This window comes from Glycine soja, chromosome 18 (assembly GCF_004193775.1).
Source record: "Glycine soja cultivar W05 chromosome 18, ASM419377v2, whole genome shotgun sequence".
Taxonomy (NCBI): Eukaryota; Viridiplantae; Streptophyta; class Magnoliopsida; order Fabales; family Fabaceae; genus Glycine; species Glycine soja.
This window is the reverse complement of record NC_041019.1, coordinates 4365602-4482888: the sequence shown is the minus strand read 5'-3', so window position 1 is coordinate 4482888 and position 117287 is coordinate 4365602. Positions and strand designations below refer to the sequence as shown.

Sequence of the window (117287 nt, the reverse complement as noted above, 5' to 3'; positions counted from 1 at the left end):
GATTATTACGGAGTAATTTTGTATAAAATAATTTTATAAATGATTAGTTATTTCGCACAATAAAATTACATTGATTATTTTTTATAAAATATTTTTAATTTTTAGTTTTTTTTACTTGCTGAAAATTTTATTTAAATATTAGATAAATAAATTTTTTTTAGTAACTTTTAACGTTTTTTTAAAATACCACTTGAAATAATAATATTTTTAAAATGTTAACTTTTAATTTTTTATAATTTTTTATTTTTATTCTCAATATATTATTAATTTTTTATTAATTATCTTTCATGATTTGATTATTTTATGTTATTTTATACTTTTGAGATATTTTATCAAATACTTATAACTTAATCAATTAACTTTTTTAATTTTTAACTTCCAACAAACTTTTTGTGGAATATTTTTTTTATAATTTACAAGCCGTCTTGATTCCGATGATAATTATCTTATTACAATATTCATAAGAGACTGAGTTCGTGTGTGTCCAGTACACACAAAAATTTGTTCAACAATTAATGCATATACATGCCAGAGTTAATTACCTACAAATTTTATCTTCTTTGTTATTTGTTACTAACATGATACAATATCGAAAGTAAAATGTTTTGCGATTCAGACACTCAGTCCACGGCATTGCACATGAGAACATCAAATCACAACAAGTCTACATCTTATTCATACTCTTCATTCAAAATTACACTTTTGTTATTTTATTCACCACTGAAATAAGTCAATGGATTCTCTCCACAGAAATTGAAATTGCATAATATAATAATCTTGAGCCCCCATGTCCCTGTACGTACTTAAAGAAAATTGATGGTAAATTAAAATTTAGAAATTACTTTTGCTCATAATTTGTCTTTAGTTGTAGTGTACGGAATCTTATAGACATATATAATACTAAAACACTACTAACTTTTATAGGTAATAATATATATATTTTCAGCAAAAAAAAAAATTAAAGGTAATAATATATAATTAAGTCATACACTAGTAAAAAAATGTATTTTACTAGTTGTACTTGTATACTGCATCATATTATGGAGGAGGCTATTAAAGAGCACTAGATTCTTGAAACCAAAAGAAAGTCATAAACGAAATAAGAAAAATCAAAGAAGAAAATTGGTCAAAACTGTGAATGATTGATGGGGTTCCCGTTCCATCATAAATTAGAGCAAACAAATTTTATTTTGCAACATAATTTCAAGTCTGCAATTGAAGCCTTGTGGATTAATATATACAGTGGGTTTCTCACCTTTTTTTAATAGAAAAAGATAACACAAATAGAAACTGTGTGTATTTTCATCACAGTCATATATAAACATTGGATTCAATCCTTGATTCTGTGAGCAAAGTCAAAAAATAAAATTTAACCGCATCAGTAAGCACCTTCCACTAAATTCGTTTTAAAATCTGTCATTAGATAAAATAGAGAGAAAAAGGAAAATGACTTTAACGAATTGTCTTCTTTTCTCTTTTTTTTTATTAGGTGTCAAATATATTTATGATGTACACAAATTACGTCTGTATGGTAAAAATTAGTGATCACAAATACCGAATTGATGAATCTTATATTTTGTTGAAAAAAAAAACAAATATCAAATCAGTTGAAAAAAAAAACAAATATCAAATCAAATGTATAGATTAATTAGTATAGACCGTAAAATAGTTTCAGTTAAATTAATAATTTTAAGTTTAAATTTGGAATTTAAATATATAATTATATTAAATACTTGAATGAAAATTTTTACTATTTATAAAAGTTGTATCTAACTTAAATAAAATTGTTAGCTCCAACAAAAGATAGATGTGTGGTTAAAAAAAAAATTGAATGGATGAAAACTCATGATCTAAAGCAGCTCATGAGCATATGCAACCTGGTGATATTAACATCAGGCAAATGCAATATTTACCTTTGAAGGGAGCTGGTGTCATAGGGTTAGTGAAACACAATTAGAACTTTCATAATGATATTCATGACGTGTTAAGGGAGAGAGCATGACTAGCAAATCCACATCCAACTACTCTGCCTTTCTATTTTCCAACCACTTTTAACTTTTGCTGGATCTGAATGTCCTTAATATAAAATAGAAACTTCTCAAACAAATTCCAACTAAGAGATAGATAAAAGAAAACACAAATGGGGTATGCAAAAAATAACTCAATTATGCTATAGACTATAGACTATTAAAACCACGATAAAAAACAAGAATACCCACGAACCAGCTTACAAATATTGCAATGGAATATTGCTAACCAAATAAACCCATTGTGATTTTTCAAAAAAGAGAAAAAGATAATAGGAACAAAATATATGTGATATAAAAAACAAAAGAAAATGGTGAAATGGAGAGACCAGGAACAGACAGAAATTCTAGCTAATTAAGTATTCGAATGGCAAGCAACAATGATGGTGGAATAGGGAAACAACCATAAATTTTCGGTAATTTTGTTTCAAATTCTCTATGAAGTGAATTATGGAACTACTTGGCCACTAAACAATGAATCTATTGAATGAGAAGCTTCAACTCTATGTATCATTGTGTCTCAACTTTAGCCAAAAAGCACATTATTACAAGTCTAGGACTTCCGTTTATAGAGGGGGGACACCAAATTTGTGGAGGTTGTGATCCAAAATTTTAACATTTCATCGCCATGATAAGAGAGAGTAATTTAAAAGAGCCATGGAAAAAAATAAAATTTTAAAAATTAAAGATATATGTTTATAATACATTTTCTAATTCCGTGTTTAACATTTATATATACGTATTAGTGATAGGAGAAGCTTTACAAATTTGGTAACTTGCATAAAGATGCGTGCGTGCTTTAATTTGTAGAACCTTGTCACATAGCTGACCATTAATTTTTATACGAAACAATAAAGAAGGGACCACATATTTAATTATACTTGACATTATGATCAAATAATAGAAACACATTCTTCATCCGTCTTATAAAAGTAGGCATATTGTAGAATGTTTGGAATTTTCCTGACATTAAAATTTTTAAGATCGGTTCGATTTGCTAAAAAAATTAATTGAATTGCATAAAAGTATTTACTATGGCTATGAGACTTAATGGAAAAAATAAAGTACACAATAAGCATTATAGGGACAGTTTTTATTTTTTTGAAAGGATTACATGGGGGTAGTTAATATTGTGTCTCACACACAATACTAACTAGGAAAAAAAAAACCTGAGTGTTACTGTCATTTGATTATCCTACTCTTCCATTATGAAAGAAGTGTTGTTTTAGAGTGTTACAAAAAAAAATTAAAGAAATTAAATTTTTCTTAAAATCTAAGAAAATCATTGGGACAAAATTAGTATTTTAGCCCTTGAACATTAACTTAGGTTTTAATTTGGTCTTCAATTTTTTTGGGGTTTCGATTTCGTCATTTAATTTTACATTGTGTAAAGTTTGTCATTTGGTTAAAATTACCTTTGTTATCCGTTAAAAACTCTTTTTTTTTTTTTTCTGTGACAATCTCATTTCTTACACTGACTTTCCAAGCTTTCTTGTTATGGCGACTCTACAGTACTCATTGCAAATATATATTAATTTCAGAACGAATCTTCATTATTAAAAAATGAGTACGTACAATAATTCATTTTTCATTTTTAATAACCAAGTTGTTAAAAGTACGAGTAAGTTAAATATTAACAATAATCGTTACATGCCCTAAAAAAAAAAACCCCATACCCATGTATGTACTTGATTACAATGTGGTATTGATTTCATATACTATCACTCTGTCAGCTTGGCAGAGAAGTAGAATTTTTGTAGCAATCAAAAAGTTTATAGACAAGTAATTATTTTTAAAACCATATTGGCTAGTTTGTAGTACTTATAGATCGAATTTATAGGGAGATACCATAGTATTATACTATTCTTGACAGGCTCAAGTGCTATAAACAAGGCACGTGATTGAGATTATTAATTACATGCTAGTTGGCTAAACTGATGATCTATTTAAGGAATCTTATTTTTAACATATCTAAGTGTTGGGGTTGAAAGTTGGAAATTTAAATTTAAATTAAACTTAAACTTAAGTTCATAAAAGTATCATAAACTTTACTTTTCTCAAATTGAGTTTTTAGACAAAAATTTATCTTCAAACACATACTTATAGTTTTGAGAAATAATCAAATACAATTTCAAATTTATTTTATTCTCAAACAAACTTTTCAATCGAAAATTCAAACACATCCAAGAATCCTAAGAGTGAGAACTTTCTTTCAAGTTAGTTCTGTTTTGAAAAGGAAAAGAAAAATTGAAATATTTGAGTCAAACAGTTTAATCTAATCAATGTTGGTTGTGCACATGCAGGTCAATTCACCCCGTATTTGGAGGGGAATTGAACCACGACCAAATCATGAAATCATTCATCTTTACATTATAATTTTAAGGTTTTTGTTTCTAATTTTCAAAACTATAAAAAAAATCAAAATTAATTTTGATATTTTATACAGTCCAATAATAATAAAATATTTTAAATATGACTTTTAAAATAATTATTAATTATAAAAGTCAACAATTAACATTATTGTATATGCCTAACCAACGTGAATCAGATTTATATAAAACTATTTCAATTTAATTAATGATTTTGAATTTTAGTCTTCATATAAATCTCATTCTACTCTAACAAAATTATGCCTCTAATAAAAGTTACACTTGGTCTCGTCCAAGGAAGATTTATGATGAGAATCCTCTAGAGTTGTTACCAATTTAATTTTAATCAAATTTTTGCTTATTTTTTTAACGTAAAAACAACTTGTTTAAAGTCAGATATTTGAAGTTCATAAAATAAGTGCAGAGGATATCCTTGCCCCAAGATTTAAACCAAGAGATCAATAAAGATTAAGTTTAGCAAAGGTGACAATCTTTCAAAACGTGAAAATTTATGGGTTTGAATCTTAATAAGTAATGTTAATATTTATTTCACGGCACCTCCAATAGACTTATTTCTAAAATAAAATATGTTAATAAAAAAATTTCGAAAGGTAGTGTGTGCGCAGATGCATAGGCATGATATATTAGCCAAAAAAAACTAATATATAGTTTATAAGATTTTATTGAAGTGATTAACTTTTATCTTAATTATAAATCAAAATAAGATATACTAAGCTTATTAATAAAAACGCTGAAGTCAAATACTTCAAGTTTTATGCTAGAAATTAAAAATGTAATTCATAAAAAGTTGTACTTTTTAAATACTTATTGGTGTCATGACATCTGTTGATCAAAATACAAAAAGAGGTGAGATATAATTGAATAATGAATGTCTGTACCTCTTCTTGAAGTATGAAATGAGTGTAAAAAAAGAAAGAGAGAGAGAGAGAGAGAATGTGATATGCATGGAAAAAAATAGAAAGGGAGATGATCAAAAGCATATGTAAAACAAAAGTACGTAAGAAAATCAAAGTTGAATATAATTTGTGAAAAATTATAAACACATTTAGAATCTGCTGTTATTTTGACAAATAAGATTCTTTAAAAGCAAAATTATCCCTAAAATAAGTAAATGTTATATGGCAGTATGTATTTAGTATTAATATTATCCAGTAAAATGCATCTTGATCTTAAATTTACTAAATTTTAAGGGTGAATACACCTTGTTCTCTTTAAGAGCTCCCTAGTGGAACATGTTTTCTTTCCCTATTCTGTAAATCGAGACAATAAATTGTAATTTACCAAATACATGAACTACTCCCTCTATCCCAAAGTCATCTAGGTTGTAAAGCAAGGAAAAAAATTTCAAAGTAGCGTGCGGAAATTTGTTTACATCCATATCTAGTACTCGAACATCATGATGATGAATTTGAATGGTGTATATATAATGGCATCTGTTATCATGATGATAAATTTGAATGGTAGTATAATCCATCAGCATGCGCATATGAATGATCTTCTTCTTAATAACTTACATTTACACTTGATTTTATAAAAATTCGGGTCTAGTTTCTGAATTGAGAAATACTTAGCAATAGATTCCCAAACACACTATTTATTAGTATGACAAACAAAATATTTTTTTATTTCTTTTCCCATATATAACAGGAATCGAGCAAATGGTTAACTTAAATATTTGCTATTATATTCAAACAAAATATGTTGTTATACAATTGTCATAGGATGGTATTATCATTTATTTAGATACATGCATGTACATGATCTCAATAAATTCATGAGTTTAGTTGAGAGATTAACCACACTCAAATTAATGATTGACTCTATATTGTTTCGATAAATAAAGTCACAGTTAATGTAAGTGACACACATGACTGGTAAAGCTGATCAACTAAAATTGTCCACTGAAAATAAAATAGTTTGGTGATAATGATAACAAATTAAACTTAAAAGCATATATGTATATGCTGGTTGTGGACGAGCATGTGAATCAAATATTATGTCAGTGCAATTTAATCGGTAGAACTTGTTTTGCCTAATTTAATTTGTTAAAAGAGAAAGAAAAAAAAATGTTGTATATCTCTCTCGTTCTGAAGTATTTATCTTTTTTTGACCTTATTTTATAACTAAAGAAACTTTGCTTCGCTGAAATAATTGTATCTTTTTTATTATATTAGATCGTCATCATCATAACTCATAAGACAGTTCTGTGCACTTGATGCTCTTGTTTCAGTTATTATTAGAAAAATAAGGGACTTGGTACAAGACTAAAATTTTAAGCATCATGACAAATTCATTATAATTAAAGATGTTGTCTGATATTTTATAATTACATGTATATCGAAATCTCTCAAATTCTCATTTTTATTTGAATATTTAAAAATTTTATGACGGATTTGCAATATGAAATAATTTTAACAGTTAGAAGTTAAAATTTCAGCGAAAATTTGATAAATTTAAAGGATTTTATAATATGCAAAATTAGAATTTGATGAGAGAGAAGTTAAGTTTTTTTTATATTATCTTGGGTGAAATGTTATATTTTAGTAAATTTTAAGTAGAAAAAGTTTAAAATAGTAAAATCGATCTAATATCTAATGACTTTGACTAGAACATGAAATTTCGAGAGCTTTTAAAAAATACATCCCCCCCTCCCCCATTTTTTTTTTTTGAAGATACATTTATGCATATTAATTATTATATGTATATGGAAGAGGTGGAATGCATAAGGAAACAGAAAATTATTTCTTATACTGTTAGGAGCATATACTAACAGTATCAATTTTGATTGACGTAACATCTTTTTATAGTTTATCATATATCATTAAATTTGTGCAAAAAAAATATTAATTTGGTATCACGAATAAACTTCAAGGGACCAAAATAAACATTTAAATATAAAAGAATAAATTAAATCCTAAAAAATATAAATAAGTGACTAAAGTTTTATTTTAGTTAATTTCGTTGACTCCCTAATGTTTTTGTTGAAGCTCCGCCATTGGTCGTACGAAACTCATCTTCGACCTCAACAAAGTTAGAAGAAGAGTTCCATTTTTTTATTGGCCACACTCTATGTTGGGTTATTGAAATTAATCAAATTATAGTACTATACTATATTTGTCAGATTATAGTCCCTTAATCTGCAAGCAAATGTTTCAGAAAATGATCCCATACATTCACTATCTCTAGCTGTTATCAACCAACTAGTAAGTAAACAATTCTTTGGAACAATAACAATAATAATAATTATTGTAATGATGATGGTGAGATGATCAACTCCCTGTATTCCAAACCACCAATTCAAGCGTCCACAATTATTTAATAGAGTACAGAGCCAGCTTTGGACCCTAATATGATTGGCAATAAAATGGTCCCTTGTAGTAGTAGTGTAGGTGCAGTTAAACATTGCAGTTCTCAACGACCAATTGTTTTCTAGACATAGCAATTCTTGAATTTGCTCTGGTTCCTGTCCAGAATTTAATCGTCCAAACTAGCTGCATAGAGCTATCCATTTCAATTTTCAATTTCATGCAATGTTAGAGAGAGAATGGGGGCACTAGCCAAATAGAGACAATTCCCCTGCCTTTGTTTTCTAACGCCTAATGGAATTTTAAGGAGTCTCACGTGTTAGTAAAAAGTTAAAGCCACAGGTTCAGGTTATTGTTTATCAAATCCATTCATGGTCCCCAATGGCCAATGGATATGTATTTATCACTTAGCTTAATGCTAAGAGTTTGTTTGGAAAGGAAGGGCAAGTCTCTGGATTTTTGTTTCTTACCCTGTTGGGGACCAAACAATCAAAATGCACAGCATCATTCTATGATAACGGCCTAAAGTGGTAAGTCTCAGTTTGTCATCTGTTGAAGTTTGTGTCCAGTTAATTTGGTCCAACAAAGTTCACTTGAGGCCCAGCTCATTGGCACTCCTGCATACCCTTCCAAATTTCCTGTGATTTCTGAGACAATTGATGGCCTAAATAAATTTATTAAAAGGGTCTTACTAATCAGTGTTCTTAGAACACTAATTAAGAAATTAAAAAGAAAAAATTTCTTAACTAATGTCCTAAAGACACTGATTAGCATTTGTTTTATTAAAAATTATTACTCTTTATTCCTATATACAATACTCAATTACCTAATTCATCAACATTAAAAAAATAATTAGCTTAATTCATAGCAATAAATTTATCTTAAATTGGTAACTTATATCAAATATGTGAAGTTGGAAATTTGGAATGTTAAAAAAAAAAAAAAAAAAAACAGCTTTCAGGCTTCTTGTTCGAAGTCCTTATATCCGTTCTTACCAGTAATTTCTGCAGGCACATGCAAGCTTTAAATAACTTATCTACATTTACTACTTCAGAGTCATTTGATTTTCAAATGCATATGAAAATGTTCTAATTGAAATTATAAGTAAAACTATGCATGCTACTCAAGACTAGAAGCACTTCTTAGGTTTTAATTATGCATGATAAAACCCTTGGCGTCTATTCTGTATCGGGTAACCACGTTCCTTTCGGCCTTTCCTTGGCCTTCTTCATTTCTCATCGACAACCTAATCTCAACCATATAAATCAAAAGAATGGTTTAAGATTATATTTAAGTAAAATTATCATCCATGGATTGTAATTGCATCACTAAAATTAATTCATCTCGCATCTTATATATGATAATCAAAAACTGAGAAACATTTCAAGTAAATTAAAGTACTTGTATAATTTCAATGATGAAAAAAAGTGCTGTCTAATTTCAGATATACTACTCGAGAGCATATGATTTGAGTCTTTATAATAATATATTTTTTACTTTCATCCTTCAAAAAAGTTGAAATTTAGTTTTTGATCTCTATAATTATGTGGCACGTATAAACAACTGTGTTTAACAAAAGATCAAGTGCCCAAGTGCCCATGTTAGTTGGTTGAACAAGATAAATTATTATAAATTTTCTGACATTATTTTAATTCTTACGGCTTAAGTAACACTTGTGATGCCTTAAAAAAAATCCAAATCACTTAATTGTTATTTATCTACTTTAAAATGAACTTTAATAAACAAAAATAACAATCGGATTTTACAGGGAAAAAAACTATTACTCAGTCATTTTAATAAGACTAAAATCAATAATTAAAATTTTAAAGGGATAAAAAACAAAAACAAAAATTGTAAGGACCAAAATCAAAGCATACTCATTTTATAGACTAAAAACATCTAAGCCATCTTGTTTTTATCAGAACCATTTGCGCTGCAGGCAATCAGATGAGCATCAAGGCAAATTGAAGACGGAAGCAGGTCACCCATATTAGTTTTGAAAATCAGACATGCAGTACGAACTCAACATTAAGCTTCCACAATTAATATATTTAGTAAATTAAATAATCTAAATTACAAAATAAGATGAAAGGTCAACAAGAAACAGAAACATTGCATCATTTCTCATGATCGTGATTCCTCTAGAAATGTACCCCCTTCACTGTATATTAACTTCGCGAGTACACACACCAATCTCAAAGCTACAACATCATCACTTGTAAAATTCAAAGTCAGTATCAGGCTTCTTCACGTTTGTCCTGTAACCCTTCTCGAAGTCCTTTGGCAGTATGACATATCTATTCTTGCGAACAGCATGCATTCCAGCTTCTTGACAAATAGCTGCTATCTGCAGGCACCAACAATCACCAAATAATAAAACTGCTTATATATTACAAAGACCTGTTTTTATATATATATCACATTTATTGACATTTGACTTATTTATCACGGCTACCTCTTCAAGTAATAAAACCTTAAAATTTATGTATGTGTATATAACACCTAAGTGCAACTTTAGAGACCACGGGGACTGGAAGATTGAAAAAGGAGGAAGGTTGACTCTTTTTTTTATCATGTATGATCTCATTTACGGGGTGTAAGACATCTTATGCCAACATCATATACATATATACAACAGGTTTATTCTTGAATCAAACAGTTGTGTCTTTTGCTTTATTTTTACCCACATCTGCTATTGATGCAAAAATGCTCCATGTATACCACCCTCTTCTTTTTATTCGGGACAGCCAGTGAGAAGCTTTGCCAAAAGAATATCCAGGTAAACTAAATTCTAAATTCCCTTTTCATAACAAGCATGATCTTTCTCACAATAACAATTCGTTCTCTCATTTCTACTTATCTACACTTTTTTTTAATTTTGAAAATTCATACCAAGCTAATAGCTTCAACTCTGTTCCACAATTTCCCCAGGGAATAATGTCATCTTGCTAATCAATTAATGTAAATAACATTAAGTAAAGAAACTAATTGTTTTGAAATAAACATTTTAACAGATATGATTTTCAAAGAAGCTGTCAACCCACTCCCTATGTTTTTCAACATTGCTTCAATCCTTCTATAACCAAGATGATGGATGTGAAAAAACAATAAACTTCAAAAAATTCCTATAGTTAGACAAATGATCATGAAACAAATAAGCATCCCTACATAAATTATAGGCACAATATCATAGAATAAGATATAAACAAACCTCAGCAGCACTGATTTTGTCAGGACGAGAAACATAATCCTCTAGGTCTACCTCATCACTCAAGTTCATTTTGGCTGTGCAAACCTGATCAAACCATCAAACAATAGGTTAGCAATCAGCTGAAAATAAACTACTTAAATTTTTCAACATAAAAGACACTGAAAAGGTCTTCAAAACAAACCGAAATTTGTCACTCAGAATATAAGATGTCCAGTAAACCAAATAAAATAGCCAAAAGACTTGCCTGAAATACGAGCCTCTTTTGGCGTCTATCAGGCAAAGGGAACTCAATTTTACGATCAAGCCTTCCAGGACGCAACAGAGCAGGGTCCAAAGTGTCTGCTCTGTTAGTTGCCATTATAACTTTAACATTTACCGTTTGGTCAAAACCATCCATCTGTAGAAAAGAACAGGTAATTAAACCAAATAACCAGAGATTAAGAGATAAGTGAAAACTGATTCACTGCAGCTCGGGAGATATTAGTAAGTACTAATAGTAGCACAAAACATAATCACAGAAGCTAACAGAAATATCATTTCATAGACACCTGATTCAAAAGTTCCATAAGGATACGCTGTACTTCTCTATCAGCTCCAGTTTGGGCATCAAATCTAGCAGTGGCTATTGCATCAACCTCATCAATAAATATAATTGCAGGGGCATTCTCTTTAGCAAGACGAAATACATCACGGACCATTCGTGGACCCTGAAATATAAATGGCAGGGAAGATTTGAAGATGTTGCTCTAAACCATTGATAAGAACATATACAATCAATGAATTTGAAACCCCCAGGAAACTTTAGGAGCAACATTAATTAAAATCATTGACTTGAAACAAAAAACCAATGAAATCCTGATAAAATATACAATCCCCAATTTTTATACTGAATATGAATAGCATCAGTAATTATGAATTGGAAACCCATAATTTTCAAAAAGAAACAAAGATAGCAGAGTAAGCTACAACATTGTCACCATCACATCCAAATGCAGATGATATAAAAATCATACCTCACCAAGATACTTCTGCACAAACTCAGATCCCACAACCCTGATGAAAGCAGCAGTGGTATGATTCGCAACAGCTTTGGCAAGCATTGTTTTGCCAGTGCCAGGGGGTCCATACAGTAAAACACCACGGGGAGGATCAATACCAATTTGTTTGTATAGTTCATGATGTGTAAGGGGTAGCTCCACAGCCTCGCGGATTTCCTGTTTCTGTATATCACATCCTCCAATGTCCTAAAAAATATCAAATACATGAAAAGGGGATAAGAACATGCCATAAATAAAAAAACAAAACCCTCAAGACAACATTTTTGACAATATACTAAACATAGGCCTAACAAATATACCACAAAAGCAATTGCTAATGCTTGTTAGCATGAATGTCATTGACCTAACAAATATGTCACAAATCATCATCACTCTCATCTTCCTCATTAGAATCCATCTCAATCCTGGGAAGCTCCAAGTTCTCACCCATACAGAATGATGGACCAAAACTTTCAGTGTCAATGTTTCCAACCTAGCAACCTCCTAGACTCAATACAGCACATATTTTAATAAACATCTAATCATCGACATTTTTAACATATAGCATCAGAATCCGGGAATCCTCGTACTGCATATAAAGAACTAAAAGAAACATCCCAAGCTTATTTATGGGTCCCGCTAACTCTTGATTCTTGAAGTCAGAACATTTTTTTAAATCTTAAAATAAATTATTAAACTAAGACATTTCAGTTCCTCTTAAAAAACTCCACACTTTTCTTTGTCAAATGTTAAGGCTAAAGACCCGGTGCAATGCCGATTCACTTCATAAATATCTAGTTAAAACATTCTACAGCATCCCTGAAGAGACCAAGTAGGGTTTTTAGAGGTTTAAAAGTAGAGCAAGACTCACTCCCAGAAACCAAGGAAAGCCATCATCTTGTGACCATACGTCTAGGATTCATACCATAAGACACTGAAGTACTAACTGTTGCAACTAAAACCATATGCTCCAACCAACCCATTTTAAATCACATTCAATCAAGAACAGCACCAATTAATATCGCATCATACAAAAATCAACCTCCCTGAAAAACATAAAAACCAAAGCACAAATCTAACTCCTGTTCTCATCAGCAAACCATCCATCATGAAACATAAAATTATCTTCAAGGTTTTAAAACTGCAATTTCGGCCAAAACATCAGCACTTTAGGGGTGCCCACGACTGTAAATTGTGGCTGCATTTTCGCACAATATCAAGAAACTACCCCCAATTTCCCACAATCAAGAAACTACCCACAATATCGAGAAACCGACACAAACCTTGATTAGCTTCTAAGTAAAACACTTCCCTCTCCATTTGAATTTACCAAAACCTAAGTTTTCATTTTCCTTAAACAAGGCCCTATCGAACTCCAACAAAAGAACCATTTCAAAGAAACTCCAATCAAGCCAAACCCTCATTCCAGCCACAACAAACCCTAACCAAACCGCAATTGCCAATCAACACTAAAAGAAACTAAACCAGCACTAGACATGATTGTGGGAAATAAAACTCTAGAAATGATCTTTCGCCACGGTAACGAAACTGACATTATAAGTGACGTCGGGCTTCTCGGACTGGCTGAGGAGCGAGATGCTGGAGTCGGCCTCCGGCGGAAGAACGTCGACGAGCGCGTTGGAGTGGCGGTGGAGCGCGACGGAGGCGGAGGGCTTGAGAAGCTCGCGGTTGATGGTACTGAGGATCCTGACGTAGTAGTTGGATCCGGTGGTGGATCCGACGATGCCGTTGTTCTGGTCAACCATCTCCATGAACTGGCCAATGACGAGCGGCACCGACTGTATCCGCTTCACCTCCTCCTGCGCTCGGAGCAGCTCGCGCTTGAGATTCTTCTGCTCATCCTTCACGTACTCCTCCTGGATGTCGATGAACTCCAGCTGGCGCTGGAGGGATTTCAGGCGGCTGTAGAGGTCGTCCTCGTCGGAGGCGGTGGCGTCGCCGCCGAAGCTGCCTTGAAGGTAGTCCGATTTCGTCGACGGGAGGAACGGCGGAGGCTCCGATGATGGTTTCGGGTCCAACACCATCGCGGAGGAGCCCATGGTGTGACGGGGATTTGGGGGAAATGCTGAATAGGGTTTGGTGGTGGAGTGGGAATTGGGAATGGAATTAAGTTGCTGCTGATGTTTTTTTCTGTTCAGTTTTTTTATTTTATTTTATTTTAATCGAAGGGATGGAATGACCAAATCGACCTTGTTGGCGTGTTAGCGAAGAAATCCTTGTATTCATGATGGATTGTATTGGACTTGGGCCTTAGACTGTGCAGTATGCATTAGTCGGCTAAGAAAAAAGGCAATTGTCATTTAAAAGGTAAAATTGTACTTTTAGTCTCCTAATTTTATTTCAATTTCGTATTTGATCCTCTGATAATTTAATTTACAATTTTGATCCCTGATTTTATAAATTCCTGTAATTTTGGTCCCGAACCCGTCAATTGGACGTTGACCGTTAACCTCAAAAGTTGACCATCACGTGTCAACGCCTGAAAGGCAAACCTTGAAACAGCTTTTTTACCCATTTGTGGTGGAAAAAAAAATTATAGCTGTTGAGAGGCACCTTCCAGAACTATAATATGGATCGTCCTTCATCATCTAGAACACCACCCATTCGCCAAGGATTTGCTTCCTAAATATTTCAAGCACAACAACTTCTCCAGCTTCGTTCGCCAACTCAACATTTATGTAATCTAATCATCTTCTCTATCAATTTCTTTTTGCTTTTTTTTTTACTTTTTATAATTTTTGTTAATTTGTAGGGATTCATAAAAGTTGTGCCTGACCACTGGGAGTTCTCGAACGAGTACTTCCGAAGAGGCGAGAAGCGACTCCTATGCGAAATACAATGACGGAAGATCCTCCCGACAACACTGCCGACTCGAGCGACTACGACTACGATCGCGACGGTTCTATCACCGCTGCCGCTATCTATGATTCCGCCGGCAAAGCTGATCATGTCGTTGCCGAACTCAGCGGAGGAGCAGGTGATTTCCTCCAAGCCAACCTTGTTCTTGGCCAGTGCCTCAATCCATGGATACAGAAAGCCATCTCATGGAGAAAACCAAGATCTAAAAAAAGAAAAAGGGGGGAACGAAACAAAACAAATCATGGCACAAACAAGAGTGAGGTAATAACAATAATCTTCAAATCTAGAACATGAGGGGAAGGTCTAAAAAGAGGATACTAATAAAAAAATTGAAATTTTTACATTTCCTTGGTTGGATCTGCTTGGAGGCTTAGTCAAAAAGAGCTCAATTTTTTTTCTCTGAAAAAAAAAAACAACCAGAGAAGAAGAAGAAAAAATGAAAAATGGTGAGGAAGAGTTGAAAACCAAAGTAGAAAAATTATGGCCCTGCAAATCAAATGGTGATGATGAAGATTTCCAAAGAGAATAAAAAGGACAAAAAGAAGGCACGAGAAAAACAAAGAGAAAAGGGTGCAAGAAAGGAAAGAAGAAAAGTCAAAGAGAAAAGGATCAAAATGTTCCTATTATTTTCTTCTTTCCTTCTTTTTTTTTTTACTTTTACTAATGGGTAAAAAACATACTAGCAATTTTAATGGGCCTCTCGGGCGTTGACACGTGGCAGTCAACGTCTGAGGTTAACGGTCAACGTCCAATTGAAGGGTCCAAGACCAAAATTACAGGAATTTATAAAATCGGGGACCAAAATTATGAATTAAATTATCAGGGAACCAAATGCGAAATTGAAGTAAAATTGGGGGACCAAAAGTGCAATTTTACCTTTAGGAAACTAAAAAGAATAGGGGAGTATCTTAGTAAAGAGGGTGAGTGAATATAGCAATTGCCAAAAAAAAGAAGAGTTTGATCAACAACATTTTTACTTATGTGCCAGAAACATAATCGATGAGATGTGTAGGGGAATACCTTTTCAATTGCCTTTGACATTGCATGATCTTGATATGTGAAGATGGATTTAAGAGCTTGATCACTCATTGCATCTAAAAAGGACTTGAGCAACTACTCAAAGGATTCTATTTTCTCATCCAATAAGAAAGCACACCCAAACATCATATTTTTCCAATGATGGTTTACTCCTGCAAAAGGTGCACATATCAAATTATATTTGTTGGTTCCATAAGTGCAACATCTCCAAATGCATCATAATCAAGTCTTGATCTTCCATCTCTCCAAAAGAAATTAGTTAATCTACCTTCTTGGTCCACTTGTTTTGTGTAGAAAAACATAGGATCTTCCTTTTGCTTAAGCTTGAAAAGGTTTATTAAACTATAAGCATCTCCAGCTTCAATCGTTCACATGATTGTAGCAATCTCATCCTGTGAATCCAACCATCTTAGGGTCTCCTACTTCTTGTGATATGTAGTTGAAAGTATCAATTACACCAAGGCTTGAATTAACCATATCAATGATGTAATTTGACTTATCCTTTGTGATCTCTTGAACAAATGTCTCTCATATCGAAGTGCAAGATAATGATTATGCTCTGTCAGGTGCTTAATGACCTGCCATTGGCTATTTTCACTTAAAATCTAATCATTGCTTCACAACTACTCCTTACATCTAACTTTTTGAATTGGGCATCTTTATTCGAGGGATCTTTTGCATCTTTGAAGTCTTCACAAGAGCAACAAAAATCTTTTAATTGAATATCTGGTGTTCCAGCATAATATCTAGGCTTGGCCTTGTAGATACTAAAACCAATGATATATGCATATGCATTATACAAGTTATAAGCTTCCTCTTCACTAGAAACAATGGGCCCGAGTAGAGTGCTCTTAGAAATTCCATCTCGATTCTAACCGAGTATCACACTGCTCTTCGTGATTTTCAATGAATATGGCTTTCCCTATTAATGACAAATGGGACGTAAACAATTTAAACACAAACAAGATATCAAACGATAAATACATTATGTATGAGTTTTTATGTATTATTTAAAAATTAGAAAATATATTCTAATTAAGAGAAATTTGAGAATATATATTTCAAGACACCTGAAAAAAAAAATTAATTATTTCAGATTTTAAAGTTGTAGAAATATGATTATATGAGATTTTAAATTGATTGATATCTTTAATTTCCCAACACGACTGACTTTGTTCCTTCGCGGTTACATCATGAATTCGTTAACACTTGTTGGGCTGAGAGTTGACTGTCTTACCTTGCCACATGTCATGTTAACATTGGTTAGATCATAGCTGAAGAAAAGATGATATAATTTTTCATATATAAAAGATATTTTAAATGAAAAAACTTTTATAATAAGAAATGAGAATAATTAATCTTAATCTTATCATTAAAAAATATTAATAAATGAGATTAAAATCCCTATTAAAAAGTCATGTGCTGCTCATACGTTGATACCTAGCACATTGGAGACGAAACATGATGTGGAACAACAATTGACTAAGTTGCAAAGGATTACTTTTGCTGTAAAACAAAAGGGATTAGTTATGCTAAATTAATTGAATGACATGTTAAAATTGATATTTGATACTTAAACGATTAAAGTCTAGTAAGCAACCAAATCACAGTTTTAATTTTTGATTATTTTTTCCATTCTCCTTTTCTTTTATCATATAAATTGACAGATTGTGTATATATAAATAGAAATTGATGTACAAAAGGATTTAAAGGAATATGCTTCAATATTGTTTCCGTGCTTTGCCATTTCTCTTTCTCCATGGCAACAACGATACGTGAATATTCATAAATTAGATATTGCATTGTTGAATTCATAAAAGTAAAGACCAATTAAAGAATTTGACGCTGCAGGGATGAAACATATTGAAATTGAAAGACCGTGATTGATAAACCTTGGAGTCACGTGACTTTTTTAATTGGAGTTTTAATCTTATCTATTGATATTTTTCAATTATAATTTTAAGGGTGGAGATTAATTATTCTCGTTTTTTATAATAAATATATATATATATATATATATATATATATATATATATATCATAAAACGTAAATAATTTTTTTAGAAAAAGTTAAATTAAGAACTTATTAAAGACTATTATTGACTCTTTCAGAATTAAAATTCCTCTGAAATTTCAGCGTAAACAATTTTTAATAACTTTTTTCTTTTTGCAATGACAATAGGTAAGGATATCTCTTGAACATGTTTTTTTTAAGGGTATTCTCTTTAACATGTTTTTGACTATCACAAACTAAAATATAGATTTATGTTCTCATGTCATATTACTTTTACAAAAATATATTTATTTTTTTTATTTTCAGGTTTAAAATTTTTAAAAATAATAAAAATATTACTCTCCAAAGAATAGTTTGTTCCGTGCATCACACGAGAACATGCACACTAGATATTTATATTTAAAGTTAATCTATGAACTTTTATATGAGTTATGTTTATATTTTTTTATATCAAAATATTTTTTATTTTTTTAATTTGAAAGTTTAAAAAATATATTTTTTAAAATTATTATATAATCTATTTAAGTTATGATGATTCATATTTATATTCATCTATCACACGGGTAAATATATATCAATAAATCTATTGAGATGATTACTTTTTTTTAAATTATTTATTTTTTTATGTTAATTAAGAGACTCCTAAATAAGTATATTTAAATTTAATGTCTACAACTTTTATTTTTTTAAAATTTAAAAGTATAAAAATATACTTTTTAAACTATTATATATTCTATTTAAGTTGCACTAATTTATATTCATATTTATTTTTTTCATGAGTATTCATGTAGAGCAAATCCATTTGGGTGATTTTTTTTATAATAATTGATTTTTTTTGTGAGGAAACTATTAAATATTTATATATTTTTAACATGTGCAACTTTTATATAATGATGTTTAAATTTATTTTTTATATCCAAATATTTTTATTTAATTTGACATGTAAAAAATTATATTTTTCAACTATTATATATTCTATTTATATTATACTAATTCATATTTATATTCATGCATTGCTAGAGTAAGTGAGTAACCATATTACAACTAATCGATTTGAGTGATCATTTTTTTTTATAATCATAAGTTTTTGAAAGTCAAGAAAGTATTCTTATATCCATGGATGAAAAAAAATCCTAAAAAATGTGACAAAATTTTAGATGTGTTTATGAAGTTTTGCTTCTAGACATATAAATTTGAACATTTAATCATGGTAAAAAAAATCAATAAAAATTATCATATTTTTTTAACAGATGTCTAGGCTCAATTTATTAATTAATTAAATGAATAAAATTTAAATAAAAATGCTCGAATTCTCTTTTTATATTGTGTATCACACTAGTAAACAAAATCTAATGTTTGAAATAAGGAATATTTGTGTAATATTACTCATCTTTAAAATACATCAAGTAAGAAAAGAGACTTCAAAAAAATATGAGAGAAAATTATAGATCAAAATAGACGTGATAAGAGAATAAAAAAAAATAGTTAGGTATAAAATTAAAGTGTGAAATGTTAGCCTGAAAGGATGTAATATATTACTTGAATTGAATATTAGCAATTTAACATCACAGGGATAATCATCACTTTGAAATTTGATAGACTTGATGTGTAAATAAAACGGTGAGTCATCATTTAAATGAATATTGAATATCCTCTAATATCATCTTATATTTTTAAAATATGAGTTTAGTTTTAATTTAAATTTGAGTTTTTTTAATATATCTCCTCAAGTCTAATTCTTTTGAAATTGATGTGTGATTAATATGGTGGGTAACTTTTAAATAAATCTTAGCATGGTAGATTTTTAGAATGTGAATTTAAAATTAATTTAACCCCAAAAATTAATTCATAAAATAAGAAGATTGTGGGTCACTTATATCCTGTAACTTAACCGCACTTTCGGATCAAGATATTTCATGAACAATTTTTCATAACTGACCATTATCCCAAGATCTTCGACCGGATAAGCAATTCCACCTTAACGTTGACATGCTTTGGAATAAAGCCAAAGCATAAGACCTAATCTAGAGGGTATACAACATATGAAAAAATGGATCGATCTGGTATATGACGAGGTTACCATATTCATTAAATCTCTCTCTTTCTTTCCTCTAACACAAGCACCAGAGACTGAAAGCATAAGAAATGTATGAAGTGACTGCAAAAGTTTTTTCCTTAATAACATATACACAGTGTATTAAACAATTAATTCACACACTATGATGAGAAGATCGCAAGAATCAGAGCACCCAATATCATGAATATTGGCATGATCCATGATCCCTAAGAAACGTACCGTGAAAACTATATGAATTCTGTACATACACAACACAAATTGCATATTCTGAAAAAGGAAACCATGATGAACCTCGCATAATATATGCTCATAATTTAATTCAATTCTAACTTGGTCTAAGACATAGAGAACCTTCTCCTTCTGGGCTTGGTCAAATCCACGCTAGCATCTTCCAAATGGGTCGTATCCTTGGACCCGTTTCTGAAGGGGTTCAACTTCCCCAGCGTCTTAGACACGGAAGAGAAGAACGTGGCCTTCTTGGGGGTGGCAGACGACGTCGTTCCATGTCCCTGAGGGTTCGCGTCATTATTAGTGTTCTTATTCTGCAAATCCGAAATGTACATCTTCATCTTCATTAGTTCAGTTCTTAACTCTTCGTTCTCCCTCACCAAGGACACGTCCATCTGAAGCTGATTCTTCTCCGGCTCCACGTCACGCTCCTCCGCCCCGCTCCTCAGCCGCAACTGGTCGTAGTAAAGCGCGTGCAGCACAATCTGCACCGGCAACCGCTTGTTCTGCGACGCGTGCACACGCGCCTCGTATGAAAGCTTCAACGGATCCATCACGCTGCACACCTTCTCTCTCTCTATCTCATCCAGCTTCGGATGCGCCTGCAGAAAACAAACCAAACACGGTAAACCGTTAACCGCCGTCGTTTTCTCCATAAGCAATTTTCCTTTAGTAGAAGTTAGCTGAATGATGATAATACTATATTACGTAACGTACCTTGAGATAGATATCAACGGCACGGTAGATATCGTCGTCGACCTTACGCGCATTCTTAGGAACCAGAATAGCGATGCCGTTGAACTTCGAGATGCTGAGATCGCCGTAGGCGGCGATCTCGGAGAGGTATGCGTCGACGGTCCTCGCGACCCGCTGCATCGTGGCGGAGCAAGGCTCTTTGAACTCGGCGGTGGTGAAAACCGCGTTGCCTTTTTCTTTTTCTACGAATTCTGATATTATTCTTCTCACGCTTTCGAGATCGAAGAGTCTCTCGCCGTCGTATGTGAAGGAGAGGACGAGGAGGTTGTCGACGGTGACGTGCTCGAGAATCGCCGAGATCCGCTTCTCGAGCTCGGTTTTGCAGGTGGCGGAGGCGCGGAGGTAGATCGCGCAGCGGAGGAGGCAGCAGAGGAAGTGGATCGGAAACGCGGCTTTCTCCGAGGGGAATAGATCCACGATTGCTTCCAGAAGCTTCCGTTGTTTGGATCTGGAATCGGAATCGCCGGGATCTGTGTACCGGATTCCGTTGCCGGTGTGGTCGCGGACGAGATCACGTAGAGCGCGCTCAGTGTAGGTGACGATCGCAGCGGCGACGGTGAGAGGCTTCGCGCCTCGCTGCTTCATGGCGACGATGACGTTGCCGAAGAAATCGATGTCGAGGACGGCGAGCTCCTCCGTCCACCAGTTCGGTGGCGAGCGGCTGGGGAAGTTGGCCTCGCTGCAGGCCTTGGCGCTGACGGCCTCGACGCAGCGTTTCACAACGTTGATTTCATCGGCGTAGGGGAGGAGGTGGCGGCAGGACTTGAGCACCGTAACGGCGCCGGTTAGAGTGAAGAACGCGACCTGCGTGAGAAACTCCTCCGTCCGGCTGGCGAGGTTGTTTTCGCAGTACTGATCCGTCATCTGGAGGAACTCCGCGGCGCATCGCAAAACGGCGACGTTGTGGACAGTTATCTCGAAGTTGACGCCGTAACAGAATTTCGCGGTTTTCTCGAAGATTGAAGGGCCTCCTGGTATGTCAGAGAGGTAGATTCTGGTGAGTTCGCCCTCATTTGATTCCAATATCAGTTTTCTTATGTAGTTGCTCTTTGCCACTAGCATGAACTGCAGAAAACGTACCCTTTTTCAATCACATGCATGAACAAATAATCACATTAATTTAAAATCATTCACAAATTAAAATTCACAGTATTACTAACCTTGTGCAGAGAGAAAATGGTTTCTCCAACTTCAACTATAACATCAGTTGGTATGTCTTGAGAGAAAACCCTGCAAAAAAAAAAACCAAGAATTTGGTCATTATACAGATTGATATTAGAGAGTACGTATAATATAATAAGCAAGTGTGGATGCATGGGGCATGGGTTCGAAAATGGAGTTAATTTGTTGAGTGTCTTGTGTATGTGTACCATTGCCCAGTTCTCTCCATGGCAAGAGAGAGTCTGTTATTGGGAGTTGCCATGAGCTTGTGTGGCTGGTTTTGGTTTTGGGAATTGGACAGAAACTAGGCAGGCAAAGAGAATGGAACTGATGAGATTGGGATAAACTATAGGTTCCATGGTGGGGGCTATTATAAAGGGATTTTGAACACTGTAGCCTCACTTCGTTATTATGATTGAATGTTCATGGGATGAACTTGAGAGTTTGTGATTGTGGTCCAGGTTTTGTGATGTTAATCGATCCGGTATCTTACTTTTGTTATCTTTTATGTGAGGCGGTTCCTTTTTACAAGTCATTTTCACCTGAGTGTTGTCCTTTTTAATCTGCTTGCAATAGTGCAGACAACAAGTTGCCCATTGGCTCTATTTCAACAAGCAGAACAATGTGGCCTTAATTTACATGCATGTACATCTTTACCTTTTTCTCTAAGTAGAGACATTAAAATTAAAAAGCTACTGTTATATCCTATTTTGTATCTTATCTTTTCTCCCTCATCTTCTTTGGTTTTCTGATCATGTAGTGCATCTGTATGCATACGCATGTTTTGGGGAGGTATGTTTTTCGTTTACTGTGAGTGACAACCGTATCCATTACTTGAAGAATTGTCTTTTTCAGCTGTTTTGAATTTGTTTGGTGATCGTATCACTTTATATCTGTTGAATTAATGCTTATTAATTAGCAATATATCTCTTCATAGATGTGTTAATTAAGTGGAAGGAATAGGTACACGAATTCTCCCCATTCAAATTTAGCATGAGAGTGTTCATTGAATTCATCAGCTCACCCATTTATGAATTTTAAACATTATTTTTTTAAATATTTTTTACTAGTATAAAATAAGTTTAATGAGTAGTATCACATCATTAGAGAGGATCTGAACCTACAAAATCTATAAAAAGTAGTTTAATATGATTTACTATGAGCACGATGTTTGATTTCCAATTCAACTTGTGTAAGAATTCTAAGATCAAATTTAATGATTCACCTTAAGATGAATGAAAAAAAAGATATAAATGTTTTTGTAAACTTTATTTTACCTTTAATGTTCGATTGTAATGGATATTCAAACACTTACTAAGACTATTCATTAAAAAAAATGCTTAATTAGGATTATTAATTGATTATGTCCGAAAAAATTTAATCAACTGTAACTTCTTAAATATTTTTTATGTTATTTTTAATTAAAATTATACTTTTATTTTAACAATTCAAGAAAAAAATACAGCTACAGAACATAGCAAAATCTTGATTTTAATTGAAACACAGTAAAAAACAATTAAGAAACTTGTTTTTAAATTTCAGAAGAAAAAAAACTTAAATAGTAAAGTTTCTTAAATATTTTTATACTATTTTCTAATTAATATTAAAATTTCTCAACAATCGACGTTAATCTGTGCTAAAAAAAAGCTTTATCATACCAATGATGAATGATGGAAATAAAAGTCCAATTTGTCTGCAAATATTTGTCCATAAGTTTTGACGTTCTTGCATTCATGCAAGTTGCAAAGAGTGTAACTAAGCAGTGAGTGGAAAGAGGACAGAGTTAGGTGGGGGGGGGGAGGGGACGTGAAGTGTATGGGAGACGGTGAGACAGCGTCAGACAGCGAGTTGGATAGCCGTAGACCTCACAGCTTAACTAGGTCGAAGATCCGCCACGTCGTACGGACATTCCCAGCTCCTGTGTTCCACCACACCTAACAGGATTAAGATCCTGCATCACCCAATCGTACCTTGCCACGTTCCTCATTCTTTCCTACTGTCCAATCACCTTCAAGGAATATATGTTCTATCCCCAAATTCAAAAGTGTTTTTCGATGGCCCCACATAGCAGCTAGCTTCCCCATGCCAGTTAAACAACATCACATTTTGTCTAAAACAAATAGAAAAATTAAATTAAAATAAAAAGAAAGAGACGTGAGATTTATATTATTTTTTTCTTGGATAGTAATTTCCTTCCTTCAACCAAATCACAATTGTTCATCAGTGCATCCTAAAGTAGACTAAACATTTCATATCACTACTAGATAATTTTTGGATGAAGTAGGTAGGGCCGATTGGGCAGATAATGTTTTGAGATATATTATTTGTATAAAATTAACTTATTTGTATATTTTATTCCTCAACTATCATCATTTTATAAAAATATTCCCTAATTTTTTTTGTGCATTTCACAATTGTATTTACTAAATTTTGTGTATTGAAAATTATGATAATAAGATACAAAAAAAACTTAGATGATAAATTTACAAAATAATGATAATAGAGTAGTAAATTATACAATTAAATCAATAATATTTTTTTTTATCATTTTTGTCACATAATTTATTTTTAATTTCTCTATATATATTGCAAAAAATACACATAGTTATAAAAAATATAAAATAAGAAATTAATAATTGAAATGTTTAATAATTTTCTTTCACGTGCATTGTAAATGACAATAAAAAAATTAATGTTAACTTCTTAACTAATGTTTTAAGGATATTTATTTTATAAATATATTTTAAAAAATTGTACAAATTTATCATACAAATATTATATATATATATATATATATATATATATATATATATATTAAATTTAATGATCATGTATTAACAATATAAAATAGTTTATTTAGTCATTCAATTATAAATTATTGTTGATATGACATTTAAGGGAGTTATTTTACATTATTAATACATAACATTTTTCTCATATGTTTTATATACTATAATATTCACATATATTCAATACTATTTTAAAATAAAAAATAAACAAAAGAACGAAATAAATTATGATCAATCTAAGTAGATTTATCAACAAAGCCACCACAATCTAGTGATGATATTTTTTTTTGAGAGGATAGTGATGATATATTTAATACCCACGGAAGATATGTCACAATTTTTATATTATTCCAAATTATAGTATTTAAATAGTTATTTAAATACATTATTTGTCTTAAATTTGTGAATCTTATAAATGTTAGATATATTTATGAATTCAACAAAAAAAATTACTTTAATGTTGAAGTTATTGAAATGGGTGCTTAATAATTTAATTTTTTTCATTTTTTGTTGATTCTTATCCTGAAAAATACTTTTTTAAGGAAACAATAGTAAAACAACATTATTTATATAAGCAATAAGCCATCGCATAGTTGAAAAAAAGCTTAGATATCTAAGACATGAATAATGTTAGAAATATATAAGAATATATATTTGAAATTAATTAGCTTTTCCCGCAAAACTGAAACACATGCAAGATTAAAGCATAGAATTCATAGAATTAACACTCATAATTTTTCTTTAATTTTTTCCTTCTATTATATCATATCACCTGTATATTGTATTTATTTTTTTTCTTTTTTCACTAAATATCAAATAAGTTATTGAGTGTATATAAATCATTTTTATAAAAAGTAATAATATATATATATATATATATATATATATATATATATATATATATAATCCACACTTTTTGAATACCTAAATAACTATCATAATTTTTCTTTATCTCTTTTTTTTATGTCACATTATATAATACATTAATATCTATATGTATCACCTCTCTCTCTAATTCTCAAGGTGTTGATGGGACATCAGCTTCCACCAAACATTACTAATTGTGCAAGTGCATTTGTTCACAATGGTTGATCCCTACCCTACATTGAGCTATGCTCGGCGGGTACATAAGATCAGGAACCCGTGCACATGATAATCCCATTCGCACAGTGAAGGTACCTATCATTGTTCAAATGACTGAGAAAAGTAGAAAAGACAACTAGTCATGGGGAAATTCTCGTGCCCAGACTAAAAAAAAATTAGCATATAATAAAATGAGTTATATTATTTATATAAGATATTTTTATATATTTTTTTTCTATTACATCACTCGTTTTATCTCACGTTTTACTAATATAAAAATTGGTAGTAGAGACGATATTGAGAGCTAGAAATTGTTAATGTGTTGAGTTTATGAGAGCAAGTAAGGTAGGCTCATACAACATGGAGTTCAACATTAATTGTATAGAGTGTAACTATTAACAATAGCAACCAAATAGTACACAAAGATATTTTGATCTCAAATAGAAAGTTCCACGTTTTAGTGTACACGAGAAACAACTCAGATGTCCATAAAAAATATCTGCTGCCTTAAATTGAGTTAACAAAGTGAAAGACCCAAAACTAGAAGTTTTTAAAATATAGTGATCTACTACTGTGAACTTGTATCATTATATGCTAGACTATTATAGAAGTATGTTTATTTACATTTTTCTCGCTGCAGTTTCTTTTTTTCATGGATCCCAAATCATGGTCAAATGAAGGGGACCCAAATTTCCACTGCTTGCCTTGAAACAAAATCAAACAAGCATATGTATGTTGAAGATTCGAGTGTGCGCGGCAACGTGGAGTTGTTCCATTTTTGTAATAAGTTGTTTTTAAGAAATATTTTTTATTTCTCTAAACAAAGTAAAAAAAAAAACTGATGAACAAAAACAACTGATTATTTTCCTAAAACAAATAGAACCAGTTACCAAACACAATATTAAATAAAATAAACGCTGGAATTCTGAGTTCAAAACACGCAAGAGCCAGCAAAGTTTAAAAACATGATGTAATTAATAGGGTAGGGATATGATACTTACAAGACTTACTGAAAGCTAAATAATTGGTAAAGAGGCGAATGATGTAACTAAGTGGATATATCTATCATACTATAACATAATAATTGTAAATAAAGTTGGAGAAAAACAAAGATAATAAACACAACTATATAACAAACAAAATCGAGTTTTATTGAATTCAATCTCTATCTTTAAGTAAAGATTAAATTTAAATTTGACAGATGATGAACAAAATGTAATTAATGAAGAGAAAAACTTAATCAAATTTTTTAATAAATATTAATCATCAGTAAATATTTTATATTAATACTCCAATGAAATAAAACACAACTATATAAAAATGATTATTTCAGTTTTATTTTCAATGATTTGTCACTATAAGAATGACATAAATCTGCTTTTTTCTTTCTTACTGTTTTATTTGATTACAACAACATGTTGCAAACAGCCCACCTTGGGATGCAGATTGCAAAGAGGTGAACGGACAAATGATGTGAAATGAGTGAAGTTTTTCACGTGGAAACCGGGCAATGTAAAATTGTGGGGTGCCTAGTGCCTTAGACTAGGAAGAAATTAGCTTGGTCCTCATCCTCAACGGTCCCTGCCCTTCTTCTAAGTTCCAAGTAGAGGGTGGGTCTTCTTGTGGACAAAATCACTGACATCGACCCAAATTTTAACTCCAAAGGCACCACGCTATTTTGCTGGTCAAACTCGCATTGATTGTGTGGACACCGGCCACCAACACCCTTTCTCTACTTTGCATTAAGTATAGTAACTACATATAGTGACATTTGTAGATACTTTACAACATACGCGTATTGAATTGCATTGTCTGAAAGAAAATTATTAGTGTATACAGGTTGTTGCATTAAGATAAGAAGTTAACTCCTCTGAGAAGCGGCTTCTGGATTGATCTCATTGGTACAAAGAATGGTAACAGTTCAATGCCTTGAATTAGGCTTATATCCAAAGAATGTATTAAAACATTAAGACAGAAAAGTACGTATTGGGTGGGGTTGGTGTGTCTCATAGTGTAGGACACTGTGTTCGAATGAGTTCAAAGTTAGATAATTTTCTTCTTTCCTTTATTTGACTGAAAACACACAATCAAGGCTCTCAACCCAACTAGCAAGTTATAGGCAGATTTTCTTACAAAGAAATGTGTGGCTCCTAATTTTTGTGCCTCTCTTTATACTTATATAGTTTTTAGAACAAAAGAAAATTAAGAATGAGAATATGGCAAAAAAACAAGTTGGTTTAAAATTACTTTCTATAGTCACATTGTACAGATGCAATAAAGGGATGTATGCAATATGGATTTAAGTTCAGGGGTAGGTTTTGGCATAAACCACTACAAAAAAAAAAAAAAAAACTTTCCACATGGTTTAAAAAAGATTTTTAATATTGATTTTCAGTCTATGTTGAAAGTGAAAAATTTTCAACATTAATTTTAAAATTGATATCGAAATTACATTTTACATTTAGAAACAATCAATATAGAAAGTATGTCAAAGGTATAACCTATTTTATTGGTTTTAATCAAAACCAATGAAGTAAGTCTATTATCTAAATCAGTTAACTAAGTAAAGCAAGATATTAAATCCTAGAATCTCTAAGGCCTCTTAACTTTAAAATGACATAACTGATTATATTTAAAACTGTATACTAATCAGGTCAATAATGAGTAAGAGTCTGTTAGGTAATTAAGTTAGTCTTATCTTATTTTATTTAGTTATTTGATTCACTGCTGATAGAAAATGACTTATCCCAGCTATTGCCTATCTTATATTAAGTCAGTGTTATATTTACCTCACGAGGAGAGTTGGGGTTAGGAAATATATATACATATTCAAAACTATAAATCTTTAGTTTTCAATGAATATTATAGTACATATTCAAAGAGATTTTATTTTATCTTTATTTAAAAATAACGAGGCTTCTAGATCAGATTCCTAAGCAAGAGATCTAGAGTTTCTTGACACTATTCTTAACAATATTGTTTCTATGTCTTTTGTATATATAATGGTGAACAGATAATTCCAATATTGGGAATGAATTTTGCCATATAATTTACCCAGTCTAAAAACCTTTGCAATTGTATCTTTATCCTTAATTTTCATTGAGAAAATTTTCAGCAAACTTTATTGTTCCTTGGATGGGGACTATGGTTCATTTATATAGACTTTATATCCTAAAATCTTATTACCTTGGTTTAAAAGATTTTCATTTTTTTATACTGTTAAACCATTTTCTCTCAGTATCTCTAAATTTATTCAGGGTGATTAATTATAGTATGTCGACTCATTACTTTTCAGAAAAACAAGTATAGCATCGAGAAATACTAGGGTGAATTTCATATATTGATTAAGTGTGCCATTCATTTATAATATTTAAGAATTCACTAGGAGCACTTTTAAGTATATGTGGCATCATATTCCATACATATTGTTCAAAAGTACTTCAATATATTATTGGTACCGAATATTTTATCAACTTTAATACTTATTTAAAGGTTTATAATTATTGACTAATTTTGGTACAACTCAATGGGGATCCGTTAAGATTAATTATCCTCTTTCTAAATATTCTTAATTGATTTTTTTTTCAATTTTCTAAGTACAGTTGGTTCATATAACACATGTTTTTATATATGTAGTGTTTCATAAATATTTGATTGTGTTACAAATTATTATTATGATCATTATAATTTTTGTAATCAAACGTACTTTTATAATTAATGAGTTTTAAATAATTATGTTTTGCTATATACATTTGAATTTAAATCATTATTAATAAATTTATGAATTCAATAACAATTTAGATGACATGTGTGGAGTCTATGGTGCCTTTCAAGGTTTGGAGTACACATGTCAAATTACATGGTTTAGGTAACATGTATGTGTCATTATATAATATTTTATTTGATTACATACCATAATTATCACCAAGTATGTCAATCAACTAAACATAAGATTATTCTAACCTAATAAAAAATATCGAGCTTGAGTCTTTAGTATACAATTATCTTTAATACTCCAAGGAAAAACTTAGTCGTACACACATAGTGATCTTACCTTCAATAAAATTACTTCCAATAAAAAATACTTCCAAGAAAAAAAGTCTAGGTACAATTTGTTAATTTGAATAGGTGTTGCTTTTGTAGCAATTTTATTTATTTCGTCAAAATCTTCTATGTAGGGTAGGGATATCTTATAATTTTTTCTATGCCAAAAGGTAATAGGATTTTTTAAATAAAGTTTATTTCTTCCAATAGATATTTTTATATATGCATGAATTGATAATCAAACTTTGATCACATGTTATAGAGATAAGATTATTTGTCTATCATGACATATCATATTGATAAAAAAAATTCATCTTTAAATCTTGCTTTTGATTTCACCCAGCTTTTGTTGGTAACTAATGGACAATAATTTCACTTTTCTAGATCTTTTACTTGGTTAATGGATTTGAAATGGGCTCTCCATTTGAGCAACAACTTTTTCTTTTATGCTCACCACCAAGGATACATGCAAGCGAAGTTACGAAGAATGTTGAAATTCTTCAAGACATGGTGAGGAAGAGAAAGCCTCATGGGGCTTGAAAATGTTAAAGAGGAAATGATATTAGGCACGAGAATGTTCAAAGAAAAAGACGTGAGCAATGGTTATGAGAATATTGTAGAAGAATTCTTTTTAATGAGATTAAAAAAAAGATGAGTTGTTATGTTTTTCTTGTTTTAAAAACTAAAAATAGTATATAAAAATATTTGTTACTAAAGATTAACTTTTAAAATAAATTTAGTATTTTGAGAGATTAATCATTCACCCTTAACTAGAAATGTTCACAAAAAATAGGTGTTTATTTTGAAGATTACTTATCACTAATTATCTTTATTAATTTTTTTTGTTTTTAATATTTTAAAACAAAAAACTTGAAGTATTTTCTAGAAAGAAAAGAAACAAACAAGCCGTCCTTAAATTTCTAGTACTATTAAAAAATATTTAAGTAAACGGCATAATTCAAAATGGACTGATATTAATTATCATCCCATTAATGATCATTTCGAGTCCCAAAGGTCACTGGAGAGTTGACTGATGCTGTTCCTATCCTCTTAGCTTCTTTTGTTTTAAATAAAAATAATTTTAAATTTTTTAATGTGACCGAAATATATATCTAAATTAATTTTAATTGAATTTAATCTAACAATATAAAATTATTTTATATTATTATTTAATTACAAATCATAATTAATATAATTTTTAACATTATTTATAAAAGTTAACAAATTTATATTATGAGTTGTGATTGAATGATGATATCAAATTTTTTATATTACATAGTTTTTTTTTTTACTTATTTTAATTATAATTTTTATATTAAAATTTGTGTACAATATGAAAATAATTCCCAATATAAACTTCCTCAAGTGCATTTTCTGTGGTGTTCCTAAGTTCAGATACATCTTTGTTCATTGGCATCGTAATTGGGGCCATTCTTAATTTTCAAACCCAGCATTTAAATCAATGGATAGAGAGAGGATGGAAAACTATGTGGTCCTCGCTATCTAAATCTAACAGCTAGGCAACGTTGGGCCATGTTGATAAAAAAGAAGAAAAAAAAATATGACCAGAAGGAAATGACCTAAATCAATTTTTGATTTTTTTTTTCTGAGTTGCATCCTCTTTGATAATGATGTTAATTTTGGCTGGGCTATCTCTTTTATTGAATCCTCTTTGATACTGATGTTTAGTTTTGGCTGGGCTATCTCTTTTATTGATTATAATTGAGCATTTTATTGAATAAAATAATTTAAAATTTAAATAAATTGGTTCAATTGCATAAACTTATAGTATGTATGGTTGCAGATCTCATATGTGATTATCTACATTTACTGCAAAGTTAGTAGTTATAATTTTTATATGATAGGCATTATTTCTTATTCTCTAATGAGTTTTCAAATACTCATTTAAATATTTTAAATGTGAGTATTATATTGACGAATGTTTGATTTGATCATTTATCAATCCACTTTTATTTCTCACCATGTTGTTTAGTTACTTAGAGTGAGTTATTTTAAAGTTGGATAATAATTGGTCTCACTTGTGGCTGGAAACTTATTCTAGCTTGCTGGTTAAAGTTGTGGATGATTCTCAGTTGATTCCTTGGCCTCTGCATAGAATCAATCGTTAAACTATTTTATCTCTTTATTTACTAGAAATTTTAGAATTTCTCATATTTACTGTGAAGGTAACGTTTGTGAGTACCCCCAAGTCTTGTTCATCCTTTGTCTTTCAATGAATTCGGATGTGTGTATGGCATAAGATCAATAGAGGTGGAGGTTCAACCTTTATGCCCCCTATTGTGATGCCTCATCATGCCACATTGTGTATTATTGCATTCACTTTTATCAAAATTTAGACTCGAGTAAACTTAATTTCCTTTGTTGAGGTATTCGAACTCACACCATAAAAAAAAAAAATTCAAGATTTAGAAGAATTTTTTTATCAAAGTTGTTTTAAATTAACCAATAATTTTAAGTTTAAGATTTAAATATATAATTGTATTAAATACTTAAAGAATTTTTTTTGTTATCCATAATTATTTTATTCGACTCAAACAAAAAAGCTCGTTTTTATCATAACAAAAATGTTTTAAAATTAAACTAATTCAAAATTAATTCTTTTACTTTTTGTGTCCATCAAAATCTATTCTATAAATCCTAAAATAACATTCCATTTGGGATGGCAGCTGGGCTTTGTTGAGCCATGATACAAACCAGGCCCATCCACGAATCTTTTCGATTTCGTATTCGTGTTATCCACTTATTTTTCTTGGCTTATGATGGAAATGCGAATAGAAACCTATTTACTTTGTGACATGTAACCATTGCTTTTTAATGGTGACTGTTGCAAGGGACCACCATATTCAGTATACGAAATTTGAATATAAGGAGTATATAACACAATCATATGAACGAAATTGGAGACAGTTGCATGTATTTGGTTGCATTCGAGCTTGAAATTAATGAGCACATTTAGAAGCACTTCTTTGTTGTGAAATTCAAATGTGCCATCAGTCTAATTGTGACTTGTAACCGATGGGGGAACCAGAAACTTTGCAAATAAGATAATTTAAAACTATTTTTCATTTCTTGTGGAAATATTGGTACTTAGAACTAAAAGTTATTAACACAAGTGATTCACTTAGATACCTTAATCAAGGTTTGAGATTCTTCTATTCCTAACTTACATATAAAGTTATAATTGGAAATATCATTTTATCTTCAAATGAATTATTCTGATGAAAAAAAATTAGTTAGGTGTCAAATAAGAAGTCTTTAACTAAGTTTATTAAAAAAATATTGGTACTAAGAATAAAGAACATTAATCCATGCATTCAATTGCATATAATTTGTTTTTTTTTTTTTATCAGCTAGCTTTTAATTGGATATTCATATGAGGAATATTGAATTCTCTGGATCAGCCGGCTATGAGCAGGTTTATTGTAAGTATTATGTGATGGCAACCAATAGCATATAATTTAATTCTTTTTGCTGAAGTACGTACTAGTGTAGAAGTCCAGTTATAATTTTTATTGTACATCATATAGGTGTGTATTTAATATGTGGGCCTATATATATTATTAATAGTGTATTATAAATTATTTGTAAAGAATTATCCTTTTTGAAGTTGTTTTATGTATAAAGATCAATTTATTGAGATGGATGACATCTCATTTACTATAAATTTTGCAATGTGTAAATACTAAATATTTTATTTATATTTTTTATGACAGACCAAAATATATAATATAAAGAAACTTTAGAAGTTATTATTCTTTGTAAACAAGTATAAAATTTAAAAAGTCATTAATTTTTTTATAGGAAATTAATAATTATATACTGGTCTTTTTTTAAAAAAAAGTTGCATACTATCTTTACATTGTATCAACCAGAAATTATAATTGAAACAACTCCTAAGATAGCTAGTTATCGTAAAAGTTATAAAATTTGTCAAAAGTTAATATGTTTTTATAAAATTATCTTAAAAATAACATAAATTGTGATTTTTAATTGAATAAAAATGTAAAACTATTTTACACTTTATTATTATAACATATTATACATTTTTATGTTATTATTTTTATTCACGTTAAATTTGAAAACATTTTACTTAACTATATAGACCTATATGAAACCTAGTTTAATTTAAATTTTAAACTAGATGAATCGATCGGATAAAAAAACTAGTTTATTTATATATAAAACCTATCTGGACCCGATCGACATTTCTTTTTCTTAATATACACTTGGCAAGTTGATAGCAATTCAGAGTTTAAAAAACCGTGGTTTATATGGTGAATCTCTTTATCCCTAGCAAATCTGAATGGCTAATTAATTAAGTCGAAACCTAACTTGATGCAACAGTTGGATATTTGTTTTCTTAAAAAAAAAACTTTGGATATTTATCAAAGAGAAGTATCTTCTTCATGATATTTTCTTGGATAGAAATTTGACTTTTGTGCTTTCATGTGCCAACTGCCAAATATCAATTATGCACCCGCCACTTTTTCCACGTCGATAGATATAGGTATAAAATAATTAAATCTCGAAACCCTAGTTAAGTAGTAGTTGGCTACAAACACTGTTACTAAATTTTATAATTATTAATACGTGTTACATATTATATTATAATATTTATATTAGTTATTTATATTTAGTGGATTCAATATAAATATAATTTAGTCAACTTATTAGATTATTAATAAAAAATTGATATAGATTTAATGAGTAAAAATCGATTTATTTTATTAAAAGATAATGATAACTCTAATAAGTTTAATTAAAACTTGAAATTTATGGTTCCAAACACTCTAAGTTAAGAAAAAAAATTATCCTCTTCCATCCGAAGAATAAATAATGACTGTGTAAGGAATAAAATAATTTAGTTAAAAAATATTATTAAATCAATTATTAATTCATGATCATTGTCAAGATTTTATTGCGTTTGTTTAATTAAGATCTATGAATTCATATATCTTTTAGATTATTTTCTCAATAATTTAACATAATGTGTGTTCATTTTATATTTTATATAATTTGTTAAAATTTCATCAAGTAAAATCAGAATCATCATTATTGCTAGATTATTAGGATTTAAAGTTTTTTTAATTTCTATTATACTTAAATCTTTTTAATTATATGAACCCTAATCTATTTTGAGGATTTTTTTTTATACATAACTAGTCGATCATGTGTGTATGTGCAGGGTCAAGTTTGTTGTTTGTATATATGTTTAAAAAAGATTAATGTGTATAATTATTTGTTTAAAAAAATAAATAATATAATATATCAGATAGAACCAATCATTTATGCTATAACTAAGTAATTTGAAAAGTCTACTTGTTTTTTTTTTGTTTTTTTAAATTGATAGAAAATCAAACGTTTTGATGGAAATCAAACAATAAAAGAAATTTACTTATATATTTAAATTTTGAAATAATTAACATGATAGAAAATGAAACAAAAAAAATCCAAAAACAATACTTTTATATTTAGTTAATTACTTTGATATAATACTATTTTATATTTAAATTTGTATAATAATAATAATAATGTGGATGTGAATTAATTAGATTTTTTTTTAATAGATATCACATGTATTTTTTACGGGATATCTTGCTCGGTCCTTATAGGACCAATATCAACAATAAAATTCTGCCTTAGCAAGCAAGATTCAAATTTGAGTTGAGACTACATATTAAACCAAATTTGCAGTTGATCCACATATTTTGTGGTTTAATTTAAAATACTTAAAATTATATCAACAAATTAAAATGATAAAATAAAAAAAGTAATACATTGATTGTAAAAAAAAATCAAAGTTAAATAAAACTAAATAAAGATATTAATGGCCCATTTATATATAGTATATACGCTTATTTTCTATTTATTGATTTACTATACATGTTTTGTGTATATTTTTTCTAATTTAAGTAAAAAATTAAAAATACAAATTAAATAATTCAATACTAAAAAATATAATTAATTCATATAAATAAGTAATATAAATAATTATATCTAAAGAGAAAATGAATATTTACAAAATAATTCAATTTTTTTAGAAGTTTATATTTGAAAAAAATAAATATGTTATTCAAAGTTGTTATATGGGCTATGAGGATAGATATACTTTTTTAGGCTCATTTTATCTTTATATTTAAGATAAAAAAAATTATCTTCATAAAAATAAAATAAAATTTTAAAGTTAAATATTTTAAACACCGGTAACATTGCATATTTTAAAGAAAGTGATAATTTTATATAAATCATCTGAATTTTAAACATGGAAAATAGTACTTTATCAAGTAAATTTTCTTTTAAAGACTATTTTTATTTTTCAAATATTTAAAATATCTGCAAACTAAAAATCATAAAATGTATATATAAAAGTAATATGTTGAAAACTTAAACAAAACTAATGAGAGTTAAATAAAAAATTAAAAATATTTTATGTTTAAAATATTTGATAAATTTATAACACATTATGCGTTTATATATAATACGTGGATAATATTTTCTTCTTTTATTTATTGAATAAATTCTCTTTATTTATTTAACTTTTTCTTGGTTTCTTATGCAATAAAAGTCTCTAGTGCATGTGTAAAAAAATCTCATAATATAAAATGAGAAGATAGAGAAACATATGATATAAAATAAATAATTATAAAAATATTATAAATATCTATTATAATAATATATTTGTTGATCAAACTTTCTCTCCAAACAGAAAATAACAAATTAAGCAATGCACTAAAGTTATTTTTTATTTTTGTAATTGCGTATAAAATTATTTATATGAACCTATGCAAATTAACTTAAGCCTTATGAAATTCATCATTAATCTATCAAAAGTGGCAAGGAAGAAGAGTAGATGAAGAAAATACATGATAATATATATTAATTGAAACTCCTTTAGACCAGGAAAAAGTACATGATTTACAAATCAGCCTAGTCACCCACAAACACAATATTACATGAGTATTATATTCCCATATCCTTTTACGTATTATGTGATGGCACATACATCCTAGATGCCAGTGTTGGACTAAGCTAAGGTACAAATATTAATGTGCCGCACCCCTACACATAGACTTGGACTAAGCTAAGGTACAAATGCTAATGTGCCACACCCCTACACATAGACTTGTACATAAAGGAGGTCATAAACCTAAAACCTAACCGCATAAGATGTTTTCACATAGACTCTTGCATCACGTACAACCCTTGATGTAACCTTGTGATATTTTGTGATTCTTAAAGCAACACCGAATATTATATAGCCAAAATCATGGTAGAACGAAAAAAGCTCCCCTTACATGATACCACTAGATTTTTAACGAAAAATTTCAAAATGAAAGATCTTGGGAAAGCCTATTTTTGTTAGGTATTAAGATATTAAGAGATTGTTTTTAAGATATCCTAAGGTTGTCACAAGAGAGCTATATCAATAAGGTTTTAGTAGATAGATTCAACATGAAAGATAATAAACTAGGAGATATCCCAATAGCTAAAAGAAAGAAATTCAGTCTCAAACAATGCCCTAATAATGACCTTGAAAGAACTGAAATGCAAAAGATTTCTTATTCGTCAGTCGTGGGAAGTCTAATGTACACTCAATTTTGTACCTGTCCCGACATAGCATTTGTGATAGGAGTTCTGGACAAATACTTGAGTGATCCTAGAATGTAGCACTAGAAGATAGTAACATGCGTGATGCATTTCTTGAAGAGAACAAAAAGGTACACGCTCACTTATCAGAAGTCTAATAATTTAAATATCATTAGATACTCATACTCTAATTTTGCTAGATGTCATGACAACAAACACTCCACATCTAGATACATATATATGTTGCCTAAAAGAGCTATCTCTTAGTAGTCTGCTAAACAGGCTCTCGTAACTTATTCAACCATGACTGCAAAGTTTATTGCTTGTTTTGAGGCATCCAACCATGGGATATGGTCATGAAACTTTGTCATTGCTTGAGTGTGGTCGATGACATTGAAAGATCATTGAGGATTTATTGTGATAATAATTTAGTAGTTCAATACTCCAACAATAATAGGACTATAACCAAATCAAAATTATTAACATCATGTTTCTGGTTGTTAAGGAAAGAGTTCAGAATTTCCATAAAGCATATAGAGACTGATCTCATGCTAGGTAATCCACTTATTTAAGGTTTGGTATTTAATGTTTTTCATGAGCACATTGCTCATATGGGTATAATTTCTTATAGTATCTTAGTTGGAGTCTCATTTATGTTCTATATTCTATGTTTTCTAGTTATTTGTATTGTTTGGATTTTCTACAAAAATAAAGTTGATGTTTATCATTATATTTTGAGCTTGTTCTGTGTGCAATATTTATTTGCATTTGGATCGATCTCTATGAAGAATACAGTTTGAACTAGTTGAAAATAAATATGATTAAGATCACATTGCATATAATTTTTGTCGCTTATCCATATTTGATTTATGTCATCAGGTGAGTGACAATGGTGATCATTATGGCTTAGTCACATTAGGTTGTGATGAAAACCCCAATGGTTTCTTGTTGTTATATGAGATGGATAAGATTTTTAGAGAGGAGTCTGAAAGGAAATAACATACGGTTGCACTCCTAAAGAATTTTGTAATATAAATATCTAAGGTTAATATGAAATCCAAGTAGGAGATTATTATGAATTTTATAATTCCTCATTAATTAATATGAGTTACATATTATATTATAACATTTATATTAATTATTTACATTTAGTGAGCTTAATATAAGTTATCTAATTTAGTGAGTCCATTAGACTGCTAACAAAAAATTGATATGAGCTTAATGAGTAGAAACCGGTTTAATCTATCAGGAGATAATGAGAATCATAATAGGTTTAAAACGTAAGGTACGGTTATGGCCCCCAACACATTAAATCAAGAAATAATGTCTCCTTTTCTCATTTAAAGAGAAAATGACGGTTCCGTAATGAATAAAGTGATTTGATAAATGAAGATCGTTAAATCAATTATTCGTAATCATTGCCTTTTTTTTTGCATTTGTTTGATTAAGCTCAATCGATCCAGGTATTGTTTAAACCCTCATCTCGATAATTTAAGGTAATGTGTTTGGTACTCATTTGATATTTTATATAGTTTATTAAAACTCCAACAAATGCATCACTAATTAAATTATTTTGGAAATAATTTATGTAAAACAAATGATTTTTTTTTGAAGTGGGATTAAAATTAGTATTAATCAGAAAATGTAGGTGCAAGCCACTGAAGTGAGTTAATATTGAAATATACCTGCAAAATATAATCAATTATTTTAGTTATGTATTCTTTATCTTGTAGGCGAGTCCTACCGTGCACAAATTTGTTAGGTTTGGTACCATGCACAAGTTTTTCAAACCCTTGGATATAACAATAAAATAGTATCTTGTGGTTGTACCATGCAAACAAAGCATGAGATAATAGTTATTTTAATTGATAATTCTTTTTATGGCAAAGTTCTCTCCTCTTTGTTTCGTAAGTTTCTCTGTATTTTTCATATCCCTTCCAATGCAACCCTTTCCTCGGCACTCTCCTCCGCATCGCCCATCGCCGCCGGAAACTTTCACCACCACCATGCCATGACCTCCTCTGTCACCGCCAACCACACTCACTGCCCTCTATGGTGGTGTCCGTTCGGGGAGAAGTGAGAGTAGACGAGGAGGACACCATTTTTAAATCGAAAATCTTGTAGTAACGGTCACAAATCTGGTCACGGTGGTTGCACTAGTGGTGGTGCCAACGAATAATAAGAAATGAAGAAAGGGGAGAGACAAATAATAGGTCGTTGCTGTACACGGCGAAGGAAAGCACCATAGTGGTGTTTTATGGAGTTTTCCGGTGACTAATGTTTTTTTCTTTTGTGTGTGCTTTTCCTCTCTATTTCTTCTCTCTTTTTTTTGCACACTGTTATGTTGATTTTATTTTAAAGCAGAAGAGTACTGTGGTGATAGTGGGGATGAGTTGAGTTTTTTGTTACATACGCAAAGCTATAAAAATAATTGATGTAAAACTAAAACATTGGACACTAAACATCACGAATTGGTTCGTATCAGCAACCAAAAAATACCACATTCCAATCGGAAATGGAATCCAACAACACAATGCTTCTCTCTCTGGCTTTTTTTTTTCCCAGAAGAATAGAGAAAAGATACGTCTTTTTTATTTGTTAAATCCAGGTGGGTGTTATTTAAATAAAAAAACAAAACAAAACAAAAAGGATAACTTGCAACATTAACCCCACGACAAGGCCTTGCATTGAGTCCATCTATTTTTTTAAACCACAGATCATACAACCTAAAATAACTTGTGCATGGTACCAGACCTAACACACTTGTGCACCATAGAATTTGCCTATCTTGTAAAGGTATAATGTTCTCTTTTAAGATAACTCGATCCACACATATATTAACACATGGGAATTTTTTGGCACTAAATTGCATTGTTCAACTTTGTATTCTCGTACGCAGCCTCTTTAAGATTGATTGTGGGTGTTTCATTTAGTTACAGCCCAAATGTCACAATGACAAGTGGGATGCCCTCATTTTAGAAATTGAGAACATTGACCCACCTCGACAAGGCCTTTATAATGATTACTTATAGAGATTTAGATGCATAAGCCTAGACCAACAAGTAACAATATCTAATAGAGAGTAAAAAAAACCTGAAAAGGAGAATTTGTGGTGTATATACTGGCACATGAAGGTATGTTTGGTAGATAATTCAAATTAAACATGCTATAAGTGAGTCTTATATCGAGGATAAATGCCTAATGGTTAGTGAGTTGCTCACACTACGACTAAATCATGTTGGTGTCAAAGGTTTATGCGAATGGTTATGGTTGAGGTGAGTAGTTGAATGTCCATCATTAAGGGTGTTCGAAAACCAGTTCAATTTAAAGTAACTTCAATCTACCTTTAAAATTCCTTTTACGTTTGTGCATTCTAATCTGGAAAACCTATATATGTTCAATGTGGTCCAAATAAGTTTTCAAACCCATACTAATTGGTTTAGTTTAGGTAAACTCAGCTCACTCGTATTGAGATATATGATTCATTGGTGATTTATAATTTGATCAAACTTGTACCATGTATTAAACATACATAATGTTCACACAAACATATTAGTGAGGTTTTTGGCTAATTGACTAGCATAAGTACAACCCTTTCTTTAGATGAGATGAAAGAAAATCAAATAGTTAAAGAAAAAGAAAAAATAAAAAGATTTTTTCTTCTTCTTAAAATAGACTTTTATCTTATTTTTTTCTTCTCTTTACTTTTTAAACAAACAAGAGAAATTTTTTAAGATTTCAAATTTTTTAATTCCCTATTTTCTTTATTCTCTATCTAAATATATTTAGAAATTGAGAACATTGACCCACTTTGATTAGCCATTGAAAAGAATTATTAAAAAAAAAATCCTCATTTTAACCATAAGTGAGTTGAGGTGGGTTAGTTTGTTCATTTTAGAGACTAATATAAACAGCATCCCACTCTCAATAACTAAAATGATGATATACTCGGTTAAATTTTATCTATGATTCAAAGTATCAAACATTTCAAAGGTTACCCGACAACTTGAGACAAATCAATTAGACTCATTCATGGTACGATATTATTTTACATAAATTTCTTTACAAGTAATCCATTTAAAAATAGGCAGGACAACAAACACAATTACTCAATCCAAGACCAAGGACATGCAAGAGGTTTCCAGAAACAAGTTTTTATGAGTTAATCTCTAATTTTTCTTTTCTGGGATTATATTATTAACTCTACCCGATATTCATTGAAGTTGAATTATTGACTTTTGTGGCGAAGACTTCTCAATATTGGCTATGCCTATCAGGGTGGTATTTGGTGTACTTTCTCTTTCTGCAATCGCACACGTTTGACAAAACTGGATATTTCACGCAAAAAATTAAAGGGATTAAAAAAGATAGGCCAATCCCAATTTAATTACTATAAATCATGTAACACTACGTATTGTGATTAGTTATAGTTGCTTCCAACACAAGTAGTAGAATTATTTTAGATTTGCGTAATTTCCTTCTATGGGTTCACCTAATTGACTTTATTTTCTCTTTAGAAAAAAACTAAGTTTTCACCTATTTCATAGGATTAGGTCGTCATCGAAAGTGTGAAACAATATGAACACTTTCAACCAGGAATCTGGAAAGTTAATTCAATGATTCCTGTAGGTGACCGCAGCCTTGTGCCTTTGATCGATTACTCTTCATGAAATGATGGTGATTTTCTTTAATAACTTAAAATTAAAAATAAAAATTTAATGTGTGACATTAAAATTGTGTTTATATGATTAATTTTTTTTGAATAAAACTAATGAAACCTAGTCTAAGCAGAACATTTTTTTATTCATCATTATTAAAATTGTGTTTATATGTACGTTTACTTTCTTCTTCTTTTGTTACGACAAGGTACTTATTTCAATAATAGCAATTAGTCAATATTTTCATATGTTATACAGGTACAATAAAATGGTGGTCAAATATTAAAATATTTAATTGTAAATATTTAGGAGAATATTAATTTAATTAATTATTATTTTGTATAAAAATATAAAGTGTACGCTCTTAATTCTTTAATTTAAAATCTATTTAATGCATAAAAAATGTTTTGTTAATAATTTATAAATATTTCATCAATGTTAATATAAGAAATTTGAACATTAATCAAATAAATTAAATTAAAAAAAAATATTTTGTTTAATTGAAAATGAAATTTGGCCTGAAAAATTATATAAGATGTGTGAGAACAAAGATTGACATGTGATTATATATAAAAAGTGGTATAATGAGTTGTTGTTATTCATGTTTTTCACTTTTAGTCTCTAAGAAAAGTTTGATCGGCTTTTTACTATTAACTTAACCTACATTACGCTCAAGTCAAGTCACACTTTTTTAAAAATTAAACTAGCTCAAAGATTTTATTAAAGGTTATTCATCACCACTAAAAAGTATTTTAAGTCTAAACTAATTAAATAAATATTTGTTGTTGGTATTATTGTATCAATTCTGTTATTTGAATAAAAAATTAAATTTATTATAATGTTATATAGTTATCTTTTTAAATATTAAGCATGTTCACTTACAAAAAAAAGTCAAGCTCAAGCTTAAAATTTTATTGAAATATAAATTTATTTATGTCCTATATATTTTATATTTTTAAATAAGTTGTTGGATGTCTATATTATATAAACAAATTAGAATTGATTCTTATAAAACTTAACATACTTATTTTTTTCCTCTCTCCTGATGTTTTTTTATTTTATGAAACCTCTCTGGATCTTAAATTATTACAAAATAAAACTTTAAAGTAGACTTATAGGTGAGACTAAACTTTTATATAAGTTTTCCAAACCTTTATAAAATGTTTATGTGAAGTAAACAAGTTAGGATCGAGCAATATATTTTTTAAGAAAGATTAAACTCACACTCAACAAAGTTTAGTGTATTTGGTTTGGTGGTATAAAACTATGATGAATGCAAAAGCATGATGAAGTTACTATAAGATCAATTATTAATCCCTTCTAAAATTGCGGTGAGTTTAACTCACTACCCATCTAAACACACGCTTATATCAATTTAGTTTATTTCTACCCTTTTTAGTCTAATTCTACCCCTGTTAGCATGACAATAATAACTTTGACTTTAAACATTTTCGTGCTAAAAATCACTATAATATTTCTTGTACTGTAAAACTGTTAGACGTTATTATTTGAAAATTTTATGCATAGTGATTAATTTATACTATTTTTACATTTATAATTTATTTGTATTATATTTTTACATAAATATTGTTTTAATTAATAAATTAATATTTTACACCTAATAAATAATGTTATTATTACTATTATTTAAAGAAAGTTTCTAGGTGTCCCAAAAGATTGTAAAGATTTTGATATATCTATTTTTTTAACCGATAAAATTGTCATATCACATCTTCTCATTAATTAAATAATTTTATTGGCTTAAAAAATAAAAGACTAAAATCTTTACAATTTTTAGCACAATAAAAACTCTCGTTATTTAAATCTATTATATACATATATATAAAATATATTTAAATAATGAGGATTATCCTATTTGATATACATATTTCATTAGATAATTTTACTTTTAAATTTTTTTTAAAATTTTAATTTTTTATAGCTTTCGTTAACTTTCCATTATTTTTATATCATTAGTTTTTTTTATTTTGTCATTTTTTATTAAATATATTTAAAATTTATTTTTTTATTATTTAAAAAATTTAGGAAGGCACGTGGTGCCTCTCTTCGCCTAATATATATATAAAAAAATAAAATATTTTGATGTATGCATTTTTAATTTTTTATATCCATTTTATGTTTATGATTATATTCATAAGTTATTATTTTATTTCTATAATCACCTTCACAAATTACCCATTAATTTTTATTAAAAAAACCATGAAAAAAGCGGTTAGGCACGGAGTGACACTCTTTGCCTCGTAGTAATCATACTACTCTCTCTTCCTCTCTTTCTCTCTTTATCTCTCCGGCACGGTGGTAGTTGAACGTTATTCCTTCCCACTAGCCTTTCTTTATGTTCATTTTCGCTGTACTAGTGAATGTCTCATTCATGTATCACACAAAGTCAAATTCGCCCACCCTATTTGATATCTTCTTTTATTTTGTTTTTTCTTTCACCATTTTTTTATTGCATTTGGTTCAAACCCACAGTTCTGAAAGCAATGGCCTTCCAACATCATCAACACCCACATTTTCTGCTACATTTTATTGTTGCGACCTGGTCAATTGGTCACACAGACAAGACAACACTTTTTTTTTTTTCATTTTCACATTGATGCCTCACCACCCTCTTGGTACTTAACCTGTGTCACACACCCATGTGTTACTTTCTGCTTAGTTCTTAGTATTTGTTTCAAAGTTTGAGCCTTTTTGCATTTTGGCTTCAGTTTTACTTCTCTTGTCTCAGGTATTGTTCTCTAGTTTCAAATGGTCGTTTCTGAATTTGGTTTCTGCTTTAGTTTTTCATATAGCTGCTGCGATTGTTTTTGGACTGAGTTAGATGCATGCATGAGGTTGTTTTTGGATTCATATCAATGAATGTTTCTTACTTGGAATGAGATAATATTATCAGCATGATTTCAGCACAAATATGCTTTGATTGCCTGCATCATTGTGAAGCAAATTTCTAAGAATCTGTTAGGACTTAGGAGTTAATTGACAAGAATCTTTTGTATATATCAATGAAGGGTAAAGATTTCTCTCTTGATTTTTCATAACTTGGTTTTTGTTGTTATCAGGGAGTGAAAAGTACACTGCTTAGTTCATGAGAGATATTTTAGAGTTCTAGTCATTTTTGCATTCCTAGGATGTATCTTTCAAAGTGTTTCAAGCATGAAGTTGTTTTCATCTTGTGGTTCTGCTGCTATTTGCTACATGCTGCTGGGCAGAATAACATCACTGATCCCGTTGAAGGTATGATTTTCTCCTCTTTTTTTTTTGGTATTCCCTGGTTGCTTTGCTTCTATTAGGCATGTACTTTATATTTAAAACCATTGTTGTAACAAATTAACAAATTAAGTTTTTGGCCGGTTGGTTCATAACATGATATAAGAATCTCTATAACTAAATTGTTTAGTTTAGAGTTTGATTCTTGTCTTCCATATCCCTCTAAATACAATAGAATTAAAAGGTTGAATTTAAGCACTGGGTAGGTGGATTTGTGCCTTAACCATGCTTTAAGTTCAGAGGACCCTTATGTGAGGGGGCATGTTAGGGATGTGCTATTAAAAGCCATTCAAGTGTCTTTCGCCTAACGACTTAAGCTTTCGAGATACTTGGTTCATGATAGCTTCTCTTTGATAGTATACAAGTGTTTGCAGAAGTGGTAGCTCTACTCTGGGGGAGCACTTTCTTTGATATGTCATGGCATATATTAATAAAAGTGAATATACTAACCAGTGCTCTAAGGGCATTGATTAAGGAACTTAAAGTAGAAATATTTTATTGGGAGGCAAAAAATTACGCTGTCCATGTTCTTTTTTATGCTCTCCTATGATTTATACAATAAATATTTTCCCCTAAGGGCATTGGTTAGCAAGACCCTAATAAAAGTTTCCAGCATATTAACAATTTCTCCCTATGTATAATTATCATCTAAAAGATCACAATTAAAATTACTAAAAGTAAAAAATCTGCAAATACAATACAATATTCATGTATCCCTTATAACAATAATATCCATTATCCAGATTTATTACAAAATTTGAGAAATGAGAACAGAGAACCCATTACTACAATAAAAGAAAAAAAATGGGCACTAGCTGTAAAGTATTGCTTATAATGTGTATTGTATTTGTTGATTCTACTGATGATATGTTCTCATTTGAATTAACATGCAGTTGATGCATTGAGAGCCATTAAGAGTCGTTTGATTGATCCTAATGGAAATTTGAGCAATTGGAATGATGGAGACCCATGTACGTCAAGGTGGAAAGGAGTTTTGTGCTTCAATGAAACAAAAGAGGATGGCCATCTGCATGTTGAAGAATTGTATGAATTCTATCTTCTACTTGACATTTCTATTTCATAAATGACATATTAACATTTTCAGGCTTCCATTTCCTTTGTCTATCTTTTATTAATTTCTCTTCTTTTATGTTACAAATAGATTAACAGTTTTATGTTGTGGGTCAAGCACTTTCTCACTCAATAGTTTATACTACGTATAGTGGAAATCAGTATAATCACCTAAACAGGATGGGAATTGTGGGCCAAGTGTACTTCTTTATGATGACCTTTTTAGCATATTTTGATGAGTTTGCATGTCTTGATCAATCTTGTTCATCAATTTCCTTTTAATTCAATACTTAATGCAGAGCTATCAATCTCTGTTTGAGAATTGAGAGCTTTCTTTTTTCACTGCTACTCCTTTATTAAGTTTGTTTTTTCTTGTCTGTAGGCAATTACTGAGATTGAACTTGTTGGGAACTTTGGCACCAGATCTTGGCAAATTAACTTATATGAAAAGATTGTAAGACGGCATTTGCTTTGATGTTTGAAATGGCAAATATTCTGAACAATTTTCAGTTTAGCATTATTAGATGCCATTTACGCTTTTGTAGTAGATTTCACTCATTTGAGTGTTTTCTCCCTTTTGCAGCTTTTAATTACCTTCTTCCTCTGATACATGTTTTCTTTGTATTCTAAAGGAACTTTATGTGGAACAACATAAGTGGGAGTATTCCAAATGAAGTTGGCAATATCACATCTTTGGAACTCTTGTAAGTTGAGCCTTCCTGTTAGGCATGTATGTTAGTCTTCATATGATTAATAAGTCAGTTGTTTTATTACCTTGGTATATTTATTTTTTGTACATTTTTTAGACTTATTAATGCACAAACATCCTTGTCATTGCCTGAATTCAGAATTGATCTTATAAATAATTGAATTAAATACTGTTTCCTATTGGGTAGAAAGATAAATTTAAATGGTTGTATACTTGTATAAGTAAAGGATTTATGATTAACAAGAAGAGTTACATCATCTCTGCATTCTTTCTCATCAAATATATTTTTTCACAGGCTTCTGAATGGAAATAAATTAACAGGTTCACTACCAGAGGAGATTGGCTATCTTCCAAACTTGGACAGAATACAAATTGATCAGAACCAAATATCAGGACCTATACCTACGTCATTTGCAAACCTGAACAAAACAAAGCACTTGTAAGGTTCTTTACAATGAAAAAGTAGTTTAAGAATGACCACTCTTGTTATTTTTACATGAACTCATTTATTTCTGAACATTTTTATTATGACCAAAAAAGTGGAAAGAAAATAATGTTTATCTTTTCCCCCTCCAATGGAGCAGTCACATGAACAATAATTCACTTAGTGGACAAATCCCACCAGAGCTTTCCCGATTATCAAATCTTGTTCACCTGTAAGTTGGTAATTTGTTATCATTGACATAACTGCAGCTACTAACATATTTTTCAGTGTCTTTTTAAACCTTAATTATCATGCCTATATTTTGTTCACAAGATGCATCTCTTGCCCTGCAGTCTTCTCGACAACAACAACTTATCAGGATATCTTCCCCGTGAGCTGGCTGATATGCCAAGCTTACTTATCATGTAGGTTTCCTATTCTTTATGTAATATATGAGTGTGAGCATATATAGTTTTATTTATTTTTGGATGAAAAAACTATAGAGCTAGTTTGGAGAAACATCTCAACAGGAACTTGCAGGAGTGGAAAATAAAATGAATCATGGAGGTAAAAGAACCAATTTTTTTATGGTGTTCTACTTAGTTCTACCTCCATCCCTAAATGTAAGACTCAGTTAACTAATTCACACCTATCAAGAAATTTAGTTAGTAGCATTAAATTTATTAATAATTTGTATTATTTTTCAAAATTACTCTTAAAATTATTGGAACTCGTCATGTCTCTTTCCATTTAATTGCTTTCCACCTAATTAATTAATGTGTGCTGGACTGCTAGTCATCTTTTTCAATCTTCATAAACACATAGAAGGAAATAAGGATTTCTCTAACTTACAACATTTCAATTGTTAGAATATATGAATATATCTTAAGAATAATTTAGAGTATCTTAGATTATCTCTTAGGATTGGTTTCCTTGTTTAATTAAGATTATGATCTACTATTAGTACAAATAAGGTTTAGTACTTTATGTTTTGCATGTTGTGACACATATAGCACATCATATTAAGTTAATAACAATTTTGGAGTGTTTGGTCTCTACTCTCTCCTTCGACTCTCTATACATGTAAAATCCCAATAATTTCAACAACAACAATTATGTTACTATATGTTTAGAATATATACTGATTGAAAAGTTGCAAAGCTGTGGTTTTTCCTTCAATGCTGTTGGAAAACCGCCTTAATTGTGGTCATCTCTAGCTTGCCTTAATTGCGGTCTCTTTGGAACACTTTCATTCCATAGCTCTGAGGAGTGTGTTTAGTCCCAATTGACTAGAGATATTGCCAATATAATCCATATAAAGTTTGGGCAATCTTCACATTACAAGTTGGTTTTGTGGTAATGTGGTATTGAGTTAGACCCTAAGCGTAAATTCTAATATGGTATATATCAAAGATTATCCTAGATCCATTGTTGGGCCACCTGCATTGCCATGCTTTAGACCCATAGCCTTGGGCGTGAGGGTGTGTGTTTAGTCTCATATCCACTAGAGATGTGGGCAATGTAGCTCTTATAAATCATGGGCAATCCCTATCTTATAAGCTGATCTTGTGGGGTTGAATTAGGTCTCATGCCCAAATTCTAAGAAATGTCATTTGATGGTTTAGTTCCAGATCAATCTTTGGTTGTGAGAAGTGAAATTTCTAGGCAAGTGGTGGAAAATGTAGGACTGAGTGCTTTGCCAGCTATTTCATAGATTTTTTTATACATCAATATGGGAAAATTGCTACCTTTGTCATCATAGAACTTTTTAATCATTTTTTGATGTTTACTGCTTTTAAATTGTTGACTGTTTCAAACTTTCAATAATTATTTCTTGTGTAATTGGATTTTTAAAGTGTTTCTTTATCTTCTTGTTCTTGCAGTCAACTTGATAACAACAACTTTGAGGGAAATAGCATTCCTGATACATATGCCAACATGTCAAAGTTGTTGAAGATGTAAGTGAATTCTGTGATTCCTTCTATTTAAGTGGGTTTTGCAAGTGCAAGGAGTGAAGCTGAGGTGCCTGAGCCTTCATTTTAAATTTTAGGTGTGGTGTAGCAATTTGAGATACTACAACCTTTGTGATTGACTTCTTATATGTAGGAGAGGAAATCATACAAGAGAGAAATGTTGACCAGGATATATAAACAGGGAAAAAAATGTTTTAAAAAAATGCTTGTGGAAATCATGACTAGACAGTTGACTACTTGGTAGAACACCATTTATTGTCGTGCACATAGAGTATTAGTATTTTGACTCAATTAGTTTGGATCCGTTTTGTGGCAAAAAAATCATCTGATTTAATCATAAAAGAAAACTTGCAACTTGGTTTGGATAAGTTTTAGAATAATATCCAATCCATACTTACCCATCCAATCTTCATCATTTGGATTGGATCAGATATTTTACTTTTTTCTCTTTTTTTTTATAGAAAAATTAAGAGACTATTTTTTGCTCAGCAACCAAATGGAATTTCATAAACTATAGTAAGAGTAGAGTACCCAACCAATACATGAATTCCTCTAGTGGCTACTTTTTCGCTTATGGGACAACAGTTATTAGATAAAAATCAAATACACAATAAAATTCTTATAAAAATCTGTGTCAAAGTACCATATCTCATCATAAATCACAACTTAGTCTAAATTACAAATCACAAGTCAAAATAATTTCAAGTTTATTCAAGAGTAGAATATGAAAACTAATAAGTTTAGTATGTTTGTGATCAGTTTTGAACATGAGAACTGAAAACCAAACTTAATTTAATAATAAAATGTGGTTTTTCCAATTATTCATTTAAGAGTTTGTCTGATTTTCGTTTTTTGGATTGGTTTGGCGGTTTGGAATGGTTTGGATTGGTTCTTGAACACCCCTAGCTGGAGGATGGCACCCTATCACTCTGCATACTCTTCTCCTATCCTCTGCTTAATAAAATTTCTCAACAAAGAAAACTTAATTTGGTCAAGGAGAAGGGCTTGGTGTCAAGGCTGACTGTCTAAATGCTGTTATTGGTTTCTTGGTATTATCAGGAGCCTTAGGAATTGCAGCTTGCAAGGACCAATTCCTGATTTAAGCAGGATACCTCACCTTCTTTACCTGTAAGTTCAGTTATCTGTATTAAGAGAAGTTACCGTTGCCTAGAAAAGTGAATATTCTAATGTATATTTTTGGAGAAGAAAAAGTCTAGTGTAGTTTTTAACTGTGTTAACTGACTACTATTTGTGAAATTCCAGTGACCTCAGTTTCAACCAGTTGAATGAATCAATTCCTCCCAATAAGCTTTCTGAACATATCACAACCATGTGAGAATCTCTATCATTTAATCTTTCATTGATTGATTTTACATTTAATTTTTTGGATTCCTCATGTCATTCTGTCAATATTTTCCTTGTATGTTTATTGGTCAAACTAAATATATAAGAATGTGATAATATGATTAGTTACCTCCTGGGATATGTGCAGTGATTTATCAAGCAACCGCCTTACTGGAAATATTCCATCCTACTTTGCTGATCTTCCACGTCTTCAGAAACTGTAAGTTGTTTCTTGTTTTAACCTATTTTTTTTCTATGTAAAGCTATATTACATACTATAAGCCAAACAAGAGTTACCACTATCTATCACCATATCTCACTTGCAGATCATGTATTGAATTACTATTGATATGTTTTATATTGAATTATTAAACTTTTATATTTCTTATTTAATCAATCATGTTAAAAAATAAATGGTTTTACTAATGTCATCTATGGGGCAGGTCACTTGCAAACAATTCATTGGATGGCACTGTTTCTTCCTCCATTTGGCAGAATAAGACTTCAAATGGAACAAAAACATTTCTCTTGTAAGATCTGAAGTGATGAATTCCATAATTGTAGGAATTTTACAATGCTAATATCATTGGTTCCTCTGTATTTCCTCTCCATAGATGCTACCCAGTACTGGGTTTTTGTATTTTAGTTTGTTGAGCATGAGTTTCTAATCTTGCAGGGAGTTGGAAAATAATAATCTTACAACCATATCAGGCAGTATTGATCTTCCTCCAAATGTCACAGTTGGGTACGGTTCTAAACTTACAAGCTATTGTGCAGTTTGTTCTGAAATCATTGTAGTTGAGACAGAAGATTTTCATTTGTTTTTTCTTCTTGTTATGCATGTTCCGAATATTAGTGTCATTTTGCTGAAGGTCAAGAATTTGTCATTAGATTAAGCATATATTCCATCATTTTTAAAGAGCTTCACATGTTACTATTTGTAAATTACTGTATTTCAGGCTTAATGGAAATCCCCTTTGCTCAAATGTAACCCTGACTCAGTTCTGTGGATCTGAAGGGGCTAATGTAACAGATGGTTCATTTACAACAAATTCCAGTTCCTGTCCCCCTCAAGCATGCCCTCCTCCTTATGAATACTCTGTGAATTGTTTCTGTGGGCTTCCATTGATTGTTGACTATCGGCTGAAAAGTCCTGGATTTTCAAACTTTCTTCCATATTTGAATGATTTTGAGGTCTACATGGCTTCTGGTGTTAAAATATCTACCAATCAGCTACAATATGATTTTTATTGGCAAGTAGGACCTCGGCTGAGAATGAACTTGAAGTTTTTTCCTGCATATGTTGATAACAGTAGTAGTCATACTTTCAATAGAAGTGAGCTCCTACGGCTCACAAGCATGTTCACAGGATGGCTAATTCCAGACAGTGATTTGTTTGGGCCTTATGAACTGATGGGTTTTAATCTTTTGGGTCCTTACCAGGATGGTAAGTCTCAGAAACTTCTTTGCATTTTCTTTAGCTGGATGAACACGGGTCAGAATATTATAGAAAGAAAAACAGCGCTGACAGGAAATATTTATCTCTTGATCTGTATCAAGGGAATACAAGATTAGAGATGAGAGAATCACAAAATAGACTGTGTAGATGCGCTGACCCCCCTTCAAATCTCATCTCTATTAATTTAGTTGTTCATATTTGGAAACTGGCATATGAGATATGACCATCCTCATACTGCTCATTTGTTGCAGAGATTGGCAGGAGTTCAAAATCAGGGATAAGTACGGGTGCGCTGGTTGGCATAGTCATAGGGGCAATTGCCTTTGCAGTGACGTTATCTGCAATTGTTACCATTCTTATATTGAGAATAAGATTGAGAGATTATCATGCCGTTTCCAGGCGACGTCATGGTGAGTTTTCATATCATGAATTAACAAGTGTATTGCTATTTTTCTCTTTAACTTGTCTCAAGTGCTCTATAAAAATTGCAGCATCCAAGATCTCTATAAAAATTGATGGTGTAAGGGCCTTTACTTATGGAGAATTGTCCTCTGCCACAAACAATTTCAGCACCTCTGCTCAAGTTGGACAAGGGGGCTATGGGAAGGTTTATAAAGGGGTTCTTTCTGATGGCACAATTGTTGCCATAAAACGTGCACAAGAGGGATCCCTGCAAGGTGAGAAGGAGTTCCTTACAGAAATATCATTACTATCAAGGTTACATCATCGCAATCTTGTGTCTCTGATTGGATACTGTGATGAAGAAGGTGAACAGGTAATTTTTGTTTCCACATTCAGAAAATTTAACCCTTGCTATATTTTATTTTTGAAATTTTAATGATTATCTTGGATTCTTGATTTCATTTGTGGAAGTTTTAATATCCCACTATTCCCATAGCTCGATGCCACCTTTTAACTCCAGGAGGATATTATTTATTTTACCAAAATTAGGATATAAACACTTTAACAGCTTTGCTAGAATGACTTTAAAAAGAAGTTATGTGCAGTCACAACACACCCAGCTGCTTTTGAATTTTGGATTTTGAAGACTCACTCATAAAACAAGGGTTTGTTTGATATTTCATATGACATAAACTTTCTTTAGCTTCTAACCTTGGGAGGATGTGTCATCCTAGTCCTTGTTGTCCTTTCAGAAAATTTTGGTGTTATGAACTCCGTTTCTTTCTTTGTCTGACTATTGAATTTCTTCCATTTCGCTTGTTGCTTCATGCTTGCAGATGCTGGTTTATGAATTTATGTCTAATGGCACATTGAGGGATCACCTTTCTGGTATACATTATGTTCTTATTTTCCAATCTTCTGAAATTGTTAATTAATTTCTTGGTTTCATTGCATTGTTCTGATGAATTAGTAGTCACAGATGCTGTGTACATCTTCCATTTCTCTAAGCTCAATGATGCAGATAATTTGTTTTACAGTAATTGTGTGCCTAAGTGCCTTTCTATGTTATCTCTCTTAAGAGTGTGCTTAATGTTTACAGTTACAGCTAAAGATCCTCTGACTTTTGCCATGAGATTGAAGATGGCATTAGGGGCAGCTAAAGGTCTTTTGTATCTACACTCGGAAGCTGATCCTCCAATATTTCACCGAGATGTAAAGGCCAGCAACATATTATTGGACTCTAAGTTTTCTGCAAAAGTGGCTGATTTTGGACTTTCACGGCTTGCTCCAGTTCCAGATATGGAAGGAGTTGTGCCTGGTCATGTATCTACAGTGGTAAAGGGGACCCCGGTAAGGCTTTCATGATTGGTTTTGCTAAATTGTGTGCATGTATACTAAATACAAGATTAGCAATCATATTGTTGCATTATTAACTGCACTAGTTTTGTATTACTAAGATAAGCCAGCTCTGTAATGCCACTAGCATGAAAAGGTTCTTAACTTCAATATTCCAACACTTGTTACCTATAAATTTGTCTCTAAATCTCTGTCCTGGATATCAATTTTGAAAAAAACTATAGAGAATGCTGACATAATAATGGCCAATGTTAGGAGTGTTTCTATGGGAGGAAAAGAACAGGTGTTCAGACCCTAGATCCAACCTTTCAAGTTTCAAGTTGAAACTTGAACGGTTGGGTCTAGTGTCCCAAATTCAAATGGTATCAGATTCAGAGCTTGGTGTGGTAGTCCCAAGTCCTACATTGGATGAATTGGAGAATAATGGTTGGGCTACCCTTTTAGGTCATGTCATGTCATGTTCACCCCAACAGTTGTTGTGGTCCAATTAAGCTTGAGTGTAACAAATAGTATCCCAACTATGACCACTTGGAAGTGTGTATAGATTTTGGAAGGTTGATTTTATTGATTTAATGAGTTTTTACTTATTTTTTTTTTCACTGTTTTGAACATGCAGGGTTACCTTGATCCAGAGTACTTCCTAACTCGCAAATTGACTGACAAGAGTGATGTTTATAGTCTTGGTGTCGTATTTCTGGAACTTTTGACAGGGATGCATCCTATCTCACACGGCAAAAATATTGTTAGAGAGGTATTTGCTTATCTTAGGACTTATTTTCTCTCCCTATTCCCTATCAAGTGTGATTGAATCAAACTGTGATCAACAGTTGGAAAGCTCAATTATGCAATTTATTTTGTACATCTGTTGTTCAATAGAAAGAGATAGAGGCTCACCCTCCTCTCTATAGGATCATGAAGATCCATTTGTTGTCAATGTCAATTCTTTCTGTCTCTTGATCAACACTGATCCTGTTTTTTGTTGTCAAATCTTTATCTGGATGATTTTTTGCTTAGTGATGTCCAACTATTTTTCCATTATTGTAAGGTTTTGGATAGATGACACTTGACTAAGTATTTGCCAACATCATAGGTTGAATCAAGTTAAAAACAATTTCCAAGTAATGTGTATGCTTTTTTCATGTAAATACTCCTTCAATCTTTTCCTATATCTTAAGATATCAAATAATAGAGTGCTTGACACCATCACTTCTCTGAATCTTTCAGTCCCTTAAATGAATGATGTCAGTATTTTGAGGGATTAGTCTTTGACTTTCAGCCGGGAATACCTTGGATTTATCCCAAAATAATAAAGTTCTTGACACTGTCACTTTTCTGAATCTTTTTCAGGTTAACGTTGCGTACCAATCTGGCGTGATATTTTCAATTATCGATGGACGAATGGGCTCTTATCCATCTGAGCATGTGGAGAAATTTTTGACTTTGGCCATGAAGTGTTGCGAAGATGAGCCAGAGGCTCGGCCTAGAATGGCAGAAGTGGTCAGAGAGCTTGAAAACATATGGTCTACAATGCCAGAATCAGATACCAAGAGAGCTGAATTTATGTCCAGTGATTCTGGCAAAGCAGACAGTCACAGTACACCATCTTCATCTTCTGCCTCTGCTTCTATTATGAAGACACCTTTTGTATCAGGAGATGTGTCAGGTAGTGACCTTGTTAGTGGAGTGATACCAAGCATCAAGCCAAGATAGAACTATAGAAGTTGAAAATGATCACCTTCATAAGTTATGGTAGATCCAATGTGAGTTTGCCATTACCCTGTGCATTAAATAATGTGACCATATGGTACTACTTTTCATTCTCTTCTTTGTACAATATGATCCACTGATAGAGCTCTGGCTGGTTAATAACATCGATTTTGTCACCATTTAAGCTGACGGGTTGTTTATATATATATTGCTAGTGTTTTTTTTAAAGGATGCTTATATTATTTCATCGTAATAATGGTTAAAATTATTAAGCTATGACTTTTTTCTTGAACCATGTTCATAAATTAAAAGTTTAAATATTCATACTATATATTATAAATATTTTATACTACAAGTTAAAAGTTAAATTAAAATTTTGATCCCTCTTTAATTTCAAATCTGTAATTTGAATTCCTATTTTTTTTAATCTCTAATTTAGAAAATATGTCATTTTGGTAAAATTATCAGTTGAGTATTTGTTTTTGTTGATCTAATTCAACTTTAAATTTAACATATGCACTTAAAATATCATAAAAAATAATTTAATTAATTATAAAGAATAAACGAAACAAAATATGAAAATGGAAGATTTGGCCAAAACTGCAAGTTTTCTAGAATAGGGACTGAAATCTAAACTAAAAGGAATTTAAAAGTTGATGCTTATTTTGAAGGCTAACTTAAAATTACGGTCTCCCAGTAATTTTTTATCTATAATTTTTATCTGCAGTGTTTTTTACTGATCAACATTTTTATTTTACAAATCAAATTAGGGGATTAGTATTTGTCCCAACTCCATCTGTTATTGTCCCTACTAAGGGACTTGCACCTTTTTTCTCTCATGAAAATAAGATTCCATTGTATAATTGTATGACAGAATCGTGTTTTCTTTATTGATTAAGGGGGTGAAAAAAAAAAAACAATGAAAACACAATTCAGTTGCACACTTTATAATAAAATTGTGTTTTCATTATTTTTCAAAAGGGTGAAAAAAAATAAAATAAAATCATGATTCTGTTATTTATTTATTTTTGGACCCAAAAAGGGAACTACACTTTCATTGCTCGTTTCCCTCTTCTTCCTCTACGAGAACATATCTGATGATGGTGGGGGAGCGCGAACCAAGGCAAGGAGTTGCGGCGGCATGATGGTGTTGGACACGATGGTGAGGACGCAAGGTGCTGGTGGAGCTGGTGAGGAGTCGCGTGCTCGTGGATCTGAAGTTGGGAACGACATACAACATCGTTGGTGATGTTGCATTCAGATTTGGCTAGTGAGGGGGTCCGTTTGAGGAGGTGGTAGTGTGATGAGACCAATGTCGCGTGGAGAGGTGGTGGCTCGCGGTCTTCGTGCGATGGTGATGGGTTGGGCGGTGAAAAGAAGGAGAAGGGGAAGAGAAAGGGGTAATAAGGTCTTTTGTCAAGTTTGTAGAGACCAATAACAAATGGAATTGGGGTGAATAGTAACTCCCATCAAATTAACTTTAACAAATGGAGCGGGTGGGTCGGTGGTGGTATTATTAGCCTATTAGGCCTCGAAGTAGCGGGTCCAACAAACTAACCCCTTCTCGAACATTCTGGGCCGACTTGGGCCTAGTCAAAAAGTCAAACTAGCCCCACTTTGAAGAAAAAAATGACGCATGCTCATACGCACACAATCAAACACAAAGCGTGTGCCTCCAAAGGGTATAAAAGCACCACCACCTTCTCCCTTCTCCATCTTCAAGCGTTCTACTATTTCGTCAATTCCAACAACACCACAATGGGAAGAAGTAAGCCACAACAACCTCTCTCTTCTTTCAATTTCCCTATTATATCTGTTGGAAGTACCATTGAGTTAATCTTATAATGGATTATGTGTTATCTTTCTGTTAACGGTTAAGGTGTATGTATATTCAGGACCGGCGAGGTGTTACCGGCAGATAAAGAACAAACCGTACCCGAAATCCCGTTTCTGCCGCGGCGTGCCGGAGCCGAAGATCCGAATCTACGACGTGGGAATGAAGAAGAAAGGCGTGGACGAGTTCCCGTTCTGCGTGCACCTGGTCTCGTGGGAGAAGGAGAACGTCTCCAGCGAGGCTTTGGAGGCGGCGCGCATCGCATGCAACAAGTACATGGCCAAGTTCGCCGGAAAAGATGCCTTCCACCTGCGCGTGAGGGTGCATCCCTTCCACGTGCTCCGCATCAACAAGATGCTATCGTGCGCCGGGGCCGACAGGCTCCAGACCGGCATGAGGGGCGCCTTTGGGAAGCCGCAGGGGACGTGCGCTAGGGTTAACATTGGTCAGGTGCTGCTCTCGGTGAGGTGTAAGGATGCTAACAGTCACCATGCTCAGGAGGCTCTTCGTAGGGCCAAGTTCAAGTTCCCCGGCCGCCAGAAGATCATTCTTAGCAGAAAATGGTTTGTTTCATACTTTCACTTTAAATATTCAACAAACTTCAAATGTTTAATATCTTAATTGTTAGTTTTTCTCACTAGTGCTCCAATCCACCACATTTTTCTGTTTTCTATCTACCAATCTTATATTTCATTCATGTTTAATGTCCCATCGGAGAAAAGTCAAAGGAAATCACTTTATAAAAATGGTTTGGTTAATCAATCCAATTAAATTCTTTAGGATAATCAATCTATAGACGGATAAAAAAATGGATAACCCAATTGAATCTAAAAATCCAAATTGTTTCAGAAAAATTGAACCGGTTCACTTTATAAAAACGGTTCAGTTAATCCAACCGATTTTATAAGATGGATCGGAAATGGATCCATTCGGATCTTTAAAAAATCTCCAAATTTTGCACAGCCTTATCTTCAACGTTGAGAGAAATTACAAACAAATACAGCTCATGTGTTTGCACTTGTGGCCGCGATAACTTCAAAATTCTAAATGTTCAAAACACTAAAATCAAATTTTTATCATATTTCTAAAACTTAATTTAACTTAACAATTGCTAGCAATCTAAAATTAACATTCTTAAACTCAAGCATGTAACAGCTTTTAATACGAAGTTTGTAAAGTTTGAATATGGTTGAATTTAGTAGTAATGACCATTGACTTGATACTTGTCTTTCCATTTTCAGGGGATTTACAAAGTTCAGTCGAAGTGAGTATTTGAAGTTGAAGTCTGAGAACAGAATTGTGCCGGATGGGGTCAATGCCAAGGTTTGTCTCTAGACTATGATATAGATTTCAAGCAATGTGATTTTTGGATCAAAGGATTGACTATTTTTTTTTTGTTCCTTTCAGGTTCTTGGGTGTCACGGACCTTTGGCAAATCGTGAGCCTGGAAGAGCTTTCTTACCAGCTACTGCTTAGGCCATTTAGCAGTTAGCACTAGGATACTCATTGAATATGTGGTTTTTCTTTTCACCTGGTGAATGGATATGTTGTAACTATAAAATGTGTTTCTGTCTGCGTTTTGTTAGAAGATATTTGAATTATGTATCTATCTGTCTTCCAAGATGTCCTGGGGGCATGAAAGATGCACATTCGATGTATTTAGATCTCATTATTCTGTAAGAGTTTGAACAGAATGGAAATAAATATATATGGTCTTTATTGTGTATATTGTTTCTACACTTCCCTTCTGTTATTTTTTTTAGCGTACTTCACCTTTTCCTTTTAAGTTTATAGAGTACGATACATAAGGGAAAATAATTTCCATTCAAGATGCAGAGGACAAAAATTCGTTTATTTACATCAAGCTTTCGCGGAACTCATTCGAGTAACACACTGTAACAATACTAGTAACACGCAGTTTTAGGGGGTAGAACTCTTCAGAACTAAAAAACAATTTAACTAAAATTGAGTAGAAGTTTTCCAACAGAATGAATGGTTGCCCTTCTCTTTCAAGTTATATTCTTCAAGGGACCTGTAAAATGTGCTAAGGCTGATTGTTGGGAAGTTTGACGAGAACTTTATGATCACATTCAAAGTCTAAATGAACAAATGCTCCCTCAACTTCTGGAATTTCTCTAGCTTTTATCTGTAGGCTCTCTCCAATTGTGTGTGCTTCTTTTAAGGGTAAATCTTCTGGCAGTTCAATGTCAACCTGTTCCAAATCAAATCCAAACGATGAGGCATATAATCTAATCGTTGTGAAGACTAATACGTGCACATACTTTATGTCTCACAAACTCTAAGATTAATATGAACCATTAAGAAAAAAAGTTACAGTAGGATTAAGGTTTGTAAGAAAGCTATTTAACATAGATGCGTAAGAGAGGTTTGTAAGAATAAACCTTTTGCTAGTATCGCATGAATCAATAAACTAATAACCATGAGTGCCATGCATTCCTCAGTGTGAATCTAATTGGGAAAATGAGTTAGACAATAACTTTTCTGACATTCAATAATAAAACGGAAAACATTAGGGATATTTATTCATTACTAATAGAGAATGCTAAATTAACGAATAGAATTAGTTTTATATAATTTCATTTTTGGCAAACAGGGTTAGCCTTGTAGCTACTAGATAGTGCTTTTATAAATGGATTTTGTTGCATTAAAACAACATACCTACAGAAACAAGTCAAACAACTATCCAGGAGACCTGAACTTTCACCTATGTTCAAATAAAGATAAAATCTGGTGTTTCACACTCTAATTTCTATGTTGCCCTAAGCCTCCTACCTCACTTTTCCAAAACATATTGAATATAATACAGTAAAACCGATGCTAGATAGGAGATAACTAAAAAATAAAGTTCTTTGTTTTAATAGGAGATAACTAAAAAATAAAGTTCAGCTGGTTTAGCAAGTTAAACTGACAAAGGACAGAGTATACAAATCTTTTATGGTACGGAAATTTTACAAACATCAATACTCGAGAAAACTGGTGGAAGCAGTGAGAGCAAGAGATGAAAAATAATTTACTTTCCAAAATTGATGTGACTTGTACTTACTGGAAAACCCTGATTTAATATCCCATTTCCCAACAGAAACACTAGATAGTAAATATAGCTAGTTTGCTACCAATGCTCATTTTTCTCTCTCTGATGAACATGTATACTTGCAAGACTTTTCTGTTCATAATAATAAGGATATATCTACATTTTCCATGAGTGTGGAACCAGTTTGTAATAGTGTAAATTGCAAACACAGTATATAGCTCCAACTGGGTCATTCCGACAGTAATTTGTCACCAAGAGCATCTGCAACCAGTCCAACCACATTTGTTACAACATCAAAGTGGTGATCCTGCAAGTTGGCATTTCTGAGATGGTTCAATTGTATTTAACTTCATTCATAAAGCAAACATCATGAGAGAACTACCCTTACATCTTTCAAGAAATAAGAACACAGGTTACAGAAGTAAAAAATTCCTCTGTACCTTCATTCAACTTGATGTATATATAGAGAGAAAAAAAGAAAAACCTTTGATTAAGGAGGTGGTAGAGGAGAGATCAATGTGGAAGAGAGACCATGCCACGACGTTTGTCGTCAATTGATTCATCATGGAAGCAAATTCGGGTAACTCAAAAATTTGACATGACCCTTAAGGAGGTGGTGGAGGAGAGATGTTATAGAATCTGAATTTGGATCTAATTCAACTTTAAAAACTAGTTTTTAGGATTATTCCTCCCTTATATACTTTATCTTTGGCAGACGTGAGACTTGGGTTTTTTCCGATAAGATCAACGCGGAAGAGTCACCCGATTCACTTCCATGACGAACCAATTGATGATAAAGGTCATGGAATGGCCCATGGGATTCAGAAACTTTAAATTGTGGGGAAATACTTATAGGAGACTGGATTTTCTCCTGAAAATATCTTCTCCAGCAGCTTTGTAGAGCATTGGATGAAAAAAAAAAAAAGAATGCTTCTCTCTCAAGTTCATCTAAAAGTAAAGGGTTCTTACTTTTTGTTGTTTGCAGGGTTGGAAAAAAATGCTTCTCTCTCAAGTCTCAAGCTCATCTTAAAACTAAAAAAAAAAAAACAAAGGTTCTTACTTTTTGTTGTTTGCATGTTGAAAAGAGAAAAATGACGACCTTCCTTCGTGAGCGAATGTTCTACACAAATGACACTATGCGAATTGAGGTAAATTAGGAAATTAGGTTAATGTTCAGGATGAGGTCAAATTTTTTAAGGGAGAAGGAAGAATAAGGGTAAAACGGTCATTGAACACCTTCTTTCATTAAGGTTATATTGGTCAATGCATCTTTAACTAAAATAACTGGTGACTGGTAAAAAAAAAAGGTTATTGGAAGTTAGATAAACTGGACCATGGTGATCCATGCAGATAGTTTGACCACCTTAGATCTCATCTTACTTCTCTTATAGACAAATAATCTTATGGTACTTATAAAATATGAAAATTTTGATTTTGGTACTTAATCTTTATTTTTTGTTTGAATTGTTAATCAATAAGTTTTAAGTGATATATGACGATCGGTTAGTCACTTCAACAACAGTTAATGATAGTGGATGGTAAAATCAAGCATAAAGTGGGTACTAAAATAAATAAATAAATAAATGATAGTTTAGGTGACAATCAAAATCGCCTATTGTACGGGTACTAAAAAATTATTTGTCCTTTTTTTTTTCAACAGAAAGCATGTAAGTATGTAACAACTTTTTAATACAAAAGTCTGTGAAGCTTGAATAAGGTTGAATTTAGTAGCAATGCGTGTTGACTTAGTGCATGTTTAATTATCCGTTACAAAATTACATTTAAGGCAAAAGTAATTTTACAAACCAATCAGGACTTTTGCTTTGGGGTTCATTTTGTTTTTATCTATTAGAATTATATTGGAATGCATCCTATAACAATTCCAACTACAAACCAAACATGCACTTAATAGTTATTTTTCAATTTTCCGGGGATTTACTAAGTTCAGCCGAAGTCAGTATTTGAAGTTGAGGTCTGAGAACAGAATTGTGCCAGATGGGGTCAATGCCAAGGTTTTTCTCTAGACTATGATACATGGTTTTGAAAAGAGTTCCAGCAATTTGATTCACAGTTCTTTGTTAAATTCATTGCTTATAAGGGAACTTGGAGATTTTGACTATATTTTGGATCAGTGTATTAAAGTTTTTTATTTGTGTGTCCTTTTGAGGTTCTTGGGTGTCACAGACCTTTGGGAAATCGTGAGCCTGGAAGAGCTTTCTTACCAGCCACTGCATAGGCCATTTAGCAATAGGAAATCCATTGAATACATGGTTTTCTTTTCACCTAGTGAATGGGTATGTTCTTGTTGATTACAGTCTCAACTGTAACAATAAAATTGTGTCTCTGTCTGCATTTTGTTAGAAGATATATGAATTTTTGTATCTATCTGTCTTCAAGTTGTTCTGCGGGCTTGAAAGATGCACATTTGATGTATTTAAATCTCATTATTCTGTCAGAGTTTGAACAGAATGGAAATAAATATACAGAGTCCTTATTGTGTACTGTATTTTGTTAGAAGATATCTGAATTTTTGTATCTATCTGTCTTCAAGATGTTCTGCGGGCTTGAAAGATGCACATTTGATGTATTTAAATCTCATTATGCTGTCAGAGTTTGAACAGAATGGAAATAAATATACATAGTCCTTATTGTGTACTGTATATTGTTCTGAGCTATGGTAAGGCCGCTTTTACCCTTGGCATTTTGAAATGGAGTAAAAAAGTACACGTTATTATCCCAAAAAAAGTAGGTCCACATACCCCCTTTTTTGTTTTTTTTAGCGTAATTCACCTTTTCCTTTAAAGTTTATAGAACAACACAGGTAACACAGAAAATAATTTCCATTCAAGATCTTTTTCAATTCAGAAATGTTACCTGCTCATTCTCTAACACACTCTTTCAAACACACTCTTTATTATTCCAATGGATAGAACTCTTCCGAACTAAATAAATCCTTCTCTTTTAATTAAAGTTATATTCTTCATATATGGGACCTGAATAATGTGCTCAAGGCTGATTGTTGGGCAGTTTGATGAGAACTGAGTGCTCTGGTTTATGATCACATTCGAAGTCTAAATGAACAAATGCCCGCTCAACTTCTGGAAGTTTCTCAAGCTTTATCTGTAGGCTCTCTCCAATAGCGTGTGCTTCTTTTAAGGGTAAATCTTCTGGCAGTTCAATGTCAACCTGTTTCAAATCAAATCCAAATTATGAGACTTGGAATCTAATCAATGTGAAGACTAATGCATGCACATACTTTATCTCTCAAAAAACTATAAAATGGACAAATATGAACCGTTAGGAAAAAGGTCTGGAAGAATAAACCATGTGCAAGTATCAACATTCCGACTATAACTGCTAATAAAACCCAGCCCTTCAGTCATCACAAATATGTTCCAAGTGTTAAGTACATAGAAGAAACTAGCATAGAATAAGAGAAGCCTGAATGGTTCCATTAAGCATATTTCTGTATAACAATTACAACCAAGTCTCTCTAGATGCGATCGACTATAAAGTTTAAACTTTAAAATGGCATTATTGGACCCTATCAAATACTAAACTTTTAATATAGCAGTTTTTCCTTCTTTCTTTTGAATTTCTATAAACAAACAAACAACAACAACGCCTTATCCCACTAGGTGGGGTCGGCTACATGGATCAACTTCCGCCATAATGTTCTATCAAGTACCATACTTCTATCCAAACCATTAATTTCGAGATCCTTTTTTATAACCTCTCTTATAGTCTTTTTGGGTCTTCCTCTGCCTCGAATTGTTTGTCTTCTCTCCATCTGGTCTACTCTCCTCATTACAGAGTTTACCGGTCTTCTCTCTACATGCCCAAACCACCTAAGTCTATTTTCTACCATCTTCTCTACAATAGGCGCTACTCCAACCCTCTCTCTAATAGTTTCGTTTCTAATTTTATCCTGTCGAGTCTTACCACACATCCACCGCAACATCCTCATCTCCACTACACCTACTTTATTCTCATGTTGGCTCTTGACCGCCCAACATTCTGTTCCGTACAAAATCGCCGGTCTTATCGCAGTCCGATAAAACTTTCCCTTTAGCTTGATCGGTACCTTTGCATCACATAACACCCCCGATGCTTTTCTCCATTTCATCCATCCTGCTTGAATGCGATGATTCACATCCCCTTCAATTTCCCCATCATCCTGTATTACAGACCCAAGATATTTAAACCGTGTGACTTGAGGGATAATATGGTCTCCTATTTTCACCTCTGAGTTAGAAACCCTCCTTCTTTTGTTGAACTTACATTCCATATACTCCGATTTCAAATCACCTCTTTCTTTTGAATTTCTATATTCAATTTAAATGCCATATGACACCTGCAAGATTTTCTGGGGCAAAACTGGATGTAAAAATGTTTCTAATAGTGCCTGTGCTCCATAAATTCCAGTAGACCTGGATTTAGTTTCAAGTTATAGGGATTGCTAAGTTAATAGAAAATGCTAAATTAAAAAATAGGATCGGTCTTATATAATTTCATTTTTGGCAAATACTGTTAGCCTTGTAGCTAGTGCTCTTATAAATTGACTTTGTATTAATACAACATACCTCCACAAAATATAGGACCCCAAATGTGTATGCGCGGACAGTGTCAACGCGCTTGATTCGAGGGTGCCTTATAACGAGGTATGTCAGCTTCTGCAAAACTTCGGGAGGTGCAGATTGTCCAACCAGTGAAACTGCATAGAAAGTTATCCAGAATCAGAATATACATGGTTTTGTTTACAAAGAACAGACTTTGTCCTTCTTTATCCTTTTTTTTGGGGGAGAGAGGGGTTTCATGGGAAATGAAGAGCTGAACTTTCTATAGAAACAACTATCCTGAAGTCCTAAACTTTCACCTACGTTCAAATAAACATAAAATCATGTCCTTCGCTCTCTGAGTCCTCTCTTGCTCCTACCTTGCTTTTCCTAACACATTGTGTAAAATACCGTAAAACTGATGCTATAACTATCAAACAAAGTTCAGCTGGTTTAGTAAGTTAAACTGACAAAGAACAGTGTATAAAATCTTTCATGGCAGACCAAAAAACAAGGTTCTTTCATGGTAGTGAAATTTTTTAAAAAACTTTTTTCACAGACCTCAAGACTTGAGAAAACTGGTGGAAGCAGTGTGAGCAAGAGACGAAAAAAATTCTACTTTCCAGAATCGACGTGACTTGTGCTTTCTGGAAAACCCTGATTTAATATCCCATTTCCCCAACAGAAACACTAGATAATAAATATAGCTAATTTGCTACCAATGCTCGTTTATTGTTTTCTCTCATGGGCATATATACTTGTAACATTTTTCTGTTCAGAATACTGATAGTGATAAGGATATACCTGCATTTTCCATGACAGTGTGGGACCAGTTTGTAATAGTGTAAATTGCAAGCAAAATAGCTCCAACTGGGTCAATCCACCAGTAATATTTATCACCAAGAACAGCGGCAACTAGTCCAACCATGTTTGTTACAACATCAAAGTGGTGATCCTGCAAGTAGGCATTTTTCAGATGCTTCAATTGTATTTTAACTTCATTCATAAAGCAAACATCAGAAGAAAACCACTCATACATCTGCATAGGCTCGGACAATCTTGTTTCCTGAGCTTCTACAGTAAAGCCAGAGCATAAGTTTCACCACTGTTGCAAATATCATAATAGAGTATAACCATATTAACTGTTCAGTGGTCATCATTTCAGCAGGACTGTTTTGTATTAGTTGTTGTACAGCTGTGATTAATACCTGAAAGCCTGCAGCGAAATAGATTAGTTCAATGTATCATGTACTCTTTTGCATGTCAATGTACAAATACTTTTTAGTGCTTCTAAGGGAACAAGTTCGTGAAAACTTAAACTATAAAGTACTATAAAATATGTGATGTCAAAAGTAGTAGGATTCTAACCATTTAACACTTGAATGTATACTTCAATATCTTAAAGTTTACTTTTTATTCATCACTTCATTAACAAAGTTAAGTTAAAGTACTTTGATTCTAGTATGACAAAAAGCTGTATGTTGTCAATTCTGAGGTATGAAACTAGGGGAAGATACAGACGAACCCCCTGCAGCATTCTTTTGATTTATGGTTTAATGAAAAAAATATGCTTCTAAACCTGCCCGTCATCATTTCAAAATTCTGCAAATAACCTGTCATCAGCTATAACCAAAAGCTGAATCCTTTTCTTAAATTTGGTAAATAAGAAAGCCTACTCATTTTAGGAAATTTTGTTTGATATTCGTTTACAAAACAATAATACCTTTTTAGTTTCCCAAACAGAAATTTGATTAAACCATAAATCAAATTTGATTCCTTCATGTTGGTTTACATTAAGCATGAGCAAAAGGTACAGATGTTCATCCAAACAGAAATCTGAATCAGAAGTATTTAACTCATACAAAAAGGAGTTTTTTTTATGTAAGTTTAATTTAAATGAAACAGATTTTGTAGCATGCACCTCCCAGAGGAAGGAAACATTTTTTTATATATAATCATATAAGTAGCAACAGAATGAACAGTGTCGAAACCAAAAACAGTTTAAGTCAGTTGGACTCACCAAGTGTTGCCATGATTGCTGCAAAAATAATTATTCCAACTGGCTGCACTCTTAGCTTTCCAATTGGGTATTTATAAATATTTATGTTCTTCATTGAGAGGTGAGTGAACCAAAGTATACCACCAGCCATGAGATCAAGTAGAGAATCTAGAGTTGATGCTGCAATAGCTATTGACCCACTCCTTACAGTGGCATAAATCTAGACATAGATATGTGCATATTGTTATTCAAGAGAAGAATCATCAGCAAGTACGATAAAACAACAAACTTTTAAGAACCTAATCATTTTTTTGGTGAGTTTTAAGAACCAAATCATGATTAAACAAGTTCAAACAATCATTTGTTATATGAAACTTCTGATTCTAAACATGCATTCTAGACAGAAACACAAAATCAAATATCACCTTTAATATCAACAGAGCTACATTTGCATAATTAGAGATCTTCATTGCTCTTTCTTGCTGAGCTTGCTCCTCATCGCTTTCCTCAATGCAGTCAGATGATTCCACCGAGTCCACTTCATCAAACGATTTGAGAGTAGCAAATTGTCTTTCATAGTACTCTTTCTCCCCTATGAAATTCAAAAACGTTTTAAGTTCAAAGAAAAAAAAAGGTTAAATCCTTATAATTGTCTCCATTTTAAGTTGTAGTCCAAAATTATAAGTTTTAGTCTCTACACATACATAAAAAGTGTTTTGTTCCATCATAGAAACACCAAAGAAGAATTTTTAGCTTGTAAAATCACCACAAAAACTTCCTGACCGTGATAAATTACATATTGTTATATAAGAAGAGTGACTAAGTGAATAATTTATTTATTTAACTAATAAAAAGAACACGCGATTCGAGAATAAGGTTACAGCATTAATTAAACAGTTCCCGTATTAACATTTCACTTATATACAAGTACAACACAAACTCCACAGGATCTAATCATAGATTTTCTTAACAACAATAATAAACAAGCATCTATTTATTTTAAATATCTCATTAATGTCTCTAATTTCTCTCTACTTTTTTCTTTTTATCACATCATAAATTTTACTATACCTATATTTTATTTTATTTTCTCTTATGTGTCTTATGAACAATGATTATTCTGTAAAAAATTAAACACCAATCATATCAGAGCATGTTTGATTTCTAGTCCAACTTGTTGTGCATAAATTCCAAGATCAAAATCCAATGGTTCATCGAAAACTAAACGCAAAAGGAAGGTGAGGATGTTTTTACAAACTTCATTTTGCCACCAATGTCCGTTCTCAACAGATACATAAACATGCATTCAAAAACATTTATGATCAAATTTTCAAATTAAAATACACAAAAAAGCAATTAAAAATTGTTTCATTTGGATTATGTGGATGCAAATTCAAACACGCTAAAAACATTCATTCAACTAGATATGGAGAGAGAGAATGAGAGGGAGACCTTTGCTTAAGGCGGTGGTGGAGGAGAGATCAACGTCGAAGGGAGACTCGGAGTCAAGGCCAGAACGGACCTTGTCGGGAAGCTTGGACGTGAAAGAGGCTCTGAGCGAGCTAACCGATATCCGGCGACTGAGCCGGCTTCTCTGACCACCGTTCTCGGCGGAGTTATTGTCACGATTAGCCAGAAGAGGACGCGCAGGATCCGAACCCGAATTTCCTTCCATGATAATAATTGCTGAAGAATCGATTTACGACAAAGAAAATCATAAGACACTTAGAACGCCCACAGAGATACTGAAAAGGAGGAACACCCCCCGCATCGTATGATATACACGTCATGCAAAGATAAAAATAATACTATAGTCTAAAGTTGAAATTTAATTCACTTTGAATATTCATGCAAGACTTTAATATGATACTAAGGTCACGTCACGTCTCACATTAATATATAATAGGCGTGTTCTTTTAATTTTGTGATCTAGACTTTTAACAAAAATATCCATGTATGTATGTACTACAATACAACCTCTATAGCAAGAAAGTGATTCTCTTTTCACTTTGGTTTTTTAAAATGCGAGATAACTTATTTGTGTGATGGAAGTTTCTAACTTACAAAAATATCCATGTACTAGGTGGTGAGAAAGTGATGGAAGAAAGAAAGTTATAATTGAGGTTACAAAATATTAATTACTGGTTTTTTTATGTGAACATATATTTGGTTTTAGTTTGACTTTTTAATTTTTAAAAATATTTAAATCTTTCAAATTGCTTATATTATATATACTCCATGGTACTTCTATTAGTTTATTAGAGTAATTTGATTAACTTGATAACACGTGTCAAAATATGATAAGAAGAGAGATAAAAAAAAATATGTTAATCATGTTGGTAGTAAAATTTAATAAGAGGAGAGATATGAAAATAAATAATAATGTCACAATCATGTTTGGATTCTTTTATAGGAATCACGTTTAAGTGAAATAAAACTGTTATAAACAATAAAAAAAATTCTTTAAATATTTAATGTAATTATATATTTAAATTAAAAAAAATCTTGCATATATTTATTCATGAATTCGATATACTGCTTTTGTATTGTACTGGATGCTTATTTATCATTGCTCTACAACTTATTTCAAAATAGGTATGTTATTTTGTTAACGCTATTTTTTTTTTCATTTAAAAGGATCAGAACTGAATGGTGAGTTGATTTGGCCTAATGTCGTGTAAAGGGAAAAGAGCTTATGTCGTATATAATATCGTTGATTTGGCCTAATGGTGACAAATGGAGGAACGGGATGAATTTTGAAAAATGAAAACATTTTTAATCATATTGAAAGCATATTTTATTCATATTGTTTTGGTGGTGCATATTTGACAAGAATATCATGTGTAGTAAATTGGGTGCATTATTGTTGATGGTGTTGTATGGGGAAAAAACAGGTGTATGAAAACGAAGTTGCATTGGGGGGGGACTAGTTTTGGAGGAGAGATTGTAAAAAAAAAAATGAAATGTTTTCATTATATAAAATACTTCAATAATAATTTATGCTTTTATAAAAACTGCCTACTTTGTTTTTTATTTATTATAAAAAAAACAAAGCATAAATTATTATTGAGATGATATGCACTAGAAAGCATGGGATATTGAGATGAGAGAGCAGGCCAGTGACCCGAGTGAGAAGGAAGTCAGCTCTAAATTTAACTTCTTTAAATATTTTGATACAGATCTGAGTTTTAGACATATAAAAAATTCATTCATAAAAAAGAAAACAAAACACTTTTAAAATACTTTTTATATCCTAAAAAAATCTCTAATTACTAACTAAAAAAATGTCCTTTTAATGTATAAATAAAACAAGGCTGTAGATGTTAGCTAAAGTAGTGTCGGTATATTATCAGTAACCTGACCTTACATATGTTTTTCTTCATATCTCACTAATAAAAAATAAACATGTGTGATGAACATATTGGTGATCTTAAAGATTGTATACCAACTGTTGGCCGTTAGGTAATATATATTTGTCTTCTTTTATATAAAATTTTAAATTTAAACTTGATGTATAAAAATATATATATTAAAAGAGTTAGTTTTATCATGTAGTAAATTAATATTTTTGCTTGAAATAAAATTCTTTTAAGTAGAAAAAATACTGTGGTCCTAAAAAAAATGCCTATGACCCATTAAAATATAAGGGTCGGGTCAATTGTCAAAAGGACCTTTAGCATTTTATTACTATTAAAATTAAATATTTTTATATACATATAATTTATTAATTAGATAAAATATTTCAAATTAATAATTGGAGCAGAAGTTTAAATATATTTCATTGTTAATATTATAGCTTTGGTCTCTCTCTTCGTTAGTGTAATAATGCGCTATTTCTTAATTACACTAATAGCATGATTTGAACCATTACATAAAATTAACATTAACAATAAAAAGTCAGAAGTCAAGTTTAAAGACTACTTCCCATATAATGCATCATTGATAATGATTAATTTTAAAGACTACTACCCATATAGTTCATCACTGATAATGATTAATTATTCATCCATTTGAAATCGGAACTTTGAAACTGTGCCAATGATGTAGATAGTAGGGGAAACTTATAGTTAATTGTGAATTTGTGTATTTTATTTTCGTGAAGTAACAAACCAACAAATTATTTAATGTAATCGTATATTTAATTAAAAATAATAAATAATTTAAATGATTATTTAATCGCCGGTCAAATAAATAAGATATTCCCGTTCTTGTTTTTAAAGTGTAAGTTTGTATACATAATACAAAAATAAAATTGTATTTTGAGAGAAGACTCTCCCTCTCTACGGTTCCCTTACCTCGCCGTTTGAAACGGGGAGAAGAATTGGAAAGAGGGAAAAAGAAAAAATATATATATATGTTTTTCTTTTTAAAAAAAATATTTCAATGCATGTATACTTATGATAGTCTCCATTTTTCCTAGTCATTGATGGTAAAGAGTACGTATCTATGGCATCATATTTGTTTCCCTCTTGTTTCTCATGGTTGGAAATTTGGTGAAGTTTCCCACCCTAGAACCCTCTAGTTTTCATGCCAAACAAGAAAAAACTAAAAAATAGTGCACATAGATTTTCGGATTAAGGCATTGAACCTATGATACTTTTTTTTCTTGTAACATAAGATAAGAAAACAAGAAAAAAAGAGAATCAGTAACTAGGCCTTGGGACAGGCACTGCTTCCTGCACCTTACATTTTGCTTTGTGCACCTCTGTATTTTGTAATATTCCAACATTGCCCTTTCTTCAAGTTCATACATGGACAACCTCACCCCAGCCAATGAACTCCCATCTACTACTCTGTATCAGCGTAGGGAAAGGATACAGGCCTCCCTAAATTGGATCTTCTTAATAAATATAACCATCTTTAGAATAGATGTTCTGGAATGCATATTTGTATTGCCAAAATATATTCTAGATTCTAGAACACTTGTTCTGAAATATAAATGTATTCTGGAACAGGTATTCAAGAATACATTTCTAAAATACAAGTATGCATTTCAGAACACTTATGCTGGACAAAAGAAATAAGTTCCAAAATGTCTAATTCAGACACCAACCAAACATTAAGCAATTTGTGGGGGGGGGGGGAAAAGACAAAACTTACCTAAAACGATGGTCATGGGGGAGAGCTTTGGTGATTGCAGCTAGGTGCACAAATGTAACCAGGAAAGGGATAATAGCGGCGAGGTGCTTTGGGGGTGAGCAATATTGGAGGTGTGGTACATAAATGAAAATGGGAAAGGAGGTGACAGGTTCCTTTTTGGGTATTAATTTAAATTTTACCCCCAAATGGTAAATTTGAAAAAAAAAATGCCCCTGATTGGTTGTTTGGTCACTACGAGATTCAAAATTAAGAAATCTGATTGAATTAGAAAGATTAGGGATAAAATAGTCTTTTATGATTCGTTTGGTAGGAGAGAAAGTGGGAGGGAACAAAATAGAGAGAAGAAAAAACACAACTAATGAAGTATTTTTCATTTGCTTGTTTGGAGAGAAGATGGAAGGAAAAGTTGTTTTGCAAATACAAAAATTAAAATTTTTCCTTCCTTTCATTTTTTTTCTGATTCAAATTTTAAAATTTTCCATTCTTTCCTATTTTCTTCCATCCAACCAAACATACCATTAATAAAACATTAAATTAAAACCAAATAAAAATAAAAATATAAAATTTACTATAAGGTCCTCAGGTTTAAATTGTAATGCAATCTACGTAGCATTCCATGATTAGGTTATACATGACTGAATGTGGATAAGGATAATTGATAATTTTGTTGTTTGCAATATTAGCTGAATGGGTACCTAGTGCACATAAAAGAAACTAGTTGAACTTAGTTAGATTTAATTTAATAAAGATAAGAAATATTTTCACAATTTTTTGGTTTTTTAAATGACTTACAACAATTAAAACTAATCAATGATAGTACTTCTCTCTCTTAAAAATAGGAAGCAATTGTTAGTTTCTGCAAAATTTAAAATGTAAAATGTTGGCTTGTGGAAGGAGGGAATCATACCTAGATTTTAGAGTAGTTACCAACAAAATGTGGATAAGTCACAATTAGAAGAATTCACACCTATCAACTGAATTTTAACTCGAAATCAACTATCAAAATTAGCTGAATCAATGTAAAATTAGTTGAATGACTCCCAAATCATGTTTTAGACATTAGCAAGTAATAAAATATGGTTCAATAGAGGATATGAATTTCTAGTTCACAAATAGGTCTTATACTTAATTTTCAGAAGGGACAATCAATTCAAAATCAAGTCTATTTTACTCAATTTTTATCTTTAATGATTTTTGTCTTTTATGCTTTAACTTTCATTTACTACTTTCCTTTGCAAGTTTTATCTTCACACAATATTCATTTTATAACACCTTTATCTTCACATAACTTTTTTCCTATTTCTTTGTTCACCTATACTAATCATTCTTTGGAGCAACTTAGAAACCTATAGTCAAGAAGATATTCTCATTCTTAGCACAAATTGACTTATCATTATTTGGGATCGTGTTGAAGCAAGGATGACTAATAGGTATTTTAGCTAACTTTAAATTTTTACACAACAACATAATATTATCTCAATCATGTGTATTAAATTTTAGATGAGTTAATTATTTATAAATATCTAATTTTACAGCTTATTTCTTGTATTTTAAAAAGTTTAATAATTGTTAATAAAAAATTAATTGATGAAGTATGAAATAATCTTTAAATTATACTTGTAAATTTAATGTATTCAGTAAGAATTCTTGATCCTATAGTTGAATTAATAAAATCAATGTCTAAAAAATTAAGCAAAATATGCTATTTAAAACTAAAATCTAATCCAGTTGGTTAAACATCAATATAAAGAAAAATAAAAGGTTATTTAAAATCTACTCCTGAAATAAATGAATTTGATGAACTTACTTAGACACAATTACAACAAAAAGAATATTATCCAATGGTGATGGTTGATATGCCTACCTGAATTCTTGAGTCCTAATTTGTTATAAAGCAACTTTAAGCTCCTCTTTATTCCCATCGAAGAAAAAGTGTATCTTTATGGTGGAAACCAGGTCCAATAAAGAGATGAAGAAAGCTAGTGATGAGCAGTGACATGATTGCTCCATGGTGGACAAATGAAATCTAGAATATCCCCACTTTACAGAGACAATGATTTACAAGTCAACGCAAATGAAGGCTAGGTTGTCTCAGGCTCTCAGCAGAGTTACGGTCAATAACATCAACATCTACAATAAATTCTAAGGCCCCACCATATGACGTTATCCCCCCAAGACATGGCATTATGCTTCAAGAGGGGTTTGTTAAAAAGTACACCTCGCATAATTGTTTTTGCTTGGTGCTCATATGGCCAAACTTTGTCTCAAAGAAGTGGCCTATGATATTGAGAACAAAGTGGTGCAATATTATGCTCAGGAAGGTGCTCATGTGGCCAAACTTTGTCTCATGATATTGAGAACAAAGTGTTATAATAGATGCTAAGTAAAGTACACATCTAACAAACATATGGTTACAAGATAATCATGTCTTTTCAGTATACACTTAGAAGTTTGATTCTCTACTTTGTGCATATAAAAATAATATATTTGTAAAGGTTAACGAATTAAATGAATGTTAATAGCTCAAAAGATTAATTTCTTACTTTTGGTCAAAGAATATCAGGATTAAAAAAAAAGTAAATTGTACACATCTGATATGGAAACACATCTTTCCAATACTATAAATAAACAGTTTATAAATAATAAAAATCTCAACAATATCATATTGATACGCATTACAAATAGAGTAATAAATAGGTCAAAATATAGTTTAATAGTTTTTCTGTCTAGTGACATTGTGACAATGAATATGTTTTTCTCCCCTTTATTTTGTTCTCCAAAGCAGCAGCATCAAATCAGCAAGGTCTTTCCATAGCAGCTTTACAAAATTTAGTTACAGGAAGCATTAAAGCAATGCAACAATTCTCAACATATAATCACTATTGATCAGTTTTGGCCCGTTTTATTTCATTAGAAGTGAATGGAGAGACACTACCACTCAGTTGAGGGCTCTCTTCTCTGAAGTTGGAATTAAGCATAGCAAGTTCTCTTAGTTGTTGCCTTTTATAAAAGTCCTGTGACTCATCCTGCACATGAAAAGAGAGAAGAATCAGAAACACTTCCTTAACTAGACCCCATAATGTTATTTTGCACTAAGGCTTTGCTCATAGAAAATTTGGCTCAAGAAAAGTCACAACAAAAGAGTAGTAGCAGTTTTCCAGTTACAGACTTCCCTTCGAGGAAAAGAAAAGCAACATAATTGAGTGCACAAAAAAGGGCATGAGTTAACAAGTTTACAATATTGCCTTTCAGCATTAGCCACACTCTGGTAAGTGGAAGAGGTAACTAACAAGGGGAAAAAAGTTACTACAATTAACTTAATCAATTTGGTGACACATGACAATTTGTGGGAGATACCACACCATTTGAGCATTTGGCAAGTCAACTAAGATTAACATCATTAGTATAAAAAATTGGAAGAAAGACCAATTTGGTCTAACATAGTTTAAGAAACCAAAATGAAACTTTTTAAATTTAGGAGACCAAACTATAACCAAAATTATAGTTTTCTCCTAACTTTTCTGTATTGATATGTTATTTCAAAACCATAAAATATGGACTAGTGGGGAATGGTTTTTTCTAAGTAGTAATAGTAGATAGAGAGTGAACCATATGATAAGGGAGAGAAGCAAGGGGGAAAATCTCATTAGTGAATATATTCTTAGCTCTACAACAGAGTTAGAAAGGTAGAGAGATACCACTGGTTTAAGTAGCTCTTGTATGATTTCTTGAGCTTGCATCAATCTTACATCAACAACACTGGCAGGTAGTTCAGCTTCAATTAGAATGTGAAGTGGATCATTCAGGTGCTCATAGCCAGGCCTTCCTCGTAGCAATTCTTCCTTTAGTGTGAAAAAGGTAAAGCAAATTTAGAGGTTACAAACAACTCAATGGAATTAAAGGACAATGCAATAAGCTAGAGATGATACCTTGTCTAAGTCTTTAATTGAACCTTTCCCTCTGATAAATACACGGCAACCTGTAGTAGCTTCCACTCGCTTCAGTGAATTGCCCCTAGGGCCAAGAAGCCGGCCAACAAAATTAAACTGAAAATTCAAGTAGCCTTAGTAACTCAAAGGTCAAACAGGATATAAAACTAGAGTAAATATCAATTATATTGTCATCCAATCACAAATCATCATATATGATAAGTTTGTTGACTTTTGCAATAATTTTCTTAAAAGTCATACTCATATCTACCATGATTTCTGATTGATTGACAATGTAAAATTTTTACATTGATTGTACATAGAAATTAAACTCATAAAACTATCAAAACATGATAAGAATAAGCATGATTTATTGCTTTCAGTAAAATGCTATGAAGTATGTTACAAATATTACATTTGGATAGCTATCCTTCGGAATATCCAAGCGCAATATCTTCTTCACAATGGGAGAACTTGGAACAACCGGTGAAGTTTGCCAATCCATGCTTAGTCCTTGTACACCAGCTAACCTCTGATGGATGACAAGTTTAACCAATCAGTAAAAGAAACTAGAGATTATAATGTAACAGAAGCATAAGAGGAATGCTGGTATAGTGGTACATGATAGGAAAAAATCAAGTTGTAGTTACTGTGTGTTATATAACAAAGTTTAAAGCATACACATTTCACAAATAGTGGCAATATTTCCACTTTAAACAAAATGGAGAAGAGGGAATTAAGTACCAGAACTGGATAGGTTAAGAATCAGATTTTTTTTTTCTTTTTTTTTTACAACAATTCAAAATGAAATATACATTTTATGTTGGGGGGACAAGGAAAAGTAGGAAATGGAGACTGTGAAGTGGTAGAGAATTTTACGCTGAATAAAACATTAAAACTGAGGTACTTACTTCATGTGACAGGCTTTTCCAGCCAGTGAAGTTTGGTGTTGAGTTTGGAGAAGTCATATGACTCGGATTTATGAATCGCATTCTATCAAAGTCACTAAATCCTTGGTTCTGCAATGATTCATTCTTTCCGGTAACCCTTAAAATCTCTGATAATAATAAATAATAGTGAATATAAGAACTTGTACAAAAGCTACTGAATCAAAGAACATAAATATTGATAATGCAACCTTTCAGGTAGTAAACCAACTGTAAATTATGTCTAGGAAGTGTAGTATCAAACATATATATATGCATAAAGTGGATGCTATCTATATGAACATCTTAATATTCAAAACAGAATGTTATAGAAAGGTAGCATTAACATAAAGCTGATCATCTGAAGGTTTGGTCCAGTCATGCAAAAGACAATGCCTAATTTTTTTTTCTAGACTAGAGGATGCCTAAAACCAATGTTAGAAAGAATTTGCCTTGTCTAAAAGGAAGCAATGACTAAATTGCCACCATCTTTTAGCACCATATATTCTTTTTGTGGGTCATCCAAAAAGTATCAGTCTAAGATGTTTCCTTTTCATGATTGATCAACAGATAAGAATCCTAGAGAACCATAGCTAAGAATTCAGTTGATTGTATTTCAAAACATATATGTTTAAACTTTTAATTCCTTAGGCATTTAGTAACAATGATTGATTTAACCATTAGCTGGTTCAGGCCGGTGAGAAGGTCAGAAATTGACAATTCTGTGCATTTGAAAGAAGATTAAATTAATGTTTTAGAAAACGGTCCACGACCCAAATTAGAACCGCAACTTCAAGGTTTTTAGAGTTTCTGCAACCACAATTGTGGCTGCATCAACCTGCATTTGTCCCAAATATGACGAACCTGCTGCCACAATTTAAAACCTTTGAAGAGAAAGAGCTGTCAAAAACTACCATGTAACCAGAAAACTAAGTTTATGTTATGACTTGGCCTAATTCAAATGAAACAATGAAGATCAGTTAAAATGAATGAAAAAATAAGAGTGGAAAATTCATAGCAAAATCCTTAAATACACGGATATGGAATAAACGGACCTTGATTAATGAGTCTCGTACATAAGGGTAGAACTTGCATGAAAGGTCCAAGCTTCTGTCGTTCTGCTAGCAGCTCTGTTAAGTACTGACTAGAACAAACGTAAATAAGAACATGTTTTCCCAGAAATCAATTAACGTGAATATATATGTTGGTAAATGAAATTAAAAACTTGCACAATAAATGTCAGAAGAATTATCCCTTACATACCTATCAACATCAAAATTGCCTCTCATGTTTATGTTTGGTGAATTGGCTCTTTGGGGTGAAGGTAAGGAAATCTGATTGTACAAATTAGACATCAATTTGTAATATGGTTTGGTTTGGCCACAAGGATTAGAGAAAATTCAAAGGCAACAAAGGAAGAAGAAAGAAAGAGAGAGTTGCTTGAGTGAGATTGTATTGGATGGTGGTTTATTGAAAATCCTGCTATGAAGAAAACAGAATCAATCACCTAATAACCTATTATGCTTGAGAGACGAGAGAAAAAATGGTTAGGGAGAAGAAACAAGAAAGAAAGGAAGGTACAAAACTAGAAATGAAAAAAAAAAAAGGAGGGCCACTTCTGTAGTAGCTCAGTAGTTAAAGCAAAGCCTTAAAGGGTGTTTTCACTCTGTACCTCTCTCTCTGGGTGTGTTTTAATTGTTGTTTTGTTGGCTTGTGTTATCATGTTTGTGTGTTTTCCTAATTCCTTAACAAACACAAACATGTGGATTTTTTTGGTTTTACTAGAAAACAAAAGAAAAAAAGAGAGAAAAACTCTCTAACCAAAGTATTGTAGAGATTGATAAAAGGATTATATACTTAAAACTACAAAAAGAAATCTCCTCAGATATTCACTTGAATTCTTAAGCAGATTGCAGAAGAATTTTTTTAAAAAATGCTAAAGCAATCATGCAGACTCCGATAGATGGATTTGCTTCAATCAATTGGGAAGAAGAAGCAAAGAAAGAGGCCACCCCAATGACCAATGTGGGTCACCAGTTCTCTGTCACCAGATCATGAGCATGTAGATTGTAACCAATCACTATCATGCTTCACGCATAGGTATATATATGTTAATTTAGTTTAGTATATTAGCATATATTTATTTATACATTATAGCATAATAATATCATATATTGTAAACAGTAATCAAATGAAATCAAATATTTCTTCTTCCGAAGTCTCTCGAAGTTTTACTTAGTCATTAACAGCAACAACAACAGAAACATAGAAAAATATGTTCCAACTGCCTTCAAATCAATCAGAAAATTGTAATTTCGTTTTCCTACTTTGGTGCTTAGCATATAAAATCTCATAAAGAAGGGAAAAAAAATATCGGGCTATTATTTATTATTATACTGCTATTAATTTTGACAGCTTAATAGCCGCTATTATTGATTACTCTAATCAACTTGCTTACATTTTGTTTCAAATCTGGTTTGTATTAATGTTATGCCATTTGTTTTCTAAACACCTGTCACCCTATTCTTGTCTTACTCGAACCCACCTACCAAAACAATTCTCTTTTGATTGGAAATTTCATACCTCTCATTACTATGGACTCAACCAAAAATAATAATAATTTCATAGCCCTCTTTTGAATATTATTATTATTATGGTCCTTGTCAGTTTAAAATAAATAATATCTGAATCTGAATAATATAAAATTGGAATAAACTTATCACATGCATGTAAGTTTGAAATATTATACTAATACTATTCCATATAGCATATATTAAATGAGTTCTTAATATGTTTATTTGGTATTTAATTTAATTGGCATAAAAGTACTCTTACCATTAGAAAAAGGATATATATATATATATATATATATATATTAGAATGGAGGTGAGACTCTGAACGCTCGTGTAATTGTGTTAGATTCCTTAATGGGTTTTATTCCTTTATTTGTTGTCATCTATGCATGAGTTGCAAAATGACACAAATAGAAAGAAATCTTCTTTCTTTACCTTATTTTAATGCGAGAGAAAAAAATTAACAATGTGTAGATAGATGGCATGCTTACCATATCACGTGTAAGTAAATCAAAACCATACAAATAAAATGTACTGGAACTTAGAAGGGAAGGAGAGGGAGCATAGGATTCCTAGAACAACGAGGGGTGCTTGCAAAAAACAAATTAAATAAATAAATGATAATGTGCAATGTTGGGCCAGTGACAAGAACGTGTGGAGCAAATAAGCCACAAGATAGGTGACAATTATGATGGTCATGCACACCCTACAATGCTATTTTGTATTTATTTTTTCGCAAGTTAGTAATATTGAAAAATCTTGCACAATGTGGGTGCATCACATCCGATCCGAATGTGTTGTGAAAAGAGATAAATAAGGGATCCCTTCATATATACCAGTATACCACACTTATTAAAATACATTCAAGAGTTTGTATAATGACATCTTACAACATTATATACTTAACCCAACTATTCACTTTAGATGATAAAATAAGCAATAAAAGTTATTAACGGTTAATATTATGTGTATATGTATAATAAATCATACATATATTCTTATAAAAAATCTACATATATTAGAAAATATGAAGAAAAAAAATACAAGAAAATATTAAACTTCTATTAACTTATAGCTTATTATAAATGATTCATTGTAAATAATATTTTAAAGATAAAATGTGTATTTTTTTTTTAAAAAAAAGATTGATAATATGAATTGTCAACTTTTTTATTACAATTATGATTGAAAAATGAAATAAATCAAATATTATACTTAGTTGAATTCATTTACTAAAAATTTCATTCTTGACTACATTTGTAATGTAATTTATATATTTCTCCTTTTATATATAAAAATCATAACGCTCTTAGTAATGTAACTCTTCAAAATTGGTAAATATATATAGTTTTATATAAAAACTAGTAAAAGATAATAAACAGAAGTAAAAATACACACTATTTTAATTTTAAAAAAAATGCGTCACAAAATTATTATTTAAATTATATATATATATATATTAAACTTTCTAATAATTAAAATTCATTTAATAATAAATCCTAGTATAATAAAATCACAAATTTAAAAACATATATAAAACTTAATAATTATATCATATTTAATAAGTATCATAAGTAAAACATTATAAGTAAAATTGACTACTCAATAACTCTAACTACTATATTTATTAAAAATAATGCATATTCAATTATTAAGTCAATAAATTACGATTCAAATTATTGTTTATGTTTGTCAATTTATTAATATTATATACATATATATGTTAGATTTTTATTTTAAAATATGTTTTATTAATTATTGATTATAAACAATAATAAGGTAATATATTTTTAATGTGTTTGTAGGTTTTAATTATTATAATAATTAAATTTATTTAAATTTAATAAATATCTCAAGTAATATATTATAACTAAAATTAACTGTATAATAACATTAAATATTATATTTATTATATATGATATGTAGTCAATTATTGAAAATAAAAATTAAGGAATAAATTACTATATATATTTTTTCAATTTTTATTTTCAAATATGTTTCTATCAAATAATTATTTTTTAAAATTAAAAAGTAAACTTTTTAATATATATATATATATATATATATTAAATTTATTGAATATATTTATTTAGAAATATCATATGTAATATATTATTTATAAGAAAAATTTACTATCCAATAACATTAAATACAATATATAATCAATTTATTAAATATATAAAATAACAAAATTCTTAATCTATTAAAAGATAAAACAAATTTAAAAATAAAATTTTTAATGAACATCCTTTTTAAGTGTGACTAAATTTCATATGGAGGATTAGTTAGTTCACATCCAAAAGGTCAAACTTACCTTAGGATTCCATCCAAAAGCCATAAGTCCTATTTATTGTGGTTAAAAAATAGACATAAACTATCAACATAAAATTTATTGCATTATTAACCAATTAAAAATCATTCTCCTTATGACTTTTAAGATTAGTTCTTACAAAAAGTAACAAACTTATTATACATTACAAGATGATAATTTATTGGTAAGGTGTGCATTTTTGGTAATTTGTGATTAAATAATAATATAAGAACAAAATTTATATTGCAAATGCAATATATTAAATTCAATAAATATCATAATCAATATAATATGAATATAATTGATTGCTCAAAATCTTTAAAATATAATAGGTAGTCAAATTGTTAAATATAAAAATCAAGAGACAAATTCTTGTACATATTTTATATATTTATCAATTAATTAATATTATATTATATTATATTTATATATTTTATTTTTAAATATGTTTATAAGCTAATTTTTAAACAATAATACAATTAATAAAATTTTAATGGATATTGTAGCACGCACATTAACTTTTTGAATAAGTACATGTTTAATAAATATATTGTGTAAATAATAAAAACATTATATATAATAATATCATTTAAATTAATTTTATTTTATATTCAAAATAAAATATATTGTGATTAATACTACCTGTGTTTCTTATTTATAAGAAATAAGTTAGTGTATTTTACACTATAACTTGTTTCTTATAAAAAGCAACAGGGAGATAATATAATATAAGTAAATTTCTTTGTCAAATAATATCAAATCATTTACTAATTATAATATATAATCAAATTAAATAAAATGATTAAAGTTTTTGAATTTTATATTTATTACATGTAATATTTTTATGTTTTATTAAATATATTATATATTTTAAAATTTTAATTTTAATAATAATAAAAAATTTAAATATAAATATTTATTAAATATAATAACATATTATCAGATTTATCATATCGGATAAATATTATATTCATTAAATATATTACATTTATTAAAAAATTTAAATATAATAAATTATTGAGAAGTTAAATATAAGTGACAATAATCAATACACATATAAAAATGAAATTAAGATTCCACATTTAATTTATTTGACTTTTATGTGTGTGATTGCGTTCAAATATGGAAAATATACATAGGTATATGTGACTAAAAGTAATAAGCATAATTTTTGTGCTTAGTTAAAAAAGTTTACTCCGCTTTATTCTGTTCTAATTAAAATCAGTTTTTAAAAAATTAAAATGATGCCAATACCTGAAAACTTACCAAAATCAACCATTACGGTATTACCTTTACTTTTCGCATGTTTTTTTAACGGATAAACATAAGTCAAACCGAAATATTGTTAGACTTTCATCATCACATTAATCTTGACTTAAAATTGATCGACGTTGATCATGAATTTTTTTTTTACGAGGTAGCCAATTCTTGAGCTACTAATACTACCTTACCGAACAATTAATTTTTTTTAAAACTTTTAGTGTTAATCCTTGAATGGGTTTCAATTTTGATTTTCTCCTTATAGCATAAAGGCTAGGGATGTTTACAAATTAGACTACTATATTAAGGAGGGTTATCATTTGTTTTTGTTTTTTTTAGATGAGGATTGTCATTTGTTAGTTCCATCACTTTTTTTTTTAATTTTATGTATTATCTAATTGGTTTAGTTTTAAAAATGAATTTAATTTGAATTAATTTGAATTGAATCAGTCTTTATTTTCTTAAAAAATAAATATTTATTTTAACTTTTTTATTCTTTTTAATTGAAACTTATTTTTTAATGTAAAGCACAATAATTATATAAAAACTTAAAACATGAGACTCAGTAAAATTTATATCAATCTAGAACTAACATACTTAAAAATGCATTGACATGAAATTACAACATAAGAGGATGTAGTTTAAAGATTAAGGTAAAAAATTAATGGAGCTAACTAAGTTGATTTAGTACGTGTGTGAGTTGTTATAAACTATTTGATACATGTTTTTAATTCTTACATATATAAAAATTAAGGTCATACATGAATATACTTAAATAAAAATAGGTTTTATATGTTATTTTTAGGCTAAAATATACTTTTAGTACTTTATACTTTTAATTATTGTTCTTACCAGATTTGGCTTATCTACGAACGATGGTGAAGTGTAATTGCAAAAACACATTGATAGTGATAATTTTCCCATCCTCACTTAGGAACTTCATGGCCAAATGAGGAGTTGAAATGATGGCCCTTAACTCGTTGAGCAAAGGATGTCCTATCAATATATTGTAAGAAGTCAAGGCATCAATTAGGAGGTACTTGATCATGATGGACTTTAACCCCTTTCATCTCCAATGTAGTTACCAAGTGCACATATCCTATCGTGTCTGTTGTCTCTCTTGCAAAACCTATGAATTGCTCTAGGAATGGCTCAATCAAGCTTTTTGATATGCCTAGTTGTTTAAAGATCGTCCAATACAAGACATCAGTCGAGCTTCCATTTTCAAGTAGGACTTTGCATACTAAAAAGTTAGCAACCTCTATCTTGACTACCATGGGATCGTTGTGACATCGGTCTATCCCCTCGAAATCTTCATTTGAGAAAGTGATGGGGGTAGGCTCCTTGTGGGTCTCTTTTCGACTGCGACCGAGTTAATAGACTTAAGGTTGCAATATAGTGCTTGTGTGTCGAGTTTGAACTTCCTCCCTTCGTGAATCCTCCAACTATTGTGTTTATTACAACTGAGTTTCGGGTGGGGGATTCTCACCCTAAAGTTGTGTTTCCACTGCCACATAATTCCTATTGCATTCTCGGCTTCAATCTCACTCCCTTTTGCATTCCTTATCACGTGATAAATCTTTGACAAACTTCTGCATATGCCTCTTTTGGATCAATCTTTCTATTTTATCCTTAAGAGTAGTGAAATCTTCAGTGTTGTGACCAAGGACTTGATGATATCAGCAGTAGTTGGACTTGTCAGCTCCTGGTGAAGGACGATTTTTAGCTGGCAACTGAATCAACTCTGTACTGTAAGGTTCCTCTAGTAATTGACCTCAACTTTTCATCAGTGGAGTGTAGTGAATGAATTTGGATTAAGGGGGGGTCTATTTGTCTTGAATTTTCCTCGACTATAGATGCTTCCAATCTTCACTTCCTAGTTAGGCGGCTTCCTTAAGGATTTTCCCCACACTTTCTCTCTAAACTCAATCATCTCTTCCATTTGAATGAATCCGACAACCTTTCTATCAACTCGTCCAATGTTGTCAACGATTTCTTGCATAGGCTATTTGAGAAGGGACCAAATTTTAGTGCCATAATCATTGAAGTGAGCACGACTTCGGGGCTTAAGTTCTAAATCTGACCAGAGACAGATGAAAACCTCACCATGAATTCGTAAAGCAATTCATCTTCTCTTGTATAATGTTAGTGAGTGCCACAACCGTCAGATGATGTGGTCTGCTTGTCACGTATTGTTCTCCAAAATGCGTCATAAGCTTTGCGAATGAATCAATGGAGTTTTTCAACAGTCAAGTATACCAATGGAGTGTTACACCCTTCGACGTTGTAGGAAACACTCGGCACATGATTGCGTATTCATTCGTGAACAAACTCATCTATGTGACGAATGAATCCACATGTTCATCCGAGTCCAAGTGTCCATCGTAACGATCAATGTTCAGCGATTTCCATCCAAGTGGGAGTTAGGCCTCCATAATTCCATCGACGAAAGGATGCAAATTAACGAGTGTCAATGTTTGCTGCTCTCTAGACTGGTTGCATGACAAAAAAGGTTCATTCTCTCCACGTTGTATCAGTCGCATATGTTCTAGTCGGATGGGTCTGGTGGGTTGCCACTGTCGCAACTGAGTTTGTGTTCTGGTCCTCTTGAATCCTCAAATATTGCTCTCTAGGAGTGACATTCTCCTTTCGAAGATTTTACAACTCGTAAGCATTTTTTTTCTTCAAGGAGTGCATCTCTCTTTGCAAGACGATGATCAACGAGTAATCATCAAGCTCTTAACGTGAGGGACTCGTCATGTTTGTTGGGTTCCCCTTTTCAGAGGCACCCACAATAGGTATCCCCTTTACGGTGGATTCCTGCTCGCATGGTCGATTTCCTTGAATGATAGTGTTGGTGTTGGTGTTGGTATTGGTGTTGGTGTTGTCGTTGTTTGCAACCATTGTTGATGTAGTGGTCAAAGGAGAAGTTTTTCTTTGGCTCCACGGTGGACGCTAAATGTTCTTATCAGATTTGATAGAATCTCCTCGTTGGCCAGTTCATTGTCGGTAGCACAACCCCCTCCAACGCTGCCCTCATGATGTAATTGGGTCTTCATTGGTTACAATGTTTTTAGGAGTGGCGACCCTAGCGTGCCTGGGCACTTTGTTTTTCTATTTTAGGTTAATTTTTGCTAATTTAATTGCATTTTCATGCAAAAACTAAATGTGTTGCATACAAGTTCTATGTAATCGGAGGCAGTGATGGAGCTGAAGCCCAACTTAACGGTGGTGTGCAGACAAGTTTGAAAGTGAAATTTGGGAAAAATGGGAATATAGATTTAGAAACTGAATGATGGTTTTGCATTGGAATATAGATTTAGAAACTGAAGATGAGAGAAAGGAACGATAATGTGTGCATAGATGCAACCGAGACTAACTTGTGTGTGTGAGAGAGAGGATGAGAAGAGAACGGCAGTGTTAAGTGCAGTTTGATGATGCGAAAAAATAAAATAGGTGTCATAATATTGGAAATTACAACACCACCCTCTCTTTCAATCACCAAGAGTTTCAGGAGGAATTAAAGGGTGAGAGTTCTTGGACGATAAATTGGCAATTAGGGGGGAGTGGAAACATTTTGCAGTTGTTTCAATTTTCTACAATAAAAGGGCATTATGGAAAAAAATATGAAAAGGAAAATGCACTAAGCACTTAGGGATAGAAATGTTGGATTCGATAAAAAGTTGCTATAACATCTATTATTAAAAAAAATAGTAAAATCTCAATTGAAGTGATTTGAGCATGCATAAAAAAAGACAGATAGAAGCTTCACTAAAGAATAAATCAGATGAGTATATGTTGTACATCACATAAGGATATATAGAGAGAAAGAAAAAGAGAAAGCGTGTCATGTGAGAGACAAGAGTATTGTAATTTGTAAGAGTGAATCTAAATTGTTATTAAGATAAAAATTAATTCTCTTAAAAATTATTAAAATTAATTAAAACAATATTAATTGTTGATGTATAATTGTATGATTAAGGTTAACTCCTCTCTTTTGTACAAGGAAACATTTGTTTTATGAAATCTTTTTACATTTCTAAAAATATTATTCCCAAGAATATAAGATGGAAATACAATTATCAGGTATTTTAAAAAAATATTTGATTACATTATAATATGGGTATAGTTTTTAAAATTAAAATTAATTTAAATAAAAAAGTTACATGTGTATTAACCAATAAATTTTCACATTCTTTTCCACTCTCATGATGGGAATATAAGTGTAAGAAAACATGATAAAAAAAATTATACCATTCTCAAGAATCAATAATCCCCAATTTTTTTAAAAAAAACTTAGAACAAAAATCAGAATATATATTTTCTGTCTTCCATTAAAATTCAATAAAGCAAACGCTCGAACAAAAAAAGTGGTAGATTTTCAGGTGGGGCAAATCTTTTGACATGGAGGCATAGAGTCCGACCCTTAAGTTTTATGTTTTATAAAAAAAAATAAAAATTAATACCATTCTTATATGAGAACCACGCGAATTTTGTCTTATCTCAATTCTTTGTGATGTATATTGGGGCCAGGTTTTGAGGTGCAAGCTTTCAATGAAGATAGTTTGGCCAAGGCGCATGAATTTCACTTCTTTTTAAAATAAAAAAGCTTACGACATCAACTGAGTGCTTAGGAGACAACAACATAGGAGATATTCTTACGCATATGCGAGAATATTTTTGCATACATCGATCACAATTATTTAACTTTCTGGATTCTACTATTTTAGTGAGTCCACAAACGGCTAAATCAACACAATGGAATTCATAGCTGACAAACAGATCAAAGATGAGAGAAATGAGGGCTCTATAAAACCTTGTCTTTTTAGGTTCATTGAAATCATACCAAACTAAACCAATGAAACTGAATTTCTGAACAAGACAATTAGACAAGGAAAGCATTTTTTTTAACTCATTATGAACACAAAAATTACAACACCAAACAAGAAAACAAAAAAGTGAAAAAAATTGGTCCTACAAGAATCCCTCAAATCTAAGGTATGTAATCATTTTCAATTGTTGGTCTTGTGCGAGTCCCTACTGCCAATGGTGCTTTGGTGCCCCCAATAGATGCTATCTGCAAAGTTTCATTGCTCTCAGCTGCCCATTCCAATTGCTGAATCTTCATCCCTTGTTTTGTTCTCCTCACTTTAGCAACCAAAAGACTCAACATGATCAACAAGAGGCATCCACCAACCAAAGATGCAACAATTACCCACACCTTGGACTTGTTCCTCCCACTACCACTTTTCCTAACATCAGCAGCCGCAGCCGCAGCCACAGCCGCAGCAGCAGGTGCTGGGGAAGGGGCATTAGACTCCACAACAATTGAGAAGTGCCCTTGTTGGACTGTTGAACAAACATTCCCATGTAATAGGATGTCAAATTGCACTGAACCATGTAGATCAAAGTACACACACTTGGGCACTGACCCTAATGGTGCTGATTTCACATGAGGGAAGTTGATCAAAATTGGCTTATCAGAAGCTCTTATGTCCAATTCAGGCAACTCAGAAGCAGACAAATTGGCACCACTATATGGCATTAGACCTAAAACAGGAGCCAAATATGTGTAACCAGGCAAAGGGTAAAACTTCTCAGACCAATTGCCTAAGTTATGGTACACCAAAACAAGCCTCTCCACATAAGGTTGCTCAACAACCCCAATTGGGATCTGAAACTCTTTGTATTTTTCAACACCTCTGGTCCTCAAACTACCACTCCTAAGCCTCATTGCTGAAACTCTAATTCCATTTAGGCTTCTGGGAACTTGGCCACCATAGGGTACCCCAGTTTTTGGCCTCAAAAATGCCTTAAAGGCACAATCTTGGAGAATGGCATCAAGGGTGCGTGATGAGATGTCAGTGTCAGGTGGAAGCTGAGCACTTGAAAATTGCGGAGAAAGAAGCAACGGCAACAATGAGAGCAGTGCAAGGAAACTGGTTCCAACCCTCATCAAGATCTCATTCGTTCAGTCAAAATTAAACTAAACCCACCAAGAATCTAACACTGAAAGACACAGCCAGAGACTAAGCCACACAAAAGAATGCAACATAGAGAGAGAAAAAAGTGAGTGAGAGAAAGAGAGACTTTACAGTTCAAACCACACAAAGTGACCATAAAGTGTTGACCATTCTGTTTGTGCAATTGAGTGATGCTGCAGATGCCAATGGTGAAAGGAAAAAACGGTGGAAACCCCACCCCAAGAACTAAAAATAAAATCTTTGAAGCGACCAGGTGCTTTGCTGGGGTGGGTTGGTGGGAAAATCTCGAAATTGTTGTCAAAGATTCGGTTTTGTGTTTGAGATTTAAGTAAGCAGAAATGGGCACATCTTTCTTCTAGAATCTGGTTGAAGAAGGAAAAAATGAGGGGGGGAAAGAAAAAAAAAATGGGTAGAGAAAAGAAAGCAAGATTAACAAATTGGAAAAATATCATGTGAGAATAAGGAAATGTAGGGGGCACCTTTGCCGTTTGAGATTGGGAAGGGGAATGCTCACAGTAATATACATGTTAATGCATGCACATTCCTCCCTTCTGCTATTTTGTTTTGTTTTGAGCTTTATGGGGACCCCTAACTTACCTTATTTTACAATTTACCTGGATTGCTTTTCTGTTTATGTATATGTTTTGGTACATCTTTATCTTTTGATTCAGTCATATATATATTTTTTTATTCAGACATCTTAGCCTTTATCTGTTCTCTAGATATATTTATTGTTTAAAAAAATTGTAGTTCTAGTTTTTTCACTATTTAATATTTTCCATAATTATATAGCTTAGATTTTTGTTTTTTTAAACATTATGAATTAGTTGTGATCAATGTTCACATAATCGAATCGGTCATCAATGGTTCAATCAGACTAAACCAGTTTTAATAAAATAATTTTATTCAATATTTTAATATAATATCTTAGTAATATTAAACAAAAAATAACATAATATACATAAACGATAAATTATTAATAATAAAAAGTAAATTTCACTTAAAAATGTCACTAGTTATAATATTTTTTTTAAAACTAAAACAACATTATTTTGAAAGTTTTTTAAAGAAAAAACAATTTTAAAGGATATATTGATTTTTAGAAAAAGTTGAACAAGTGGTTCTGAATTGAACCGGGCAATCCAGACTGGATGTCAAAACCATAACTGTGATTAAGTTTTAAACTTAAGATTGATTTAATCCAAAGACATTAGAACTTAGGATTTTTAATTTTTATACTTTTTATTTTTTAACTAAGGATTTTTGTTTTTTAAAGATTAAAAGTTATAAAAATATTTGAGAAATCTCATGGAAGAGGCAAATTTTTTAATAATGGTGGTTAAAAAAATGGATACAATAAAATCCTTGAAGGAAAAGTGAGGGGAAAAGGTGAAAAGCATTGCAAATTGGGGGTGTCAAATCAAGAAGGTACAAAGCATGTGAACTTGTTACATTGGTAGAGGTGCAAATAGCTGGTAATTGCAACTGTGATTTAATGGCATTATGGCACACAGATAATAGTCAATGCCACAACTAACTTCCTGTCTTGGTGGCTTTCTTCAACTGCCTAAATAGGAAAAAAAACGAATGTGACAAAGTTAAGCAATTGGATCAACAAGTATTGAACATTAATAAAAACTTAATATGGAATTAAATTTTTAAGAGCTGACAGCGATCATAAACCTGTGTCATACAGTGCTGGTCCTCCTGAAATTATCTTTTCCTTCAACTTTATTCTTCAAACAATTGGACATTTTTTTTTCTTTTCTGTTGTTTTTTTCAGAGTTTATTGGTTCGTGGTTGCTGATGGGACTTCTCCTTTAAGTGTTCAACACTTGAAAATTGACAAGGATTTTGATTTTGATTTTAGAAAAGGCACTATAAAAAAAATGGTTGACATACATAATCAAGCACCAGATACAGTTTTCAATCTCCGTATAGAACTAAGACAAGTCAAGAATATCTCGAGAGCCTTAAAGTTGCGTCTAGAATCTATAATACTGTAATAGGTATCTTTCAATACTGTTGTGATACGTAATTTTTTATTCAAAATAAATAGTAAATACCAGAATCTGAATGAATTATTAAATATTTTACTGTTTACTATAATTTCCAGAATTGATGTATAGATAAGAATTATCTCATATTGCTAAGAAAACCAAAAAAAAAATAAAAATTGATGGATCATCAGCACACGAAATAGTAACTAAAAAAACATAAATTCTTTTCGGACTCAATTATAAACAAAAAAATATCATAAATGATTGATCAAAATATAAATAAATCGTAACTAATTTTATTCTATCTAATTATATTATCTCCTAAATATTCATTAAATTAAGATTCTACTTCCATTTAACATGTTTTATTACTGATGTCAAGCTCTAATGAACGACAGTTTAAGAAAAAGATTATTTTTAAATATGATTAATAAATTAAATAATATTAATTATTCTTTAATTAGCATATAAATCAATTAAATTTATTTGTAAGTCCAGAAAAGAATATATATCTTAGTAAAGAAAAAATTTCTTTTAAACTAAGTTTTTTCCACAAAAATAAATAACTATTAATATATTATCAAATTTAAATAAGTTAAATTAAAAATACACTTTTAACATTTAGGTACATCTTTATGTGTATATTTAATTTGTAATTGAAATTACTGTAATACACATTTCAATACAGATTCAACAAATGATGCTTCGGTAGAATAACTTTTGTCACAAAAGTCATTTGACACCGGAAAAATGAAGGTAAATGAGTCACAGGCTTTAATCACTGAGTCTTGTGTAAAAATAAAGGTAAAACTGTATAAATTGCAACGGAAGGGTCTAGAATATCCACACACGTGAATATCTGTGATCACAAAACTTCAGTACAAAACAAAACAGAAAGAAAAACGAAACTCTCTCGGTTACTCATGCTTCACATCATTATGATGCTCAAACGAATGTATGGATTCGACTTACGAAAGAACGCTTTGTCCATTCTCACGCCTCACGCTGTTTTCTTTCTTCTTAAAATATCTTCAATTAGAAAATTGCGCTAAACTTGTAAATTTTTTGCCATAGAGATTTGGATTCGGTCTAAGAAAAATGAAATAAATAGTGTGAATGTGATAGATAAAATACAAATTTGATGGTATAAGAGTGACGATAAAATAAATAGAAATAGTCAACAAGTGACTGTAATGATACACAAACTTTTTTTGACAAGTATTGCTATACAGACACTTGCAAATAAACGTATGCTGATATAATGGAAAAAATAAATAAATAAAACTCGAGTTACACAATATACGGTACACAATTACATCAAGGTAATGTCACCCACGATACATGAAACGAGCAGCACACAAATAATAACAAATGAAGCATCAAAACGCGGTGCATCACCATTGTAAGTTGTAACAGAAGAATTTCATGTTATTTTGCATCATGTCCTGTGACAGAAGAGTTATCTAGTCGCTTCAGAACTCCGTGAATCCTTTATAGTAATCTCATTACTCTTTGCATCTTTTCCAGATATAGTAGATGAGGTGCCTCTTGTTAATTCTGAAGCCATGCCAAGGTTCGGTTCAGGAGAATGCAAAAGGGAGGTTGCAGATGGAGTAATAGAATCCAGGGCCATATTAGGCACTGGGGGAAGGTTAAGAGGGTTAACTTCAGTGACTTCCTCATTGCTCTCGTCAAGGTAGACAACATCCTGCATTGTAAGTTGGTGATACTCGACAACCTCCCTTAGAAAGCGATTCTCACGGGCATAAACCGAGTTCTCGTGTGCCAGGCGAGCTTTTTCAGCTAGAAGAGATTCAAGTTGAAGTCGTATCTGTAATGGAAACACTATCATGAAAAAATATAGGAGTTTTGGTGAAATGAGAATAAAAGTATATTCATAGTACACTTTCCATGAGGTCTCAATGTGAGTTAAATATCATAATCAAATCAATGCACAAGGCTCCCACCATTACAGCGTTTGAAGTGAGTTAAAAATAAGCAGCTTTACCCTTATGTGCCAAGAATTTGAGGAGTTTATTAGGCACCATGTCATAAAAGGCATACTATAATTCAAAACCAAAACATAAGTAATTGATAACTCTGCTTACAAAATGAGTTTGGAAAAAAAAGAGGCATTTCTATCATAGGGGAGACATAAAATATGAGAAACAAACATCAGATGATAAGTGATAACCTTCTGTATGTCAGTGAAAGATGCATACAAGAACTAATGAAATAAAAACAAAAAAAAAAAAGTAATAAAAGGAGACAATATCCATACCAAATCATCATCATCATGGCTATCTCCCCTTTCCCGATTCTCACGGAGGATTTTATTTTCTTCCTCTAGCTGAGCACATCGATCCTTTGCAAAAGCCAGATCAGCTTTGACAGTCTTCAACTCCCGAAGAAGTAGTTTTGCTTTGGCAGCCATTGCCATTGCAACCTGTGACATAAACCAAAATGCAAACGATGCATCCCATTGAGAAGATTAAGATATATCATAGAAGCAGGTAGATGATATCAGCTTGGTACCATGCTAGGAATAAGTTTGTCATAAGGTTTGACATTTTCTGATTATGAAACGAACATACTGGAAATCAACTTTTTTTCTTTGGGGAAAGGGGGAAATATATAAATCAAGAATACTAAACATGATATTTTATCTTTAAAAGTACACAAAAGGAAATACAAAAAATAATGTGTTATTGAAAGAATCCAACACATGCTATACAATAGTAAAGGCAAAATAATGAGTTGAGAGAAACCTGAAAAGTAACACCAAAGTATTAGTTTGGCATTACTCTTTGCTTCGGCTGTAATGTCCATAAGACTGACCTAACAAAATTATGGTCATGTTCAAGCTTTAGGGCACCAAAGTTTTTTTTATAAATGATTATAGGTTTGCAAATTAATTTTGGGGGAGATGGAATTAGTGATTAGAATTTAGAAGGTGAGAAGAGATATTCAATGGAAACTAAGGACATAAGCATCATTATGGAATCACAAACATAAAAGCATGGCAAGTTGAAGAGTACTAAAGAGATAATACAACTTAAAAAACACTAACTTTACAATCCTTTGAAGTTTGAGCATCAAGGGTACCCTTCTATAGAAATATCTTCTCCCTCTTTTTTGTTTTTAGCTAGACATTTCATAAAACAAGTTCATCTGTAAGAAACACATAACTGTTTGTGAAAAATAATTGTTTTAGAAAAAACTAGCTGATGCACTACTGAATCTTTGTCCAAACTGAATAATCATTGCAAAATTTTTAAAAAATTGACACATTTCAGATTCAAATTTCAAATGTCACTTGATTGACATGGTTACTCAACAGTTAACACAACACACCAAGTCACCAACACATCAATTTGTAATTTTGGAATTTAAAAGGATAAAAAGAGTTTCATCGATAAATGTATTTTTGATGTGATTGTCTCCACATCATGTACATTATCAAATTGTATCTTCACACCCCATGTGTTGATTTCCATGAATCCTAAGATAGAAGCTTCAATAAATGAATACATTCAAAATTCTCCAATCATATCTCAATTATTTGATCAACTGAATCTGATAAAGCAAGATATTTATAGACAAACAAATATTTATGCAGTATATTTTAAGAACACAAGTAAAAATGGAACAGAAAATCTAAAAAAAAAAAGAAAAAAAAAACTTAAAGAGTTAGAATGTTGAACACTTTTGATGCTGCACAACTTAACCATGCAGTTACTTTTACCACATAAAAAAGTGATACACAGTTGCCACCTTACGTCGCGAGATGCCTTCAGTTGAAGTTCTTGGTCTGTTTGCTTCGGTGACATCTGGTTCCGCAGTTGGGATTGATGCAATGTAGTAGAATGGTTTGTCTCCTGATTTTGTCCTACAGAGTTTCCAGGCTTCTTCTTAATATGTTTACGAGTTTCCTGAATGATATCTGAAGTCCGATTCTCAACAATTGTTAAACCTTCCTGCACAAGTGAATTAGCACAGGTGATAAGAAGATCACAACACATCCTTTTGGGGAGGGAGAAGGTGAGAGAAAGAGAAATTTGTATTTGAAGCCTGACAAGAAATAATATAACCAACAACCCACGACAATACATTCCCATTCCTATCTACATAGGCCCAAGGCCCAAGCCCAAAAGGCAAATGCACAAGTAAAAAAATCTAAACTAGAAATAAAAGGACACATACATCATCCTGACCACAACTAAGAATGCTAATATAGATCTAAATATCAAATACATTTTCAAAGATGGAAGACACTAAGTAAAGAACAACAATTATAATTACACAGGAGAGATACACATACATAAGCAAAAATGCTGGTATCAAAGCTCACCTCCAAGGATTTACCAATGGTACCACCAATATGAGTAAGAGAAGATGTGATAGCATCCAATCCCTTTATAAATGATGGACCGTCCCTTTTGAGATTGCTATCCTCTAAGTGATTTGAATTTTGGAACTACAAAGAATGAAAACAGCATCCAATTTTACAGTTCGAAAAATAATGAACAGGCAGCTATTGCTAGTCCAATGAAAGAATATCACAACATTTCAAATTCAGAAAATTGAAGTGTATATATATTTCCCCTCTTTGGTGTTCTGCTAATAGTTATCAGTTATCTCAACAGAGTTGCCATTTCAAACACAGATTGGGCAGTTTTGCAGCATTTTTTTTCCTTGGGTTCTCTGATGTACTTTGTAGGATTCCTTATCCATCTTTTATTTGTACTTCCCCTTCTTCTGTTTTATCTGATATGGACAAACCTTTTGTTTCAATTTAAAAGTAAATAAATAATTAGACTCTCTGGCAGACTAGCCTTTAACATGCAAGTGTGCAAGAAGTGTGTCCATAACAGTCAATCCCACACAGTGGCAGAGTGGCTGACTGCAAAAATGCCATAGTGCCATAGTGGAATAGTTGATGGCAGGATAACCACTATTTTGAACTTGAGATCTAAAGAAAGATCATTATTTATGGTCCAAGACCATACATATTATAAAAAGAACTATTATTGATTTGATGAATAGACAAATCAAGCGAAAACATCATAACAATAGTTAACAATAAAATACTAGGAAAAGCCCACATATGGCAAAGATTTTTGGTTGCCAGAACAGTTACAAGCTTGCCTGTAAATGGCCAGAAAATGCTGCGTGATGTCAGAAATCTTGCTGGAGAATGTGGGTCTTTGTCGGAGAGAAGGGTTGGAATTCCTTACTGAGTAGACAGGGCATGCAAGTGAGGGGAGGGAATGGGATTTCTGATTTGATTTGGTTATATGAAAGTGGAGGCAAATTCCAAAATTGTCCCCATAAAACAGCACCAAATAGCATGGTTCCAGAACCAAAAAAGGTATTTTTACTCATGCACACTAAACCAAAAGAGATGACCATTATTTCAATCAAAAGCGGCCGCAGTTAAAAACTACAGATTTGACTAGAATATGATTATTTTCAATGATTAATCTACATTAGCCTTCCAAAATAATGACCTCATTCAAAAAAGTTTCAAATCAATGAAATCATATCAAACTTAGTTTTATTTTCCAGACATAACATACAAAGCAGCATCTCTGCTGAGAATTTGAGATATAATTCTAATTTCTACACTCACCTTGCTCCTAGATGCTACACCAGGAAATTGGGACCTCCCAGTCCCAGACATTTCAGATTGCTGGGGTACATTATCATCCTCAATAATTGATTTGGCTTTTCTGGCCAGAACACCCCAAAATCCATTCTTGGACTCATTCATGTTCTTCATAGATGTATATTCATAGGGTCTTGAATCCTACATATACAAAGCACCACATTTAGCAACATGGCACCACCATTTTGAATCAACAGAATGATACGTTCAGCTAAATCCAAAGAATACCAATTAAAGGAAACAGAGAGAAAGTAAGCATATATCTGAAAATGCATTTCCAACCTTCAATGCACTTCACACACATATAAGAAAAAACAGCATTAATTATAACAGATACACGTAGCAGATATTTCATCCAGTTTCTACTTCTAAGTATGAATAAAATTTGGAACTGGAATTATACAGATATCAACAATTAAAAGAAGTAGATTTAACATCTAGGCAAACATCTAATAAAAGAATTCATCAAACGAGAGAGAATTATGAAAAAGACGAGAAGACATCCTCAGTAAAATACAGAGCTATACAAAAACACTGCAACCCTAAAGGCCAAAAATTGCTGATATGAAGGTATTCTAAGGATGTGAAGTTGACAGTGACACTTGGCAGAGTTAATGTTAAGTCAACACTTGAAATCAGTTTTGGACTAATTTTGCTTAAGTCGATTTGATACCATTTTCACATTGCCCAAGTTGCAATTGCAATGTGAAATAGAAACTTTATTAAATAAACCCTATCCCATAGAAACCTCACAACCAATACACAACACACAAATTAAACACGAACAGGGGAATATATTAGTTTATTACACTCTAAATCCATCGAATTTTCAAAATTTCTAGAGAGAGAGAGAGATACCTTGGAAGAAGGAGGAGGAGTTGGAGTAGGTTGAGAAGAAGAAACCGGAGAAGAAGAAGCAGAGGAGAGACCGTAGAGAGAGGACAGCGAAGAGTCGCGACGGGCCGAAGAAGCTCTAATAGCTTTCGCAGCAAGCGAAGACGAAGACGACGACGAAGCGGAACCTTCAACGTCGTCGTTCGGCAGCGGAAAGGGGTTGTTAGGGTTCCGAGTCGTTTCTTCTTCAAACGTCGAAAAAGAAGGCTTCGAAAACCCTTGCTGCTGTCTCCGTCGATACGCCATCGTTCCAATCAATCACCGTCGATTTTCTGGATCGACCGAATCACTGTAAAAAAAAAAAAAAAAAAAGCACCAAAACGAACGAACGGAGCTAGCGCCACCGTGTCGGTGCCTCCAGAATCTACTTCGTTCCGCCCTCGAATCCCGATCCGATCGCGAACCACCGCCGAATGATGAAACGCAGCACAGTGACTGCGTGGGTGTGACAGCGTTTATCGAATTAAATTTATTTTTTAAATGCAATAAAAAATGGGATATCACATATATGATATATAGTGTCTGCGTCTTCATCTTTCTTTGTCTTTTGTCTTTTAGTGCCTCCATAATAATTTATTAATTAATTAATAATATTATAAATTTAAATTATTTCAAAAATATTCTTAAAAAATAGTAATAATATTTGATAACATTATAAAGAATTTAACTTTGATTTTTTTTCACCAGATGATTAATAAGTCAATAAATATGGGGTTGTACTAAGAATAAATCAACATCTTTCACAATAAATTTAAAATGTAAAAAAAATTAGCAAATAATATATCTTAAAGTGAGTTCAAGATTCTTATAATTAGAATCAAAATAATAGAATTATTTATTTTTTTATAAAAGGGACCATAATTAAGAATAAAACATATTTTATTACTTTATAATTTCACATTTCTTCCTGGTATTTGAAGGAAAAAATAGATAAAAACACACGATGGATAAAAATCAAAAAGAAATACATAGACTAAAAATATGACAAAAATAAAGTAAAAATAAAATTATTTAATTTAAGAGAAATAAAAAAATGACAAAAAAATTATTATTTATTCTTATAATACCTCTAAGACTTTAACAACCCAATGTGATAAGGTAATAAATTTTCATCCATCTATGGGAATATTTCACATGTTTGGAATGAGGGAAATATATGGTTTCTCAAGAATATAAAGTGGAAAATGTTTGCTTTTTATGTTTGATTTGTTATTTAAAAAATAAGATTTTGAAAAATATTATTTCCATATAATTTTTACTTGTTTTTCACAAAGTTATTTTCATGAGAAGGCGTTTACTTGCACTTTTATTTTATGATATTTTTTGTTTTTTCTCTTTATTATAAAATTGTCACCTTATTTTTAATTTGTTTCCAATTTTTAAAGTTTTGGACAGGAAACACGGAAAACAACTTTTTAATGCAAGAATAAAATATTTATTAACTTAACAAGTACCGCTAAGTTACATTTACATTTGAATATACAATACAAATATAATATATTTTATATATTTTTCATGTTAATGTTCATGTGGTTCAACTAGTGATGTATTGGTTCAACCAATAACTCATTGACCTAATAGACAAGTTCAATTCTCATAACATTGATTCCTTCATATTAACAATTTTGTTTAATTAAGTAACAAATCATAAAAAATAGTGTAAGATTTTGAGTTTTTATTACATTTTGGTGTATTTAAGTTTACAAATTATCAATGAATTAGGTGGAATAAGGTGGTTAAAAATATTAAGTGGATACATAAAAGATATACTAATTAGTAGAAGTCTAAAATTATTTTTTTTGATAATGTTTTTTATTTTATAGTTCTTTTTAGATTTTACTTTTCCACCATATACACTAAGTGGGTCAATTAGCTCACCCCGTTTACAGCGCGTTGATGGCAAGATGAGCCAAAATGGTATGTTTTCAGGGGAGTGATGGTAGGATAAGCTTGAATGGATTGTTTTATCATGTATAGACATACTAGGGTAAATAAGAGGAGTTTCCATTATTTATGTCATGATTAAGAGTTAATGGATCAATTAGAGCCATCTAAAAGTTTGATAGTATAAGAGTTTGTGACAATGATAGAAAGGATAATTCATTAGGAATGGCTAAACAATTTATTAAATTTCATATTCAAACTTAAGAAAACAAGTATTTTTTAATGAATTGAACCTTTTTTTATTATAATTATAAATAAAAAATAATAATTTTGTGTGTCTGTACAATGGTTGCACTAAGGTTTGAACTTATAATCTTATGCATAGTACCCTAATCCCACATTAGGCCAACCCCAGTGAGTTAAAAAAATTCTATGGAAAAATTGTCAACCTATCCTTTATTACAACCCATTTCTTTTCCTAAACCCCATCAACCTTCACTCCTACTCCTTCTATTGCATCCCTATCATTGATGTTCCCTTCCTCTCTAATACGTACAATTGGTTTATTAGAAGCACAAGGTTGATGAGAGGTAATAGAGAGACAGTGTTACCATGTTTTATTGATAATGACTTGCTTTTTTTGCATGTTGGATTAGGTTGGCAACAAAAGTCAACAAAGACACATTGGTTCTCAGTGGAGGGTTTTGATATTTCCACATGATTTAGTGGTGTATTATCTAAGGTTCAAGGAGTGGTGTAACTTATTAGAGATGGTGGATGGACAATGATACGAAAGATAATAGTAATGGTGTTTTTTGGGGACTTTCATGATATGTCACTGTTAGTCGCTATTTATGAGTTAGTTTTATATTAAATATTTGCTAGAAAATGGTGCTTTACCTCCAATTTATGGTTTTTTGTGTGGGAATTGTACATATTTTTATGTTTAGTGTGATTTTATAGAATAGATACTCCTATTTTGTGAATTAATGTTGAAACCACTTCAATTTTAGGCCAAAAGATGAGAAGATTCAAGTAGCTGATGACTCGCTCAGCAAGGCAGATCCGCTCAGCGAGTGTTATCCGCTAAGCAAGGAATACAACTCGCTTAATGGGTTGGGAAACCCTAGAAGAGGATCAGAGATGTGCTCGCCTAGCACGCAGCCAGTCCGCCCAGCGAGGTCGTTGTCCCTTCTTGCGCTTAGCGTGCCTAGCTCGCTAAGCCAAAATTCACTTACTCTCGCTTAGCGAGCCTTCGGAAGCTGAAAGGTCCAAGAGCCTTTAAAACATTGAAGTTGGCAGAAATAGGAGAGTTTTTTTTGGAGAGTTATAGGGAGTTGGAGAAAGCACACAAGAGGAAGCTGAGAAGACAGAAGGAAGGCAACTGAGAAAGCTTAGGTTAGAAGGAGTGAAGTCTAGGGTTTAGAGGTTGTAGGAGACATCCTCAACCATCCTTTTCCATTTTCTTTCACTCAAAACTATTCCTTCCTTGTATTGAGGGATTGCATTACTTGTAATGGAAGGCTAAGCCTCTTGGTTGGGGAGTTCTGTTGAAACCTTGATGTAACACTCTTTCACTATCTATTTAATGTTATTTTTATGTGTTCATTGCTTCTATCTATGCTTTTTTACATGCTTGTGGCTTGATCACTCATTTGTATGTATAGTTAGGATTTTTAGCATTGGGAAATGCTTTAAAGCCTTAGAACTTGGTAGAGCAAGCTAGAAATATGTATGTCTAGGAATAGAGTGCAGTAATCTAGTTCATATTATGCTGAGACTTAATTCAACTCTTTTAGACTAAGTTTGTTAAGGGATCAAAGACGAAGTTTAAAGAGAGTTAGACTCATTCACTAAAGGGATCTTGGTTTGAGTAGCTTCTCAGTATAAGAACACTAGGATAACGTTAAATAGAGAAAAATACACATTAACATCAAGAGAAATTCAATAGAACGACCCAACGCTTTTTACTTGATAGTTTTCACTTCCAAAATTCTAGATATTTAGTTTATATTCCAATAGACTTTAGTACAAAAATCAACTTGATATTTACTTTGCTTTTAATCCATACAAATGTTTGCATATTGGATGTACAATGGCTGAGTGAAATAAATTCCCTGAGGATACGATACTCGATCTTACCGTTTTATACTACTTGAGCGAATCAGTACACTTGTCGAAGAGCACTAACAGTCAATAGGGTGGGGTTAAGAGATTTTGTAGGGTTATTTTTATCTTATCATTATTTCAATTTTACCCTTAGTATATTGGTACCCGAATTTAAAATTTATGTACCAGAGATACCACCTATTAACTTTGTCTTTTTGAAAAAGACATTAACAAACTTATTGGAATTATGCCAAATATAATGATTTCTTATATTGACTAAAATCTGATTTTTTTACCACTTTTAGAAAGAAGAGTTTAACCATTGATTAGTTGTCATATTTTATATTATATTACAAACTTAAAATGAACCTACCATCAACAATCATATCCAAAATAAATTCATTTTAACACTAAAAGTCCCATTTTACTATTCACATGATTATCTGAATATGCAAAAAGGTCGTCAAGTGAAAAATATGGTAAGGCTTACTTCCTCAAGTGGTGTAATGAAAATTTTGTGAAACTTAGAGAGATTTTGCAAGCCTAAAGTAGACATAGCAGACCAATATATGGTTCCTTGTACATGTCCTGCCCTCACATCCCCATCCTTGTCCCCACCACTAACAAGTATGGAAATTAGCCTATATAATTTACATTAGGCTAAAAAAGGGTGCAATGAATACTTAGCCTAATGTAAAAACAGGAAAGATGAGAAAAACCAATATTATAAAAGTTAGATTTAGAAGATGAGAATGTTGGGAACTTAGCCTATCAGAGCTGCTCTTTGATGTAATATTAATGATTTTTCTCTATTTATAATTATTCCAATTTACACCAACATCTACTTATATACTCTAACCAAGATCCTTCAAGTGAACGAGTCTAATTTATCTATTTTCTCTCCCAAATCCCTTTGCAGAGATAAAATAGTTCAATTGCATTAAGAATAGAGATGTGTAACAGGCTAAAAAAAAATCAATTTATCCCTAGTGATGACTTTATTTAGATATTTTTTCTCATTTCTATTAGAAAATAATATTTCCCAACGCTACCCCAAAAACTTATCATGCAAATAGGTGATAAGCACAAGAAAGGATAATGCAAAAGTAATAATATTAAATAGATAGGAAGAGAAATTACATGAAAAGTAGTTGGCCGACAAGTTCTCAACAAAGGGGGTTTAACTTCTCATTGTCATAAGAGGCTTTATAATTGCAAGAGGAAAATATTTAGTAAAGAATGATAGATAAGAAAGGGAATGAAGGTAATGAATTACTTCTAATGATTGCTTCTTCTTCTTCTATCCTTTGTCTTCTATAAGAAATTGTATTCTCTTGAAATTTCTGTGTGTTTTTTCCTTCTTCTCTCTCCTTTTATAGTTGCAGATTAGCTTACTTTTCACGCAACCTTCGCACTAAGCGTACTGACCATGCTTAACGAGTATGGCGGTATTCGTGCTCAGTGCGTGTCTCACGCTAAGTGCGCCTTTACTTTCCAAAATTATATTCTTGGCGTTAATCATGCGTTTCCCGTTGAGCCTGTGCATCGCGCTGAACGCCTGAGACGTGTTAAGCGAGTAGCTTCACATCTTCAATTTGCTTCTTGGGATTTACTTTATTTTCCTGCTCAAATTATTCATTAAGCATAATAAATTCATCAACTTTTAATATTTTCTGCACAAAAACTTAAATGATGTTAGAATTCCAATTATTTGCACAAAAAGAAAAAAATAAGAGAAAAATTATTAATTCCTATATAATTTAATCCCAAAACATACCTATACATAGCCGTTATCAAAAATTAAATATATTATTTATTCAAGTAGTCAAGTTTAGACGACCAACTTGCTATATAACCAAATATAAAATTCTATCCTTTTACAATGTACCTCAATCTTAAGTAAAACCCTCCTATGAAAATCATATCCCCATCACCTGAAAAGTATCATGAGACTTAAGAGATTTAAAAGATAATGTGTGTACTTCCTTATGACTTATGTTTACCTGTAGAGTTTCAGTTTCAATCTTCAAAAGATTACAAAGAATAGACAATGAATAGCAAGTGTGTAAGACGGGGATATAAGATAAAGATTTAAATTAAAAGATGATAAAGATAGAAAATATAGATGATGATTAAAGGTCCATTTAGAATTTAAAATATGTTGAGGCCTAGCATGCCTAACTACCCTTGATGCAATTTTAATGTTTTTCTCTATTTAATGCATTCCCAATTTTCATCCATCTACTAAGACACTCAACCATGATCTCTCACGATGAAGAGCCTAATTTATCTATTATCTCTCAAATCCCTTTGTAAAGATAGAATAGTAAATTGCATGAAGTATGAAGATGTATGCAGAGACAAAACAAAGTCACTTTATCCCTAGCAATGAATTGTTTAGATGACATTTCCTAGTTCTTTAGAAATTATCATTTCCTAATGTATAACCCCTAAAACTAATGCATGGATGATCAGGCCATACAATAATAATAAAGCACAAAAAAGAAACAATAAAAATTAGCATTGCATTAAATAGATAGTAAGGAAAGATTACATTACAAGGACATTTGGCTGCTAGGCTGCCAACAATGGAGATTTACCCTCTCAATGTCATGAGAGACTTTACACTTTAGGGGCTGATGTGGATAGAAGAAGAGAGAGATGAATAGAGGAGGAGAAGGGAATAATGGACATAGAAGGAGAGTTTCCCCTATTAAAGATACTCAGACTTAGGATGTATTCATTAGAGAGCTTGAGTTTCCGTGTGTCTCGGGGTGTCTTTCTCCTTTGCTTCCTACTCCTTTATAAGCCTAAGGTAGCTTAATTTTCACGAGACATCGCACTTAGCGCAGACTTTTGCATTAAGCGCGCCTTTAAGGTTCTTCATAGGTCTTCTTCGCACTAAGCATGAGCTGACTGCTAAGCAAAGAGACACGTTGGGTCTGTCTTGTGCGCTAAGTGAGCTGTCTCAATCTTTAACTTTTTCTTCACGTTTTTGTGTCAATTTTCCTTCAAAGCACTTGAAATTTTCTTCTTTTGATTCTTGCTGGTAAAAAATTACCATGATATTAATTTATTCATTATTTCATTAAAAACAATGGTAAAGTGAAGAAATTATAATCATTCTTAGTCAAAATTAACTATCAAATTAACTCAAATTTCGCAGTTATCAGCACTACTAAAAAAAATAAGAAACAACAAATAAAAAATCATTCACTGAAATACAATTTTTTGGTGGCAAATGATTAGTGATACATATTTTACAATAAAGTAGTATTAGTTGCAAAAATCAAAATTTTTAAATTTTGTTGCTAGCTAATTTGTAAATTTTTAGTTGTGAGAACTTGTCCCAAGCTATTTTTTTAAAACTAAATCTAAAACATATATTTTGTTGGTAAAGTTTAGTTTTAGTTGTTAAGGTGAGAAGCACTTTACTTGAAATGCTTAAGTTTAAACAAATAATCATTTATTAGCAATTCATGCATTTTACTGTTATACCCTTCTAAACCTGACCTGTGACGTGAGAATTCTTGACTTTCAACACAAAAATAAACAAAACGTCTTGCATTTAATATCATTTATTTATTTATTTATTGAAATTATTTAAAATTAATATATAAAGTTTGTCGTATTGAGAATTTTTTAGAAATAAACTGTAGAAGTCTTTTACAATGTTAAATGGAGAATTTATTCATTGACCAGCTGTCAAATTTACGTTACAAACTATCAATGAACCTGCCACCGACAATGATACTAGCATCTGTAAATTTAATCTTATAAAAACCACTCTTGTTAATCTCAAGACTCACATGTTATTAGTCAAATGTGAAGTTCTTGCATGTTGGGCAAAAACAGAGATTTGTGATCCTTGGAAAATTCCGAGCTTTCAAAAGAAGAGGTTTCTTCTTCTTACTTTGTGTGATTAGTAGCTTTGGTTGATTTCTTACCTTTTACCTTTCCCTTGTGTCTTGGAGAATAATGTTATGTTTTTTTATGAAGTACTGACGATGCTTTCTTGTTCAACTTTTTACCCAGGTTGACGCGGTCTATCTATATGGGTATGTGTCTTCAACATCATTTGGGCAATTTTTCACTAAAAATTCTCTTTGAATGAATACTATATATATTTTTTGGTTGCTCAATTTTTTTTATTACCATTTACCCTAGCCATTTTTTTAATTCTCCTACCAAACTTTTTGTTCTTTTCCTTTCCTTTTCATTTTGCCTCCTTACATGACTTTCATGCTTGATTTGACTTGTTGATGGCATCAAATTTCCTTCAAACATCATTCCCCTCATAAAAGAATTTTCTTTGTATACATGTATCCTTGATGATTATGTTTAATTGACTTCTCACTTTGCCTTATTTCAAGATTTTCATACATGATCTAATTTGGATTAACATTAATCCATTCAAACCTTAACCATCCCCCAATTTATATGTCTTTCCATTTGTATCCTTTAATAGGGATGATGACAAATCTGAGTTAACTTGGTGACCCAATCTATCCGAACCAAACAACAGGGGAAAACCCAAATCGGTTTGGACCATTGGCTCAACTTATATTTTAAAATTGTAAATCTAATAATATCAATTCAATTATCAGATCTAGGTACGGAGACCCAAACCAACATAAGCCTATACCATTTTAGAAAAAATATACTTTTTTATGTTGTATGATTTTATAATATATAATTTTTTGTTTAATTCTATATAATTTTTTTCTGATTAATATTAATTTGGTTAAATCTAAATATTTTTTAAACCCGAGCAACCTAACCCATGTCCACCCTTATTTCTTGACGATTATATAATTGAAATGTTATGATTATCATTTTATAGATTGATCACATAGTATATAGGTTAAAGTTCTTTATTTATTTTCCAATTTTATTTTAATCCAACAAGTTTCTCATATTTATAGAGAGACAAACAAAATTTCTAACTCCTTATCTAATCTAGCTCAAGGAATGCTATAGGCATGTCTAGACCCAAGCTTGTTAATCCTTGATTATTTGTTCTTGGGCCTTTAGACCCTTTTCACTAAAAAAAGAAAAAGATATTCTTGTAACACGTGTTGCATAAATATCATCAGTGTGTGTAGCACAATTGACAATAGAACACATTTGTTGTCATATTTTTTTTATAAGTATTTGTTGTCATTTACATCTTATTGATGCACTATTCTACAAAACAGTACATTACATGGTTTTAAAAAATATTTTGTTTAAATATATTTTTATCCTTGATAATTTGACTAATTTTACTTTAAATTTCTATAATTTTTTATTTATTTTATCCCTGATAATTTGACTAATTTTACTTTAATTTTTCTATTTAATTGGTGATTTTATTGAAATGAATAATGATATATAGACACCTACACATGATAACCTATTAACACTTTTTTTAACACTTACTATTTCCTCTACCCCTCTTCATATCACATCTTATTATCTATCATACATCTCTCTCTAAATAACATAGGGTGTAAATGCATCATTTTACTTTCGAAATAATATTTTTAGTCCGTATTACATATTATATATAGTCTTACTCATGTAAGTAATGACATGACAAATAAAATTATTGAAGCATTACATCACATAATTATACCTTATTATTTCTTAAGAGAACTAAATTAATGATAGACTAAATACACACATTTCAATGAAATCAAAGATCAAATACTTTTTTATATCAAATTTGACTAAATTTGAAGAAAGAAATAACATATTTAAGCAAATGACTTAAATAGAACTTATTATATAGAGCTTAGTTTCTTAAATGCATGTTTTGATACATACAGGGGATAAAGGAAAACATACAAGATTTCAAGATGAAATAGAAGGTATAGATAGAAGAAAAAGTAGTAGAATTATTGCCATGGAGGAGAAGAAGAAGAAGCAAGAAAGAGAGAGAAAACTTGCAATGGAAATGAAAAAGAAAAACAACTCAGTCAACCCTGAGATGAAAGATAAAGGTAAAGGCAAGGCGACAATAGAGGTAGGAGATGACTTGAGTTATTTTAATAAAGATGATAAGGGGCGCAAGAACAAAGAAGTGTATCAATTGATCTCTTCAATTAAGGTGTGTCTCCATAACTTTTTTAATTTGAGGTTTTTTTTTTCATTTAATAGAGCAAAAATATTATAAATGTCACTTCTTGAATGCAAATGTATATTTACTTTCTTTTCTTTTGTTGATTATTTCATTGATTTTATAGCATTTATGATTTGTGAATTTTACAATGTGAACTAATTGCTGGAAACAATATTGTAATTTGTGGTAGTTTATTAATGTCAAAATTTTAGTTATGTGAATTGGTCTAGATAAAGTGATAACATTTTTTGGTTAATATAGTTATTTTTTTGAAAACTAACCTCTCTTTATAATTTTATTCACAATTTAGTGTACATAGATAGTCAATGGACTTATTTTGGTGGATTTAAAAACATTCTTGTTAAAAAACTATTTTTTCACACTTAAATCATTTTTATATATGAAAGAATTTACAAATTTGAGATATAACACTTGTTTTTTTTTTTTAATTAAGTACATGATAGGTAGGCAACCTATTTTAGATAATATAACTATTCCGTGGAAGACAACTATATCTTAGCAACTTTGATGAGGTTTACTGGAGCTTATAAGATATATCATAAATACAAATATAAAAGAGTGTGGAATTCTTCAAAATAAAATAGGTGTGCCTATGTTTTTGTTGTTGTTTTTTTTACACAGAGAATCTATCTATTGTTAAAAGAAGAGAAAATGTATTATCAAGAGAAGCTTATTAAACTTTTATTTCTTAGCACTGTACATAGAATAAAGTTAAATACAAAATTCAAATACTACTGTTAAAAAAACCAAATTATTTTTTAAACTAAAGATATCAAGCATATTGTCAGCGACTTCAATGATCAAGTAAATCTTGTGAGAATAATGGATTATCTAAAGAAACCTGGATCATGCCTTGAAGTATTGATTCATTTCTTACTTGTTTCTTTTTATCCATCTCCATCATCCACTTTTTTCCTTAGAAATATTAATTTAGTAAAATTCGATCTCAACTTTTCTTTTAGTAAATTTGTTGGAATACCAAGCTTAAGATTGCTTTAGTGAAAAAATGATATTTCACTTGCATGGTTGCACCCTTCCTCATGACAAGCTCGAAGTCCTCCATTTGATAAAACCACATGTTTTTCATTTCCTTTGTGTATTCACTTTTTCTATCACTTCAAAGTTAATACAGGAATCTGGAAGGGACACTCACAATGCAAGTGCTTTAGAAACAAATGGTATACTCTAAACTATCTTCGATAAGCACAAGTGGTTTTTGCAGTTGTACTTGTCAATCCTTAGTCATTACATCTGATTTTTCATTAGTATAGTGACATAATAACAATTGTTGAACTTTTCATTTGCAGGCTCATATTTGAATGGTATGCCATTGAAGAAAATTCTTAACAATATCATTGATTTCCTACAGAGGTGAAAATCATATTAATTTATGATTATTTTTAATTGCCTATAAATGGATGGAATATATAATATTTCATTGGAATTTATGCATGTATAACTAATTATGATACTTTTTAAATGTGCAGGAAAGATACATATGAGTTATTTGCTGAACCAGCCAATCTTGATGTGGTTCGTTTACCTTTACTTTGAAGATTTAATTAATTACTTCTTGTTTGTTAGATCTTTAAACTTTTTTAGTTATATTCAATATCTACTCTGAAAGGTGGATAATTATCATGACATCGTAAAGCAACCAATGGATTTTGGTACCATGAGGGCCAAATTACATGAGGGCATGTATACAAACATCGATCACTTCAAGGTTTGAAAATCATCATACTTAACTTAACTATGTTATTTTAAGAGTTATTATTATCATACATTCATTTTATCATTTTGATTCATTTCTCTCTCATTTCTTTTATCTCTTTCCATATTTCTTATCACACCTATGATTTTCTCTTTATATCTTTATTTTTTTATCTCACTTTTTTTCACTGGTACACTAAAAAAAAAGGGGTATTTATTTAGTGTTTTTCTTATTTTCACGGATAATGATATATGGCCTACAAATAAAAAATGGATAATGATATTTGAACATCTATATATCATAAACACTCATTTAACACTCTTTATTATGTTAACTAAATAATTACATTGGAGAAAAATAACACATTCTTCAAATTATTTTGAGAACAAGCATTTGTATTATTTTGGTTTTGTAACTCCGAATCTCACCACTTACACATTGTACTTGAATTGCCTAGCTACAACTAGTCTAGAATAATATGATTAAGGTAGCTATAGCTCCATGTCTCAAATGCTTTTTTTAAATATATTATTTATCTCACCTCTTTATTTATTACTTACTTGTTAAACACTTTCCCTCATCGTTCTATCTCAATGTTTTACAGCGTGATGTCTTCCTAATATGCTCCAACGCAATAAATGTCAATCCCCCAACCTCAAAATATCACCAAGTGGTATGAACATATAAAACAAAAAATATTTAAACCAAGTTTATTCATTTTATAAAAAGAAAAAAAAACCATGCTTATTCACTATGAAATTTTGAATAAGCTTTGTGGAAATTATTTTCTTTCAGGCTGAAGGTATTAGTAAATATGCCAAGCAGATTTTTGAGGCTTTAAGAGAAGAGCCTCAACATTCTGAATTGAAAGAATTTTCCCAAAACAAGAGGCGTCCAAGTAAAAAGTCAGAAGATGGGCAACGAAGAACCTCACCGAGGGTTTCTCCTAAACCTGCTGGTATGGAAACCTGTTCCTCACTTTATAACCTTTTTGTAGTCTTAACCATCTTAACCATTATGTTATACGTGCCTTCATCTTAGAAAAAAATATTGCTTGCCATCTTGTAGTGCTAATCCTCATTTTTTAATTCTGTCATGGCGATAAATAAAAGTTGTTTTTTTAGTTAGAATGAAAAGCTTTTCCTTTCACTACATTAAAAAAAATATGGATTGAAAATATTTAATGGAGGGAGGAATCAATTGTACCTTTTGTTGTGGTAACAAATGTGTAATATTCCAACAAATCAATGATTTTTTTTTGCTTCGGCAACACATCAATTATTTGTTATTCATGTGCACTTAGTATCAATGGTTAGCTTTTTCTTAACAATTAAAATTACTTACATAATTACATATTAATTAACGAAAAAATCGTGAATAAATAGTAAATCAAATTTGTTTTAAGTTTTAAGTTATTCTCGTCTTTTTTCTTCTTTTTTTTAATGAATAAGAACACCTAATTGTATTTTCCTATTAATGCAGGGAGAACAAATGCTACTGAAACAGAAAAGAGGCACATGTACTGGCCTCCAAATAAGCCATTGGTAGCAGAAGTGCTATGTGGTAACAAGCCAAACATTCAAGTAAGTTCTGTTTTTCTGCCAAACAATTATTCAAATTGGTGATACAAACAACCATAAAACTGATAATAAGTAGTACAACATGAGGTAACATTTGCACATAAACTTCCTTATCAGAGGATCTCACACACTGCATAAAAATTATTTGGTGATGGATACAGATTTCAAAGAGAAACATGATAGTCCATTCTTAATTCCTTATACAGCATCCACATAACTCTTCAACTAAATATTACTTCCATGTAGCAGTTCATTTCAATTCTTTATCACCTACCAAGAATCCCCATCTTAGATTTTGTTCTATAAAAATTATTATTGTTCACAATGCTTGTTGGTATTGCAGTTGAATGAAAATCAGCTTAACTACAAAGAAAGTCTACTAAGGTTCGTGGAGCATTTGGGACCAACAGCTAAAAGAGTTGCAGCGAAAAAACTAGAAGCACTTGAAGATCAACAACGTTTGAATGATGACACTACATTGCAGAACCTCCCCGAAAATGCTTCTGGGACTCAAATTATCCAGCAGCAAACTCCGCAGATACCAACACTGCCAGAACTTTTCAATGTTCAGACACTTGCTCTTGCCCAACCCATTTTTAATAGGCCACTCACAAATCCTGGTTTTGCAGCCTCGCTAAACAGAATTGTCAACACTCATGTTGGCAATGTTAACACCAATCTGTCTTCCAGCAATGCGTTTTCCATGGTGCATCCAACACACCTAATCTCGGGGCCTCAACCAAGGCCTGAAGGCGCTGTTAACCTCTCTGATCTGTCTCTTATGTCTCAGACAAGGCGAAGATCCTCAATGTATGACATGCCTGCCAATATCCTTACAGGGAATTCTCTTGTGCAGCAGCATCAGCCATGGCCTGCAGGTTCCATTTCTAGCCAGAATCCCCTATGGCCTCATTTGTCTCAATCAAATCAAAGAGAATCAATTCCAGGCAAGAACCTCTTAGGCTCAACTATTTGTTTTGCCTTCACTAGCTACAAAATTTTCTAATGAATCAAACACTTCATTGTATGGTTTTAGGCACCTCATATGATCATGCAGGGAACTTTCAAGTCATGTTTGATGCACAACATTTCAACAATAACATTTGCCCTATGCTGGCAAGTTATGACCAGGTTCTGCCACAAGCTCAAATGGGGCCTCATGGAGATGGACCAGTTCCTTTACAAGAACCAGATCCATCATCTTCTCTACAAATGGTCTTAGGAGGGGCAATAAATCATTATGGAGAACAAGGGCAGCCAGAAGAGGCTCTTCTACAGCTTCCTTGGGAGGGTGATCAGCTACCTAACTTGGATCTTGGCCTCTAAACAGAGTACATCTATGATACTGGTCTGTTAAAGCAAGGAAGAATCAAATCCTTTGAGTTTTTGTTATTTATATAGATACTATCTTTTGCACCTTAGAGTATGCTGATTTGGTTGGTTAGTTTGGAATAGCTTATGATGTTTTGAATTGGAAACCAGTACTGTTTGCTTTCAACAACTTACAACGTTTTCTCAGTTTGATTGGTCAATGAGATGGAACAAATTGGATTTTATTTGGATGAGATGCGCAAAAGAATTTTTTTCCCCTTGGTACAATACACTGTTTTAGATTTTCTTAGAATTAAAACTTAAAAATCAACATTAGAAGAGTTTATTTGTGCACAAAAACAATATTTTGAAAGTAAGTGAAAATAATTAATTTTATTCAATTGATAAATAAGGTTTTGAAATGTAAATAAAATATAATTCAAGTTCTACACGTGTGGCCTAGAACTGAACCATTTCTATAGGGTGGGGAGAAAGGGGTGTCAATTTGATGGCTATGCTAATACAGAAAAACAAAATGAAACAAGCTTTTAATAGACAGATTTATCAAGGGGATTTAGCTCGATTAGTTGAGAAAACAGAATACTAAATTGTTATAAATTTCCTTTTAATATTGTCTTAGATTCACACACGGATCAAAGAAAATAAACTGATTTCATTCTCACTGCTAGATGATAGCCAACACCTTAGGGGAAAAAGCAACAAAATAAATAGGGCCCAATTCATTCGTAATCTTTTAGCAAAAGGGCTTATAGGTCTTCTTCCATTTGGGCCTGGTAAAAGTTACCCCGTATTTCATGGATGCCCCACACCACCCACATTGAATGAAATTTAAAAGCTAACCTCCACTTTAATAAATATCATGCTGATTCTCTGCACAATATAAGCTCCCATGATAAAGTTGGTGACATGTTATTATAGGTAAATAATCTCCAAGGAAAACAGTATTAAAAGACTCAGTTGGCAAGTTGGTCCAAGCACATTCTTTATTGAGCATTTTGACTATCTTAACATGCACTTCTGTCATCAAAATGTCTCAAGTATCTCAATCACGCTCTCTTTGGGCCAGGCACTTTTTTGCTATTTTCTTTCCAATTTGTCCAATACCACTGACCCATTTTCTCAAGATTCTGGGCTTCCTTCGGCTGCAATGTAGCAACAAGGCCCACAAATATATATATATATATATATATATATATATATATATATATATATATATATATATAATTTCACACTGTTCTAGCTACTGTTATACTTAATAAGTTTACTAGTCTATAGTATGATTTAAAACCAAAAAACAAATTATACACCACTTCTATGTTTGGTTTAAGAAAAAAAAGTGTAAAAAAAAGTTTAAAATGTGCAATTATTTTATTAATTAGGTATTTGATAAAGAAAATAATGAAAAAAGGTTAAAATTTTCCTTTCTCTTGTTTTATTGTGTAGAAGGTGAAAAAAAATAAAAAAAAAATGTATATATTATAGCATAAGCATATCTAATAAAAAAAAAATTAGGAGTATTTCAATTTTTTTACAACACTAAAATGTTTTTCCTTTTTCCTCCCTCCCAAAGTAGAAGGATTGTTGTATGAGTGCCTCTCACATATTTTTTTCATTTTTCGTTGGTTCCAAAAGACGAAATAATTAAAATGATTGCCTTTTTTTTTCCTCCTTGAATATGTTATTATGTTTTCATTGGTTTCAAATAGAGTAAGTAAATGAAATTGTGTAATCTATTTATTTTTCACATATAAAGAAAGAAAACCACATTTTGAGCTATAAAATAAAATCATGATCAATTTTTTTTAATAAAAATTAGGGATATTTTAGTCTTTTTACAACACCAAAACTCCCAAAATGGAAGGATGGTTGTAAGTCTCATGTATATTTTTTTTTCATTCATTCTTTCTAGCTAGTGCCATTAGTTCCAAACGATAAAGTGATTAAAATTGATGTCTTTTTTTTCCTCAACCGTGAATCCTTCACTCCATTTGCATTGGTTTCAAACAAAGCATAAGCAAATTAAATCTTGTAATCTAATTATTTTTGACATATAAAGAAAGCAAACCGCATTGTTGGTTCTCTTTTTTTAGTATAAAATAATTATTTCAAATATAATTTCCCTAATTGTCCTTTGTTGACTAATTATTTGTGTATAATTCACTACAAGTTTTTAATTAGATTTATGAAACAAATAAGATAATCTTTCATCACTCTGAACTTCTATGTCTAAAAAATGTAACTAAAAGGAAAAAAGAAAGTACTATTCAAGATTATCGACTATAATAAAGTGTATTTCTCTTCATACATACATAATATATAAATAAAAATAATTTTATGAGGAGGTTTTTTTTATTCATAAGAATTAAAGACAAATATCAAAAGATTTATAACAATTTAAATCATGTTCAATCATCTTAGTTAGACCATCTTAATATGAAAAAACTTTATTGTCAATTGACAACAAAGTCAAGCCATGCATGTATGAGCAGCTTCCATTAATTAAATTCTAAATAGAATTCTTAAGCACTTTGGTTTCTTTTCCAATTCCTTTCTGCTCTTTAATCACACTTTTCATTCATTACAGCTTTTAAGTACACCAACATATGTATTCAAATGAACATTATTACCAACAAGCAGCCCCGTGGTTCGTGCTTAAAATCTGCTTGTTTTTATAGGTAATCAATTGACCATTCAAACTGTGAGATCATCTTTTATTCATATATTTATATTCATAGGCCAATTAACTTCAAAGGCCACAAGGGGAAAGCAAACTACATCACGCACCGGCGCACCAAAACTTGACATTATTTTTCACTACAAGCCATGTATTGCTCCAAATATAAGATTATGTCTACACTACTTTATGTGCAAATAATCTACATGATGATCGACATGAGTGCATTTGAAATTGAAACTTGGTTGTTGTTGGGGATTGGTAGGTAGAGATAAATGGCCGTGGCTACCTCTTTGTGAGACATGCCAACATGGTCTGGCTCTCGTGCCAGTGGCATCAAGCAATCCCCGTTAAGGAATTAACTTATAAATTCACATGAAAACAACAAAAATTAAAGACAACTTTTGCCTACAATTGTTTAGGTATTTTACGTGTTTTTTTTTTTAATTAGAATTAAAATTTCATTTCAATATGTAATAACCAATGAGCTGTATCAATTGGAGTTATAAGACTACTTTGATAGTTAAAAGGAAGAATGGAAAAAATAAAGAGATTATGGGATTTGAATTTCTTTCAACAACAAAACCCTAACAAACTAACCATTAATAACTAACATTTATTAATAAAAAAGTGTGAATCAACTATATATTATGTCATTTCTATGTTGTTCCTGTTTAATAATATAATAATCTTAAATTCAAATTATAAATATACAATTACATTAAAAAAAATTATTTATTTGTAATCACTCTTTTTTACTGTTTGAATTATTTTAAAAATCAACAAATTTTTCATATATTATGATATTTGATGTAAAACTGTAAACATTTGTCTAATGTACACAGAAGGACAGAGAGATATATGATATATACATATATATGCTGCCCTTAATTAAAAATAAAATGCATCGCAACGCACATGAACATGCCTTAGGATCACATGCTTGACTCGAGTGTGCATCAATAAGGAATCTCGAAAGAGGTATTTCAAATTAAATAGAGTGTGTTTGATTCATTAAAATTATGATATTTGATAAGATAAGAAAAATATGAGAGGATAAAAATTACGACAATTTTTTATTTCATATATCATTTGACGAATAGTGAATAATACAAATAATATCAAATTTATTAAAATATCTAATATTAATTATCTGAATATAATTGATATCAAATTTAATGAATTTATCTAAATAAATAATAGAGAGAGATTAAAATAAAAAGTTCACAGTACTTCCTTCTTATGTTTGGTAGTTATTATTTTTCAGTTTTTTAAGAATATATATATATATATATATATATATATATTAATATTTTATACGTGAGACAAAATATTATCTCATGATTTTCTGGGGAGCAAAAATTAAACATTATATCATGTCTTTGATTTGCTTGATTGGTATTTTTTATATCAAATTTGAAACACAAATATTTTTTCTATTTAGTATTAGAATTTTTAACTAATCAAACCGTATTCATAATTTTAAAAAAGAGAAAATGCATATAAACTTATAAACAAGATAATCTCGAAAGTACACGGATATTATGAAAGTTTAAAGAAAATTAAATTAATGTATGGCACAAAGGTTAGCTGCATATGCGCGATGTCCCTACTCTTTCTTGTTATATTCCATCTCTTTTCAAGAGAGAAAGTTTCTAGCCGTGAGTTTAGATCCTTAATTAGGAATTAATTAATGTATGGATTGAACTTTTATAATTACTTTGTCATGCTTTAATGCATATTTTA

At 31.3% G+C, this 117287-nt stretch overlaps 9 protein-coding genes and 1 long non-coding RNA gene across 18 annotated transcripts; 3 read left to right on the top strand and 7 right to left on the bottom strand.

Annotated features, from left to right (window-relative positions):
* Positions 1-9686: 9686 nt before the first annotated feature.
* Positions 9687-14126, bottom strand: LOC114395972 (26S proteasome regulatory subunit 6B homolog). The gene is made up of 6 exons (XM_028357848.1): positions 13524-14126; positions 11947-12177; positions 11482-11640; positions 11178-11330; positions 10934-11017; positions 9687-10069 (listed from the first exon to the last, which is right to left on the bottom strand). Exons 1-6 carry the CDS (start codon positions 14028-14030, stop codon positions 9935-9937), a joined length of 1269 nt encoding a protein of 422 aa, XP_028213649.1. The 5' UTR covers positions 14031-14126; the 3' UTR covers positions 9687-9934.
* Positions 14127-20047: 5921 nt separating this feature from the next.
* LOC114396636 (root phototropism protein 2) lies at positions 20048-22620 on the bottom strand. The gene is made up of 4 exons (XM_028358724.1): positions 22333-22620; positions 22123-22192; positions 20924-22027; positions 20048-20808 (listed from the first exon to the last, which is right to left on the bottom strand). The coding sequence occupies exons 1-4, from the start codon at positions 22383-22385 to the stop codon at positions 20314-20316; spliced, it is 1722 nt and encodes a 573-aa protein (XP_028214525.1). The 5' UTR covers positions 22386-22620; the 3' UTR covers positions 20048-20313.
* Positions 22621-44714: 22094 nt separating this feature from the next.
* LOC114397468 (probable LRR receptor-like serine/threonine-protein kinase At1g06840) lies at positions 44715-56240 on the top strand. Its single transcript, XM_028359511.1, has 21 exons — positions 44715-45054; positions 45386-45560; positions 46487-46637; positions 47047-47118; positions 47297-47368; positions 47669-47812; positions 47958-48029; positions 48151-48222; positions 49681-49755; positions 50830-50898; positions 51034-51102; positions 51263-51334; positions 51558-51644; positions 51791-51859; positions 52074-52561; positions 52825-52983; positions 53065-53348; positions 53812-53863; positions 54075-54325; positions 54948-55082; positions 55679-56240. The coding sequence occupies exons 2-21, from the start codon at positions 45455-45457 to the stop codon at positions 56039-56041; spliced, it is 2862 nt and encodes a 953-aa protein (XP_028215312.1). The 5' UTR covers positions 44715-45054; positions 45386-45454; the 3' UTR covers positions 56042-56240.
* Positions 56241-57645: 1405 nt separating this feature from the next.
* Positions 57646-59598, top strand: LOC114397469 (60S ribosomal protein L10-like). The gene is made up of 4 exons (XM_028359513.1): positions 57646-57806; positions 57934-58435; positions 59114-59195; positions 59280-59598. Exons 1-4 carry the CDS (start codon positions 57668-57670, stop codon positions 59346-59348), a joined length of 792 nt encoding a protein of 263 aa, XP_028215314.1. The 5' UTR covers positions 57646-57667; the 3' UTR covers positions 59349-59598.
* Positions 59599-59677: 79 nt separating this feature from the next.
* Positions 59678-62222, bottom strand: LOC114397470. 6 transcript variants are annotated; one of them, XR_003663344.1, is made up of 2 exons: positions 61985-62222; positions 59678-61247 (listed from the first exon to the last, which is right to left on the bottom strand). It is a non-coding gene; the product is annotated as an uncharacterized LOC114397470 (long non-coding RNA). The 6 variants fall into 6 exon arrangements; XR_003663346.1 differs by having other exon boundaries at positions 59678-61231; positions 61894-62220; XR_003663343.1 differs by having other exon boundaries at positions 59678-61231; positions 61985-62202.
* Positions 62223-63502: 1280 nt separating this feature from the next.
* On the bottom strand, positions 63503-69268 carry LOC114397697 (metal tolerance protein 4-like). The gene is made up of 7 exons (XM_028359873.1): positions 68932-69268; positions 67905-68071; positions 67501-67699; positions 66518-66696; positions 66285-66435; positions 65508-65638; positions 63503-64110 (listed from the first exon to the last, which is right to left on the bottom strand). The coding sequence occupies exons 1-7, from the start codon at positions 69152-69154 to the stop codon at positions 63931-63933; spliced, it is 1230 nt and encodes a 409-aa protein (XP_028215674.1). The 5' UTR covers positions 69155-69268; the 3' UTR covers positions 63503-63930.
* A 5906-nt stretch (positions 69269-75174) lies between these two features.
* On the bottom strand, positions 75175-79492 carry LOC114394604 (KH domain-containing protein SPIN1-like). 2 transcript variants are annotated; one of them, XM_028356237.1, is made up of 7 exons: positions 78698-79492; positions 78490-78578; positions 77420-77565; positions 76924-77040; positions 76509-76625; positions 76278-76421; positions 75175-75605 (listed from the first exon to the last, which is right to left on the bottom strand). In XM_028356237.1, exons 1-7 carry the CDS (start codon positions 78787-78789, stop codon positions 75459-75461), a joined length of 852 nt encoding a protein of 283 aa, XP_028212038.1. In that variant the 5' UTR covers positions 78790-79492; the 3' UTR covers positions 75175-75458. The 2 variants fall into 2 exon arrangements, with proteins under 2 accessions (XP_028212038.1, XP_028212039.1); XM_028356238.1 differs by having other exon boundaries at positions 78490-78574; positions 78698-79491.
* An 8832-nt stretch (positions 79493-88324) lies between these two features.
* On the bottom strand, positions 88325-90172 carry LOC114395269. 2 transcript variants are annotated; one of them, XM_028357002.1, is made up of 2 exons: positions 89674-90172; positions 88325-89587 (listed from the first exon to the last, which is right to left on the bottom strand). In XM_028357002.1, exon 2 carries the CDS (start codon positions 89532-89534, stop codon positions 88572-88574), a length of 963 nt encoding a protein of 320 aa, XP_028212803.1. In that variant the 5' UTR covers positions 89535-89587; positions 89674-90172; the 3' UTR covers positions 88325-88571. The 2 variants fall into 2 exon arrangements, with proteins under 2 accessions (XP_028212803.1, XP_028212804.1); XM_028357003.1 differs by having other exon boundaries at positions 88325-89924; positions 90042-90170.
* A 2527-nt stretch (positions 90173-92699) lies between these two features.
* On the bottom strand, positions 92700-98611 carry LOC114395578. The gene is made up of 6 exons (XM_028357398.1): positions 98089-98611; positions 97195-97371; positions 95914-96039; positions 95342-95539; positions 93844-94008; positions 92700-93393 (listed from the first exon to the last, which is right to left on the bottom strand). The coding sequence occupies exons 1-6, from the start codon at positions 98368-98370 to the stop codon at positions 93022-93024; spliced, it is 1320 nt and encodes a 439-aa protein (XP_028213199.1). The 5' UTR covers positions 98371-98611; the 3' UTR covers positions 92700-93021.
* Positions 98612-105909: 7298 nt separating this feature from the next.
* Positions 105910-113100, top strand: LOC114395946. Of its 2 annotated transcripts, none has more exons than XM_028357815.1 (12): positions 105910-106015; positions 106153-106175; positions 107928-108208; positions 109374-109419; positions 109549-109612; positions 109729-109774; positions 109869-109967; positions 110560-110628; positions 110751-110913; positions 111438-111538; positions 111879-112482; positions 112572-113100. In XM_028357815.1, the coding sequence occupies exons 1-12, from the start codon at positions 105927-105929 to the stop codon at positions 112859-112861; spliced, it is 1875 nt and encodes a 624-aa protein (XP_028213616.1). In that variant the 5' UTR covers positions 105910-105926; the 3' UTR covers positions 112862-113100. The 2 variants fall into 2 exon arrangements, with proteins under 2 accessions (XP_028213616.1, XP_028213615.1); XM_028357814.1 differs by having other exon boundaries at positions 109365-109419.
* The last annotated feature ends 4187 nt before the right edge of the window (positions 113101-117287 follow it).

What these genes read in the sequence shown, in the direction of transcription:
- LOC114395972 (XM_028357848.1), bottom strand. Translation starts at nt 14,030, where the DNA reads ATGGGCTCCTCCGCGATGGTGTTGGACCCGAAACCATCATCGGAGCCT. An exon ending in AGCCCGACGTCACTTATAAT is followed by an intron (nt 12,178 to 13,523) that starts GTCAGTTTCGTT and finishes GATATTTTTTAG; the next exon opens with GACATTGGAGGATGTGATAT. An exon ending in ACAAAATCAGTGCTGCTGAG is followed by an intron (nt 10,070 to 10,933) that starts GTTTGTTTATAT and finishes TGGTGCCTGCAG; the next exon opens with ATAGCAGCTATTTGTCAAGA.
- LOC114396636 (XM_028358724.1), bottom strand. Translation starts at nt 22,385, where the DNA reads ATGGCAACTCCCAATAACAGACTCTCTCTTGCCATGGAGAGAACTGGG. An exon ending in ATGGAGAGAACTGGGCAATG is followed by an intron (nt 22,193 to 22,332) that starts GTACACATACAC and finishes TTTTTTTTGCAG; the next exon opens with GGTTTTCTCTCAAGACATAC. An exon ending in CCGTTGATATCTATCTCAAG is followed by an intron (nt 20,809 to 20,923) that starts GTACGTTACGTA and finishes TGTTTTCTGCAG; the next exon opens with GCGCATCCGAAGCTGGATGA.
- LOC114397468 (XM_028359511.1), top strand. Translation starts at nt 45,455, where the DNA reads ATGTATCTTTCAAAGTGTTTCAAGCATGAAGTTGTTTTCATCTTGTGG. An exon ending in TCTGAACATATCACAACCAT is followed by an intron (nt 51,103 to 51,262) that starts GTGAGAATCTCT and finishes GGATATGTGCAG; the next exon opens with TGATTTATCAAGCAACCGCC. An exon ending in CCTCCAAATGTCACAGTTGG is followed by an intron (nt 51,860 to 52,073) that starts GTACGGTTCTAA and finishes ACTGTATTTCAG; the next exon opens with GCTTAATGGAAATCCCCTTT.
- LOC114397469 (XM_028359513.1), top strand. Translation starts at nt 57,668, where the DNA reads ATGACGCATGCTCATACGCACACAATCAAACACAAAGCGTGTGCCTCC. An exon ending in CAACACCACAATGGGAAGAA is followed by an intron (nt 57,807 to 57,933) that starts GTAAGCCACAAC and finishes ATGTATATTCAG; the next exon opens with GACCGGCGAGGTGTTACCGG. An exon ending in CGGATGGGGTCAATGCCAAG is followed by an intron (nt 59,196 to 59,279) that starts GTTTGTCTCTAG and finishes TGTTCCTTTCAG; the next exon opens with GTTCTTGGGTGTCACGGACC.
- LOC114397697 (XM_028359873.1), bottom strand. Translation starts at nt 69,154, where the DNA reads ATGGAAGGAAATTCGGGTTCGGATCCTGCGCGTCCTCTTCTGGCTAAT. An exon ending in AGCAATCATGGCAACACTTG is followed by an intron (nt 66,697 to 67,500) that starts GTGAGTCCAACT and finishes ATTTCGCTGCAG; the next exon opens with GCTTTCAGGTATTAATCACA. An exon ending in CACTGTCATGGAAAATGCAG is followed by an intron (nt 65,639 to 66,284) that starts GTATATCCTTAT and finishes CTTTCTATGCAG; the next exon opens with TTTCACTGGTTGGACAATCT.
- LOC114394604 (XM_028356237.1), bottom strand. Translation starts at nt 78,789, where the DNA reads ATGTCTAATTTGTACAATCAGATTTCCTTACCTTCACCCCAAAGAGCC. An exon ending in TACGAGACTCATTAATCAAG is followed by an intron (nt 77,566 to 78,489) that starts GTCCGTTTATTC and finishes TATTATTATCAG; the next exon opens with AGATTTTAAGGGTTACCGGA. An exon ending in GGAAAAGCCTGTCACATGAA is followed by an intron (nt 77,041 to 77,419) that starts GTAAGTACCTCA and finishes GTCATCCATCAG; the next exon opens with AGGTTAGCTGGTGTACAAGG.
- LOC114395269 (XM_028357002.1), bottom strand. Translation starts at nt 89,534, where the DNA reads ATGAGGGTTGGAACCAGTTTCCTTGCACTGCTCTCATTGTTGCCGTTG.
- LOC114395578 (XM_028357398.1), bottom strand. Translation starts at nt 98,370, where the DNA reads ATGGCGTATCGACGGAGACAGCAGCAAGGGTTTTCGAAGCCTTCTTTT. An exon ending in AACTGAAGGCATCTCGCGAC is followed by an intron (nt 94,009 to 95,341) that starts GTAAGGTGGCAA and finishes TTTATGTCACAG; the next exon opens with GTTGCAATGGCAATGGCTGC. An exon ending in GCCATGATGATGATGATTTG is followed by an intron (nt 93,394 to 93,843) that starts GTATGGATATTG and finishes TTTCCATTACAG; the next exon opens with ATACGACTTCAACTTGAATC.
- LOC114395946 (XM_028357814.1), top strand. Translation starts at nt 105,927, where the DNA reads ATGTTATTAGTCAAATGTGAAGTTCTTGCATGTTGGGCAAAAACAGAG. An exon ending in AAGTGCTTTAGAAACAAATG is followed by an intron (nt 109,420 to 109,548) that starts GTATACTCTAAA and finishes TTTCATTTGCAG; the next exon opens with GCTCATATTTGAATGGTATG. An exon ending in GGTTTCTCCTAAACCTGCTG is followed by an intron (nt 110,914 to 111,437) that starts GTATGGAAACCT and finishes CTATTAATGCAG; the next exon opens with GGAGAACAAATGCTACTGAA.